Below are 111,004 nucleotides of genomic sequence, written 5' to 3'. Positions count from 1 at the left end.
CGCCGAGGATTTCTCAATCCCTGATCCTCTTTTGTTGAAAAAGAATAACGTAACAGCTATTAAGGAAGAAGGTTATCGTGTGTTGATTGAAGTCAAGGGTTACTTTGGTGACAAGCAAACCATCTCCCAAAAGTTGCTCGAATGAACATGATGTTAGTGGAGCTTCTTTTCTGGGCCATTGCCCATTATGTATGACATATGACAATTAAACTTTGAAAATAATAAATAACTAGGTGTTTTGCCCGCGATGCGGGCTTAAAATTTTTTCTAAATTTTTGAAAAGTTCTTTGAATACTATACTACTTATATTGTGTTTTACAAAAAGAATTCTTGCAATCAGTTTAGTATCATCTATGCATTGTATACTCTCGAATATATAAATATATATTTCTGAACAATTAAATATTAAAATATTTTAGTGGTATAATTTAAACTTGGGTCTCTAGTCAAAAAAAACAAAACTTGTTTCCAATTTATGTAAAGAATATTATTTTTTTGAATGAGCAAAGATTTAAGAATGGTTATTGTTTTAAGAACATTAACTTGTTATTTCTGAATAATTAAATATTAAAATATTTTAGTGGTATAATTTAAACTTGGGTCTCTAGTCAAAAAACAAAACTTGTTTCCAATTTACGTAAAGAATATTATTTTTTGTGAATTAGCAAAGATTTAATGATGGTTATTGGCAAGTAAATGTTTGAGAACTTTAATTTTTTTTTTGAGATTCTGCTGCTATAATAGTTTAAGGGTTTTTGAAATATTACTAATTAATTGTTATCGATTCGAAGATTTTTAAATTTCATCAAAATTCTTTATTTATTTATGATAATAGTTTTTCATTCTATTTTAACAAAATTTAACGTTATTAAAATATAATTTAACTTTTTTATTCATAAAATACAACTTTCAAAATATTTTGGCAATTAAAATAACGGATGTAAGATTTAAAATCCGCTATGTAATTTGTTATTTGAATATCACAACAACAAATTACATAGCGGTAGAGTTTAGGTTTTTTTAACTTTAAATTTTGAGATTATTTTTTAGTGTTTAGGGTTGGTAGAGTTTTAGCGGGATTTATGGTTAGGTTTAGGTAGGGTTTTAGGGTTAGGTTTAGACAGAGTTTAGGGTTAGCAGGGTTTAGGGTTAAAAAGGGTTTAGGGTAGGTAGGGTTTAGGGTTAGTAGGGTTTAGGGCTAGGTAGGGTTTAGGGTTGGTAGGGTTTAGGACTAATAGGTTTTAGGGTTAGCTACAGTTGAGGGTTATGTAGGGTTTAGGGTTAGTAGGGTTAAGGTTTAGTAGGGTTTAGGGTTAGTAGGGTTTAGGGCTAGAAAGGGTTTAGGGTTAGAAAGGTTTTAGGGTAAGGTAGGGTTTAGGGTTAGTAGGGTTTTGGGTTATGTAGGGTTAAGGTTAGGTAGGGTTTAGAATTAGGTAGGGTTTAGGGTTAGCATGGTTTAGGGTTAAAAAAAGTTTAGGGTTAGTAGGGTTTAGGGTTAGTAGGATTTAAGGCTAGAAAGGGTTTAGGGTTAGGTAGGGTTTAGGGTTAAGTAGGATTTAGGGTTAGAAAGGGTTTAGGGTTAGAAGGGGTTTAGGGTTAGAAAGGGGTTAGAGTTAGGTAGGGTTTAGGGTTAGGTAGGGTTTAGGGTTTGGTAGGGTTTAGGGTTTGGTAGGGTTTAGGGTTAGAAAGGGTTTAGGGTTAGCATGGTTTAGGGTTAGAAAGGGTTTAGGGTTAGTAGGGTTAATAGGATTTAAGGTTAGAAAGGGTTTAGGGTGAGGTAGGTTTTAGGGTTAGGCAAGGTTTAGGGTTAGGTCATGTTTAGGGTTAGAAGGGGTTTAAAGTTAGGTAGGGTTTAGGGTTAGAAAGGGTTTAGGGTATGTAGGGTTTAGGGTTAGGTTGGGTTTAGGGTTAGGTAGGGTTTAGAATTAGGTAGGGTTTAGGGTTCGGTAGGGTCTAGGGTTAGGTAGGGTTTAGGGTTAGGTAGGGTTTAGGGTTCGGTAGGGTTTACGGTTAGGTAGGGTTTAGGGTTAGAAAGGGTTTAGGGTTAGTAGGGTTTAAGGTTAGTAGGGTTTAGGGTTAGGTAGGGTTTAGGGTTAGAAAGGGTTTAGGTTAAGTAGGGTTTAGGTTAGGTAGGGTTAGTAGGGTTTAGGGTTATGTAGGGTTAGGGTTAGGTAGGGTTAGTAGGGTTTAGGGTTAGGTAGGGTTTAAGGTAGGTGGGGTTTAGGGTTAGTAGGGTTTTGGTAGGGTTTAGGGTAGGTGGGGTTTAGGGTTAGGGTTAGGTAGGTTTTAGGGTTAGGAAGGGTTTAGGATTAGGTGGAGTTTAGGGTTAAATAGGGTTTAGGGTTAGGTAGGGTTTACTTTTAGGGTTAGGTAGGTTTACAATTAGATAAGTTTAGGGTTTAGGTAGTATGAAGGGTTTAGGGTTAGATAGGGTTAAGGTCTAGGTTTATGTAGGGTTTAGGGTTAGGTAGGATTTAGGGTTTTAGGCAATAGAAAAGGTTTAGCGTTTGGTTTATGTTGGATTTAAGGTTTTATTTAGAATAATGCTTAGTATTATATGGTTTAGGGTTTGTTTGTTTTTTTGTTTATGCATTTAGTGTTGAGTTTTTGGGATAAAATTTATATTAATGTTATTGATTTATAGTTTTTCTTAAAATGTTAAAAAATTTAAAGTGATTTTTAAGGTTCTTAAAATATGTATTTTTTTTTTAGGTTTTTTGTGACAATAAGTTGAATATATCTTATACCACAAATCATAAATATTTTGAATCTATATATTTTGTTTTTCAAGTTATTGTTACTTTTATTTCCTTTTATACATTTCTCTTAATATTTATGTATGCATCCACAATATTTTTTTAAAAGAATTTTTCATTAACTAATGTATTTATTGTAGTTTTAAATATATTATAGTTTTGGTGCACTTGATTAAATTTTTTTGGTGTTGGTGGTATTTGAAGTGGTTGAGAACCTGAATGGATATTTACTTTCATAAAGTTTTTGGTGTATGTTTAAAAATAAAAATTTGTAAAAGCTTTTAAATTATATGAATATAATATTCAACACACTATTGTTGACTGTTTATATACTTAAAATTCTAAAGTAGGTAATTGCAAATTTGCTGAACTCATAGATTCGTTGCTACTTTATAAATTATCACAGGATGAGGTACATATGGTAAATATTGCTTTGACGATAATATCACATCCATATCGTAATGTGTGTTTTTTTGTTTTATCTACTATGTATTAAGAAATAATTAACACATTCAATAATACTACTAAAGAGTAAAAAGCTATTTCAATTGTTCATAGTATAAGCCCAAAGTTAAATTCAAGTCTAGCTAAAGAAATAAAACTCAAAGATACATGTTGGTTTGTGAGAGAGTGACTTTCCATGTGGATAGCTTAGGAGAGAGGCAAACATATTTTTATATATATAGATTCATTACTAAAATAAATCTTAAAATAATTCAATATTATATTTTTAATTATATAATTTAAAAAATAGTTGATTAATATTTAATTATATAATTTATGTTTTTAACGTTTTACTAAAATATTTTTTCATATAACAATACAATATATATATATAAATTATCTTTTTTAATTATAATTTTTAGATTTTGGATAATTCAATATTCTATTTTTAATTATATAATTAATAATTTTATTTAATTAATATTTAGTTATAAAAATGATGTTTTAAACTTTTTACTTAAAGAATTTTTCAGATAACAATACAATATATACAGAAGTTATCTTTTTTTTAAATTATATTTTCATATTTTGGATAATTCTTATTATTCTTAATATTAATCAATTATCTAATCAAAATCAATTAAATTTTGTTCTTATTTTTTAATTTATTTATACATTTTATTCATTAAGGGTTAAACTATATTAACCACTCTAACTTTCAACGTGAAAACTTCATTGCGAAAATTTACTTCTCAAATAATAGTTTAAAATTATATAATTAAAAAAATTGTTTGATTGATATTTAATTATATAATTTATGTTTTTAACGTTTTACTAAAATATTTTTTCAGATAACAATACAATATATATATATATATAAATTATCTTTTTAAATTATATTTTTAGATTTTGGATAATTCAATATTCTATTTTTAACTATAATTAATAATTTTATTTAATTAATATTTAGTTATAGAATTTATGTTTTTAACTTTTTATTTAAATATTTTTTCAGATAACAATACAATATATACAGAAGTTATCTCTTTTTAAATTATATTTTCAGATTTTGGATAATTCTTACTATTTTTAATAATAATCAATTATCTAATCAAAATCAATTAAAATTTCGTTTTTATTTTTTAATTTATTTATACATTTTATTCATTAAGGGTATAAACGATATTAACCAGTCTAACTTTCAACGTGAGAGCTTAATTGCAAAAATTTACTTCGCAAATAATAGTATAGATGTATCAAACCGCAAAATCACCAAACTGTATAATCTTACAGCTTATGCGACTCATTCCTTTAAAAATAAAATTGTAACAGCTAAAATGAACTAAACCATATACTTATTTAGAAACGCTTAAGTAGAAAATAATACTCCTTAAGTCAATATAATAATGGAAACCAAAAAGTAGAAAATAATTAAGTGGAACAAAAAAAAACTTGATGAAGGTGGAAATTAAAAAGATAAAAGGATAACAAAGGGTTGAAAAACAAAACACATTGCTCTCAACTTTTAGAGAGAGAGAGAGAGAGGACATATTCTTCATAGCAACTAGAGGAAGGATCCAAAGGGATCGCATTGATCCTAAGTCGAGTGAATTCTCCTTAATATTTTCTTAATTATTGGCAAAAAATCCCAATATTTTGCTTGGTTTTGGATCATGCTATCCCTTTCGATTCATCCTTCGGTAGCTTCATCTTCGATCAGACGGTTATAGTAGACTCTTCACTGGAGATTTTGTTTGGCTTAACAAATCTGCGACGCTTTGGTCTCAAGCCAACAACAACAATCTTGGAAACTCTCTTCTTACAAGTAAGTTTCAAAGACTCTTCTTGAGTCTTGACCAAAGCGAATCATGCCAAAAATTGAAGACCTACCTGTTTTTTTTGTCTTTACCATAGCGGAAAATCTTAATTGATTAGTTATCAAATATTACTATATATGTTGATATAGTATGAAATATAGCACTTGAAGTTACTTTTAATTGGTTTTAACTTTCTGAAAATACCTACATGGCCATTTCTGAGAACAAAATTTTCAGTTAAATATATACCATATATATATATTGGTGCGTATATATTTGTGCATCTTTCATATCAGTTATTTCCTTAAATATATGGTAACTTTATATTCATTCGAGATTACTTTCTACACATGCTTACTAGTTTGAAATCCCAAGTCCCAAAGTCTCGTTGGATCCCGTTAAATTAAATCAAGTAGGACTTGGAGTAGAGGTGTACATATGTTCACATGAAAAGGACTTGGACCATTTTAACTTTACCCAACTTAATAGAATTCCAAACTGAAAAAGAATAAAAAACTTAAACAACGAATCCAAAGGAAAAAACGAAGATAAACACTGAACCTAACTACAACGCATATAAATGTATATTAAAAACAGAAATCAGGACAAATCTTCATCGCAAAGTACAACGAGTTACAGACTAATCTTACTCAGTTAACAACAAAAAGTATATATTACATTTTACTTTATAGTTTTTCTTCAATTAAACGCAAATATATCCCAGTGTGAATAGAATGTCATTCGGAAAATTGATTTGTGGCAGGTTTAGAAATAGTTTGAAGAAAAATTTATGGTTAATTAACATCATTGTGTTTTTGTCTGAAGAAAGTCAGGACTATCTGAAAATAACAGCCACGATCATAACCTGAGGACATCATCATTAGTAAGATGGTTGACTTTCAAACATGAATACGCATATCATACACACATTATGCATATCTTTTTTATTATTTCCTTCTTACAATCATTTTTCTCCCCACTGTAATGTGTGAAAGAAGAAATGAGCAGAAAAATATCTAAAGAAATCAAATTGAACTAAGAAGAAAAGGAACAGAATCATGACATTGAATTTGATGTTGTTTACGTGCAAAAGATTTTGGTGGACCGGCAGATATGGAAGAAAGGACGATGTATTTCTTCATCTGCGAGATTTGAAATTACATTGTCTCCTTCTTTCCCTACACTTAATTTACGTATGCTTACAGTTATCTCTACGACACTCCAAATTTTATAACTTTTTGATTAATTTGTATCTTTATTTTTTTGGGTAATTTTGTAAATTCTATTGTCTCAGTGTTTGATCCTCGCGTAGTTGCTTGAGTTCAACGTTTCCTTTTAGACATTGTTTGATCCTCGTGTAGTTGCAAATTTCAGTGTCTTCATGGGTTCAGCTTTAAAAAGGCAGGTAGTGATACGCTTAGTTAGGCCACCTTTCAAGCCCATGAATGTAAACATATGTAGTAACTGTGACTAGTGACAAAGGTTCCAAAAGCATCACACGTGGTTTATGTTAATCCAGCTTGGACCAACTTGCAAATCAAACCACTAGATTCTGCCTGGTCTTCATGGTTCGACGAATCGGTGTGACGAGCCAGATTGAACCATTGGGGAGGAGATAAATCATTAATATCTTATATCTCTCATATCAATTATTCTTCTTATGAATATCTTAAATATTTATCAATTATTGTTCTTATGAACCTCCATTGGTCAAGTTTTTTTTACCAAAATTATACTCCTACCAAGATAAAGATGGCCAAAAAAAAAAGATAGCCAAAAAATGTTATCTTTTGCTTATAGGAATAAAAAAAGATACTGGCTTTGCTATAAAGTGTCCTTGAAATTAATTGCGTCTACAACACTTAAGGCTTCTTTATCGTCCATTATTAAGGCACTACAAAGCATAAGGGATATAACGATTTATACTTATTCCTAATCATTTGTTTGATAACTACTAATTCCTTCTTCTTTATTCCTTCCAAGTTCCAACTCTCATTTAACATACATATATACGTTAGAGGAAGGTTGTTTTGTATACCTGTAAACTTAATATCTAAAACGTGTACCTCAAGCAACCGCACGAGGATCAAACAATGTCAATTAGCTGAATTTGAAAATGAAGGAATTCAGGTTTTGGTAACCTTCAAAATGGGCTTTGCGTCATAGTCAGTGATTAACATCTTGGTCATGGAGAGGAGAACGCATAAAATTTGAGTTGGGAGAATAGTTGGCGCTTCCAAGTGGTTTAAGATTTGTTGGAAGTTGTGCCCTTCAGCCATTAACTCCAGCCAATAGTTAGATTTGCATGGCCCCAGTCAACTTGCTCGGGAGAACATGTGTATATTTATATAATTTCGATGAAAACTCAAATTGTTTTTTTTTTCTCTCTCTCAAATATAGTAGAATTACCAATTTTTTACTTTTGTTTTAGAATAACTGAATTTTAGATAAAAATAAAAATTTTGAATATAAAAATGTATTGAAGTTCTAGACTTTACAGTAATAGTTTTGTTCTTACTAAAGTAGACCCATAATGTCAAGAAAAGTATTTCTTGAAAGGATAATTTTTTGTAAATACATTTATTTAGTTTTTTTTTATTTATAAATCTGGCCATTCTTGTAGGATCTCATGCAAAAACAAAAATTCAGACAAGACAGACATGAGACCTCAAAGGCTCACAAGTGACAAGACCACCCACCAAATGCGTTAGTATAATGTTATGTGCGTAATTAACAAACACTAGCAAAGAAGATTCCAGCTTTTCTTCATCGATCTCTCCTTTCTTTGACTGAATTAGATTCAATCTTGTTTTCAGTGAAGGAGAGAAAAATTCGTTAAAAAAAAAGACAGATTCTATATAAATCAGAAAAGCTGGCTTTCTCAAAACTCCTTCATGTAGCTGAGGAAGGAGGAGGAGGAGAAGAAGAAAGGCAAAGGCTCTTAGCTGCAGAGACACAAGAAGAGCCCTTTGTCGTAAGGACCATGAACGCCACCGAAGCTATGAATCGCAAAGTTAATGTCAGAGGAGACGATGTTGATATCGAAATCCCTGACACTGCTCATCAAATTAGCAGCGGTTTGTAAATTCATTTTCCCCTCCTTTGTTTTGTTATTTTTATTTTATTTTTTGCAAGCATCCAATATTTTCACTTTTAATTTTTTACCACGAAAAATGTAAAATCCCAAATTCTAAAAATCTGTTTATACTGCACCTAGAAACATTTTACAACCATATGTTTGTTTGGGAAGTTTTTGCTTTGTCAAACTCTGGTTTTAGTAATCTGAGATCACATTTTTGGGGTTTAGCTTAAACCTGTTCTTGTGGAATGATACAGATTCATGGTTTCAGGTGGCGTTCGTTCTGACAACCGGTATAAACAGCGCCTATGTGTTGGGATATTCAGGAACAGTAATGGTTCCTTTAGGTTGGGTTGGTGGTGTGGTTGGTCTTCTTCTCGCTACTGCAATCTCTCTCTATGCAAATACTCTCGTAGCCAAGCTTCATGAGTTTGGTGGCAAGAGACACATTCGCTATAGAGACCTTGCTGGATTCATTTACGGTACAAAAAAAAAAACACCAAACCACCTCTATTATATTTTCTCTGTTGTCACATTCATTGAAATGTTTTAATCAGGTAGAAAGGCTCATCACCTTACATGGGGATTGCAGTATGTTAATCTTTTCATGATTAACTGTGGATTTATCATACTAGCTGGCTCTGCCCTGAAGGTAATTAAAACATCTTGATTCTTGATTATTAATTCTTGAATTTTGATTCCTTGTGAGCCAAGTTAGTTATTTTGGAGTGTGTTTTGTTTCTACAGGCTGTTTATGTGCTTTTCAGGGATGATCATACTATCAAGTTACCTCACTGTATAGCCATTGCTGGTCTAATATGTGCGGTTTTTGCCATTGGAATCCCTCATTTATCGGCTCTTGGGGTCTGGCTTGCAGTTTCAACCATCCTCAGCCTCATCTACATCGTTGTAGCAATTGTCCTATCAGTTAGAGACGGTATAGCTAATAAATGATGATCAAGACTTTAGCTATACTAATGGATCTTATAGCTACCAATAAATTTGATTCTTGGTTATTATCTATTATTGTTTGTAGGAGTGAAAGCACCTGCAAGAGATTACGAGATACAAGGATCATCATTAAGCAAACTTTTTACCATCACAGGAGCAGCAGCAAACCTGGTCTTCGCATTCAACACCGGGATGCTTCCAGAGATTCAGGCCACAGTGAGACAACCAGTTGTGAAAAACATGATGAAGGCTCTATACTTTCAGTTCACAGCTGGTGTCTTACCAATGTATGCAGTTACATTCATTGGATATTGGGCTTATGGATCCTCAACATCCACCTATCTGCTAAACAGTGTTAACGGCCCACTCTGGGTCAAAGCCCTTGCTAACATCTCAGCTATACTTCAATCTGTTATCTCTTTGCATGTAAGTTTATTGGCACCAAATGTTATACGTCTTTCAAATAACTCACCATCGAATTTATAATTTTATATTCATTGTTTGTAGATATTTGCGAGTCCAACATATGAGTACATGGACACAAGGTTTGGAATCAAAGGACATCCATTAGCTTTAAAGAACTTGGTGTTCAGGATCATGGCAAGAGGCGGGTACATCGCGGTTAGCACGCTTATCTCGGCGCTCTTGCCGTTCCTTGGGGACTTCATGAGTCTCACTGGTGCAGTGAGCACATTCCCTCTTACGTTTATTCTAGCTAACCACATGTACTACAAGGCTAAGAACAATAAGCTTAGTCCTTTGCAAAAGCTATGGCATTGGCTTAACGTTGTCTTCTTCAGTTTGATGTCTGTTGCTGCCGCCATTGCAGCTCTCAGACTAATCGCCCTTGACTCTAGAAACTTCCACGTTTTTGCAGATCTGTAATTCATTAATAGTCATTGTATGTATTCATTATTATACTTGTTAGGCAAGGTTTGTTTCCACTACCAAAGCTTTGTATTCTCTTTTTGTTTCCTCTACTTGACCACAGAGAGCCTCTTCTTTACTCAGAGTTATAGGGTCTTAACTGGAACATCAACTTAGAGCTTACTTCACTTTTTTCAACTTTATCTAGATTTTGCATGTATCGATTGCTCTTTATGACCAAGACCAGAACAGTACATGTTTACCTTTGAATGGTCTAACAACTATACCACAGAAACTCTTGAAACCATATACACATTTGAAAATGAAAAGTAGAGTCGCTGCACATCAGAAACACCATGACTCATATTCCACTATAGTCCAATGTAGAAAAAAAAGTAATGCCCAGCCCCCCACCCCCTTACAAACAAGAATCTATGTAATCTCTCAAAACCACTGACAATACAACAGTAAGAAGAAGCAAAAGAATTCATTATACACTTCATGGAAGACTAAAGATATGTACAAACCTTGCTTTGGATCATCAATCATAGCTCCCTCAGGACTTTAACAGTTGGTGGACAATCTGTTCTCTGACCAGCAAGCGAGTAATACGCCAGTATATGAGCCGGATGCTCCACCTCACTTACATCTCCCATTTCATCCGCTTCCGGGACTCTTCTTGCTTGAATCAGCTCTATGTTCCAGTTCGGTCTAGACATTACCCTCAGATCTTGCCCTGTCTCTGAAGCTCTGTACCCTTGCACCCACAGGTATCTCAGCGAAGGCAGTTCCATCACCGCTGCAGCTATCGCTCTCTCGCTGAAGCAACAACCTCTCATCTCCAGCTTCTGCAGCTTCGGACAACACCCTTCTCTCGAGAACTCCACCAGTCCTTCGTCTGTCTCACCAACGTGACCGAGAAGCATCCATCTCACGTTTGGACTGTACTGTCCTATGTAGCCTAACCCCACGTCCGTCAAGCCGCCTGGCCTGAGATAGAACGCGAACCGTCTGAGTTTCTCGCATCCCCTCAAGAGTGATCTCACTCCTTTATCCAGCGGCAAATCTGCTACTATTCTCTCTTCCTGGTCGAGCAAGACGAGGCGGAAGTCCCGGAGGTTTGTCAGATACGCGCCTATGGTTCGGAGACACTCGTTGGTTATGTCTGTGACGTACACCGCCATGTACTCTAGCTCCTTGCAGCCGTGAGCCAAAGCCGTTAATCCTCTCTGTGTGACTAAATATCCCAAGTCCTCATTCCCATCTTCATCTGCACCTCGTCTTTCGTCATCCATCTCTTCTTCATCTGCACCCCGTTCGATCCTCAGCCGCTTTAACTTCTTACAGCACTTTGCAACAACCTCTAGACCCTTGTCTCCTATTACATTCCTCGTCTGAGATACACACACACCAAAGAACTTGTCAGCCTTAACATACATATATAATAGTTCACAAAGAAGAAAAAGTTACCTCAAGAACTTCCAGATTAGGACACTTTTCGATTAGTTGACAATGATCATTAGTTTCGAGAAACGAATAGATCAGATCCAGCTTCCGGAGTTGAGCAGCGAATGGAAACAGTATCGGCATTTCGTTAGCTCCCAAGTAAGTAAGTCCCAGACGACTTAGCTTTGGAGGGAAAGCCAGTTTCTTGTACTTGTCAGGCGTTTCAGGATCCTCATCCAAGGCGCCACCACAAAACTCCTCAAGGTTAACAGCAGCTTTAAAGAACCCGAGTAGCTCCAGCATCTCAACGTCACCGATCTTGACAGAGACCAGAGAGCGGTGGCAGTTCCTAGCTATGGTTTCCAAGTCTCTGGGGCTGAGTTCCGTAAACTCAGTCATGTACAAGTTTAAAACCTCGAGAGACGTGTTGTGCAGGGCAAGCTCGTGTAGCCATTTACCATCCTTTTCAAGGAATGAACTGTCGTCCATCAACAACGTTTTGATTTTCCTGTTCAGACAAAACATACACAGAACCACCATGAACAACTAAAGATAAAAAAAAAAATTGGCATTTTCAAACTCAAAAACGGCATCGTTTCGATCTTGTGTAAGCAATCAATCTTGTTCTTATTAAAACGGCATCGTTTCAATCTTGTGTACGCTGCAAATAATAAGCAATCTTGTTCTTATTAAAACGGCATCGTTTCAATCTTGTGTACGCTGCAAATAGTAAGCAATCTTGTTCTTCTAAAACGACATCGTTTCAATCTTGTAGTACCTACCTGCAGTGTTTAACGACGGTGAAGAGCCCATCGGTAGAGAACCCCAAGCACTTATCGAGCTTCAGCACCTCGAGCTCATCCCCTCTCGCTCTTGCCAACACATCAAGATCCAAATCACTCACAATCATCCTCCTGAAATGCACCGACCTGATCCTCCGCAGCGACAGAGCGATCTCGTTCACCCAGGGGGTCACGAACCCTCCCCAATTCTCCGGGATGAGGTTGAACATCGCGGCGCGGGGCTTCCCCTTGAGCTTGAGCGACCTCAGGTTCGGGAACCTGCGGCTGAGACGATCGGGTGCCGAGGCGTAGCATAGGGCCATCGTGACGTGGTATCTCGTCTCCGAGTCTGCTCTGAGCCATGTACGGTTGACGAGGGAGGCGGATTCGCGGTCTTTGGGGTCGGTTACGTACGGCATGACTATCGAGATGACGTCATCGACGTTCCGTGGGGTTGATCTAAGCTTCTTGGTATCGGGATCCTCCATCGTCGTCCGTCAAGATTCGATTTGTTTCGTCGAGCAACGGATTGAAATCGAGAACAGTGAAAGGAGGAGGAAGAGATTCGAGTAAGCAAGGACACGCGTCGGAAGAAGAGAGTGTGAGAGGAATCGATATAAGAGAATCTCTACTCTGTTTGTTTGTTGATATTAATTTTTAAATTTTTATTTTTTTGGGATCACAGAATAATATTTGATTTTTGACCTTATATTATACAGTGAGTTACTGAAGTTAGACGACGATATTTGTATTTATATCAAGTAAAGCCAGATCTCTTTTGCTGAACGACGATGTAAACAGAATATTATTAACAAGATGTGGTTATGCAATGGATGATTACGTACGGCGTGATGATTATTTATTACCTTAATTCTGCGATTAATTTAAACCTTTTTTGGGGGTTAAGGACAACGTTTTCTGTTGTTGATAGCTAAAAGTAGGTTTCTTGTGGCCCATAATAATGTGTGGTTTAACTATATGATATCGATGAATTATTGAAACAAGAAAATATATATATTAATAATTTGTGAATCAGTGGAGGGTTGGTTAAACTCGCCTTTTCAACTTTCTAACAATTTTTACTCAAAATCCAAAAGCTTACAGCTCAGAGTCTGGTCACGGTTGGGGAATATAATATGGACTAGGTCTACTTGACCACACAGAGAGAGGGTCATAACTGGAACATCAACATAGAGCTCTTTCAACTTTTATCTTGATTTTGTGATCAATCATATATGTATTTAACCTTTGAATGGTATAGAACTATTATCACAGAAACTCTTGAAACCATATACACATTTGAAAATGAAAAAGTAGAGTCGCTGCACATCAGAAACATCACGACTCATATTCCACTATAGTCCCATGTAGAAAAAAAAGTAATGCCCAGGCCCCCTCTTACAAACAAGAATCTATGTAATCTCTCAGAACCACTGACAATACAACAGCAAGAAGAAGAAAAAGTAAAAGAATCGATTACACAGTTCATGGAAGACTAAAAAGGATATAACCAAACCTTTTATGTACAGACCTGCTTTGGATCATCAATCATAGCTCCCTCAGGACTTTAACAGTTGGTGGACAATCTGTTCTCTGACCAGCCAGCGAGTAATACGCCAGTATATGAGCAGGATGCTCCATCTCTCTCACATCTCCCAGGTTCACTTCCGGGACTCTTCTTGCTGGAATCAGCTCTATGTTCCAGTTCGGTCGAGACATTACCCTCAGATCTTGTCCCGTCACCGATTCTCTGTACCCTTGTACCCACAAGTATCTCAGCGAAGGCAGTTTCATCACCGCTGCGGCTATTGCTCTCTCGCTGAAGCAACACCCTCTCATCTCCAGCTTCTGCAGCTTCGGACAACACCCTTCTCTCGAGAACTCCACCAGTCCTTCGTCTGTCTCACCAACGTAACCGAGAAGCATCCATCTCACGTTTGGACTGTACTGTCCTATGTATCTTAACCCCACGTCTGTTAAGCCGCCTCGCCTGAGATAGAACGCGAACCGTCTGAGTTTCTCGCATCCCATCAAGAGGGATCTGACTCCGTTGTCCAGCGGCAAATCTCTTATCCTCTCTTCCTGGTCGAGCAAGACAAGGCGGAAGTCGCTGAGGTTTTTCAGATACGCGCCTATGGTTCGGAGACACTCGTTGCTTATGTCTGTGACGTACACCGCCATGTATTCTAGCTTCTGGCAGCCCTGAGCCAAAGCCGTTAATCCTCTCTGTGTGACAAAACCTCCTAAGTCCTCATTCCCTTGTTCATCTGCACCCCATATTTCGTCCATCATCCCTTCTTCATCTGCACCCCGTTCGATCCTCAGCCGCTTCAACTGCTTACAGCACTGTGCAAGAATCTCTAGACCCTTATCTCCGATCACATTCCTCGTCTGAGAGATACACACCAAGAACTTGTCACCCTTGCTTACATAGTTCATAAAGAATAAAAAAGTGAATTGGTTTTTACCTCAAGAACTTCCAGATTAGGACACTTTTGGATTAGTTCACAATGATCATCAGTCCCAAGAAACGCATAGAGCAGATCCAGCTTCCGGATTTGGGCAGCGAATGGGAATATCATTGGCATTTCGTTAGCTCCCAAGTAAGTGAGGCCCAGACGACTTAGCTTTGGAGGGAGAGTCAGTTTCGTGTACTTGTCAGGTGTTTCAGGAGTAAAGGCGCCACCACAAAACTCCTCAAGGTTAACAGCAGATTTAAAGAACCCGACTAGCTCCAGCATCTCAACGTCACCGACCTTGACAGAGACCAGAGAGCGGTGGCAGTTCGTAGCTATGGTTTCCAAGTCTCTGGGGTTGAGTTTTGTGAGCTCGGTCATGTACAAGTTTAACACCTCGAGAGACGTGTTGTGCAGAGCGAGCTCGTGTAGCCATTTGCCATCCTTTTCAAGAAATGAACTCTCTTCCATCACCAACGTTTTGATTTTCCTGTCACAAAGTGAGAAAACAACTCAAGATAAAGCTGGAATTACAACACAAAATTGCAACAAGGACATTAATGATTATGAACTCCCAGAGATGATCTTTCTGCAGATGACATATATAATAAAGGCAACACTATTTTGTAAACGAACTTGATTACAAACATGAACTCCCAGTGGAATGAATATAGTCTTTATAAACACGGCACCTAATGCAATGAACGACATTATAAACATTGAACTCCCAGAGACAATCTTAGTCAATCTTATAAAGATCAAATAACGTAACTAACCAATTGAGAAACATTTTTTTTTAAATATACAATTCTTTGTACAAGTAAAGACCTACAAAAGTAAACCTTGTTCTTATCAAAACGGCGTCGTTTACGAAGAGTATGTGATAAACCTCAAGAACCGAATCTTATGTTAGTTACCTGCAGTGTTTAACGACGGTGAAGAGCCCATCGGTGGAGAACCCCAAGCACTTATCAAGCTTCAGCACCTCGAGCTCATCCCCCCTCGCTCTCGCCAACACATCAAGATCCAAGTCGTTAACGATCATCCTCCTGAAATGCACCGACCTGATCCTCCGCAGCGACAGAGCGATCTCGTTGACCCAGGGGGTCACGAACCCTCCCCAATTCTCCGGGATGAGGTTGAACATCGCGGCGCGGGGCTTCCCCTTGAGCTTGAGCGACCTCAGGTTCGGGAACCTGCGGCTGAGACGATCGGGTGCCGAGGCGTAGCATAGGGCCATCGTGACGTGGTATCTCGTCTCCGAGTCTGCTCTGAGCCATGTACGGTTGACGAGGGAGGCGGATTCGCGGTCTTTGGGGTCGGTTACGTACGGCATGACTATCGAGATGACGTCATCGACGTTCCGTGGGGTTGATCTAAGCTTCTTGGTATCGGGATCCTCCATCGTCGTCCGTCAAGATTCGATTTGTTTCGTCGAGATTCGAGTAAGCAGCGAGAGAGAGAGAGGAGGAGGAGGAGGACACGTGTAGGAAGAAGAAAGTGGGAGAGGAATCAATATAAAGAAGAGAATCTCGTCTGTTGTTTGTTTGATAATATATATATTTTATTTTATATTGGGATTAAGTGGGGAGTGTGGAGAATATTTAATTTTTGATCTTTATATTATACAATAATGTCTGTGTGTTTCTCAAGTTAGATGACGATATTGTATTATATCAAGTAAAGCCAGATCTCTTTTCCTAAACGACGATATAAACAGAATATTAAGGTGTGTGTGAATGATCCAGTGGATGATTACGTACGGCGTGATGATTATTAATTAGCTTAATTAAAGCTTTTTGGGGTTAAGGACGACTTTTTTTTTATCGTTAATAGCTAAAAGTTGTTTCCTAGTGGCTCATAATAATGTGGTTTTAAGTATATGATATCAATGATTATTATGTGTGTATAGAGAGCTGTATGAATAAGAAAAATATTGCATGATGATGATGTAATATTTATCCATAGATGATTTCATCAAATTGATTGCCCAATAAAATTTGAATATAATTTTTGAATTTTTTTGTATATAAAGTTTCATTTAAATCAATCATAAATTTAACAAATATATTTTGTTGTAGACAGTAAAAAAAAAAAGACAATAACTAATGTGACGAACTTGAAATGTAAGCTTGATGATGAGAGCCTTCATTAAAATCTCAAATTATTTCGAAAACTTTGATTATAACAAAACTCGAATATTCTTACCGGGAATATTTTATATGTCATCTCTAAACAAAAGTCGTTTAATTATCTAAAGCGAAACATTTGGGGAGTATTAAGAAGATAGTTTCTCCAATTATATATAATCATCATTTCTTCTTCTTTGGTTCTTCGTTTGCATAGTCCTTGATTAATGCTTCCACGTCTTTCCAGAACAAACCCTCAACAAGAACTCCTTCTTTCGTGAACCTGAAAAATACACAAAAAGTAAACAGACAACATAAGCTCGAGCTTATGACGCATAGATAGTGCGTGTGCGCGTGAGGAGAAAGAGAGAGAGACCATTGGGTGACACTTTTGGTAAATTGGACTGACTTGCCAGCTGAGATTGATTTTGGATCAGCACTGTCGATGGTGAGAGTGTAGTCATCAGAGAACCTCGGCAGCTTTGAAGACACAACCAAGCCAGTGCTTGTGAATGATCCCTGCAAATTCAACCAACCCCTTTTAGCTAAACATTTGTGTAGCAAAAAACAAATGAAAGTGTGCATGCCTAATCACCCAGAGAACATTAAAACCCTTATGTGTCTTAACAATATCAGAATGAAACAAACCCACTAACCAAATTACTTCATCAAATCTTAACCAATAAGTAGAGAATGAAATGCTCTTTAAAATCTTATCCTCTCTGATACAAGCTACAAGAAAGGAGTAATCTTCTTCAAGCTGGTGAAAATGAGAAGGAAACAACCCACATTATCGAAGAACAAGACAGCACCAATCGCAAACACCAAAGAAACGAGAGCTGCTAGAGCCATATTGCCAGACTTTATCTAAGCAAAATAAAACACTGAAATTAAGCTTTCCTAAAGGCAAACTCCCAAAACCAAAGTGTCCTAAGATATGCATACACTACTACTTAACATGTCAGACACATAATTCCAATTCCTTAACAAAACAAAAGCAATGCAAGAGTTTGAGCGGGAAACTCTGTAGATTAGGCACCTAAATCATAGAACCACAAAGGTTATAGCACAGGCAAAAACAATCCAAGATTTGTTCTCAACTAAAAAAAAAAAAATCTACTCTCAAAAGCCAGAGAAACAAACCTCAAGAGGATAGGTGAACAATATCGCATTCTTCTCCTTAGTGAACAGAATCAGCTGCATCACCCCATTCAACACTACATACGTACACCATAGTCAAAGAACCACACAATCTTATCCAAAATGTTTTCTCTTCAAAATCTAATGCCTAAGCACAAAGAAGTCGAGCCACATCACATTTATCTAATCCCTAAAAACCTTAATTGCTAAGTCCGCAGAACAAAATGGTAATCAAGCAGAAGGCATTAAGCGAATCCAAAGCAACGATTTGACATTCAAAAAAGGATATAGTGCAATGCATCCAATAAGAAAGTCCCTGTTCTCGGGGAACTTTTTGTTGTAGAACTGAGCAACGAGAGCAACCGCGATGATAACCGTCCCTAAGATCAGCTTCATGTTGCTCAGCCTCACGTCCTCCTTGTATCCACGGCTCGTAACGATCTACACAAAGGACAAAAGGATGATCGTAATTCACAGATCGGAGAATATGGTGAGGATATGTGGCTTACATCGGAGACGGACTCGTCGAGCATGTGCTTGATGGAGTTGTGGTCCAATAGATTGACCTTCTTAGCATTCTTGTTCGTCGATTCTGCCTTCTTCTCTTCCATGGTGGCGGATCAGATCAGATCTCTGGGTCTCTTCGAAAATTCAAGTGCTCTCGAGAATGCAATTTCTCAAGGAAGACGATGCGAGGAGACGTTTTCAGTCAACACTAGTATATAACGACGTCGTTTCAGCGACACTTAAACTGGGCCGTGATGGGCTTCAAAGGCTATTTTGCATAATTAATTACTTTTTTATTTCAGACTTTAATTACTTAATATTGTTCTTTTTGGTAAGTCAATTAAACAATTTAAACGTTTTTGGCAACTAATCAAACCCTCTTTGTTAAAAAATCTAAAAAATCTTTTCAATCATATATATTTGACTACTTTTAAGTCTTTAAACTTAAATGTTGAAGGTTTGTTTCTTTATACAATTAGATTGGATTCCAAATATATCGAGGATTAACTTTTAATTATCTTGTAGAGAGATAAGATGTCAAAAAGAAAAGAAAAATTTTAGGAAAAGCACCAAATAAATATCATTTTTCTGGAACAACACCAAATAAATATCATACAAACCAATAATATTCTTGCAGGAAATACAATAATCAATTTGCATCTATCAGGAAATGAAGAACATTCCTGATTGCAACTAATCAAGAAATTATTGGAATCTTAATTTTAACCTATTAATTTATTTCAATCTTATTCCTAAAATCCTATCTTGATTGAGCCTCAAGAAAGCTTGGACTTGACTTTGCTAGAAGTCCCGTTTGAGAGCAACAGCTTAGCTCCCTTCACAAGCTCTTCCTTGATCATGAACAGAACCGCAGCAGCTAAAACGCTCTGAACTATCTTTGTGCTCATCCCTTTGTAGAACCCGTAAAGCCCTTCGTACCGAATCATCTTCAGAATCGCATCCAGCGTTCCTGTAATTCAACCCCATCCATAGAATTAGAAAATGAGTTTTGTGGCCTTTACTAATGATCTCATAACAACAAGAGGAAACAAAAACCTTTGTACTGATGTCTTTTGTCTCCTGTTGTGACCTGTTTGGCTTGAAGTCGCGACTTTACAACCAAGAGAGGATATGTTGTGACTGTTGCTCCGAGTTTAGCTACAGCTCCAAGAAGAAATGTCTATACAAGAAGTATAAACAGGGAGATTTGGCAATGGAAAGCAAGAAACATCTGATCAAAACAAATGAATGCAAAATGTTACCGAACCTCCCAAGCGGTCACGTTGTTGCTAGCATTCAAGGCACGTTTCTTCTTCAGCTTTGCTAACATTGTCTCGTACAACATAAATTGCATTGATGGATTACTTACCTGTAAATTTTTTTTAAAAAACATATCTAACGGTTAGAAAATGTACCAACACAAACAATGAAACAGAAGCTTCAAAAGGTTAAGTTCACATACCATGATCAATGTCGGAATTACACCTTTCCAGAAGCCAGTCACTCCAGATTCATCGTAAACGTCTCGAATCTGAAACATTGTTCAATATGTATCACAGACGTATATGAAAGGATTACAGAATATGAAAGGGCTTCAGTTTCATATTTCAATCAGGTCGAGCCAACTCTTTCTGGTTTGTAAAAATACGAAGCTGCCTCATACCGTATTAAAGGTTCCATATGGACGCGGCTCAACTGGAACCAGAGCTTCTATTTCAGAAGGAGGTGACTCAGAGACTGTCTTTTGCTCTTTTGGCATTTTTCTGTGGGTCTGCATTATATACAAGTATTCAATAAGAATCAGGGGGATTAGAAAGAGGACCAGAAAAACTCTAAACGCAAAAAGAATACTTTAAAGAATAAAACATATGTATGAAAATACAGAGAAATAGATTAAAAACCATAAGAAGAACTTTACTGTGCTGTAGATGAAGCCACTTATACCTGCATGCGTGTAACAATCACCCAAATTGGATTCGTCATCAGAACGTTAACTGCTCTGCATAGAGAAATAGCTATCGTACTTCAAATGAGACGGTAGAGTCAATATAAAAAAAAAGAGAGATTTAACATTATTGAAGTATGAATGCTTAATTATCTTTAGTAGCCAAAGTTTAGAATCAAAAAAAAAAACTACGACTATAAAAATTAAACTATCCACATAGTATCTCCAATAAACATGAAACGCTATATAAGAGCATGAGATGATAGCATCAGTAATGTGACCATGGCGAGCCTTCACTCCAGAGAGTCAATGTGAAAACTTTGAGAAAGAACTAAATCACCTAAGTGTTACTTAGCATAGAAACCAACCATTCAAAACACTTATGTATAGCTTCGCTAACTAATGACAACCCGCATTGTAACAGACCAAAATCTAATCATATACGACGAAAACTACATTAAAAAGATTGATGCTTTACCCGGCTAAAGCAGCCACAAGAAGCGAAGAGAACATCCCAACGGATCCGTCACCCAACCCTATCTTACTTTGTTGAAGAGCTGCAGCTTCAGCTTGGTTCCGAAACACTTGGTAGAAGTAGTAGTACACACCCTAGTCTCAGCCACAAAAAAAGTGAAGCAACTAACTTAGAAAACTTTCATTCATCTCTTTCAAACATCAACAAACAAAATGTAACCTGTGACGCCGCGGTTCCGGCGAGAGAGGGAGCCAATCCACCATATAAACGCTCCCATCCTTCTTGTTTCACAACCTTTCAATACAAAAAAAAAAAAATCAGAGCTAAAACTCAAAAAAAAAAAAAAAAAAAAAAAAACTCTCTCTAAAAGCAGCAGCCAAATCCTTTGATCATGAACCTGGCACATGTGTTCGATGGTTCCAAGCTTCCTCTTCTCCCTCTTGATATCACGCTCCGTCTGTTGCCGCGTATTTACCTAATTTCAACAAACACCACACCATCGAAGATTATCATCAACAAGGAGGATCACGGAGAAATTAGCCGTGAAAGCAAAAAACAGAATCGTTACAGTTTGGAGAGGATAAGTGAGGAGCTGAGCGATGATCCCGCCACCAGCTCCGGCCAATCCATTTATCAGAGCGTCCGACATCGTTTCTACGAAGACGAAGGGAGGAGGAGCAGATCCAGATTAACCTCCGATTCCAATTAAAATCGCCAACGACGGGGGAATCAAAAGGATCTCATGTAGGTTGAAAGAAACTTCCGGCGAACGGAGGATCAAAGCTTCACACGCGATCGAGTTGACGTTTGAAGAAGAGAAGAGTGTGTTTAATGTTATGTATGTATGGTAATTGACTGATCTACCCTTTTCATTTGAGTGATATTACGGAGTTGGACCTTATGGTTAGTTGGATAAGCCCATCTTTCTTGAATTGCGTGTTGGGTTTCCATATGATGTGAGAAGAGGAGAGAAAGGATAAACTTTTCTTCTGCATTTTTTTGGTGATATCATTCCCAAAAATGGTGGATTCTTTCTCCCTGTGTATAGACAACCGAATCTACATTTCAATGAATATTTGATACTATACCCCTTTTATATGAAGTTGCAAGTACTAGTTTCTTTTTTTTTTAAATATTACATTACATTTTTATCATGTTGAAAATAGAACCGCTTGACGTCATTTTTTACCAGGTGGAGAAAATACAATTTAGTACGGTGGAAATAGAATTGCCAGACGTAAATATCATAAAAATGTAGTAGAATTTTCGATTGTAACAATTGTTTGTAACAATTCTCATAATATATAAATTGGTGTTAAACCATTTCTTTTAATGAACCAATAGTGATTTCTTGGATCGTGTTCTTGTTATCTCTGTTTACAGATTTTTTATGTTCAGTTTGGCTTTCCCATATATAATGCTTTGTAGATCTAGAGATTAGTACTCTATCTTGCAACATTAAGAGTTGTTTTTTTTGAAAATGGGGATGATGATGGTGTAGAGTGCTGCTTTCATGTTCATTTCTTTTTTTATCCCACATTTTGCAACAAAATCTCTGATGAGCTAAATTCAAATTGATTCTTATAATTATATGATTATACATCTTTGCATAGGTGAGGAGAACTATTTGATTTGCCAATTTTTAAATAGCTTCTGAAGAACTTGTTTTAATCAAGTCGAAAACTTTTAGCGTTAAAAGTGTACTGTAACATTTTTATTCAGTCAAATTACAGTTACGTTATACTATTACATCATTAAGTTTTTTAGAACGAAAAAAAAAAAAAAGAGGGAAAGCAAACCGTTACGTTACTTCATCAAACTTTTGACACATACCGCATAAACTCGCCGTCGCATTCTATCCCAGCCATCGTCTCCGGCGCTATGACCACCTCCAAATCAACGCTCCCGTTCCCATCTCTCCCCGGAAACGCCGAGATCTTCCCGTCGAACTTATTCGCCCGTCCGCTTCTAACCGCCACCGGCTTCCCCCACCCGAAATCGTTCTCGTACATCGGAAACCTCGGCGAGCTCCCCATCGTCACCGAAGCTCCGTCGGCATTCCCGAGCGGAAAGCACCTCGGATTCGCCTCCCAATCCGCCACGACTTCTCGGGTCCTCTCGTCTCCGTGAGCCGCCACGCTCCGGTTGAGCTGATCGGCGGTCCACCGGATATCCCGAGACAGAACTTCTCCCGCCGTCGCGAACGTCGGAACGCTCTGGATCGCGTTTCCGAAGTACTCCGGATTCAGTTTCGGGCTTAGGCGGTGGCGGACGTTGACGGCCATGCGAAACGTCGTCGTTTTAGCGCTCGGAAGGTTCCTCGCTCGAGTGATCGCGCGCCAGAGCAAAGCGCATAGAGACTGAAACGACGAGATCACCAGCTTGCTCTCTGTTTTCGAAACGGCGTCGTTTCTGTCTAACAAACTCTCCAACATTTCCGTTAGTTTACCGTTAAGTTTATCGTTACTCTGCTTCCCCAACACCTCAACGCCGTTTCTCTCTCCGTTCACCATCGCTTTCAGCTCGAGAATCTGTTCCCTGGTGAAACTGAAAATCCGTTCCCGTAACGGCGCGTTCTCGTCGAACGTCACCTTGGGCCCACCTCGAGGCACTTTCAGCACGGCCGGTGAGATTAGCACGGACTCCCGCGTAAAATCTGGCTGACGTGTCGCATTCTCAGCTCCTCTAGACACCTCCGCGAACGTGTTAACGAAGTTCCACAACGACGTTCCGTCGACCACGGCGTGGTTAACGGAGCATCCGATGAAAACGCCGTCGTTTAGCTCCGTCACTTGAACGGCGAGGATTGGTCTGTTATGTCCCTCGTAACTCACCGCCCTGTCGTAGGAGAAAAACTCCTTCACCACGCCGGGAACATCAACTCCGGCCATAACGTCGCCGACGCGGACGTATTTCGCCTCGGCAAAGACGATGTCCGCGCCGGCGTCATTGCAGGAGAGGAAGACGTGGCCGTCTTCGGAGGTGGAGAGGCGGCCGGCGAGAGGAGGGAAGTGAGAGAGGGTTAGAGAGAGAGAGTGTTCGAGGTGAGAGAGAAGCTCGTGTGGAGTAAGGTGGGGACGAGTGAAGAGACAACCTTTCTGGATGTAGTGGCAAGAGAGCATGGGGAGATCGGAGACGGAGAGTTTGAGGTCAGCGAGCGTTGACTTTTTGTCAGGGAAGACTTTGTTTGTTGAGATTACAGTTACAGAGTTCTCGAGAGAAGGCATTTTTGTCGGCTCTTTCGTGTTCTGTCTTTAAAACTCTCAGTTGCTTGTATGGTGTGTGATGGATATGAGAGTGGTGACAGAAGAGGATGAGTGAGAAGAGGTATATATAGTTGGAGGAAGGAGAAGAGGTTCATGAATCCAATATGATGATGTGGATGATCATTAAAATAGAGCCTATCTTCAACTTGTCTCTTCTGTACTTAGGAAAAGTGTTTACTAAAAGTGTTTCCTTATTACTTAATATGTCTGAAAATTTTGATGTTTTTAATTGTTTTGTTTGTGTAAAAATGGGTGTGGAACACATGTAACAAACGAAAATGTGTGTGGTAAATATACAATGAGTATACATTCCCCTTATGTTTTGGGCTAATAGTCTTAAAACATTTAAGAAATTTACAACAAATTAATCAGATAAGATCATAGACCTTCATTCAATATTCTTCAATTTGTAATGATCACCACTGGTTTCAACCAATGATTCCAAGCCACATTTTAACGACAAGTCAGTGAGATCAGATTTATTGATATTTTCTGCATTAAATATATAATTTTCTACTTTTACATATAGTAATAAATGATTTCAATATATCATTCCTTTTTACCAACATATATTCTGAATATAAATTTTATGTAATGTTATCAATTTAAATGTATTTGATTTAAATTATATATTCATTATAAATGTTATATTGATATTTAAAACAATATAAAATTACCTTTTAAATGAAATAGATAGAAAGGATGATAAAATTATATAAAAGTCATTTGTTTGTGACAAGAAAAAAATTGTAGAAAAACAAGAGAAATATGTCTTCTTTCTACTGAACATTATATGACTTTATGAGTCATGCTTGAAAACTGCGGTTAAGACATTTACATCGAACTGGTTTAGTTAGGTTTAAAACAATATTTGAAAGAGATCTCCGTAAATTTAAATAAGTACCCGGGACTGCTAACTTTACTGGTAAATACTTCTATGATCTATCTTAGGGCACCTCCATTCATACTTCATTGTTTCTTCTAAAATGGAGTAATAGTAAATATCGAGTAAGAAATGTTCTAACCCAACTTCATATCTCACTTTATAATGAAATTTACTCCATAAATGGAGTAATCTATTTTTTTTTTGTTCATCACTCCATTATAGAGTGGAAAATAGAGTAGAATTGGAGCAATTTTACTCTATTTTCATTTTTATTCCATTTTGGAGGAAAAAATAGAGTTTTACATCGGAGATGCTCTTAAGAGTGGAGCTGTAAGGTTTGAGTGTCAACATTTACATGCAAAAGATTTAGCAATCGGTTTTTGTATTTGGTCCAGAAGAACTTATAGGTTTTGGTACGGGATTTTTTGCATTAAAAAGAAATAAATCTATATAAGCAATGTAGTGTATAGACTATGTTCAATTTGCCACAGCGAGTTGGTATTATTACTTAGGTTAATGCATTGCTTCATATATCGAAGAGAATATCTGAAGAAAGAGGTTTCAGGTTTGCATTGGTGTTCACAAAATATCGTCGAGTCAACAAGTTTCTTGCAGATTCTCGACTCTCGAGACTAGTGAATCAAACGTGGAGTGCAGCGCGCAATTTCGAAATTTTGCATGGCAAACATGCACAGTTCAGTGTGTGAGACTAATAGCAAACCAAATGTATGGTCGGATCAGTATGTTCCGGACGAGTCACTGACGATTGTTTTGTGTATTCATTGTAAAAGACAAGCAAGTTATGACACGCTCGTGGTAGAAAATAAAACTTTTATACGAAGAAAAGATATAAGCAGCTAACCACAAAATCGTGGTCAAGTGGTACGACATATTTGGAAAGCTGATAAGCATTTTGGGTTCGAAACCTACCATTTTGAAAGCCAAAAAAAAGATATAAGCAGCTATTTTACTTAAGTTTTGTCATATGCGATTCTGAAAATCCAATAAAACAACTATTTGTGTTTTGCTTATTATGCTACGGTGTGTACTTGGATGAACTTTACATAATATTTTCTAATATGTAACATTTAATTATTTACCAGTGGAGTGAAAATAATGATGAATTCTATAAACTTAAACAAGGATATGGCTTATGAACAGTAACTAAGTAATAGATTCATCAGTATTTAAAAAACTGCGGTGAAAATAAGTGATGCTTATCAGAGCAACTATACTAACGTATTTTTTTATCATTAATAACAAAAGATATCATATAGCGACATATGATGATAAGAATAGTTTTGGTTTTCTGTATTTGAGGTAAGAATAGGACAATACGACGATGGAAATTGAATAAATCTTTGACCATACGAGAGCTAAGATTCTCAAATCCAAAAGATTTTATATGTATCAAGATTAAAACTTCTTGGCCCACGTCCTTCGGATTCCAAGAGATTTGCATGGGGTATGAGAACTAAGAAGACTTGTAATGTACCTCATCCTCATGTACCGTTTGTCTTATATGAAATTATAAAGACAATTAAAGATCAATCAACTCACAAATAATAAACTAATATTGATTAGAGAAAGTGAGATAATTAGCAAGTGTGCTTAATTAAAACACGATAAATAACCCTGTTAATGGGTTGTCATTCCTAAAATCCCGATAATAGTCGGCGTCATATTAAACTGATACAGTCTAGTTCCAACTGCGTTGGCTACTGTCGCAACACTTCATATATGTCTATATTTTATTGGCTAAACTATAATAATAAATTAAAAATACTAATCGTAGCTTATGTTTGAACTAACTTTGGTATAAAGTGTCGGTTTCTACAATTATTATACGACGATTCTCGTTAACCGTCATTTTCAGTTTGTGTCGGCGTCCTGAGATTTTATTATTATTACAAACTGCCACTTGCGGTGATCCCGTGCGATGCAGGAAAAGAAAGCTTGAAACATGATGCTTCTCCTGATCGTTGGATTTGGCTTCCTTCGTTTGATCATTTTTATCGGACAGGTAGTTTCTATTACGTGAGTCCGGTTGTGTTGTGAACTTGTGACTAATTATCGCACATGCATAACACACAAGTGTTTCACTCGGAAGTCGGCACGTTCTTTGACGATCATTGACGCCCCACAGCTAATTTGACGTATCGTTCTCGATAATATTTGTTCAAGTATCTCAACTTCTTTTTCCCCTCCTGATAATTAAATATCTTCACTTTTTTAAAAACACCCTTTTTATCTTTCTTTTTGTAACTTAATATTGTTGTATATCTTTCTAACAGATCTTTTTGCATATGTAATGTGTTTAGTGGTAAACTCATTTTATGTGCAAGTGTAACCCATTTTTTTTTTGTAATATCTTAATTTTTCAAAAAAAAACTAATTAATATTCTTGTTGTGATCGAACGAATGAGAACATCACAAATACATCATCAAGATCTACATCACAAGCGTTGCAATAGTGTTACCGATCAAGACAATGAATAAATATAGTTAATGCAAAACAAACGGATACTGAACGTAGAAAGTGATATTAAACAAATATAGCAACAATCTGTAAAGTAAGTTTTAGCAAAAATAAAATAAAATAAAATAAGTATTTAAGTACTTTACGAATTAATAATTAATAATTTTAACTACTTTCTTAACATTTCGAATGATTTAGAAATATATGTTTCAAAAATTTTAACTACTCGATAAAGTTGACCTGGATATTCATAATCAACTGGGACTATATTAAATAACCATAATCAATCAGGATTATTAAAATCCCTTATCAATCAGGCTTCATATGTTACTAAGTTTTGTTTTCTCCTTCGTCCTTTGGAACACACTAAGAATTTTTTGAATTATATACGAAATTATAGATAATTTAGTTGCTGGTAAAATGAAGTGTTATTTAGTTGTACGATGATAGAAAATGGTGTATGAAATCATTTTCTTGATCTCTAGATTAAGGAGAACCTCTGAGATGTACCATGTGTATGACAGGTTGACAGTTCGAGTTTACCTTTTATTTTCTATACGTGAACTGTATTTTAGTATTGGAGTTCAATAACTAAATCAAGATGTGCTCTACGACATATATATGTGAATTCAAGTTAAATAATGGTTAATATATGATTTAATTAATTTAAAGATAACAAGTGGCAAGTTACAAAAAAGATAACAAGTGGATACATGCAAACCATTATAACATCAAATAATATAAATCCAAGTATATGAAAGTACAAATCAGGACTCATAACCATTTTACAACTTATCTAACTTTAAGTCTATGTTGATATAACACGTTCGTCTATATCAACTATTAAGTCAAGGCAATCTTGAAGTCAAGATAACTCACGAAGTTTAATATGAATATAATGGATGTCGGGATACTTTGATGAGTCGATACCTTATGGGCCAATACAAGTTATTATGATTGTGTTAGATCATAAAACAGAACCAATCAATCAACCGATCAAATCAAGCATATTACAACAGAACCAATCAACCACGATCTCTCTATCACATAATGTAGGAGTTATATAATTAGTGAGTCAATAAACTTGTAAAATATGGCTGTGGACATGTGGTGTGAGAGGATACATATAAGCAAATGGGAAAAGTTTAAAAGGCAAACCTAATACAGAATTAGTAAATTACACACTAATGCAATTTGAAGAAGGTTTTAGAAATAATCGATAGGGATTGAAATAGCTAATAAAGAAAATGGCTATCGTGTGGTTTGTGCGTAATAATAAAACAGAAAAGCACACTTGGCTATCCACCCATTTTGAAGGGCGCCGCTTTCTAACTACAATTTTATTTTATTTGTATCTGCAATTTAAATAATTTTCAAAGCTTGTTGATTTTATATACTTTTTCTTTCTTTTTTTAAGAGATAAATTATTTAAAAGTTTTCCAACTGTTGGCGCGCAAAAGTAATTGTTCTTTCCAATTAGAGAACTTCTTCTTCCTTTTATCACATCAAACCCCATTATTTGATTGTGTGATTCTCTGGCCTTTTTATTTGTAATAGTCACATCAGGCTCGTTACAAAATTTATAAGAAACTTTTTGAGAACAATGCATATGAAATGAATCTAACCATGCAAAATAAATTTAATGAAATTAAGCTATAACTAATAATCAAAACCACACTAGTGACAATAAAATGAACAAAAATGAAAAGAGTGAAAAAGGAACAACATAATAGGAATACTTGTTCCTTATTGTTCTATCCCGAATTTGATAAGAAATCGTCTTACTCCAATGATTGTTTAAATTAAAAAAGATGACAAGAAACATTGGAAAAAAAAATTTTTTTACAAAAAATATTAAATATTTTTTTTTTTAAAATAAGAGGAATTGACTGTTCCCAATCATTTTTTTAGTCACCATTTGGACTATACATATCAACCCAAAACAGATAATATATCAAAGAAAGAATATTTTTGTTTAGCTTGTATGTGTTTGTAAATATGTTTTACATAAAGATGTTATTTTTAATTTGTTTAAAGTATTTCATATAAACACATAAACAGCAAATTATGTTTTGTTCTGATGCTTTAGAAAAGACTTGTCCAACAAAAAAAAGATATCTCAAAATGAAAAGAATGGAAGAAAAAGAGACTTTCTCGATATGTCTCGTCCTCCACTACTGGCCGGTTCTGTACTGATGTACTCTTGTAATAGACCAGATTGGGTTTATTTCATGCAGAAAGCCAATACATCTTCTTTTCTGTTTATTCTGTAATTTCCTTGAAATAATAGTTTAAGATTCTTGATATAGACGAAAAACATCCAAATACATGACATGAAAAAACAAAACGTATACAAGTAGCTCAAAATGAATTGAACATCAGAATGATTGATTCAAAATATAATGTGAATTAATTGAACAAAAAAAATCGTATTTCTCAAAACCGAATTCTCAGCATCATAGATTTTTTTTTTTGTATATTATAAAAAAATATAAGTAGATATATATCAATCTATTGTACTCGGGAATTCTAATTCTAAAATTGGAAGCTCTGATAAAACCTCTCCACAAATAGTTTCGTCCACCCCTAATCAGCATCATCTATATATTCGAATTTAATATCCCTACTAAACTAGATTAGACAACCATAATGTCTTTTGTCTAGAAAATCGCATATATATGTCAAAAATATTATAATCATATACGTCTAAATTTGAGTTTAAGAAACGCATTTTAGGCAGAAAGGCATCCACGCACAATTTTATGTGGGGGATGACCTTTATGAATGGCACCATTTTGTGCGGCTTTGATCTATCTCACGCTTGAACATAAACTATTTATTCCCATATAAAACAAAACAAGAAGACATTTTACATATCATCGCATAATTTATACATTATCACAACGTAAGTCAACCCTTTGACAAGACCCCGTTGGTGCATATATACTATTTTGTAGTTATTATAATTAATTAGTATCATGTATATACTACTTAAAACGTGGGTTCATGTACCGCTAGCTAAATGCATTTATCAACATACTTTGAACCAAGGCAGTGTTCGTCATATTCGTTCTTATTCATCCTTATGCATCAACTATAGTATATAGCTTAGATTTTTAATTTATCTCTTTCTTTCATTCTCTTTTCAAATTCTACTTTTTGAGCTACGTTCATTCATCAGCATTGTTGAGAAAAGAAACATTATCTCTTCTTAAATCATTTGGAATGGGACATCTGATCCTTACATATCCTCCATGCAAAGTGATGAAAAATTTGAAAATCCCAATTTGTATGGATTGATAGCTACACATGATAATGTGTGTCTTGAAAGAAAATACGGAGCAGTTCTTCTGTACTTTGTGTTTTCACCATTTCGAGTAAACGTTTCTAGACGGTCATTCACAAAAGTAATAGAAATAAATCATTGACAAGAAAACATTTGTCTTAATAGTACTTTCATCTCTTATTGACGCTTTGAGTTCATTCGAATACATAACAAACTATAATCATCTGTGCATTTTCTTTAAAAGTTGTTGTGCCTTTAGAGTTGCACTATAAACTATGAAATATATTACGTGTTATCTACTATTCCCCTCTGCGTCTTTTTGGTTCATGGATAATCCATATTAGTAATGTACTGCTAAGAATTAACAGATATATGGTAACCCATTATGTCATGTAAATGCATCGAATCTAAACCTAAGTTGGTGACAAACACAAAGATTCCCAATCATCTAGTAACTAGCTAGCTGATAAAATTGTTTTTTCCAAATATATTGAATATCAAAAGTGTTCATGACGGCTGACATTATATGTAAATATATAATTTTTAAGTAATGGTCATATATAGTTAAATATAAGCATAAATACCACTGCTGCTGCTACTATATTCTTCAATGAAATAATATAAAACAAAACTATTTTTTCCACTATCAACTTTTTGTATTATATTCATAGACAAATTCCCAATGGCTTTTACGTCTATATACGTCTATCTATCCATTTGCTGGTCGTTTGTTTGTCTTTTGTACATGCGTGAAACTATATGGGGGATATCTGATATCTCGATAGTCTAGTTTGTAGGTTTAAATACTTATTACTAATTAAATATAGCTAAAAAATATTTTTTCTGGATCGTTAGGTTTAAAACGGGACCATGCAACTAGTAATTTGGATGGAGTTCATGTGATAATTATAACACGGGACCATTGACGTGTGGTTCATTTGTCTATACATATATATTTAAAGTAAGTACAATTTAAGAATTGTTTTGATTATAAATTTGAGTCTGATCGTGTTGAAAAATCGAACCGAGATGGATTGTTTTGGATACTCTAAACGTCAAGCCGTAAATATAGTTGTAGCTAACCATGAACGTGTTACCTTGTATCGAAAAAGAGTCCCAATAGATAAAACCATGAGAACCATGAGATTGATTACAAACTATCGTAAATAAGGTTTTATCAAAAATCTTATAAAGCAAAAAAAAAAAAAATCTTATACTATTGTAGTAGCTTAGCAGGCCAAAACTATTATATAAAAAAAATTGAATATTAATATACATTGGTTAAAATGGTGCTACCTCTATGTAAAGGTTATAGAGACCGATAGCTAAAGACTGATTGGTGGGGCAAGTCGGAAATGGAATGATAAGTTAGACTAATGTAAACAATGTATGCAAGTTGCTCACTTACATTACAAGTGCATGCATGCCTTTTAATATTGACCCATCTACACACCGGCCTACACCTATAAATTTGTAATATACGGCTGTATAAACAGCATATTTTTCTTACATATGTTGAGAGACTACATTATTTCTTTGATATATGACGAATCTAATACGGAGAATACAAATCTCCATGTATATGGCGTTTAAGCATCGCGTAAACATATGTAGTTGCCGCATATAAGTATTTCTTTATCACAAAGAGGTCAAATTCATAACTGTATGTTGTCTTAGTGTATATGATTAGTGTTTCCTTCTAAAAATTCTTGTCAACAAAACGTTTTTGTTTAGCATCTCAATCGAGTCCGATGATGAAATACTTCTCGAGTCACATGATGACAATGAGGTTATGTTATGAGAGACTTGCTAAACCATTAGTACTTACCGTATTATGTATCTTGTTTAAAAATTGACACAAACTAAAACTCTTTAAGAACTTCTTTTGTACTCATGAATATGAGTATGTTATCTCTTTCTAAATTGCAATTTGTGAAAGCTACAACGAGTGACTGAATGTCTAAACATTCAAACCAAACGCAACATTCCACGTTTTCAGCAAACCGTTTTGTGTGTTTAAAAGCTTATTACAGCATTTGAGCAGCTGGGTTTAGCTTCTCAGCTAGACTCAACTGTGTCCTTGTTATGCTTGATAGTTGGTAGGTACATCAGAAGCAACTGGTCCTATAAATCAATAATGAGACAACATCTAGATACTGTATGAAGCATGCAGAAACTGATGACGAGGACTACACATGTATGAAGTTACTTACTAATAAATTACGATACAAAATTTGGAATACTCACATCCAACTCTCTCAGCCTCAACCATACAGAGATCAACATGAAACTCTTGAAACTGTGCAGCGAGTTGTTGTTAGGAGTGAACCCAATCACTCCTTTGATACCTTAGAACACAAGTTTGCTTTGATGTCAATTAAAGCCCCTCCTCAAAGCTAAGAGAGTTTGTGAAGAACAAACTAATAAACACAACACAAGTTTCTTTTGGCAAATCCAGTCTGCCTTTTTTTTTTTCTTTTTGGCTTTTCTTATATAGAATCAAATGGAACGTAAGTTCCCAACAAAACATGAAGCGATAATGGAAGATAACATGTCTTGCTTGGATCCTATAATCTAGGAGCAGACTAGTCTATGAATTATCTAATTAAATAATTGAAATAAAAAGAGGAAATAGAGATAGGATTCTGACGATAAACTTGAGGACTTAGTTTCATTCTTGTTGACTTCCAATTCATCATCACTTTGTCTCTTATCAGTTGTCCGAGTGAAAGGTTTGAAGAGATGAAAGTTTTTATGGTACCTTCACCATTAGTAAAACCAGTGTCCACAGTAAGGTGAATTGGGTTGGTGACTTCCATGAATCAGTGCACTACCGCCATTACACCAACACCAGTAGAATACCTGCAGCTGATCAATAAAGGTTGTTCTATCAGCTATTACAAAGCGAGGACTAATTATAACCAAGATCCATTCTGATCATAGTCTTATTCGTTTGCAACCTGCGATTAAATGTTGTTTGTTAGCAAGTGGCAGGTCAAATAAATTCTAAAATTTAGTGATATGAAAGAAAGGAAGACTTGTGACCAGTCACAATGACATGCATACGAACATGGCCCATTTGAAGAGAAGCAAAACTCATAATTAAGAGTGAAATTGAGAAGAACCAGCCAACAGTGGAGGAATACGGCAAATATGAGGAACAGAGAAGGTATGACGTATATTGATTTAGATTTTAGATTTGTAATAATATGTTTCTTTTAACAGTTTTCACGTTTCTTAGATTCCTCAATTTAAAAAAAAAAACTGTTAAAGAAAATGGACAATAATAATAGAGGGATTAATAACAAAATCTACTAAAGAAAATGCCACAAAAGAGAGCTGTTCTGATTGTTGGAGACATTATTATTCAGCAGCTGGGGATAATTTGATTTGTTTTAGAAAAAGGAAGATGACAATATGGTACTGTAATCATATATATACCACGGTTGTGATTTATTACCGTGAACACTTTTAATTTGTTTTAAATTTCACGAAAGTAATAACATTATTTGCTCTTGTGAATATTAGATATTGCTGCCTAATAACAAAGCAAACCCCATTACAAAAATTGTGCATATGAAAGCCCACTAAAATTTATCCATAATGGAATGTAACGTTTTTGGAGAGATCTTGTACACGAGAATGCAAATTTATGAAGTTTTGAATTGTTTCCTTTCCTGTTTGATTATGTGTTTCAGAGTGTCCTATCAGGCATCCTTGAACATGATAAATCAGATGATTTCTTATATAGTTCTTTCGACAATAAGGAGTACAGCAAGTGATACAATATTTTGTGATATTATCTGATATTATTGCTTCTTTAGTTGCTAAAAGATGCGGATATTCTTTGCATAAAATAGCATAAGATTTTGGAACAGTTCAAGTTGGCTGCATGAGTAGAATGGTATTGCTGAGAGTGATAACAGGAGTTATCTATTGGACTTGATGAGAATGACTCCTCTTGATACCAATTATAAGGGTCATGTCTTAAGACCATATCTGATCAAAAAATATTCGATACATGTTCTTTTCTTGCAAGCATATTCACTTAACAATGTGTATGAAAAGCTCTTTATATGAGTATGATTTCTGTTGATTTTTCTGCATAATCTAAAGTCAGATTCTTCTAAAATATCCAAACCAAAACTTAACCCGACGTCTTTACTGAATTCAAATTAGGTGGCACACTTGAGTTTAGGCTGGTTGGTAGCTTATTTTTTTTCCCATATAATTTTTGACTATATTTACGTAACTGTTCTTTTTCATTTACCAAGAGATCAATGCTGATGAAAACAATGCCAAAACTTTTAGTAGCTACCTCAAGAATAGACTAATTAAAAAATTCATGAAGGAGTTAGTTAATGTCATTTCGTAAAATGATCAACACCTTACCGAAGTTTTCCATATGGGTTAAATATTTGGGAAATGACCTTATTCATACAAAATAGACATTAAACCTCTTTTTTCCATATTGGTGATATCAATCTTCGATACCTTGGATGTGTAAGTGACACGTCTCTTTATCATTTTGTTTATCCATCTCTTTGATTTGTTTTATTAACAATCATACATGACAAAGATGCTTATTTGTGTAAAGATTGTTCTTTTCTTTGAGAGATTTGTCACAATGAAATTGCAGTCAGATGCGCAAAGCATCTTATCAAGGTAAATATTGAATATTGTAAAAGCATATCACAATAAACATGTCTCTGTGGATAAGTTTCTAGAATATTTTTCATTTCATGCAAATGGTGTCTAATGTCTATCAAGATTTGTAATAATTGCTGTTTTTTTTTCTCTTTCTTACATGGTTATACATGGCTATTTAAGAGATGCAAAGAATCAAGATATATGAGCAGATTACTAAGATAATCAGTCAATTGTAGTTAACAATTGAATAATACATTTTCTCGTTAAACTTTGTAGTTTGTACTAGCTTAGTACAGTTGCTTTATGTTTAACAAGTAAAAAAAAAAAAAAAATTTCTTTGCAAATAGATAACAACAAATTTAATAGTAAACTCTTGAAATCGACGGGACCAATGTTTGGAATCAATAAAAAGAGCTATTGGTCAAAAGAAATCATTATATTCTTTGTTAAGTCCTCCCATTTTGATCTCTTCATGTTAAATCACAAAAACATAAGCAATTGAACATATAATTTCAATCTTATGGGTTAAATATTTGGGAAATGACCTTATTCATACAAAATAGACATTAAACCTATTTTTTCCATATTGGTGATATCAATCTTCGATACCATACCTTGGATGTGTAAGTGACACGTCTCTTTATCATTTTGTTTATCCATCTCTTTGATTTGTTTTATTAACAATCGTACATGACAAAGATGTTTATTTGTGTACGGATTGTTCTTTTCTTTGGGAGATTTGTCACAATGAAATTGCAGTCAGATGCGCAAAGCATCTTATCAAGGTAAATGTTGAATATTGTAAAAGCATATCACAATAAACATATCTCTGTGGATAATTTTCTAGAATATTTTTCATTTCATGCAAAGGGTGTCTAATATCTATCAAAATTTGTAATAATTGCTGTTTTTTTTTTCTCTTTCTTACATGGTTATACATGGCTATCTAAGAGATGCAAAGAATCAAGATATATGAGCAGATTACTAAGTTAATCAGTCAATTGTAGTTAACAATTGAATAATACATTTTCTCGTCAAACTTTGTAGTTTGTACTAGCTTAGTACAATTGCTTTATGTTTAACAAGTAAAATAAAAAATATATTTTTCTTTGCAAATAGATAACAACAAAGTTAATAGTAAACTCTTGAAATGGACGGGACCAATGTTTGGAATCAATTAAAAAGCTATTAGTCAAAAGAAATCATTATATTCTTTGTTAAGTCCTCCCATTTTGATCTCTTCATGTTAAATCACAATAACATAAGCAATTGAACATATAATTAATTCCAATCTTATGGGTTAAATATTTGGGAAATGAACTTATTCATACAAAATAGACATTAAACCTCTTTTTTAGTTTCTACCACATGACTTATACTTGAACATACAATCATAGCTATTTCCACATTCATATTCCTTCAGTTCGATGAGTATATCATAACACATCTTATCGGTGTGGCAAAAATCAAAAGATGTGAACTTAAACAAATTAAATTTATGGGAAGTCTTATACCTCTTTTGTTAAAAAATAATCCTAGAATACATTTCAACCAATGAAGAGTGTCCACAACCCTTTGACAACACTTTTGTCATCATAGCTTAGCCGTTACTCGTTAATTGACCACTCAATTTCTGTATTAAGAGTATCGTAATTCTCATAATGTGGATTTGCTAATAAGAAAACCATAGATCATATAAAAAAATAAATTGTATTCAAATATATGAATCATCAAATGTTCCAAAACTTTAGCAAACTTACATCTAATCACCAATTTTTATAAAACAAACAGCAGTATTAAAGAAGAATTGTCTTGTTCCCTCCTTCCTTTCATCCCAAGTTACCCCAGAACTCCCCTAAAAACGTCTTTGCCGCGTCAAGACTCGGATAATAAGTCGGCTCCATAAATATCTGACTCAGCGAGTCACTCTCCACCTGACTGCTTCCCATCATCACCGCAACTAACTGCTTATACGCGAAGAAGAAACTCTTGGCCGCACCTTCCACAGCCTGCATCCCTTGAAGCAGATGAATCTTATCGCACTCTCCCTTCTTCCTCGCGTACATCCTCATCGCCGCCTCTTGCAGCCTCGGTCCTCCCGTGGGATCAACCTCAACCTCTAGAATCTTCGGTATCTTTTGCCTTAGATCCTTCGACATCTTCGTCATCTCCACTAGCCCTCTCGACCTAAAGCAAAACGCGTCGTTTTTACCGGTCGATTTGATTTGTAACTGCTTCTTCAGTTTCAAAAAATCCTCCGGATCCATTAGGATGTGTAGATCTTCGATCTCCGTCATCAGCCTCCAGATCCTCTCCAGCAAGTAAACATCGCTCGATGCCTTACCAAATCTCTCTTCATTGATATTCTCGTCGATTCGGTTCAGGAGGTTTAGAGAAGCATAGATCCACGATTCGAGGATCTGGTGGAGGACGTAGAGCGTTTGATTCTCGTCGTTATCCACGTGATCCGCGTAAGGATTGTCCTTGAGTCTGTAAAGATCGTTAGGTTTGCAAACGGCGTCGTATCGGAGATTCGGTTTGTTGGAGACGTTCTGTTCTCCGAGTCCGAGCGTGTACTTGCACCTACGCATCTCGTTATCGATCGTGCACAAAAACTTCTTCCCTAGGGACTCCGTTTTACGCCACGTGGCGAGCTGTGGTAGCAGGCAAAGAGAGCTTCTTCCATCTGAGACCGGAGCTGATTGATCGTCTTCTTCGCAGATCGATGCGATGAGCTGGATCTGACTCGTGACGAGAGAGTCCAACCGCCGGTTCCATTCGCGGTGGTTGATGTACGGTCTCGCGTCGGAGCAAACGGATAAAACCAATCGGAAAGTGATCTCCAGAGCTTGGAGAGACGGTTTGAGGATAGGCTCGTTTGACCAGCGAGGGAAGTCACGTGATGACCAGAGGCTTCTGAGCTCGGGGAGACGGAGGTAAAGCTCGTAGGCGGAGCAAGCTGCTGGAGCGGAGCATGAGATGGGGGACGAGACGGCGACGACTTTGAAAGGCGAAGGGATAGTGACGTGGAGCTTTGAAGAAAGCTTAGGTGATTCTGATGACACCATCTTACTCTTCCAATCCGTATCAACCATTTTTTTTTATCTCTCTGTTTTTTTTTTATTTGAAACTTTTGTTTTGATAGATAAGTAGAGAAGGTATACGAGGGAAGTTTATATAGAGAGAAATGGATAGGGAAGGGGGAAAGTCAACGTAGAGACCGCGTCTCTTTTTTTTTTTTTAATTAATTGAATATTTTAATCTTTTTTAGACCAGTCGTGGGACTGTGTGTGGATTAATTTTAGGATAATCTTTTTCTTATTTTTGGGGTTTAAAGGGTGGGATATACTTTAATCTCTCCTATATTTATGATAAGATAAATTTCCGGGTTCGAGTCTTAGCCACAACGGATTTAACATCCCTTCCGTTGGAGCGCTGGACCCTTTTCGGGGGGATAGTTGAGATTGTGGCTGTCCAGATATCAGAGTTATCAAAAAAAAAAAAAAGATAACGTGCATGATAATCGTTTTTTTGCTTTTGTATTGTTTCTTGTTATAGTTTAATAAATGCCTAATTAAGAGATTCTACGTTTCATTTATATATTCTCGTAATAAATTATCTTCTAAACAAACATTTTTTTACGTTAGTATTTCTTCCGTTTAAAAGAATGATAGTATGGAATTTCTGCAGTTACCTGATTTTGAAAGTCAATAATGCGTTATGGGTTGTCAGTTATGAGCAGATCCTAGTGTTAAAGTTATATTTTTAACTGTTTCCGTATAAAACCACATTTGTAGGGTTATAATAAAGATTTTTTAATTATGAGTTATGAATCTACAACTACAATTTGAACCAATCAGGCACATGGCATGGTGTTTTGAATATTATACTATTTAACACTCTTTGTCATGTGATGACATTTAACACGTTCATTGAATCGAACATAATCGCGTGTTTTAAAAACATTAAGGAATTTTTTTTTTTTTTTTTGAAAATGGGTATACGGTTGATTTGAAACTTGAACATCAAATCAAACATGTTTCTTTAGAAAAAGTTCAAGACAATTTATTATTCTTTTTAACAAAAAGTTTAAATACTATTTATAAGTTAAAAGATCAAATTTATTAATTGTATTATATTTGTAACTTGTAAGTGAGAATTTAAAGATCGAAGTTGTTGTAAAAAAAAATATAATTAAAAGAATGTAGTCCACCAGTTTTTTTTTGTGATGATAAGCGTTTGCTTGTTTAACAAATGTATCCTATATTAATATTTTATTGTTTCATGGTTTTCCTGCTCTAATATCGGGAAATTATTTTTTTTTAAACGCAGAGAAATTTTATAATCATTAGCCTGCAATCGAGAAAACAAAATTCATATAAAAGTGATTATTTTAGTGTGGATAAGCAATTAGACGGTGCCGTGGTATGAACTAAAGATAATGAAAACAAAGAAAGGGCACATGGACAGAAGAAGTAGGAGGACTATAGATGAGAAGCTTATCCAAAATAATGCGAGGAAGGTTGGAGTTTGGTCTCAATTTGCTTTCGTGTAGTTACTACTAGGAAGCTGACGTTTCCTTTGACTATTGTTTTTCTAAGACTACTAATGTCTGATATTCTGTGGAATATGTTTAAATGCATGCATATTGTACTCTGTTGTTGGTGACAATAACCCTAGTGCTTAGTGGATGTTATTTTATCGGTAAACCAAAGAATAGTGAAATTTAGTTACGTTCCATTATTCACTTATTGTTTGATATGTCACTATGCTATCGCATTTAAAACTAAAAAACATATGAAAAGTACGTGATAAGTTTCTATATTGTTTTTTTATGTTCTATCTTTCCTTGGATGCTTCCTCTCATTCCTTTCTTAACTTTGAATTCAACTAACTTAATAAGCCATCCCTCGAGGACAAATAAAATTAATTATTGCATAGTACATATATAAGAATATTATCTCATCCACATGTTTGGTAAGTCTTTTTTTTTTTTGTCAACTGGTGTTTTATTAAAACAACGTAATATTACAAGGAAAGCCCAAAGAAAAGGCAAGAAAACTTAAACACAAAGAGGTCCAACAACAAAGCCCAACAACACGAGAACGCCAGAAGAGGGCCGAAACAGCGGGACCCAAACATAAGAGCCCAATGGAAAAAGGCCTAAAGAAGACGGTGACCCAGGCTCAACAAAGCTCCACCACGTGTTAGATGCAGAGCAAAAGGAAGACACGTGTGAAGGATCAGAGACGTCACCAACTTCACCGATAGGAAAGTTATCGCCGGAAAGTAATCCACCACCACCGGAACACACCGGAACAGGAGACCGAATTACTGAACCACCGACAACAAACGCTTAACAACTTGAGAATCAGTATTTTCCTTCACCGTTAGAGAAGAAGCTCGCCGGAAGACCACCACCGTCAAGAGACGCAACGCCCCAAAACAGAAGAGTCACCACCGTCGCGAAGATAAAACTAAACCAACGGATCCTCGCTTCAAAATAAAACGGAAATAAGCCAGCCGACATCACCGAAAGATCTGGGGTGTCGCCGGAGACGGTAGCCGACTGGTTCACCGAAGAGGCAAGTGAAACACCGGAAACAAAAGCCAGCCATGAGATGCTGAAGAAGCCACCTATGCTGGAACCATTCCCAAACGGGAATCATCTCACCGGAAAGAAGACCGGCGAGCCTACAGACTCTCATCACATGTTTGGTAAGTCTAATAGATAAAGACTCGCAACTTATTCCATTTAGATATCAATGATCTTTTCTTTTCATGTAAACCATCAATATGAAATGATTATATGGAACAAGCAAACCACGCGTCCATTCAAATCACACAATACATAAACATTTTGTATACGGTCACTGAATGTTCAATATTTTATGTACATTGTTTTTCATTTTTTGTATGTTTAACTTCACTAAAACTGTTTTAGCTTAATAATATATACGTCAAGAGTTTCGACTCCTATAATATTTCATTCACATGCAAACACTTAATGGAAAAATATTAGAAAAGAAAACTGGATTTTTTTTGTTCAAAAGAAAACTGGATTACATAACACTCACTCGTATTCTGAATAGTAATGATCTTAAACGTATATTTCAATACGAGAAATACTTGGGTTCACCCCCTAGGTGAACCTCTAGGTTCACCAACCAATATTGTTTGAGTATTTGATATTTGATATCTTTTAAAAAAGGAAATAAAATTGAATATCCAAATTAGATTATATCTTTAAAATAAAATAATAAAAATACATAAAAATAGTTACAAAAAATAAATAAATTAATATTATTAAGTCTTCAGCAAAATATTAAACCCTATACCCTAAATCCTAAACTCTATACCCTAAACGTTAAACCTTAAACTTTGGATAAACTCTAAACGTTGGAAAATCTTAAACCCTAAATCATACATTAAAAACTAAATTTTAATAAAATTAAACCCTAAATCCTAATCACTAAACCCTAAACCCTTGGGTAAACTCTGAACCCTTGGGTAAATTCTGAACCCTTGGATAAATCATAAACTCTAGGATTTAATTTTAAATATTTTTGATTTAGAGTTTATGATTTATCCAAGGGTTCAGGCTTTATCCACGGGTTTATGATTTAGTGATTAGGGTTTAGGGTTTAGGGTTTAGGGTTTAGTCTTATTAAGATTTAGTTTTGATGTATGATTTAGGGTTTAAAATTTTCCAATGGTTTACGGTTTATCCAAGATTTAAGGTTTATAATTTAGGGTTTGGAGTTTAGAATTTAGAGTATAGGATTTAGTATTTTGCTAACATTTTAACAATATTTATTTATTTATTTTTTGTAACTATATTTATGTATTTTTATTGTTTTATTTTAAAAATCTATATCATATTTGGAAATTCAATTTTATTTCCTTTTTTAAAAGATATCAAATATCAAATACTCAAACACTATTGGTTGGTGAACCTAGAGGTTCACCTTAGGGGGTGAACCCAAGAATTTCTCTTTCAATACATATTACCCTCTTCTCGAAAAAAATATTATATATTTCAAAAATATGCATCTATCAAAAACATGTTGCTTGTTAAAAATGTTTTCACGTTCACGATAAGTCTTTCCGACTCGGTTTTAAAAGAAAAACAGTGACCCATATCCTCCCTCCTATACTCCTTTAGAAAGAAGTCAAGAACACAACAAGAATGATAACTGTTTGTTAGTTTTTCATTAATTAACGTTGTATGAAAAATCACATTAGGCAGAGAGTATTATTCGTTGCATGGTTGATATATGAGATGGCTACAAGGTAAAAGTAGAAGCAAACATTTGAATTTCCACGTTGTTTTCCTTCATTATTGACTTGAAAATTTGTAGTCTTTTTTTATCCTCAACAAGAAAAAACTATATTAAATCTGATTTTATGGTATTCCATAAAAGATATATATGTGATTGAGTCTAAATCGGGGCCTGGCTTCCATCCGTTTTGGTAACCAATCAGGTGGTCTCGTACGTTAAGGAAACGACACGTGGGATTCTTCATGTGCTAATTACCAACTTGGTCCAACTCTATCGGTTTCACACGTAGTCGGAGCAAGCTACCGGTTCCAGAGCATATATCCACATGGTAAGACAGCTGGAATGCTGATTGGTTTTCAAGTCTATCTACGCCGCTGATTACTCCAATTACTACAATCATTTTTCTCTTTTTTCTTTCGCGGTGCGTCGAATTATAAACTACATCCTAATAAATGTAAATACAAACAAAGCAAATACTCCTTACTAGCGAATGAAACAATGATCAAAATGGTATAATAACCATCATATGTCTTTTTTTCTTCAAAATAATGTTGATTTTATTGGATCCCTTTTGACTAATTAGAGTTTGCAGTATATATTATAGACTTTATATTAATTTTATTGTAAGGACAAAGACAACAATGGATTTGGTTTGGTTACGTAAATTTGTTTGTGGATATTATTGTTTATGAAAATTTAAATCAAAGAATAAAGGAGTCGAAGTGAGTCAACAAAGGTTTAGCTAACAAGATAAAACAGGTTTCCTGGAAGCGAAAGCATGTCTTCGGCCGCATCCGCATTATCCGACCATTATCCATTCTTAACCATCTTTCTTTTTCTTACTTTAATTTTCTTATAGATCAAGTAATTATAAAATATTAACAATTAATTTATTTTATTTGGATACATCTGCAAAAAGAGTTATAGGCTCGTCGTCATACCCACCTCCTAACTGAGTTCTACAGTCTTAGTTTTAGCTGAGCCTCATCTAAGCATCGTCCATGTTCTAGTAGTTACAACTTAGAACATATAATCAGTTATTTCACATAAACAACTAAAACATGCAATAAAAAGTTATCAAATAATTAATAGGGCGAATTTTACAGAAAACGATATCTGAACAACCATTAATGGTACTATGGATTTTTTGTTATTATTTAACTTGGACTAGATAGCATGATATGGATAAAGTTTGGTATGGGAACACATCAGCTGCCTAATGCTTCAATGAATGCCGGAGAGGAGAAGACATATTATATTTGCATGTGGATGAGATCTAACACCAATAAATAAACATACATATTCTTTGATGAGACATTCTTAATTTCTATGTTTTATCCACTTCTTATCTTTTATTTTTTAATATAGCCACTATAGAACCACATATGAAAATCTATAATTAACAGCAAAGTAGTAATTTAGCTTATTAACTTAAAGGTGGATCATGCAGCTGTTGGACTTTTGAAAAACATATTTGTGTTAATTGCATTTACTTTCGACTAGCCAGCCCTTAACCATGTTTCATCTCTCCATCATAGTTTAAAACACTGAAAAAACCTCGTAATGACCTTATGACGATTGAGTATCCAATAATTACATAGAAAAAGTCGTAGCAATCTAAGATGTATATACGTTGTGGAACATGGAAACATAGTCTCCTTACTACTTCTAATCGGACTCTCTTTTTGACTTTTTACGTGACAAGCAAATGGATGCAACTTGGAGATATGGAATAATTCATATCCACCGAAAGCCTCATGACTCGTTTTATTCTGATTATTAAAAGTGGCGCGACATGTTCCTCTTTTAGCTCCGCAGTTCCCACGCTTATGTTTCTTCCTCTCGTGCGATATGCCTTCGGATGAGTCTTATCCATTTTCATCAACTTTTAAAAAGAACAAATTATCGACAAAATCATGTTTGTGCTTCATTAGGCATGCTTATCAGAGATATAGCCTTCCTTGGTAATTGTAAAGAATCATAATCAATATATAAAATATATAACGCACTCCTCTTATAACTAATTAGTTTAAAGCTGGAAACTCATTTAGCTTAACATAATATCAAAACTAAATTCAAACAGTGTAATCCAATCCATATTGATCTGACCCAAAATTAGCTTATCTATTTTTGTCCGAATATTCTGAAATTAACGTTCAAAAAACCATCATCTTAACTCTTAAAAGAACGTATTAGAGACATTGTTTCCCACATCAATAATCGGAAGAGATTTTAAACAAAATATAAAATAGATGAGCTAATATGGGAGACTATGTCTCTAACAATGCTTAATATTTCCGATGTACGAATCTATTTCTTCTCCAAAATGGCACACTAATAATAAAGTTAAGATACAGTAAAGACATTAGAAACAATGGATTAAAAATTGTACACCGAACATCTCAATTTCAATTCAGGTAAACTCCACTAAACCATCTTTAACCAAAATAAATCCTAAACCATATTTAAACCGATATGCAAACATTTCACATGCTCACTTCCTGGCCCAATAACGATATAAATATTTGTGCAAAGCCCATTAAGAAGACCAAAGACAAAACACAGCTTCTTGTTTCTACTGTGTTCCATTTTCAAAGCTTGATTGAAACTTCGCTTCTCTGTTTCCGCAGATGTCTGTCTTTGATGATTCGTTCGTCATAGTCGAAGATGATGCCTCTGAGTCTGTTCCCGTCTCAGCCTCCTTAGACGACTCCATCGATGACGTGTTCGCGGCGCCGTCTTCTGACTACGCCGCTTACTCTAACGGAGACGGTCCCATCTTGCCGCCGCCGTCTGAAATGGAATCTGATGAGGGAACTGCTCTCAGAGAATGGAGAAGGTATGTTCAATTCGAATCCTTGATTATGATTAGTGTCACATTGTTAGATCGGATCTGAGTTTGAATTTGACAGGATCTGTCTCTATTAAGCGTATACGAATGAGTTGGTTTAATGTCAAACCGTGTAATTAGATTCCGGTTAACAAACTATACCGGACTCAGTTACACGGTTTGACTTAAACCAACTAATAGTTTCTCTTGATCTCAAATTTGTATGCTTTTTTTTAGTTTCCACTCAAAGTTTATTGCTTTTGACTCTTTTCATGTTAAAGGTTACGTCTTGTAATACTTGCTTAAGTTGATTTGATGTCGTGTATGAAATTAATAATCAAAATATTATATGCAGACAAAATGCAAATCAACTTGAGGAGAAGGAGAAGAGAGAGAAGGAGCTGCGGAACCAAGTAATTGAAGAAGCAAACCAATTCAAAGAAGATTTTCACAAGAAGAGAGAGTTAGCTTGTGAGAACAACAAAGCAGCTAACAGAGAGAAAGAGAAGGTGTCTTTTTTTTTTTTTGATTTTCTCAATCTTGGTTGAACTATTATTGCTCACACGTTTTGTTTGTCTTTTGAAACGCTGAAGCTTTACGTGGAGACACAAGAGAAGTTCTATGCGGAAGCGAGCAAGAACTACTGGAAGGCAATAGCGGAGCTAGTTCCTAAAGAGGTTCCAGCTTTAGAGAAAAGAAGAGGGAAGAAAGAGCAGGAGGACGCTAAGAAGGCAACAGTCTCTGTGATTCAAGGTCCGAAGCCTGGGAAGCCAACTGATCTGGCGAGAATGAGACAGATATTGCTGAAGCTCAAACAGAACCCACCTGCTCATTTGAAACTCGCTCCTCAACAACCTCCAGCAGAGGCGGCTGCTCCTCCGAAGAATGTTCCTGAAACCAAACACACCGAGGCGGTTGCTGCTGCTTGAGAAAACCCCTTTGGTTTTGTTATTCATTGCTTACATTATGTGTGTGTTATATTAGCAGTTGAGAGATTCATGTGTTATTCTTAACATAATCATGCCCTATCAGGTTATATATTATGACATTTATGTTTGAATTTAGCCAGAAATTATTGAGAAGTGGTTCTAGATGTTTAGGTACTACCCTGGAAGAGAGAAAGATAGAGAGCGATGACGCACCATATGTCTTATAGCCGCCATATCAAGGGACTTCTTGGAGAGAGTTCTTTCAGATCCTGCACTATCTGGTGACAGAGACTTGGCAGATAAGTTACCATGAGGAGAACCATTTTCATCTAACTTAGGAGGAGCCAGTTTCCGCATGTTTATCACTCTCTACACCATTTTTTTCTCCCATCAACACAGGACCTGCAGACTTTGTGGCGGTGCTAGTAAGGTAGATCTAGCTGTTGAACCAGCAGGTCTAGTAGTTGAAGTAGTTGGTTTAGATGCAGTAGGTGTGTGAGCCTATATGAACTTATTGGCCTACTCATAGGCGTAGATTTTGTCTTTGCAGAATTAGTCATAGAAGGTCGAGTAGTTGAGGAGACTGTGGTTCTTGAAGTGGGTGTTGAAGGCCTTGAGGTTTTTGAGTTAGTTGTCAGTGTTGATGATCTTCCAGTAGGCGTGGCTGGTCTTGATCCAGGTCCTCCAGATGATGAAGGTCTCCGACTTGCTACAGGAGACGAAGTTGGGTGTCTAGATGTTAAATGGTTTCTTCCAGTATGCTCTATCTGTTGAAGAACTCGCCAGCTACAACACAAACAACTCATAGGTTACCATTATGGAGTAATGGTTCCAAATATAGCAAACACTCAGAGATAAATGGACCTTTATTGTAAGTAACTAGTTGCTATTTTTGGCTCTTTATCTAAAATCCATGTTGATAATTAAAAAGGAGGCAATAACATTTTTTTACCCTAGAGGTCAATGTAGCTGGGCGGCCCTTTGAATCACCAGCCTGGTTCACCTTGAGGGGTCTGAAGCCTAACTAAGCCAAAAGAGAAGTTAAGCATTGAGATACTCAATTATGACTCAACAATATAGACAATAATGATACAGCAACTAGTAACTATACTACCAAAATTTATATATCACTTAAAACCTCACATTTAAAATACTAATTACACAATCACAAAGATTACTTAATCTGCTTGCAGTTAAAATGGTTAAAGACATGACTATGAACCAAATGTAAATACACAAGAAACTGTGGTTTGCCAAGTTACCATTCATAGTCATTTTTGTCGCCTTCAGAACTGAGGAAATCATCAGGAAGGGGACCTGTCTTCCGTGAAGGAGCACCACTTGGGATGTTAAACATTGGTGAAGTTCCAGGCTTTGAACCTAAAGATTCAAACCCATCAATAAACTAATCAAAGCTTCTCTTACCCAAAAAAAAAAACAGAAGACATTCAAATTTTACCTAATGGAGTCTCACAAACTCATGAGGGTTGTTCACAAGGAAACTATCATGTTCTTCCTCACGCTGTCTCATCTCAAGAAACAAAGAAAGCTCTTCATCTTTCTCAGCCATCATAGAAGCCTAAGCTGTTGTTTGTCTCTGCCTTGCTGCTGAATCCAGCAATAGAGACGACTCTTGTGCCCTAAAACTTCGATTCATCTCTCTCTGCCTTCGTGTGACATGGACATGGATGCGAGGTTAGAGACTAGAGTTGTGATAATAGTTATCATAACCTAGTTGATCAAAAACCCCAAAAAGATCAAAGAAAAAAAACTTAATAAACACCTAATTCGCAAACAAGTATTCATATTTAGCCACAATTGATTATGGTTAGATGAGATCCTTAATATGTCATTAACTGTCTACTAGTTAGGTATATACTGACTTTTAGTAATCATTTATTAAGTGATTAGTGACAAATTGAAAACAAAACATCTTAGTAAATAATTTTATAAATATTTGGATAAAATAATACTTTTGACAAGTTGACCAATAGTGTAAGCAAAATAAAGCCCATAATATTGTTAATAAGCCACAACTGATATTCCATGGAGTATTAGGTTTGTATTTGAAATGGATTTTACACATCGGTCGACACTTCTTAACCACAGTTATATAGCTTTGGCATTGATGTTGCTACATGATAGCTTTTATTTGTCGTAAGAAAAAGATAATCAATTGTTTAGTAGTGAGCTCAACGTCGGTTCGGTCCAACATATCCAACGCAAACTCATTAAAAACCCATGAAATCTAAATATACTGGTCTCGAATGGAAGACCAAAACTCTTTAGTCTTACTAAGAATTTATGGTCTCTGCATTCAGAGCGGGTCCTAGGAAAACTAGAACCAGAAGCAAATTAAAAAATAATTGGCTGCTGTAGCGGAGATTCGATCCCGGGTTGAGCTAAGAAAGTCTAAAATTTTCGGATTTTACACACTAGATTAAAGTGGGAAAATATGGCCAAAAGTATTTTTATAGTAAAATGGTCAAAATCAATTGCTTCCTTGGCTTGGCCCAAGGGTCGGCTATGTCTGCATTGCTAATGTATCTGAATGAACAAGATGATCTGCTTGGATGTAACAATAGTAACGTCACCCATTGTTCTTATTTTAATTTGTTTCCCACTGTTTGCTTTTCAATTTCTTTGTTTTTCTATTCATGTAGATCATTATGAGAGATTAGCTTCATGCATCATACGTGTTCCTCTTTAATTTAACATGAATGTCAGAGTGTGTTAATTTGCTAAGCATATCTGCAAAGAATTCCTTAACACACGTGATATGTCAATATAAAACAATTGTTTAAATGATCAGTTTACATGTCATACCAAATTGAATCACTACTAGGTGACAACGAACTTTTACAAGTTGCAAGAATCTAACAACAAGCTTCGTTAATGTCAAAGATCATGAAAAGAAGGAGCTCAAAATATAATATAAAATATATTCAAAAAAATAAAAAAAGTAAAAAACAAAACAAACAAAATAGAATATTAAAAAGATGGCTAAAACTAAATATTTATTATTATTATTATTATTAGAGAAATTGCAGTAGAGACACATTGAAAAAGACTCGAACCATAATTAAAACAACCCAAATGATGGGTTTTCTCCCACGGATTATTCTAACGACAATCATTGCAATAAAACTAAACATAACACATCATAACTTATCATAGGCTAAACCAGACTGATTCAAAATTTTCAAACCGGCCGGTCTAACAAACGAAAGATCAATTTGATCCGGGATGATTTAATTAATTTGCCCTGGTTCCGGAACTACCACCCTCGTGTCCGTTCTTTCCACCGTGAAACGCCGATGAGAAATTGGTGTTGAGGTCAGAATACATGGAGACAACCTTAGTGATGTTTCCATTGAGTTCTTGGATCAAAGCGACGTTCTTCGACATGTTGTCAGCCATTCTTGACTGGTGATTGTCGTTGACCTGCTGGATCAATGATCTGTTTCTGTCCAAAACCGATTGCACTTGTCTGAAATTCCGATCTAGATTCTCCCACATCGCCGGATCTTCTCCTCCTCCTCCGTGCCCCGCATCTTCCGCCACGTTTCTCCGCCGCTTCGTCTCGCCGTTCCTCTTCATTTAACTTAGTTTTTATCGACCGAAGATTTTTTCTTTTATCTGTTTCGTGTTGTTTTCTTATGTTTTTTGTATTTTCGCAACTCAAGGGAAATCAGATATTTATAGTAAATATCTCTTCCGGACAAAGATGATAAATGGACACGGAGACAAGTAGTTTCGTTTAATCACCAGGCGAGTAACAAGCGCGTGTATCTCAAATACTAGTATCTGATGGAATATTGAAGAGCACACGCGTGGGGCGAATGTGAGCAGTGATTGGTTGAGCGGAATAAAGAACAGAGCTTTTTGTGCACTTTTTCCCTATATTGAGAAATATCTCAAGATATTTATTGTGAAGTGAATCTTTTACATGAATAAAGAGATCGGAGATAAAAGTATATTGTATATGAATTGCCACGGTGCAGAACCATATTCCCATAATGCATGAGCTCATTTTCCAATTTCTAAAAACTTACGTCTTATAACACTTTTTAGTTTTATTCGTTAGATATTTAGTAACACACTAAAAATATCTGACAATCAAAATTCAAGACATTACAAAAATATCAATTCAACTTGACAATTTTCTCATCAAAACTCAATTGAATCTCTAATTGTTATCTTTCTTTTGATATTGGTCAGTAACCTTATACTTGAACCTTACTAGTTACTATTAGTTGAAATCAAATCCTTTTTTTAATTTGTATTTCATTAGAAAATCTATGAAGAGCTTTTAGTAAGGAAGGTAATAAAACTATAATAAACCGTAACAGAAGAACAATTGAATTTCACTTACCTATTCAAGAACATGAATATAATAGCCACATGATTTGGTTTTAGTTTCAGTCAATAAATCAGATACATATCACTGTTTGATTCAACAATTCTACCAAAATGTAATTGGTTCTCTACCACAATCAACAAAGAGAGAACCTAATCTTATCTTGTCATATCATCTTTGAGATATTTATATAACACAAACACACTATTGTCTGATAATTACTAATAAGATAATGAAATGATTCTAAACATCATCATGCAATGACAACATACAAACAACTCGAATCTTCAAAGAGAATTAAAGTTGATGAAACAACAAAGAAGCGTTTAGGGACCTCAATTTAATTAAGATTCCTTGCGTTTTCTTCCGAGTATCGAAGCTCTCTGGAAACGAGGACCTCCCGTTCTCCATTTCTTGAAGGCTGTCATAGACAAGTGAGCTGCTTCGTACACTACACAAGAAACAAACAATGGTAATTAATTAATTTTTAAAAAAAAACAAGAGTTAAAAAGGGGCTTTAATTACAGTTAGTTTCTTCTATAGTCAAGAATGGCAAGAACTTGGAAGCTGTTAAATGAGTTGCAGTGAAAACTTTTGTCAGCCTCTCCTTGTATCTGATCTTAAACGCAGTCGATAGCAAGATTCCGAGCGTTCTATCAGTAACTCTGTTTCCAGATCAAAGAGACAAAAAATATTGTGAAAAACATGGAGATGTAGACCAGACTAGTGAGATCACAGACAAAGACTTTAAGAAAAGTTGCTTAAAATTTCATAAATCTGTTGCAATAAAACGTCAGTGAACACCTTAACCAATTAGCTATTTTCTTTCCAATGCAAAAATCTCATGTGGCAGATTGAGCTTAGGATGACCTTTTGAAACACAAAGAACTAAATGCGCCAAAACATGTGCTTATTAGAAGATCAAAGAACATAATGACACCAGGAAAGAAACAAGTGAAAGATGAATGATAATAAAAAATGGGGGAAGGAAGGACTCACAAAGGCTGTAACTTGCAACCGAACTCGTAGAAGTAAGGACATCGTGATCTAAGATCCACACACGCTGCATCAGCTTGTATTTCCAGCCTCGTCCTGCATAAACACACATAAAGCTAAGAGAGAGCTTCAAAGGGAAAAAAGAAACAAACGAATAAGAGTTCATGGAGCTGCTAGATAAGCACAAAGAAAGAAAAGAGGATCTTGAATACAGTAAGTTCACTTACTTTTGGTCGAAACAGGCAGGAAGGTTAATGGAAACAGCTTGTCTCAAATGCAACTCATGAGCAAGCCAGAAGGGTAACTCCACTTTGGCACCTTGCTCAACCTGCAGGGAAACACAAACATAAACCGTGAGAGAACTCAAAACACAAAGGCAATGAAAGTTTGCTAAAAAAGAAGACTAACAGAGTTTGTCTCGGCACTTGGGTCAATAGTCACTCCATTTGCTGGTTTATGAAACAACACAGGAGCAAACTGCAAAGTTAACCAAAAACAAACAAACAAACAAAAAGATTATTTGATTTGACAAATGAGAAGAGAAGAAGAAGAAGAAGAAGAAGAAGAAGAAGCTTAACCTCTTCCTCTGTAAGTATGTCGTCAATGTCATAGTAGTACTTGGCCATGCTCTGATCTCCACAAGCCAAGCTTCGAAATTTGATCGAGAAAAATGAATTACATGACAGAAAATCAATACCCATCAATCAGATTTCGACAATGCGTTATGCGATTGGAAAGCCCTCAATTTCAATTTAGGGTTTTGTGAAGGTTAAAAACAGACAAAGCGAATTGTTGGATACGGAGGAGAGAGACGAGAAGTTTACCGGATGCGGTGCAATTAGCGATTTGACGGGAGATTTTGAGCGGCGGAGATGGTCACGGAGGAGTCGCGACTGCCAAGGAGAGAAGAGATTTGAGCGTTGAGTGACGACAAGAGAAGAGGATATGATGGCCACGGTTTACTCTGATTAAACCAAAATCAAATTGCGAACAGAACTGTACCATCCCGGTTCAATCTTTTTTTAATTTAATCTTTCATAGGGCCTGAATCACTTGGGCATGCACCATCCATTGTCACTAGCTTAGAGGAGATAAAGTTTCAATATAAACATACTCTTCAATATGGGGAAATAACTTCCTGAAAATATCCTCACATTTTTCACTGAGTTTTGGTAGTGGGAGGCTCTGTCTTCATCAACTGTGTTTGCAAAGCTGTCTGGGGTGGTATCAATCAATTGGAGCAGTGTTGCGGGGAAGCCAATATTATCAAAATGTGGTCTCATGTATCATCAAAGGTATCATCACCATTTGGCAATGCTCTGCGTGGTCAAGCCAATGCCTCTGCTCTACTAGGTAGTCTTCGGTTTAATTGTTTCTTTGTCCAGTAGATCATAGATGTTGCTTCTTCTTCTCTTTTCCTGTAGTTGTTTAATTTAATTTTCTGCTACTCGTATTTGTGTAACTTCTGTTAAAAGCATCTGAAAATGGTATAAAATTTTAATATTTTTACCAAAAAAAAGGAACAGAAAATAAAAAAGTATGACCACACATGAATTCTTCAGAATAGACAGTTAATCAAATGCATAATCTATAGGAAATTATTTCAAGAAGTGCATGTCAAAAGATGAATATATAGATAAACACATACAAGGCTGTATAAACATATCGGATCAAACGATCTTATGTTATGAATCAAGAATTGCACTGGGATCAATTTTTTTTCAAAGTTTTTAGTTAGAATTTAAAGTTCTTTTTTTTTTCTTAAATAGATCTTTTCTTTTTACAAATTATTTGTATTACTTTTATAAAAACAAATTTTGCATAGGGCGTAATGTACGATTTAGCCGGGCTAGAGACACCAACTTTCGGTAAACTTTCACTCATTTCATCTAGCAACCACATGCGTACATAAGCTAGTACATGCTACTTTAAAAGATATGGACGATGACTTGTGTCTATATGAAATGAGAAAGAGGCTTTGAAGGAAGTGTGTATGTCTTTGGTGAATTACAATGGCTTGGCTTTGGATATATCCTTCTTCACTTCCTGTCAGTTTCGTAGGCCTAAACTCTTTACATTATATTCCTCCCTAAATCTTTTTTTTTTGTTCGGACTTTTTGTTAATGAAAACTTAGTTATTTGGTTGGTGTGACATTAATTGTTTTCAGCTTCATGCTCAAGCTGTCAAGCATAGTGTATGACTGAAACAAACAATCTATTATCTATAACATAGTTACGTGAGTTTACCATTGTTCAGTGTAACAACAATTTACTATTGTTCGGTTATTCTCATCTTCGGTGTGTGCGCTGTAGAGTGTGATACAGATTGCTACTTATGTATTCCATGTAAGAATAAGTGAATAATTACTTTAATCTAAGTTACGCATAAAATATCTTAATATGCGAAATCTCCAAATATGTTTCGCTAAACATATATATACATTCCCAGTACCATGAATTGACTAATATACACACTCACGCATAGATACGTCTAACTAGAGTTTCTATGGTTTATTTGCGTAAAACTAAATTGGCAATGTAATTTAACAAGCATATTCATATGCACCGTTTAACATAGTTTGACAAGACGACAAGACAAAAGGAAGTTTGATAAGAAAAAAGCAATCATACATTTATTTCTTCCTGTGTTTGCTTGGTAGCATTAGACGAGAAAGCATTGAAGATCTCAATCTAACACGAAATAGAATATTATTAGATGGATTCGGTTTGTTTAGTGTTTGTTTACTATTCAGTTTTATATATCAAATGCACAGTACTGTAAACAAAATATAAAATAGAACCTTGAGAGTTGAGATACGTTCGGCCAATATAAGTGGCATGTGGTCACATTGTTAAAATCGGTCGGTTCCTCCATTCCCGTTTATATTTGTGTTAACGAGTCTTGGTTCATTACATTCGGCGGGAGGGGATGGGCATGGCGTGGACTTAACTTTATTTTATCAAGGATGACTTCTAGAAAACGATAGCCATTTTGTGATCATTCTAAAGTATTCGACTCCATTTTGGCTCTATTAGTTACAAATGAAAATAAGGACAAATTATGAAACATTCACAACTATTTGAGATTTTTCTATGCTTCACGCTTTTTTTAGGTATTACCGTTATTATACGGCGGCTATAATCTGAACATTACGAACACTTCAAAACAATATTTATAAGTCATAGTCAACTTGGAAAATCACTAGTCAATTACTCAAAGACCTGGAAGTTTCTCTAGAATATCTCGGTTTCTAGTTATTTAGGATGTTTTACGTTTTCCTAACGTATGTTTTGGAAGGTTTTTGTTATCAGAAATTTCAGCAATGTTTTTTTTTTCAAAAAAATTCAGCAGACTAAGTCTTAAATCGTATTTTAATGTAAACAAAAAGGGAAACGTAAATTTATAGAAAATATGAAAAGCTGATAGTTTAGATCTACAGAATCTAAAATTATATGATAACTTTTGAATTTTATGGAAAAAAACTCTTAATATATAATTTCATAATATTGCGTATATTTTACAAAGTTTACCATATATATAGTTTCATAATTATAACACTATAATTGATATGTCAATCGTAATCAATTCATTTCATTTCACCCAGACTACCTTATAGTAGATATGGTTTATCTTAAAAAAATAACATCAAGTTTGTATAAAGAGACATACAAAGAAAAATGACAAATGAGAATCAAGTTGATTTAAATATAGAAGACATATAGAAATCAACATACTCCAATAGACTATTCACCTTTGTTAGGAATGGAAAAAATATCTATAAATTTTGATTCGGTTCCTTATCCGTTTCAATTCGAACCAAAAAAATCTAGATATCTATGACTCTATGAAACAAATCAAATACCAATATGCAATATCCGTAAGAAACAAAACAAATCACAAATACTAAGATTTTTAGTAACATATATCTGATCTGATACGTTATATTCATATATACATATATTTAAAATTATATAAGTTATATAAATTTTATATTTTATTGTATTTTTATTTACTTAATTTATTATATTAGTTATTATAATTTTAAAAAGTAAATAATTTTTTGTCATAAAATATTATTATTTTTTAATTTTATGGATCAAATCAAATATTCGATCAAAAATCTAAAATTTTCCAGATATCTGGATGGATACGAATCGATTAGATCGGATAATTGATTATTCAGATGAAACAAACCGGATCAAAAATACCTCTGAAAACTCAGATATCCGCTTTGTGTCCCCTATTTTGGGTTTTGAAAAATCATTGTTTCTTGCTTTATACTTTAAATATTCCAGTGATTAATCATTTGCAAAAAGAAAACTGATTAAACAATTGGTGTAAAAAAATCATCCCACAAATAAATAAAAAATATGACACAAAAATCTTAGGATTGATCACAATTGTCTTTACTTAGCTTCGTTGTCTTTTTTTTTTAATGGTATTATGATTCTGATATGTATGTAATATAAGTGAATTAAAGACACGTTAATAGAATAAAAAGCTCAAAAAAAATTTTGGTCAAATAAAAAAAAGCTCAAATTTAACAATGATTATTGATATATAGAAAAAAAAATGAACAAGCTAATCCAATAATTCTATATTCATTTTTGTTTGCCAGCAATTATATATTCATTATTCCAAAGTCCAACGAGAAAATCACTAATTCTATAAATGAACAACATACTAGTAGTTATCTGAGCATCATCATCCTCCTCGTCATCATCGCTTTTAAAACCCCCTCAAAAATCTCTGAACACCTTCTCTCTAAAACAATCATCACTCAAAATAAATCCTCTCTCTATCTCTGTACCTCTGTAACCTGATTCGATATGGGTTTTAGCAAAGAAGAGATCAGCAAAAGCAGAAGGTTCTGGTCTTCTCTATGGAGAGGCATCAAAACTGTATTCGTTTTGTTCACAATGTTCCTCTCTTTTCTCCTCGTCTCTGCTCCCATCTTCCTCGCCGTTGCAGACGCTCTCCTCCCTTCCGCCCTCCTCCACCGCCTCTCTGCGCCGGCGAACCTCTCTTCTCATCTCACCAACTACGATTTCCGCCACTCCCTCATCGATATTCCACTGATCTCCATCGTTAGATCCGCCGTTATACTCTGTAAGTAAAAAAAATTCAAACTTTACAAGAGCCTATGACTCTGCATCAAGAGTACTCTGTTTCTGAATTGCATACTCTGTTTCACACATTGAAAAATGCTTGCTCTGTTCCTGAACAATTGTAAAGATTCAAACTTTGCAAGAGCCCATGACTCTGCATCAAAAGTGCTCTGTTCCTGAATTTAATACTCTGTTTCACACATTGAAAATGCTTGCTCTGTTCCTGAACAATAGTAAAGATTCAAACTTTACAAGAGCCCATGACTCTCTGAATCAACAATGCTCTGTTTCTGAATTGCATACTCTGTTTCACACATTGCTATGTTCCTAACAATAGTAAAGATTCAAACTTTGCAAGAGCCCATGACTCTAAATCAAAAGTGCTCTGTTCCTGAACTGCATACTCTGTTTCACACATTAACAAAATTTTGCTTTTGTTTTGTTGACACAGGCGTTTACGGGCTTTGCGACGGACCCAAGTTATCGAGAGGTCCATATCTGATGATAACGATGATCTGCTCAGTTTCTTCTCTGATCTACGTTTCGCTAAAAGCTGCGTTCGTGTTCGGCGAGCCGGCGAACGGAGACGGCGGAGATAGTTACTTCAAAGCGGCGGAAGTTGCTCTGTTTCTCTGCTCCTCTGTTTTAGCCATCGGTCATATAGTTGTAGCGTATAGAACAAGTTGTAGAGAGAGACGAAAGCTTCTCGTCTTCAAGATCGACATAGAAGCTGTAAGTCCACTTACTCTTCTTCTTCCTTGCCATTACATAAATTTATTATTTTAATTTTATTTTATTGGTTACACTGAAAGCTAGTGTAGGGCCAATGACACCAAGTTGCATTGTTTTCAAATCTAGTATGAGTTGTTGTTTTTAGATTTTAACCTGCATAATAAAGATATGAATCCTTGTCAGACTGGGTCAGAAATAGTTTTAGCATGTGGATGACTGGATGTTATAGTCAATGTTTGATACATGTCATGACTTGAGGATCTAGGTTCTTTACAACTTGTTTGGTTGGGAGAAGATTTGAATTTTAACTTGCATTTAAATCACAAACAAAAGAAAACAAAATTGAACAAAAGAAAAAAAAAATTGAAACCGTGTACCATGCAATGTAAACCTAATTTTCTTGTAAACAAAATTGAAGTTGTATTAAGACTTTCTTGTAAAATAAAATTGAAGTTGTATTAAGACTTTCTTGTAAAATATAGGTTAGAATCTCATGTGGAAACCGTGTACCATGCAATGTAAACCTAATTTTCTTCGTCCTTTTCAAGATTTTAAATGATTTAATCCGACATAACACGTCACGCCTCACGCATGCGACATGATGTGTTCTCATAGAGACCAAATCTCAAATCTCCTTTTGCATAAAAATACTCAAAATAGAACAATTAAAATTTGATAAGGCTGATGTGTTTGATTAATCCATTTTTTCAGGTTTCAGCATGTAAAAACGTGCACCCGAGATATCAAAAGATCCTCCAACAAGAGAGACTCAAATAGCGACGTATTTCAAGAGACTCGAATACTTGTTGTAAATACATGCACCCATGACGTAACCTTGTACGAACGTGTATATAAATATAAAAGATACGTATACGACGTATGAATGGAGCTTCTTCTTCTGCCTTTGGTGTTGACCCATCAACTCCTTAGCTTTTAAGTTTCAGGTAACTTACCCAAATCTCATCCTCTTTTTAATTTATTGATTACGTAATATACGTATATTCTCTTATTTTGGATAAAAATGATTTCTGTTAGGTTTATTTGTTAGGAACTTTTAGTATTGTTAGTTGCAGAGCCCAGCTGAGAGCCATTTTGCTAATAATGTTGTCTTTTTTTTTTCTTCCTGTTAATAGAAAGATCCAAAGGGCAAAAGACAGTCTGTAAAGGCGGGAGGAACAGATAGTGGGGCGTATATCACCTAATGAGAATTATACATATTTTAATGCAAGACAACTCCGATGAATTGGCAGTTGTTAGCTTTGATATTAGATTAGTTAGTTAGATTTGTATATAATATAGTTTTGTTTGTTTTGTAATAACCTAGAGTTTTAAAAAAAAATACCTAGAGTTCATCAATGAGAAAAGAAAAGATTTTTCAAAAAAAAAAAGAAAAATCAATGAGAAAAGATGCCCAAGGCATTTAAAAAAAAATCTCTCCGTTTTGTATATATTTTATGAATTTTGTTTAGTTGTAAGTAAGCAAGCATTTTCGACCAAAAAGTAAGCATTAGAACAAATGTATTGTGAATGCCATTATGCGTCATCAACACTTCTTAGACCATCTCCAATGGCTTACTCTATTTTTTAGTCTAAAATAGAGTAACTCTATAATAGAGTTTGAGTTTGCTTCAATGGTACTCTATTTTAGAGTAGAAAATAGAGTGATGAACAAAGAAAAAACAAATTACTCTATATTTGGAGTAAACCTATTTTTCACTCTATTATAGAGTGGGAAATAAAGTACCACTGAAGCATTTTTTACTCTAAACTTTACTTTAGAGTGAAAAATAGAGTTAAAGTGAAAAATAGAGTGGGGTTGGAGATGCTCTTATATAATCCTAAAGCAACCATTTTAAGATCATATACTTATCTTGTATACCCAACATATTTGCATTATCGATATAAGATACATCAATCTATTTAATTAATAAGTGAAAGAAAGTCTTCGCGAAAACTGTTCATTGATTTCCCTGCTTCTTGTCATGTTTCTTTCTACCTTCCACCTGTTGCAAACTCTACGTTTTTTTTGTCATTGAAATCACTTCAAGTGTTTGAACTCCAACAGAAAGTTTGAAGGAAAAAAAGAAACGAAGAAAAATAACAGACAGAACTAACACCACTAGGTGCTTGAGAAACAAATACCCTACGAAGGGTAAAGAGATAAAACCATGGCTTCATACTCCATTAAAACAGGCTATGGCAGCTTCAACCTGAGTATAAAGATGGAGAGTTAACTGCCTCAGCAAAAATAGTGTCATTGAGCCAACTTGGACATCCATGAGCAATAAAAGAACTCCATCGTCCATCATTCGTAATGCTGACAGCAATCTGATCTGCTACTCTATTTGCAAAAACATTCACAACTTCCACCAAACAGCTTTGGAAACAAGATAGAGCTTGACGAGTACACTCAATTAAGTGGGACAAACCCGGGAATCTGTATGGATTGTTCAAGGCCTCCAGAGCTTGAGGTGATGAGATTTCTATGATATAAATATATGGAGGGTAGTCCCCGATTGTCAAGGTATCAAACTAATGGGCTTTTAATAAATGGGGTTTAAAGAGTGAGAGAACTTCAACCGGGACCAAAATCGTTTCTTTTTTGTGAAATCGACAAAAGAGATCGCTAGAAAGTAGGAAACAAAAGAAAACAAATCAGAGAAAAACCTTAAATGGAGACACCAACCATTGGGACCAAAGTTTTTTTTTTTCAAAATGTAGTGAAAGAAAATAGAGACACCACAAAAGAATAAGGTGAAGAGAGAGACCAATCACATAAGACAGCGCTGGGATAAGGCTTCTTAAAACATGATTAGTGGAAGTTTCTTAGGACATGTTGAAGATGGTAATTATTCATTCACATACTGTAAAGATATAATTCCAACGTGGACGTTCAACATTTTAGAAAATATTATCAATCGATATATTGTATTCGTTTAATTTGAAAATACGAATAGTGGCTCATTATTATATTGACTTTTGAAAAGTTAACAAATCCTCCTTTGTCATATTCTTCAGAAGATATGATATTTTTCTTGGTAATTAAATAATATAAAGGAGGCGAATATTTTTCTTGGCAATACGTCACGTAAAAGCAAAGAGGTTTGGTCAAAAGTAAAGAAGAGAATTTCTTTCAAAAAAAAAAAAAAAGTAAAGAAGAGAAAGAGCGAAGGTGTTGGTCTCGTTTCTTCCGGGACTAATACGGTTTAACTTTGCATGATACAAATAGTACCAAAGTTTAAAATCATCTCATAATAGCTTACATGTACACAAAACGAGATAATATGTTACTTTTGCAACACCAGCTTGTTGTAACTAAAGAAATGCAAACCAATATAACCTAGTGGTAACGGTAAGAGTTAGGTTGGGGCAAAATGTAAATCCGTCAATAATTTTAAATTTGATTTTTATTGGGAACAAAATTGAAACCATATCTTAGGGTTGTCTAGAAAATCAGGGAACCTGGTTATATACATTCTTAGGTTTTAAAATAAAAACTAATAAAATGAAATTATAATTTCAAGAAATCTACAAAAAAAAATAGACAAGGGCATAAATAAAGTGTAATAATTATGGCGTATAAACCAGTAAAATAAACGAATAGAAACGAATATAGAAAATGCAGTTGGTGAAGAGTACACGTTGTTCCACTTTTCTGGACTGAAGAAGAAAAAGAGAATATTAAAAAAGTGAATAATTGAGAGCAGACGTTATACCTTCCCCATCCACATTTCTTGCTAACGACACAACAAACAATACATCAATTCTGCCAGATAACGTTTTGAGATTTTCTCTAAAGCTAAAAGTCAATTTAAAGGTATTTCTTGTTAAGATCGAAAACTCTGTTTTGCAGTTTTTGAGTTTTTGAATCAAAGATGGGGAGGTTGTTTGTGGTTCATCTTGAAGGGAAGATCTATAGCTGCAAACACTGCAAGACTCATCTTGCTTTATATGAAGACATCATCTCCAAGGTTTTGTCTCTTTTCCGCCTCTTGCAATCTCTCTGTTTTGGCTTTTTATTATTTCTTGTTTTTATTATTATTCTGAATTTGTGGTTTATCAGTTTTTTATTGCTCTGCATGCTCCTTGATTTGTAGAGGATAATCAGTGATAGATGATTCTGTAGAAGAGATGTGGCTGTGTGTTAATTAGATTCAGTTATGTGAGAAATAGTTAATTCATCTTTAATGTTATTGCTGTTAATTTGATCATCCTATGAAGAAAATTATATATTAAGTAACTCTATGCCTTTGATTTTTTTTTTTTTAAACACAAGCCTTTGATTTTTTGGATGGCTACATTGTTGAACTTTTGGTTCTATACTTGTCATCAATTCAAATCATAGTTTTGAACATTGAGCTCCCCTTTAGCTGATCTGAGAGAAGCAATCATCTGAAAAACAGATTTGTATCTTTGATACCTTTGTGGTCTAAAGAATGAATACTTTCTGGTTCTTGAGAAGAACAAAGTATCAGTTGAAGCCACTAACTAAGCTCTCACTGATTCTTCATTTGTTGTTTTCTTTAGCTAATGTGTTTGTATGTGGGTGTGTGTTTCTTGTTCAGTCTTTTCACTGTAAGCATGGAAAAGCTTATCTTTTCAACAAAGTGTAAGTTTTCTAATTTCTAAAGTACCTAAAGATTATATCAAATGATGATAATCCAGTACTCCTAATATTGGGATGGTATTTCTGATGATGATCTGGTTTAGTTCCAATGTTACAATTGGAGAAACAGAAGACAGAATGATGATGACAGGAAAACATACAGTGGCTGACATTTTCTGTGTCTCATGTGGATCAATAGTTGGTTGGAGATATGTAAGAAAGAACATGGGACATTGCAAAAAGAAACATCCATATTTTCTTGTGTGGTTATAACTTTCTTTGGTTGTGTATGGTGTTACCAGGAGACTGCTCATGAGAAGAGCCAGAAGTACAAAGAAGGAAAGTCAGTTCTTGAAAGGTTATATTTAGAACATTTCAGGACTTCAACTTCAAGAACATGATAGTTTCTTGTTTGATAATCAAGAAAACTGTTGTGACAGATTTAAGATATCGGGTCCTGATGGAAGCAACTACTGGGTGAGTAGCCATGGAAGGCATATAGGTGGAAGTGATGCAGATGATTCTTGAAGTCCTCTCTCTATCCTTATGATTTGGCATCCATTGTAAATGTAAATTCTTCAACCTCAACTCCAACTTGCTTTTATAAGACCAACAAAAGAGCTTTATTCTATTGCGCTCAATATTATCTGAAAATCCCTCAGTAAATAAACTCTGATTCTGTGTAATGATCATGCTTCATCAAAACCTATGCTTCTTATTCGTATTGCTATAATTATAAACTATACATTTCGTATTTGTATTTTACTATAAACCACCAAGATAGAGCCAAAGGGGCTTTAGATGGATATTGTAAAATTCACATCGCCTTGGAAATAACTGAAATGCTAATACATGAATGATCTCGCAATAAAAAGCTTGAAAATTTTGTTTATGCAAGAATGAATATCTTTTCATAATTGTAAAATATTATAAAAAAGTGATAATAACCTCTTTGAAGTTTTTTCCCTTGAAAAAAACATGCTATAATATCATGGATAAATTTGTAAGAAAGATATTCCACGAAATGAGTTTCTGATTTGAAACATAACGTCAAGAAACTGTATGGAGTGTTTTCCACGACTGGAATCAAACGCGTCCAACCATTTAATCTCAAAACTGAACTAAAGAAAATGAAAAAAAAAATGATTAACGTCTAAAATAGTTTGATTGAGAGCATCTATCAACACAATAAGTAGTGTAAGAAAAGTCAGACCATCAAATCAGATAGACATAACCTTTTCAATTCCCTTCTATCAGTCAACGGCAACGCAAAGACTTGAATGTCAATAGTCGATCAAATGTCAACTTATCAAGGTTGTCCAACAGAACAACCAATGGGCCGTAAAATGTCAGATACTCAATTTTAGAGGCCCAGCGAAGGTGTAGAGATGTGTTACCTCTTCTTCCTTTTGAGAAAATATGGTTTTGGTCAACAAACCCTTTAACCAATGGTGTCTTAGTGCTTACTGACCAAACCCACAGAAGTCAATTGATCAGTCTTTCTCAGTGATGGTAGGCTTGTTTCTTCATTTTCTGCTAACTACTCCACTTTTCCTCCAAATGTAGTTAGCTCAGATAACACATTGAGATTAATCAAAGAATAAACCAAATAAATGGAGTCAGACAAATTTGACCATTTGCTCTCCTTAAAACCATCTTCTTTACACACACATCTTATTTCATATTTGAGACTTTCAAGAAATGGGGAGCTTCTTCATCTTACTTTGCTTCTTCTTATTCTTATTCTTCAACGGAGAATTCACAGCTGCAAGCAAGTTTTGGAGCAGACTAGAGATGGCTGAGATGAATGGCTACGGGGAACACAAACTCTCCTCTGTGGTCATCACCGGTTCTCTTCTTTGCAACACTCCTGTTTCAGGTATTCTCTATATATATGTCTTTGCGTCGAAGTCTTTATGTTTTTGTGTTTAACTACACATAACAATCTAACAATTGACATGATCTTATAGATGCCACTGTTGCCATCAAGTGCCACACTGGTTTCAAAAAGAGATCAAACTGGATAAAAGCTGTTACTAATGACTTTGGAGAGTTTGTCATTCATCTTCCTTCTCATCTTCACGCAATTCCTCACTTAGAAAAGGCATGTTTTGTGAAACCAATACATGTGCCTAAACACTACCATAGATGCTACAAGGCTTTGTCCAAATCCAATCTGCACAAAGGCATAAAACTTGTCTCGTCCAAAGATGGTTTCCGTGTCTACACCTCAGGAACGATCAGGTTACATGGATACAGTTCAAGATCATCCCAAGCTCGTAAAGCCGACATGTAAAACATTAGATAACTTGTGAAACAAGCATGTCTTACATTTTCATTGTCCTCACTTGTTTAGCTGGCGCTTAAGTCACAAAACTAAGTTTGAGTCTCTCTGCATTGTTAATCATATTCACACAAACATAAACATATACTCCATACTTTTTCATACGAATTAAAGAGACGTACACGACTTGCGGTTAGAACCAAGTTAGTATGTAGTTTTACTAGTCAAATCAAGGTCGACGTGATGTACACGAAGTGCGCATGATTTCGTTTACTGATGAATCTCCTGCATACAATTTCTAGAGTTAAAAAGGAAAAAAAAATCTAGAATTTATTTAAAAAAATAAGAAATAATATAAACAAAAGATTTTTTTAAAAAAACTGATTTGTTATTGTATTACAAATTACGAAAAAATTACATTTAAAAAAAGATTACATAATAAATTCAAAATGATAATTATCTGTTTTATAAATATTCACACGTAATGATTTTACTTGTATCATCTTTTAAAAATTCAAGCTTAACGGTTTTATTTGAACTATATTAAAAATTTAATGTAACCTTTTTGACAATGATCTACATAATTATTAATAAAGTGATTTTTTTGAAATTGAAAATTTCTGGTGTAGTAATATTAATGGATAAAAGATTACGGATCCTATATGAATCATGGTAGCAACACATTTGGATATATATATGTAACATAATATAATCTCATTCTTAAATTAATACAAAAACTACAAAACGATCCTGCTTCAAATCCTCCTCTTTCATAGAGACTTTCCTTCTCATCTTCAATCTCTGAACCACCAAATCAGTTCTTTGATTCTGAAGAAACACATTTTCCTGATTCACTATAAACCCTAATAATTATATTCTTAAAAACCAAAACTTATTTTTATAAGAAAAATTTGAACAAATGGGGAAGGAGAAGAAGACAGAGTCGCACTCCAATGGGAGTTACAACTACAAGATGTTCAAATGCTTCAACCGCAAGTTCAAGATCAACGAAGTCCAACCCACCAACGACGTCCGTGACGCTTTCTGCAAATTCTCCGTCAACGGCGGCGGCGGCGAAAGCGACGGAGACCGATCATCCGGCGTTATGGGGGCAGAGCAGCTCTGTTCTTTCCTCGACGACCACCAAGTCCATTCAGTAACCACCGTCGCCGAGGCTCAACGGTTAATCGACGAGGTTATAAGACGTAGACACCACGTCACGCGTTTCACGCGCCATGGACTTGACCTAGACGACTTCTTCAACTTCCTATTTTACGACGATCTCAATCCTCCCATCAAGTCTCACGTAAAATCTTTAAAACTCTAATCTTCTCTTTCAAGAATCGAAACTTTGTTATTACAATGAATGTGAAATGTTGTGTCTGAAACAGGTGCACCAAGACATGACATTGCCGTTGTCGCATTACTTTATATACACGGGACACAACTCGTATCTTACGGGGAACCAACTAAGTAGTGATTGTAGCGAAGTCCCTGTGATCAAAGCTTTGCAAAGAGGAGTTCGAGTTATTGAGCTTGATCTTTGGCCTAACTCTACTGGAACAGATATCAATGTTCTTCATGGAAGGTCAACCTTCTTTTTCTTTATTCTCTTAATACAAAACGTTTTCAGATCAAATTGGCACGACCGGATGAAACATTTGCCTTTGACCCTCATAATTTAAATATTTATTATGCATACATTGTATTGTGACAACCCGCCCCGTGGAACTACTCGCCCATGGGCCCCAGGCTCACAGCGCTGCAGCGCACCGACCCCAACCCCTCCTTTATGAGTTCTCACTAACTCCATAATTAGGTTGTTGGTGGGCCTCGAACCCAGGACCTCACCCTTTAACAGCATTCCCACAGGACAAGTTGTCACCAATTGACCTAATTATGGAGTTAGTGAGAACTCAGAATGGAGGGGTTGGGGTCGGTGCGCTGCAGCGCTGTGAAATCTGAGGTTCCCACAGGGCAGGTTGTCACATGTATGGCCTCAAATTATCAAAATTTTAAATGTTTATGGCTCCTTAAATCTCATATCCGGCTTCTTGTTTTCTTCAGAACGCTCACAACGCCTGTACCGCTGATCAAATGCTTGAAATCGATAAGAGATTACGCGTTTTCTAGCTCGCCTTATCCGGTTATCATCACTTTGGAGGATCATCTTAGAGCTGATCTTCAAGCCAAAGTGGCTGAGGTAATATAATACTATGTATTTTGTGAAACAATCAGGTTATTTTTCCAATGTTTTGTGAACTTTTTTTGTTCTTTTTTATAGATGGCTACAAAGATATTTGGACAAATGTTGTATTACCCTGAGTCAGATAGCTTAGAAGAGTTTCCTTCTCCTGCTTCACTGCTTCATCGGATAATCATTTCAACTAAACCGCCTAAAGAGTATCTTGAATCAAGGAACCCGTTAGTTAAACAGAAGGATAATAGCAATGTATCTCCATCTTCAGAGGAGGAAACACCTGAAAAAGAGGAGATTCAGACACTAGAAAGTATGTTGTCTTACGATGATTATGAAACCAAGGTAAGAAAACATTAGATTAATAATTGTCTTACATTATTTGTTGTTTTGTAATTTAGTTTTGAGTTTTGAACTAGAGTGATAGTGATCAGCAGGAGGAGGAAGAAGAAGCGAGCGAAGAACAGAAACCAGTTTACAAACGACTGATCACTATCCATGCTGGGAAACCAAAGGGGTCGGTGAAAGAAGAGATGAAAGTTGCGGTTGATAAAGTGAGACGTTTGAGTTTAAGCGAGCAAGAACTTGACAGGACATGTTCATCCAACAGTCAAGATGTTGTAAGGTTTACACAGAAGAATTTGCTTAGGATATACCCGAAAGGAACAAGAATTAACTCCTCAAACTACAAACCACTTATTGGTTGGACTCATGGAGCACAAATGATTGCATTCAATATGCAGGTAACAAACTAAAGGGCTAACTAAGGATAGCTTGGGTCTTACGCTACCTTTTTGGCTTTTGTTTAGGCCTGACCCTATATGTGTAATAATTTATTTGTGATTATAGGGATATGGGAAATCTCTGTGGTTGATGCACGGTATGTTTAGAGCCAATGGAGGCTGCGGATATGTCAAGAAACCTAACTTCTTGATGAAGAAAGGGTTTCATGAGGAAGTCTTTGACCCTAGGAAGAAACTTCCTGTGAAAGAAACGTTAAAGGCAAGTCAACAACAATTTAACAATACTATACAGGATGTGTAAAATTTTTTAAATGCCATACCATTTTGATGTTGTTTATTAATAGGTGAAAGTGTATATGGGAGATGGATGGCGTCTAGACTTCAGTCACACTCATTTCGACGCATATTCTCCTCCTGATTTCTACACTAAGGTATTAATATCAATTTAACCAAATAGGGTCTTTCTAACATTCTTTCAAAACGTTACAAGATTGTGGATTTGTGACATTTTGTAGATGTTCATAGTGGGTGTACCAGCAGATAATGCAAAGAGGAAGACAAAAATAATTGTAGACAATTGGTATCCAATTTGGGATGAAGAGTTCAGCTTCCCATTAACAGTGCCAGAGCTTGCTTTGCTTAGGATTGAAGTCAGAGAGTATGATATGTCTGAGAAGGATGATTTTGGGGGACAAACATGCTTGCCTGTTTCAGAGCTAAGACCAGGGATTAGATCTGTTCCTTTGTATGATAAGAAGGGAGAGAAAATGAAGTCAGTACGGCTTCTTATGCGTTTCATCTTTGAATGATTTGGCTTAATAGGAGTGGTAGTGTTTGAGAGAGAGTTTGGACCATTTTGAGAAAACCTTTTGAGGTATTGTATAATAGGAGTGGATCTTTGCTCTGCTATCTCCAATAGTGTTTAGATCTATCATATTAAAAAAAATATATAGAATTTATAATTTTTTCCAATATATAAAATCTAAATGTAAGATGATCCAGACAAATTTACACGGCAACTGGAACAAAAGTATGTTAAGGAAGTCCAAAAATCAGAATTTAGAAAATTACCCGAGAGCAATTCATTATTTGTACAAGGCAAAAAACCAGTTGGCTTTGGCTCATGAATCTTTAATGTTGTTGAGAGGATGGCTCTTTCGAGTCGCATCATCGTGTGATGGTGTGAATTATTATCATATATTTATTCCCAGTTATCAGTTAATGAGCACCCTATTGGGTTAAGGGTTATATGATACATCACAGGAAGACTCATGAGCATTACACCTCAAAGCCAACTGGTTACTAATACAATAATTCACTCCTCCTTATATACTACGTCAGTTTCTTTAAAGTTTCCGATGTGGGAAGCGTTATAGTTAATTAATTACAAAAGGTAAACTTTATCTTAGAAAAAGGAAATCAGTTTAATTTGGATATTAATTATTACTTTTTTTCGTTTTGGAATAGGTAACGTTTCTTCTAGTTCAAAACACACTTGATATTAATGGATGATATGGATATGGACCTCAGTGAACCAAACATGGTTTTGAAGGGACTCACTGTAAAGATTTGGAAGAGCTTCATGATAATATATCACTTTGCATCTGGATTCGGATCGTGCAATTCCAACACGAGTACAGTATTAGGAGGCGCTTCTTGTGGTAAGCGATTGAGAGTTAGAAGAGCAAAAGGGTAAGATGATCATGATCCACATGTGGAATTTTCAAAGCTGTTATTGAAGTAGTTCATAATTGAGATGTATAGAACTTTACAACAGGGTGGTGGTATTCATCATATACTGTATTTCTCTTCTCCTTTGTTAAACTATATGTTTTTTTCTCATTTTTTTGAAAGAATTCTCAAAATAAATATCCAATCCAATTTTCTATAACATTATTGTATCTCTTAACTTCAAGCAAAACAGTTCAAGGGAGAAAGCTCTGCCAAAAATACATAAAATATTCCTTTATTGGTCTAACCAACTTGGTTATCATGATTAGGATTCTAGACATTTAAATGAATCATGAACAATACACAATTACTTGGATCACGATTGATTTGAGACAGAAGCTATAAGGACATGTTTCCCTTGGCCTGATTCCACTAAACATTCGTTTGACACAGAGACGTTCGTTTCTGAACTTTTTAGGGTTCCTTCAAACATCAGGCCATAGCTATGCATTTCAATTATGCTGACTGTTGACCCCACTGATTTTCACATTTTTATTAGGGTTCTACGGTACGAGACTACGAGTATTGTGTAGTGAGACAGGGAGATAGAAATAGATAGCACTGATATTTTGGAAGTTGAAAACTGAAATAAAAGAAAGCTAAAAGTATGCAAGTCCAGAAATCAAATTTTATAAATTATACGACGTTTATATTTCAATCAATCTCAGAATTCATGTGCGATTTTTCTCTTTGGACTTTTGAGCTAATCCATTATTCGTAAGGTAAAAAAATCAGTTGGCTTTGGCTCATGAATCTTTAATGTTAGAGACGATGGCTCTTTCGAGTCGCATCACCGTGTGTTAGTGTATGTATATCATATATGTATTCCCCCAAACTGTCAGTTGAAACGTACCCTAGTGGGTCAAGGGTTATATGATAACATAGGAAAACTCAAGATTTAACCACCTCAAAGATAACTGGTTATTTTTTCAATAACTTGCTCTTTCTTATATACCACGCTAGTTACTTTAATGTCTCCGATGTGGGATTCATTCATTGTTATTTGTTACTTTTAGATTAATTAGCCCACATATTATTAAACGGTTAAATAATTAAATACAAAAGGTAACTTTTAGTTTAGAAAATAAGAAAATCAGTTTAATTTGGGGAAGTTAATTATTACTTTTTCGTTTTGGAATATGTAAGTTTCTTCTAGTTCAAAACACATCACCTCGAGCAAGTTTCAGAGAGTTAGATATACGCTATGAATCTTTCAGATGCTAATGTTGCAGCAGAGGAGGTGGTTGGTTCTTTATCGTCGGAGCTCATGCGTGATGATGATCATGAAGAAGAAACCAATCCGGAAAAAACTATTGGAAACTAAAGTACTTCAAGATTGGAGTGGAGTCAGTATATATACCCAAACGCACTATGATCACAATAACCCACCTCCAAAAGTAATTCAAGGATACAAGTTTAACATGCCAAGGAAACCAAAGTACTTCAACCATGTTAACATATTCTACCAAAAGAGTCAAACAGAAACTCTTTACAGCTTTTTCTATCATTCCTTATGATTCAAAGCCAAGATTCAACTCAGTTACCAACTATTGCATGTGGAACTGAAACTGAGAAAAAAACATATTAAATAAGTCGAACAATCAAATTTTAGAACCTTTCATGATCCATGTACACGAGACAGTCCAACTGTATTTATTCACAACTCGTAAAAGGAAAGTAAGGACAATACACAATTACTTGGATCAGGGATCGATTCGAGACAGAAGCTAAGGACATTTTTCGTTTGGCTCTGATTTGATAAAAACTTCTGTCTGAAACAGACTCGATCGTTTCTGAACTTTGTAGAGTTCCTTCGAGCATCAGGCTATAGCGATGAGATTCAATTGTGTTCATGTGACTGATTTTTCTCATTTTTATTAGGGTCTCGAAGGAAGTATGTATTGTGTATTATCACTTGGGTTATGTGGTACGAGTATTGGATAAGGTAACAAGATTATATCAAAAAACCAGTTGGCTTTGGCTTCACATGAATCTTTAATGTTGGAGACGATGGCTCTTTCGAGTCGCATCATCTTGTGATGGTGTGTATTATCATATATATATATATTCCCAGCTGTCAATTTATGAGCAAAAACCCTATTGGGTTATGGGTGTTATATGATTATAACAATAAGACTCATGTGCTTTCAACCTCAAAGCCAACTGCTTACTAATGCATTAATTTGCCCTTTCTTATATACCACAGTATTTACTTTAAAGTTTCCGATGTGGGATGCATTACTACTCAATTACTTTTTTGGACGACTTTATTTGAACATTAAATACAAAAGGCTAATGTTACTTTAGAAAAGGAAAATCAGTTTAATTTGGAACTTAATTATTACATTTTCCTTTTGTAACACACCTGATATTCTGAAATCAATTTCAGCCACAAAATTCAACAGGGAAGAAGTTTCCACTAAAGTTTCCACTAATAGATTTGTGTGGTGGAAGAAGTCTGAAAAAAATTGTGACAACCCGCCCCGTGGAACTACCCGCCCATGGGCCCCAGGCTCACAGCGCTGCAGCGCACCGACCTCAACCCCTCTATTATGAGTTCTCACTAACTCCATAATTAGGTTGTTGGTGGGCCTCGAACCCAGGACCTCACCCTTTAACAGCATTCCCACAGGACAAGCTGTCACCAATTGACCTGCAGATCAATTGGTGACAGCTTGTCCTGTGGGAATGCTGTTAAAGGGTGAGGTCCTGGGTTCGAGGCCCACCAACAACCTAATTATGGAGTTAGTGAGAACTCATAATAGAGGGGTTGGGGTCGGTGCGCTGCAGCGCTGTGAGCCTTGGGCCCATGGGCGGGTAGTCCCACGGGGCGGGTTGTCACAAAAAGTCGACTTTTTTGTGACAACCCGCCCCGTGGGACTACCCGCCCATGGGCCCAAGGCTCACAGCGCTGCAGCGCACCGACCCCAACCCCTCTATTATGAGTTCTCACTAACTCCATAATTAGGTTGTTGGTGAGCCTCGAACCCAGGACCTCACCCTTTAACAGCATTCCCACAGGACAAGCTGTGACAACCCGCCCCGTGGGACTACCCGCCCATGGGCCCCAGGCTCACAGCGCTGCAGCGCACCGACCCCAACCCCTCTATTATGAGTTCTCACTAACTCCATAATTAGGTTGTTGGTGGGCCTCGAACCCAGGACCTCACCCTACCCGCCCCGTGGAACTACCCGCCCATGGGTCCCAGGCTCACAGCGCTGCAGCGCACCGACCCCAACCCCTCTATTATGAGTTCTCACTAACTCCATAATTAGGTTGTTGGTGGGCCTCGAACCCAGGACCTCACCCTTTAACAGCATTCCCACAGGACAAGCTGTCAGACAACCCGCCCCGTGGAACTACCCGCCCATGGGCCCCAGGCTCACAGCGCTGCAGCGCACCGACCCCAACCCCTCTATTATGAGTTCTCACTAACTCCATAATTAGGTTGTTGGTGGGCCTCGAACCCAGGACCTCACCCTTTAATAGCATTCCCACAGGACAAGCTGTCACCAATTGATCTGCAGGTCAATTGGTGACAGCTTGTCCTGTGGGAATGCTGTTAAAGGGTGAGGTCCTGGGTTCGAGGCCCACCAACAACCTAATTATGGAGTTAGTGAGAACTCATAATAGAGGGGTTGGGGTCGGTGCGCTGCAGCGCTGTGAGCCTGGGGCCCATGGGCGGGTAGTTCCACGGGGCAGGTTGTCACAAAAATATTACGTGAAAGCGAAGAGGAGAAGTCATGTATGGAGAAGATGGCAGAGGTTGATAAGTTGAAGAAGAGCAAAGAGAATCGAGAGAGCTAGACACGAGGAAGATATGGCGTTATTAGAAGTGCTTGACTTGACTTTCCAGATTTGGGAAAATAAAGAGCCAAGCAAAGCCAATCAACGTATGCTACGAGCAGTTAATGAATAAGATTTGGAAGAGCTTCGTGATGATATCACTTGGAATCTGTGTTGGAGAGATGATGATAAAATATACATATTGTTATGAGATAGCAACATAATTTCACATTACAGAACCAAAAGCAGTCAATAGAAACTACCTTTATTAAACCTTCCTTGGAGTTTTATTATCCCAATCCTATGCATTATCATTCAAGTCAATATTTAGTACAAAACAAACCATCTTTGGAATTAATATATACTAGGTTAAGATCCGCTTCTTGCGCATAATGAATATTATATATAAATTTATTTTAAAGTATTATATATTTTTTGCATATTATGAAATAATAAATATATTGAATAATTAAAAATTTAGTAACTATTACGTATATAATTAAATTGGTACAAATAATTAAATATATTTTATTAATCCACACAAACACTTTTTCTATTTTATATGTTATAAAATTAAGTTTAAATGATATTAACATAGATATACAGTACATTTTTAATATTGACATCTGTTAAAAAATATTTTATACTCATATTATTTTTGATCGTTTGTATTTCTTTATAACAAAATTCTTAAACCAATAATAATAATAAAATATTTGTGGGATATTTAATAGTTTTAGTAATTTATAATTTTAACAACATTCAATGCTTAGTTTAAAATCTAAATATTAAGTTGTCAATAATTGTTCAAAATGTTTATCCAAAAATTTCAAAGCAAATTCAAAATTAAAATACTTACGTATTTTATATGGTATATAATTTATGTTTAAAATATTAATATACATATATATAATATTTATTAAATGAGACTTCTTACTTATGTAATTTCGTAATCATTTGTATCTTGTTATAGCATAAATTTTAAACCATGGATCACAAAAATTTCAATGTGAGATTTTTAACAACTTTAGTAATTTATCTACGTTTTTAAAATTCATAATATAACATATACGAAAAAAAATATTTTTTTTATATAGTTAATATGATTGTTTAATTTATTTTAAAATAAATTAAAAATGATAGAGAATAAACTGATTTTTATCAAACATTTAATATTCAAAATCATTAATTGTCATATATACTTTAGCCACATTAGGTAATTCCATGATTTTTATTTAAGGAAAACAATGAAGAATATTTATGATAATTTATGGTTAGTCTAATAAAAAGTTTATTATATATTTATATGGACCAACATATTTTACTAAAGATTCTAAGAATGATTGTGGTGATGACATGTGGGCACAAAAATATGTTGTAATGCTTTTCTTTTAATATATATGGGGATATATCACAGATTCTGAGAAAACAATATGGATTTTAGGTACTTACATATTCTCTTCAAGTGAATACCGCCAGTTTTTTGGAGAACAGTTTTGAAACACACAAGGTCGTCCACAATGGTGAATATGATCCGCAAATACTTGAATCCGTAGCCAAGTTTGACAATCGTTGCTATAAAAATAGAGATAAAAGATGAGATTAAAAAAAGTTATTGACGATGTAATGTAAGAGATCCATCAACTTACATGCCCCCCAAACCACTCCTTCTGTCTGAAGGGATCTTACAGACTCCTCTAACTTCTTTATGTCAGGCTTGTCACCCAACAGCCGTTTAAGCACTAAGCCTGACTTGCAAGCTAGTCAAGCAAATAATCCGATGACAAACCCATTTCAGATAAATGTAGATAAAGAGATACAAACCAAAACTTACACTCTTTACTCTTTGAGGATACTCTCGAAGGACCTGCTCTCTCTTCCCCAAAAAGGTCAAAATCATCCTAGATATGATTGAAGCAGTAATATATAAAGTTGTACAAAATATATTCTATGATTCATCTAGAAAGAAAAAAATAAACACTATAATATATGAGCAAAATATAATCTCTGAAAACCCTTATTTGAAAGATAAAGAAACAATTCAGAGTACCTCAGAATCAGATTCCTCTTCTTTGATTCCATTAACTTCATCTCACAATACACACACACATAACATCTTTAGCATTAATTTATATAAAAATATTTAAGCTTCCAGGAGTTTAAGAATGGATTCTCGATACTCACATATTCTGTTTAAGCTCAGAGTTTGACAGCTCTTGACATACGGATTATCAGCTATTTGCTCTTTGACAAAGGTGTTGAGCGTCACAATGCGTCGAAGATGCACAAGGTGTCCGACGGTGGTGCACTCAATCCCCAACAACTTGATTCCACAACCAACGGGGACAAACTTTGCTGTATAAACAATGAGAGACTTTCAGAATATTATAAGAAAAACCGGCCGATAATTTAGAAATATAATTAACTTACATGCTCCCCAAAACAATCCTGCCACATGAATGGATCTGACAGTTTCCTCTAGCTTCTTCATATCGGCCTCATCTTCATTCGGTTGGATAAGAACTAGAGCTGAAACTTTGACATTAAAGAAATAACTAAGGATGATCTAATGAATATTCATCTTGACATTTTAGTCTAAGAGTGTATAACACAAACTCACATTCGTACAAGTCGCTAGTCTCAACATTGACACGCCCAAAAGACATTATCTGTGTTTCGACAATGCCTTCAAAAACATCAGTTTCCTCATCAAGGGGCACTGTGCCTATGATCCGCAACAACTTGACTCCATAACCAACTGAGACAACTTTTGCTAAGGGATTACATAATCTAATTAGTATACCTTTCCGATATTTTAGAAACATAATCTAATTAGTATACCAACTCTTACATGCTCCCCAAACTAGTCCTTCCATTTGAATGGATCTTACTTGTTCCTCTAGCTTATTCATGTCGGTCTCATCATCCTCCGGCATGACAACTATTACAATCGACTCCCAAGCTGTCCAAAGAAACAAACCCATTTATGTATTGAGTATATATACACGAAGAGTGTTCAAACCGAAACTTACATATTTTCTTTGTAGTGGATGCTATTAAAGAAGCTGGTCTCTCTTCAGCCTCTTCCCCGATAAGGTCAACATCTTGATCATTATCATCATCGTCAATAACCACTACACCATCCTTACCATATGATGGAAACAATAACATATATATAAGATGTGGATCTTACTTACTTTTTTTTTTATTTGTCTATAATAATTAGAGCCCTTGTGGGCAAACAAGCATTAAAAATAGAATACCTTAGAATTACCATCAGCCTCTTCTGTGATAGAGGCTGATCCGTCAATAGTAACACCACTTCCTTCAGAAGAGATACCTCTGCGAAGAGAGACACTGAATTAGACTATATACAAGCAGCTAAAAAGTTTCAAAAATCCATGCAAAGCAAATGGAGAAACTTACGAGATACTCAAGAGAGTTTCAATGTGGTTGTACCAACGTGATGCATTCACATACTTTGAAGGTGGAGATTTTGAAAGAGCCGCATAGATAGTGATATCATCTTTTGAAGCCTTGTGACTGATTGTTATAAGGTTAGAACTAAATATATTAGAGTTGTGAAAAACATAGAGAAGCAATAGTGAAACAACTGATTACAAGAAGAGATTTTCTAACATCTTTATGGTGTTATGTCAAATACATGACAAGGAAAAAGTCTAACCTTGTGATGTAATAACGAGTGAGAAGATGCTCGTCTAGCTTCTTCAGTCCAGCATCAGAGTTGAGATTGGGGAAAGCAGCCATTGATTCTAAGGCTCTTACCTTTTTGACTGACATGAAAACGAGTGATATGAGATGGAATCAACAAAAGAAGTACTTGGATTGCTGAAAATGTTACAAGTACATATACTAAGAAAAAGGTTGTCAGTAGATTCATTCAATGTTGTTTTACAAAAAAAAAAAAAGATTCATTCAATGTTCTTACAATAATTTATATATATGAAAATGAATTCTAAACTTTTTTTTCCCTAAATTGAGATTATTACAAGCAAAAGTTTCTAAGAGACATGCAAAACTGGTCAAAAAGTTTTCACTTTCAGATTAAGACAAAGCAGATATCATTTAATAAAAGAAATAAAAATAATAACATTGAGGACGATCGAAGGAGCTCGCGGGGGTGAATGAGGAAGAACGTCGTTGCTGCTTTCTTTTTCTTCTTTTCATTTTGTGTGTTACTCTCTCTGTTTGATAAGATTAAATTGAATAGTAAAAAGTCGAATAATAGTGACTTTGTTATTAGTTCCCGAAAAATATGGGAAAATCCGCAACAAGATACTCGTTTATCTTCTTCTATATTGACTTTTTTTTTTTTTTATCAACTTCTATATTGACTTTGTTATTTAACATGTTTAACCTGTGCTTTAGTGGGCTTATGGCCGGATAGAAGCCCACCTGAGTAAAAGGACGACCACGCGCGGGATTGTTTAGGAATTTTGTTGTTTTTTAATTCTTGTTTTATTTTATTTTATTCATAAAATAAAAGGTTAATAAGTGTGTTAATTAAGTGAATTTCCAGGGATTTCTCTTGCAAATAAAAACCGCAGAAGAGTTTTTTCAACTAAATGAGTTGTAATCTATACTATTAAAATAGAAATCATGACTTAATTCATATGTGATTTTTTTTATTTGGACCACCCTTTAGAAAGTTATTAAAATTATTTTTTGTATAAATATATGAATTATTTGAATTATTCTAAAACAAACAAATCAAATAGAGCCTATATTTTTTCTTAAATTGTATATGAATAAAATCTTTTCATATATTTTATTTACAATATAAATATATACTTCATTTCATTAAAAGAAACCTTTTAAATATTTAATTAATTTTGTAATTATTTAAAATAAATGTATATTTCATTTTTCACTAAACTTTTTTAAATATTTAATTAATTTCATGTCTATTTAAAAATTAAATGTATAGTTCACTTTAACTAAAATAAACTTTTAAATGTCTGATTAATTTTAAATTATAACTAAACCCATATAAAATTTTATATTAAATTTGAAATATTAATTTAATATAATACATTTCAATTAAATTTTGATTCCTAACCAATAAAAATTTTCAATTTATAATTGTTTATCACATGATTTAAAATATGCTATCCTGAAAATTTTAAACAAAGAAATTAAATTATTTCATGTGAACTAAAAAATTGTTGTGTTTTAAAATTTATATTAACTAATTAGTAATATGGTAAATAACAATTAATCATGTAAGACGATAATTATGTGTGTAAATAGAAAAATAATAATCGGCATAAAAATAAAAATAATCATCGCACAGTTTCAAGTTTATCTAAAAACTAAATTTTGCCAACTGTTTCAAGTTTAAATTATTTTTGCCAAATAATCATCGCACTTTCTTAATTATTTGATTTTGGATACTTATCTGATACTTTTAAATTTATGTTAAAATTTAAACTAATATCTATATATCTAAATAAAAAGAACAATAACTTTTACCTTTTTGTTCGGAAGAGATGTTTATGTAAACATTATAATTAACACAATAGTAAAGAAAAGACAGAAAGAAGGAAAAAAGGCATAGCAGAGTTGTTGCACACCATGGTGACTTCAAAAGAGGAGACCACAAGCGTTGTAATAGCACAAGAAGACAGAGAAGCTGCGGAAACATTAATAAAACTAAGCCAAGATACTCGATATCAGCCAGTAGAAGAAGAAGATGCAGCTCCATCGTCGACTCTATCATTACAACAAGTAAGTAAAGCTCCTCAAAAATCGTGTTCGTGTGAAAAGTGTAAAGCTAAAGAGAAACAGCATTCGAAGAAGGATGATAAAATATCTATGGAGAGTACAAAAGGGAAGACAGAGGTAGACGATACCGACGAAACCCTAATGATTCTTCAGGAATGGAGCCACACTAATCCCGACCCGGTGAAGAAACTATTCAACGGTGCTGCTGACGTGGCGGAGCTATTCAGCGAACCGATAAAGAAGCAGCTGACGATGAGCGACGTGGAGAATGGTCAATGCAGGCTCATGTTAGGGAAGCAGCAAGTGCAGAAGAAGATGCTTCCTCTTTTAGAACATTCCGAGATTCCGCAAGGGAAGACAGAGGGGCTTGATGTTTCGGTGTACGGACCAAACGGGGAGGTTCAAACGATGAAGTTCAAGATGTGGGGCGAGGACACGCCTGTGTTGACCTCGGGGTGGAAAGACTTCGTGGACGAATATAAACTCGAGAAGCATCGTGATTTTCTCACTATTTGGATGTTTAGGCATAGAGTCACTCGTGGGATTTGCTTTGCTATTGACAGTACTAGGTTTTCTGTAACGGGGCCTCTGAGTTCGAGGATCTCGAAGTCTGTCTTTCCGAATCCAAATTAATTAGGGTTTTTAGTCGTTCGTGTTTTTTGTTTTTTTTTTGTTTTTTTTTTGTTTTTTTGTTTTGGTAATTAGAAGAGAGGATAGTACAAAAGAGATTTCAGGCTTTGATTGAGGCTGCCTTCAAGGATTATGATTACAAATTTTTGTGTTATGTTTAATTGTTGTTTTGTTTTGTTCATGAAAAATAAATTATTGTGGAAGTCTCTTTGATTCAAAATTTATTAATATATGCACCACAAAATTGGGGTTAGAGTTTAGTATAGAAGATAAATCAAAGGGTACAAAATAAATTCAAGCAGGTTGATTTTTGATAAAAATGTAACAAAAACTATTCGTTTTTCTCTTTCTCTATAGCTTTCGTATTATTACATCACTAGCTTACTGAATCAGTGTTATAGAAAATCTTGAACATAGTGCAAATAGAACTGTTTTTCTATATTGCGGTTTAATGTGATGCAAGTACAATTACAATGGTGTAAGTGACATCAAACGTAAATTTTCATAAAACATGTATAGTTATATTATATATGTATAAGAAGCCAATGTTCCGGGGTCGGGGACTCGTTACTATGGAGTCGTTTTGAAATAATTTTAATACTTTGTAATCAAATCAGCGCCAACAGATTACAAAATGGTGTTAATTATGGGGGTTCTAGATTCTATTTGATCTGGCCAAGTGGTCATGCAGAGACCATAATATGAATCACATAATATCTCAAATTCGATATGTCCCCTAATATCTTTATTATTTTTTTGGTTTACATCCAGTTAATTTTTTTTATAGATTCGTCTCTGATGTAGACCAAGACCGGATTGGATTTTCGACATAGATTTTTTTTTTTCATTCAAAAACATCGTAACGCAGTCATGTCCAATATATACACAGCTAAAAATTTAGTGGCTTCGCAATCTTGTTTAGTCCAACTGTCCAAGCAGACTTATCAACACATTTTCCACTGTGAGCTATTGCGATGATGTCCAGCATGACCTTGGTATGCCTTGCTTTTCGAACCATTCAGGCATGTGGAATCTATCGTAAAGAGCTCCTCTTACATCCTCTTCTTCTGAAAGTTGCTTAAGAAGCGGGAGAATAATGTCCAGTAGCTTCAACATGTAGTGCGTTCTCATTAGAAAATGGGATGATAAAATGTTCTCAATATTATTAGGATCTGACTTAAAAATACCTGAGTATCATGTGGCTGTTCAGCGGAAAACGGAACACATGGAATCCCGTTTAGAGGTTGTAATAAAAAACTGTAAGGATTGTTGTCTACTATAACTGTCCTACACATATTCTTTGATGTGCATAGTAGATCCTTCACGTGATCTCGATATTGCCTGTTATTTGAAAAACAAAAGCACAAAAATATATAAACTAAACTACTAAATATATTATCCAACAAATGAAGGCTATTCAGATGATCAACTTACGTGCTGACAGTACAATGTCGATACAGCCTCTCGTTCAATACATGCTTGGTATCTATTTTGTCCACAAGCGGTCTTGCATAATCTGCATATATGAGGAATATACTTGAACAAGAAACAGAGAATAGTGATACTAAGAAGAGTAGTATAACTCTAGGAACCTTCAAGACCAGCGGTAAATACAATAAGATGTGCAAATTGGCTAAGTTTCTCTAAGAAATCATGTAACCCTGGACGCTCAAACACTGTAACATAATTGATTTTAGGCTCCCCGTTGCATTCCTGTCATGCCAGAGAAGTAAGATTATTTGCACATGAAACAAATAAAAACTATTTGATATAAAAGTACTAAGAAGCATTTGTTATGTAGTGAAAACCTTTGTTGATGATATGCACTCCAGCTCAAACCACTTTAATCCAGCTTCAATAGCTTGTGTACGTAAATTATCAGGTAGACTAGACGTCTCATACGCACTAACCAATGTCTCATCCAAGTCCAAAACTACCTGTAAATCCATGTTCTTATCTCAGACTACTTAAAACACCCTCTTAATTGAGTTCCCTCATTTTTTTATATAGAAATACCATATAGCTTAAACAATTACAGAATAATAGTCTTCTTTTTTTTTTTAAACACCTTATAGAGTAATAGTCATATATATATATATTTGAGATCAGTTTGGGTTCAAATAATTTAGACTATATATTAACCATTAAAATTTTGAGGCCTAGGAAAATGTGTAATCCTTATGTGGATGGCCCTATCTTAGTCTACCATATAATATTGGCAGCACCAAGACTGACATCAGTAATGCATCAAAGCAAGAACTTAAAAACTTCTTCCCTCTCTCTGTTAAATTACTTATGAACCAACTAGATGTTATACAAGATTGATGTAGATAGAGAACATAGAATATAGTCACATGCTTGCTTATACTCATATTAGAGAATCAATATAGCCTTACAGGACATGTCAGCAAAGAAGGTCAAAACAGAGATCATACCGTGAGTCTCTGGATGCTACCGACTTCTCCTTCGCTAGAAGTTCTCCCGGAGGTGATTTGTATGGTGGTGACGGGTGGTTCCGCCGCCATCTCCGGTAACTCGATGACTGGCAGGGGCTTAAACCCATCGGAGATGGCTTTGGAAGAGAGAAAAGGGTGGTGAGCGAGGGGACGGAGGATCTTAAGAAAGAACTGGTAGAAAAAATCGAGCCAGTTGACAAAAACATTCCACAGTTGAAGCGACGACCGTGGAGAGTAAACAACATCGGCTTGGTTCAGTTCCGACATGACTTGGACCGGTTCGATCCAGGGGAGAAGGATGGAGACTAGTTACAAAGCTTTTGGTTAAACGAGGAACCTGAGGAAGAAGATGAGACAATCAAAGTTTGGGCTCTCACTTTGGGTTTTCTTTCTCTTTTTCAGCAAAAACGTCTTTGCTTTTTTATTTTTATTTTTTATTTGCTTTGATTACTGTGATTCACGCGTGATTGTTGGCGACTGACGATCACGGCGAACGTAATACGATAAAATAATTGGAAGTAATAGCCAGGCGCGAAGAAGTGAGGGTGGGAGAGATTCGAAAGAAGAGACAGATTTAAAAGAGAAGAAAGCGCTGCGCTCAATTCCCTTTGGAACTTTCCTATTGGGTCCCTCCGAGCTAAACCGGATTTATTGCAATTTGGTTTGGTTTGACTTAGAGACAGTTCGACTTGACCACCTTTGACATTTTGCAATGTACCTATTCAAATGGTATATACTAGGATAAAACAATACTAGTGATAATTGCTTTGATTATTTCTTTTTTTTTATTATTTATTTCTTATGATATGTATTAAAAGTATTTCGCATCCATACGCTACATTGGAAGTTTGATCTACAATCCGTTATTGGTATTTGGTACAGAGTGTAGACACCAGAATCAACGTATCATATTTGGTCATCATAAATGAACATTATGGTCGGTTGGTCCAAAATTTACTAGTTTTAAGTTTTGATCATTTATTTTAGAGTTTCACTGGAAAAATGATAATCAACTAAAAATACATGAAAATTTAACATAGCAGATTTCATATATTAGCCTATAAAACTTTGTAAATGATAGTCTATGTATCTTTCAACCTTTTATCGAAATCATTTCAGTTTTTATTTGTATTTAAAGGTTGTATTGAAAATGTTATACAATGTACTTTGTAATAAAATGATTTTGATACTATTAACAAAATTATCTTATTGCCAAAAAATCTTGTATTTACAATGTGAAATCAATGTAAACAGTTCTTTACACATAAACCTTACAATTACTGGATTTTAGAGACAAAAAGACACAATCAAGATTCCCGGAGGAAAAAGAAACAGAACATAAACAAAGAATCATAAAAAAACAGGCAAAAACAAGAAGCCAAACAAAAAAAAAAAACTCAAAATCAATTGTAAGAAGAAGAAGAGAGCCAAGGATGGTTAAGTGCCTCTAGAGCTGTTGGACGTCTCAATGGATTTATTTCAAGTAGACTTCTTACAAAATCTAAGAACAATTCATCTCTAACATTTAACTGATCTTCCAAGCAAGACTCTTCTGTGATTATGTATTCAATCTCATTCCTCTCCTATAACACAATAACAACAACAACAATGCATCAGATTTGAGCAACAAGTCTTACTTCCTACGGTTAAAACAAGATAACTTTACCTCGTTTAAGTGGTAGAGATCAAACTCTTTGGTGAAGTACTTATGTGTCTCTTGACCTTTCTCTAGCATCTCCGTTTCTATAGGACCTAAAACCGCAACAATCCGAGCCAATATCATTGCTACTGCTTCGTTTGGAAACAGAACCTGATGAACACATAAACATAAACTTATACAATGATAAAATCTTGTCACTAGCTTATAACATTCATAGGTAAGGTTTTAACCATAGTACCTCACCAGAGCAGAGCTCAGCTAAAATACACCCAAGAGACCACAAATCAATTTTTTCATCATATGGAAGTCCAAGAATCACTTCAGGAGCTCTATAGGAACGTGATTGTACATACAAGCACAAGTTGTCAGAGCGGAAACAACTGCTTCCAAGATCAATGATTTTTACCGCGCATTTTTTGTAACTCTTTATTAGTATATTTTCTGGTTTAAGATCACAATGTATGATTCCTAGTCCGTGAAGGAACACAAGGGCTTCCAAACATTGTCTCATTATAACCTGATGAAACAAAACATTAATACAGATCATAAATAAAAAAATGGGTTTTAAACATTAATAACGAACCTGAAGTCTGCTTAAGTTAAAGTATGGTTCTCCTCCGGATTCTTGGTTGAATTTTTGAAATTCATATAAGTTTGCACGTAGAAGTTCACACACAATGAACAGATGCTCCTGTTACATACCCTCAAGGCTTAGAGACTTCTTGAGGAAGAGAAAAAAATAATAGTTTAGTCTTTCTTGATCTCTTACTTGGTGGTAGAAGTAATCATAGAGACGCAAGATGTGATGTTCATCAGCAGGATCATGCTTATTGACATGTTTAAGGAGTTTAATCTCGTCTAAACTCTGATCAAAGAAATCTTTGTCGTTCTTGATAATCTTGAGGCAAACATCGACCCCGTTGTGTAGATCCTGCGCCTGAACCACCTTGCTAAATGCAGCTGAACCAATGTATTCTGTAATGTAGTATCTTCCTCCAATCACTGAGTTCAGCACAATTGGTAGATCCTTATTCGCTTCGAATCCCGTCCTATAAGAAAAGTTTACAACACATTATACTAGAGACAAAGACTCCCACGGCGGAAATTGAAAAGAATCTTAAATAGTATATAAGATAGATGATCAATCCATTTATCACCAATTGTTTTTACTTCTAGGAAGCTCATCTAACTTAACACATTATACACATTTCAGCTCATGCCATCTCTTCAAAGCATCATCGTACCTATTTTTCCAGTGAATGATTCTAAGATCAAATACTTCATACTCATCTTCTTCAAGGTCATGAAAAACATTAACCTCTTCATCTATTACATTCACCTCATTACCGGTCTTCGAATCATCATTCTCCTTTGCATCTTCTTCACAACTAAACCCCAACAACTCCCCATCAAAACACTCACTTTCAGGACCAATGTAATCTTTAGAGTCATCCTCAAGATTGTAGATAAGAAAAGACTTATCTAAGTAATCAAGACTTGCTTCAGTTTGCGATCCTTCTGATGATTTATCGTAGACACCAAGATTATTATTCTCGAATTGGTTATCTGTGATGAACTTATCCTGTGTAGGTGCCGGGAATATAAAGAAATCAGATTCTGTAAATGCAGGAGACATGAACTCATCATCTTCTGTCCCTTCTTTGTTCTTGGTCTGTAAGTAAAACTCACTCCACTCGTGATATGTACGAGCCGTACCAAACTGAGACATGGATTCAGATGATGATGATGAGCCATCTCCATACGGATTCACAAACCCTGCATTTATGCAAAATCATCAGATTTTGAGCTTCTATGTGTTGAATCAGATCAATAATCAAGAATCAAGAATCAAGAATCAAGAATCAAGAATCAAGAATCAAGATTTTAGCCAAATTCAATTTAATTGTTACCGGAAGTGTAAGAGTCCAAGCTGACAAACTCGTCGTCTGAAGAAGAGTCCGATCCTTTATCGCCGGAGGGATCAGGAGGAGTAGGAAGAGGACTCGCCGTGATTCTGATAGGCGGAGGAATAGGAAACAGAAACTTCTCGAAGTCAAAAGAAACGAGTTGATTTTGCTCGTTGATGTCGTCTCTCAGAGCAGACTCCGCCTCCTTTAAGCCGTTACGTCGGAGAAACCGAAGCACGGATTCAACATCCATCTCCATGAACCACCGTGAAGAGAAAGTTGTACGATCACGTGGTTGAGAATAGAGTTAACCCCATTGTTCTTGATAAGCTTTCAAGACATACTCTCTGATGATTAATGTTAATCTCTGATCTTCTTCTACTACTATTTCTTCTCTCTGGTTGGCTCTGTAGTAGGACCAAAGCTAAACAATAACGGACATGGTGCGATGTCTTTTCTTACCGGATTATTTTTTGGAGAAAAGGTTTCTTCAGGGTACGGTATTGTTTTTGTTTCAACGTCCATGTTTCCTTTTATTATACTAAAATACACGTGTACCAATCGTTATTTGTCACGTGTTAATGATATCACTGTCTTTAGACTTTATTTTATAATGTCTGAACCGACGGAGTTATAACATTTATTTTTTGTCTTGTAACGGGACAAATCGAATTTAAAAGTTTAATAAAATAATTGAGAAAAGAAGAATCTTTCAGATGATTGTTATTATTTTACTCAAAAAATCTAAGTTCCACTAAGGTTTTATTTATTAGAAATCTATCAATCATACACCATCATCACATTTCCTAATCTCATTTCTCTTAGTAGGGGTTATTGGTTCTACTATTTTAATGGATTTGAGAATTCTTCTAGGATTTAAGAAATCCGTTGATTCTTAAATCAAACATATAGATTTTGAAATCAAACATACAGAATTCAGAATCAAAATAAATGGATTTTTAAAATCAATCAAATGGATTTGCAATAAATTCAGCTTTATAATAAAACAAAGTATATAAAATGTAAAACACATTCATATATCATACGTTTATAAAATCTCTCCACATATATGTTGTTATTGTGGCTCTCACTTGATTGGCATGTTCTCACAATTCATATATCATAGTTTTGTTGGACATCAAAAGAAAACTCTTCACCACAATTTGCTTGCTCCTTTTCTGTTTCTGCAACTCTAACTGTTTGTGCATCAGTAGTTTCACCTAAACCAATAGCATTCGTACCCGTTGCTATATTCTTGTCAAATATAAGTTTGAGATCATCAAATTCTTCAAATGTTTCATCACGAAACTTTTTGAACTTTGGATGTGCCTAAAAAAATTAAAAAAAAGTTAACATAATGAAAAAAAAAATAATAATAATACAGCCTTATGTTTATTTACCTTTAGATATTCAGCCCATACTTCTTTTAAAGCTGTAAACCTTTTTGTGGTTGAATCCCATCCAAATCCAGAACTAAAACGAAGAAGTTCAGCCGCGTTTAGATATTTTCTTTTCAAGATCTTCATTCGGTTTGAGTAGTGTTGATAGGTTTTATTGCATCCATGCATTCGATTGAGAGTAGATAGAATTCTTCTCTCCACCGTAAATTTGTTGAATGTGCCATTACTGTCACGCAAACCCGAAGCAACAGCATCTAAAAGTAAATTGATCAAAGTTTTATTTTCTTCAGGACTCCATTGAATATATGAACCTTTTTCTCGTTCTTACGATGGGTCTTGTGTTTCTTGATGTGATTCTCCCATTGATGCTTCTGGTTTTAGGTTTTATGTGTATATAAAATTCTGTGTGTATAATGAAGATTATATAGAAATCATGACACATGTATTATGGAAAACGGAAATCAATATTGAAATAATAGAAAATAAAAATATCAGGAAATATAACTTTTTGTTCAAAAGAAACGACATACTCCTACCAAAAAAACGATGACATATTCTACTGAAAAATAGAAGTTGGTGTTAATAATAGAATATTGCACGATGAAAGTGCTATGGCTTTTAGGAATTTTTGTTGCATGATGAAACGTGAGATATTGGAATTTAAATGTTAGAGAAAAATTTATAAGACAAATCCATTCAAAATAACAAGCTATAACTCAATATTTGTTTCTTTGTATTTTACTCTCTAAAACACTTATAAATCTATTCAAATCCAAATTCAAATCAAATGCTTAATCAAATCCTTACAATTGAATAACACCTAATTTTGAAATCTATTTTAAAATCATAGAACCAATAACAATGAATTTGAATACATATTTTAAAATCATAGAACCAATAACACTAGATTTTGCTTGGATTTTCAAATCCATTAAAATCATAGAACCAATAACACCCCCTTAATTTAGACTTTTCAATGTCTAGTAATCTAGTATATAATTAGAATTTTATAAGTGTTACACGGAGATAAGTTCTTGTTAAGATATCGTCAATGTTGAATATGAAATCCTATGGCATAACTTTATAATAAAATGGCAAGTGGTTTCCTTGATTCAAAGTTTTGTCATATTAGTCTTGAACCCTTGGTTAGAGAACATTTTTTTTATGTGAAATCTTATTCGATGTTCTGATAACCACTAACTTTTAAAACATATTAAGAATATATATCCATGACCCTGGTAAAAAAAGTTTATAATAAATCTCTATATGGATATTTCCAACAATGCAATAATATAACTTTTTCTTTTGCTTTTTTAGTTTTGCGAAAGTTTTTCCACTCCTTTCAAGCTTATTACTAAAAGTTGAAGCTACAGAGGCACTAAGTAATAAGCTTGGGACGATGGACTGAATTTTTGTATCACAGATTCACACTTGTTACTACTCTGATTATAAACTCAACAATCACGATAAAATTTGGTTTGAAACTACATATCTTCAAACGCAAACGGTTTTTTTGGCTAAACAAGGTTTTGTATACTTGGAGTAGACCGTAATCCTTAATCAGTAGTTCTAATTGCCATTTTATTTCTCGTTTTACATTCAAAATTTATAATAATATATGTACTTTGGACACTAGCAATCACTAACAATATATAGTATTGAATGATGAAAATTAATGTTATTATGGTTCTAAGAGGCATGTTAGATCAAACCAATTTAAACCAAAGAAGTATTCGAAATGGAAGTAGTTTGCCCTCGACAAAAAGAAAAGCACAAAGAACAGCTCGTCCATCCCTAATCTACGTGTTTTCAAAATTCAACAATAGCCATCCGATTTTGGACTAATCTCTATCTTAAGTTTAATTATTACTTTACAAGTACCTGCACCAAACCGAGTAGCCACACTCATTATGGATTGTGTAAATCATAATTTATTTGCTTTAAGTCGAAGATAATTCACACATCCCCGTGTATATAGGAACATAAACATGAAGATACCAACGATAGATTTATTTTAGGTTTTGTGAAGTCCAAGTCCAAGAGTATCAGTTTCTCCATTCATCGCTAGACGCTGCTTATTTCTATTATAGCTCTGTTATTTTTGTTGACGCAGCGTCAGCATCAGCGTTTCAAAAATTATACAGGAAATAGCTACTTTTACAGTATTAGTCATTTACTTGGTGACGTTGGGTTTTGTAAACACAGCCGCTCCTCCACCTTTTTCGTCGCTGGTTTTTATGGCGTCACGAAAATCGGTCAATTTTCAGTCCAGGTGCTGTTAGCGTCTATTTTAGAATCAGTGAGATGAAGAATTTATCCATGATAAAGTGTATTTTTTTAGACGCTAAACGCTGCGGCAGCATCAACAAAAAGAACAGCCCTTATATAATTTGAAAAGGATTCAAATTATGCTCAGAAGACATACATAAATCTAGAGGCAGCTTCTGGAAAATTAAGATTTAAGAAGAGTGATAATAACAAAAGAAAGAAAGCAAGGCTCTGGTAAGACGTCCATGTGGTGGGTGGACTAATCATGGTTTTACTAGTAGCTAGCTCTATAGTAAATGATCATGATTATTAAATATTTTCCTATGATCAATATAAAAAACCCCACCAACTCCAATTATTTTGTTTTCTCAGCAAAGCCACTAGTGCAACCTATATATCAGCTTTACCACGTGATTACATTTTGAGAACTTTGTTTTGCTTTCCGCTAAAGAATTTAGAGCTTTGCTATTTGAAAAATTAATTCTCCATCGTAGATTTTCCAGCCCGGTAATGAGATTTTTCTGAAGTAATTTTTGCATAAAAATGTTCAACAAAAATCCATTAACCAAGTGTAGATGTGTATATGACCAGTAATCACTGGCTCACCCAACAATAATTGATGTTGGAAAGTATTGTGAACCTGATAAATGTTAGAAAGTATTGTGAACCTGATAATCCTCTGATCAATGCTTGCTTGCTATTGTTATTGCAAATGAGAGAGTATTAACCAAAATTTATTATTAGTTCTGAAAGTCTCTGAGATTGATATTCCGCTTGTCTAACATAATTTTTTTTATGAAGCTGTATTTTTTTAATTGTATAAAGTTGTCTTTCTCGTGTAAAACCATCGTGAATGTGATTGTTCTTATAATCTTTTCCCTTCTAACGGTCCTTCAACACTAAGATTATAAACATTAGACCACCACCAAAATGTAAGTTATCTTTAAGCCATCAGTAATTCATTTTTAAGCACCTCACTCTAACTTCTCGCGATATACATGCCATATACAAGAAAAGTGGAAGTCAACACACTTTGGGTACTAGATAACAAATCAAACACTATATATCCAAGAGCATAAATAAAACGAAAACATACACGCATGGTCATCATCACATTGGGAAACTAAATAGGAACTTTATGACAGGAAACCAAACACGCAAGTATATGGAAAGATTAAAACGAAACTCTTACACATCCAGTCAGAAAGCTTTAGATTAGGAATTGGTCCTGGATTTGGTTCGTCCATCTCTTCTCCTTGATCCTCACCAGGCTTATCTTTGGTGTTCATACCTCCTTAGCGTCCCATCTTTTGATATCCTTTAGTTCCTAATTGCTTCTTCCTAGCTCGTATTCCCTCCTCGGCTCCTCCCTTAAACAAAATATTCAAAAACATTAATCCCATTACTATAGTCTAGATTTATAACTTGACACATAAGCACTAAGCAGCCATAAAATAAGAGAAACCTTCAGCGAGATGCTGTTGAGCTTCGAAGCTTCTGCCTCCAGAGCCTCCTGGCACGACGGTTTCTCCCTTCTTGGCCCTCTTGTCTAGCTGTTTCTTCTCTTGGTGAGACGCCATAGCTCTTTACTTTCAACACAATTTTTAAAACTTAGCTTTTTTCTTTGATCACACAACAAAACAAATAAACCTAACGGTCTGATTGAATTAGCTGACGTATACATTGAAAATTCAATATGGTGATAGAGATCGATATTGTCTTCGTTACTCGAGAAGTTTACTTCAAAAGCAGCTGAGACAGAGATAAATGTTCATTCGTGGTATATACAGTTATAAGTGTATATAGAGAAAGCGAGGAACAAAAGAATATAAACCAATTGAAGTTTGCGATTGAGTTTTGAGTAAATGATAATTGCATGGTTAATATCGAGAATAATATTGGACTACTAGTCTACTACTCCTAGTGAACTACTACTGGGCCCCCGCAGTTTTGGCCATCACACTGATTTTTGTGGCATTCTTCAGAGCACCACTAGTGGAGTACTTAAGGGAGGAGTACTAAAGGGTGGACCCTACCATAAGCACCGAGATTTGCACTGTTTTGCGGATCTCACCGACACGTGGCGGTATTGATTCGTTTGTAATTTTTTCTTTCTTTTTTTAATCAGACAAAAATAAAAAAATAAGCATCCTATTTGAGGTTTATGGGTTAAAGATATTCTTATTGGTTGAAATGTGCGTGACCTATCACCAACTATCCAATCGTGAATAGCCATATTATTATAGAGAGATGTGTGTGCGTAGCATATTATTACAGAAATATCTTTCTTTTTCATTTAATTTAATTTTCATAGGTACATAAACTATATCCAAAAAATCTTAAACACTAAATTCTATGACAAAAAAAAATAGAGTTACAGAACCAATCATCCACATTATTTTCAGTGGAGTAAAACATATTAAACCCAAGCATATATACAATCAATAATACCCAAACTCCTGTATATGGATAGCTTTCTAGGCATATGCTCCAAGTCTATTTTTCGTATCCAAGTCTATTAATGAGATTCACGAATACTAAATTCCATCAAAAGTGCGGGGAACCATTAACGTATTCGTATCATAATTTAATTATTATCCATAGACTATTATTGACTTGAAAGGTTGATGATTTATAGTACTAGATTAATTAGCAACAAATTATTGTTACAAAAACCAAATAGTATTGATATATGTTTGCATATTCCGTTTATTGTAGTAATTGGCGTGAATAACTTTTCTTTTGACTACTATTTCAGTTGAAGTTAATATCACCAAAAAAATATTGCCATTTTCAAAATTCTCGGATGATCATAAATAATTTTATTTATTCCATTTCAAAGAAAAACAAATCATCCGACGCGTGAGGATATATAGCTCACCATTAAAAATGGGAACATTTGGTAGACCGTAATTAATGACTTAATATGTATTCAAAGCTTAAAGATCACACGTGATCACCTAGTCCAAACCAACTAGATATTCAAATATACAAAAACCTCGTTATGGCAAAACAATAAAGCCTCTTACCAAATTAAAATATAGCCAAAACAAATATGGTAACTTTGATACGGACGTGAATTCGAGACTTGGTCACGATTGTGTTAATTAGCATGCAGAAAAAGAAATAACCGTCCTTGACCATTGACCAACACTTGGTCCTATATAAAATAACCATACACTATTCCGCTAATTCACAAGCTCCTTTGCTCTTTCTCATACCGTAAGCAACAAGAAACACATTAATCAAAAGCTAACTCTATTTTATAACTCAATGCAACTCTCCAAGGATCAAGAGACGCCGCCGTCTCCGCCTCGCTCACCACCACCGAAGCTGAGTACGGTGGCGTGCCCCTCAAGAAAGCCAAGGGAGAGGACTTCGAGCCCTTTTTCTGAGGTGTTGAGACGCAAGCGACCACCGATGCTTAACCGAGAGTTGTTTCCTCAGGCTCCACCGTGGAGCAAAGAGCCGGTGAAGACGCCGCCGTATGAGGATGTTGAAGCTGAGAAAGATGGAGTTTACTCCGTTTACTGCAAAAGAGGAAGGCGCCGATGGATGGCGATGGAAGATAGGTACTCCGCCGTGGTTGATCACGACGGAGGAGGGCGTAGAAAGGCTTTCTTCGGCGTTTACGACGGTCACGGTGGATCCAACGCGGCGGAGTTCGCGGCCAAGAATCTCGGTAACAACATTGAGGCGGCGGTGGCGGCGGCGAGATCCGGAGAAGACGGTTACTCGATTGAGAGAGCGATAAGAGAGGCTTACCTCAAAACGGACGAGGAGTTCTTGAAAGAAGGCTCGGGAGGCGGCGCGTGTTGTGTAACCGCTCTTATATCGAACGGCGAGCTTGCGGTTTCAAACGCCGGAGATTGCAGGGCGGTGATAAGCCGCGCTGGAGTTGCGGAAGCTCTTACCACCGATCACAGTCCTAATCAAGAAAATGAACTCATAAGGATTAGAGCTTCGGTGATTATTTACTAACAAATCCGGTTTAGTTTGGTTTGATTCGGTTTAATTAAATTTTGTGTTTGTGTAGGGTGGTTATGTTGACTGTCATCACGGCGTGTGGAGAATTCAATGGACACTAGCCGTCTCACGTGCAATTGGAGACGAGTATCTCAAGAAGTGGGTAATAGCTGAACCGGAAACCAGAACATTAAAGATTAAACCGGAATTGGAGTTCTTGATCTTAGCATCTGATGGCCTTTGGGATAACGTAAGCATAACTCGAAATGTCTCAAACTTGATTCTTTTGTAGTCGTCTATGGTTTGACTGTTGAACCGTATTTTTTGTTATAGGTAACGAACCAAGAGGCGGTTGATGTGGTTCGACCGTACTGCATAGGCGTGGAGAATCCAAAAACACTTACTGCTTGCAAGAAACTAGCCGAGCTATCGTCTACGAGAGGGAGCTTGGATGATATTAGTGTCATCATAATTCAGCTAAAACAGTTTGTGGCATGATCCTAGTATTCAGCTAAACTTGATTAAAATCATTAGGTCTTGACTTATTGATTATTATGTTCGGTATTTATATGTAAATATAAGTTTCAAACACAATTTCAAACATTTATCAATATTATTATTCTTGGGGATATCAAGATCCAAGTGTCTTTAGCTTGCGATATGTCCCCTATATAAAGTGGAAAGAACATAATTTATAATGAAAAGTGCACCACCCATTTTACAAAAAAGAAGAAAGAGAGTGCAACACCTAACCATTTTGATTCTTGACAATTTGAAACGACTTTATCAATCCGCTCGGTTAATTATCATATATCTCAGTTGTGTTGGTATTCTAATTATGGTACACATTAAACGGTTGATATGATTTCTGCAACTAGTGCTATCATCGGTCAGCATAATGGTATTTGTTTAACTATATATTTATTTATTAAATAATTATATATGTAGTTTTAAGAACAACAAATTATAAAAATTGATTTTAAAGAACAGTGCATATTCTTAATGCAGAATTCTTATTATAAATAACATTTAATCATGTGTTACATTACTAAAAATATTATTAAATATATAAAAATTATTATACTGACTAAATTTATTTCCAAATAGTAAGCTAATTAGAGGGTGTTATTAATTCAATAATTTAATGTCAATAATCAATGTTTTGAAATCGATCGAATTTTAAAAATTTAAGATAGTTTAGGTTGGTGAATTTGAAATCTCTACAATATACCTTAGATTTTGAATTCATTTATTTAAAACAGATGATTTGAAACTAATATAAAATGCAAAAAAAAACTTAGAATCTTTGAAAGTTGAATAACACTAAATCTTAAACATTAGATTTAAATCATTCATTGAATAACATTATTTTTAAAATATAATTTAGAACCATCACTTGAATAACAGTAAATATTGTTTAGATATAATCTCTACTAAAATACATCATTAAATTGTTGGGAGAAGCTAATTTACATGATTTTATACAAATTGGTAAGTTTAAAATATTCTTTTGGTTGGCTCCCGAAATTGGTTGGCTCGTGTAGTCATTTAGCTATGGTGAACTCTTCGTGGACAAAGTCTCATATCGAAGCGATTTGGAGGATTCCTGAGCGGATTAGACGGGTGTACCCTCCTTGTGATACTTCAGGACTCCAGGTGATAGCAGCTCCAGTGTTATGATTTGTATCTGTATTTGTTTAACATCTTGGGGTTAATGCAGCACTTCCTCTTGAAAGATCAACAGATTCTCCAGTTTTCATATCTGTTGCTCAGTTTCGTCCTGAGAAGGTGAGTGACACTTGCATTTGTATTTGTATTTGACTTTATGAGTGTATTGATATAATGTTCAAAAAATTTATAGGCCACAATTAGACCATTTATAGGGTATTATTGATTAGACGGGCGCCTTTTTTTTTTTTTTTTTTTTTTTTGAAACACATTCTAATTAATAATAAGAGGTCTGGTTAGTTGGGAGCAATAACTACTCCATCAACCACCTGAGGTACAGATACATTCAAGGCAGCCTTGGCTAACCTATCAGCTTGTATGTTTCTCTCTCGAGCAATCCAAGCAAAAGATACAAATTCGAAAATGGTTGAGAAAGCTAATATATCAGCTACCACTCCATACAGTTCTGGACAGCAAGTCCCGGAGTTAATCGCGCTAATTAGTTGAGAAGAGTCAGATTCAAAGCATATCTTCCTGAGTTCCTCATTTGCGCCTAATTTGACCGCTTCAAGCATTGCAAGTCCTTCTGCCATTAAAGCTGATGTTACATGAGACACACCTTTACTAAAAGAGTGGGATTCCGATGGAGAGATGACAAAAAACCCGAGTCCCGCCGTTGTTCCCCCAGGAGCCCACGCTGCATCAGATCTTATTGTCACTGTAAGAGGTGGGAGCTGCACTGGATTAGACGGGCGCCTAGACTAATTTTTTTAAATGCTTAGGCCAATTTTGCAAAAACAAAATCGGTTTATAAAAATTCAATAAATCGTTTAGACTCGATTTTCCACTTAGGTGGGTGCCTAGTCGTAGATCAATTTTTAGAACACTTGCATTTATGAAAGTTACAAAAGAGTTTTCTTGCTTATTCAGTTACAGTCATGTACCAGGCTCATATGCTTCAGGGCCTTTTCACTAGCCTTAAGAAGTTAGAGAGAGACGTCCCTAGACCCAAACTCCAGTTTGTGGGAAGCTGTAGAAACGAATCAGATGAAGAGCGGCTGCAGAAGTTGAAAGACAGAGCAGATGAGCTCAAATTGGATGGGGACGTGGAGTTCTATAAAAAGGCCATGTACAGGTGTTTGCTCAAATCTCTCTATTAAGGCTTGTGTCTTGTAATACTGTTCTTATGGGCTCCTTGATGTAGGGAACTAGTGGCACTGCTATGAAATGCAGATGCTGGTATGCATGGGATGATAGATGAACACTTTGGGATTAGTGTTGTTGAGTACATGGCTGCTGGTGCTATCCCAATAGGTCAGACTTAAGACTTGTGTATTTAATTTTTTTTTTTTCAGTTATTAATGCATTTCTTATCTTGTGATGTAGCTCACAACTCAGCTGGACCGAAGATGGACATTGTATTGGAAGAAGAGGGACAAAGAACAGGGTTTCTTGCTGAGACAGTGGAGGAATACGCTGAAGCGATTGTTGAGATTGTGAAGATGAAAGAAACAGAGAGGCTTAAGATGGCTGAATCTGCTAGAAAACGAGCTACAAGGTTCTCTGAACAACGGTTTAGTGAGGACTTCAAAACTGCAATTCGACCCGTTTTCACAAATGATCTCAAATCACAGTCTTGATTACTTAAAGAACTGCTGATTACATTAACTTTTAACCTCACAAGACGAGCTAGGTTATACCATTTTTTATGCCACTGATTCTGCTAAAAGAAAATACAACTTGTTAATGTTAGAAACTGAGTTTATTCAGAAAGATTGTTATGTGCTCTAGGCTTTTGACTTAGTGATCATATTTATGGCAGTATGTTTCAACCAAGGCAAATCTCATATAAAGCTGAACTAGCCCATAAGAAAGAAAATAAATAAAATAGCTTTCATTAGAAAGCAAAAATAAAAAAAAATTACTGAATAATATATTTAATGTACATAATTTTTTTATAAATAGATAGTTTTAAAACATTTATTTAAATTATTATTATTTTAGAATTTATAGATAAATTCTAAATTCTAGACCATAAATCATAATTTTAAACTCTAAACACCACCCAAAAAAACTTTTAAATTTTTAATGGAGATTATTTTGGTTTTTTTTTCTCCTGTGAATTTATTTTTGTGATGAAAGCTTTTAAAAACTATTGTAGAGAATTTTTCTTTCAACTATATAAACTGCTTAGTTTAACTAAATTTTCTCTTCCTTTAGAAGCTTCAACCAGATGTAACCCTGTTCTAAGCTCATAAGCCCAATTTATATCACAAAAGTTTTGGCCTTTAAATGTTTGAAAAGAACACTGATGTCAAACAAAAGAAGATTTTGGCTATATTTAGTTTGATAAGGTGTTATCGCCATCACAAACCTTCGACAACGCGTTCCTCTTACAATGTTGGGTCGGCAGGTGCCGTCACCACCAAATCTATACATGTATTATATCTCAACTTGCATTGGTTAGCTAATCATTTATCTTTTTTTTTCTTTTTTTTTACAGCAAACGGCTATTTTATTATTCAAACTTGAGGTGACAGCTAATCATTTATCATGTGTGGACAATGTACAACAGATATATGTGACTTAGATACACTAAGATTTTAGAGCAGATAAAATCAATGCGCTAAAAAGACAATTCAAAGAAAAAATGTCAACAAAAGTAGGCTTATAGGAAGCCACAGCTTCGCATGATTGAATCATCAATGCCCCCATTCGATCTGATCCTATCTACGCATGAAGAATGCAATAGTTTTAGTGATACGGAGTTCGAAATTCGGAATATGCGATAAGTTTCAGATAATTATTTTGTTTTCTCAAGAAGTTACATATTTGTTATTGGTTTTTGGTACTTTGTAATGATTTACTTCTTTTCAATGTTCTCAAGTGATTGTTTGTGGTCACGCGGGTAACATGGTCTTGGTCCTTGCCTCCAGGGGCATAGAAGAAAACTTTACTCAAATGATTCGTTTCCATAAATGTATTTTATTAACTGACAAACAATTACTTGCGATGTAAGCCTATTGCATGTACTTGAGAAATACAATAAAAACGAATGTGTTAAAGTGTTCACGACACCAAAGTACGAGGTGAAGGAATAGTATCAGGCAGTGGCACTGTGCCAGCAATAGTTCTTAAGCTGCGTATAAAACATTACCTGCGAAAACGTTTTCATCTTGAAATTATGAGAGATGTTCTGATTATTTCACAAAATGCTTTATTAAAAAAAGAGTTAAATTACCCAAAATTTACTTTCAAAGATCTAAACTGAAACATAAAGAAAACAAGTCTTGGTTGTCGGTAGTAGTAATTGTTCTTTATAGAAAGGCTAAAAATGATGCAATATACGACGGAAAGCAAAAAGAAACTAACAAATTACTCGTTTTCTTAATATGATTATCATAATTACCAAGGATTTAATTATATCCTTGGGTTTATTTCTCCAGTTAATAATAAACTCAAGAATTTAAATAAAACTGAGAAAAGATAAAGCAATGTTCTTGTAGAAACAAAAATAACAACATTTTAAATGAAATAGAGGTAGTTAGTGATTGAGTCTTGTCTAAACTAAACTGTATTTTTCTATTTTAGATATATGATCTGCTAGAAATAAGTTCTCATTCATATTTGTATGCTTTTTCAATCAACTTTACTCAGAAACATTCCATGATCAGATTGATTGATAAAAATCTGCCCACAGATGACAGAACTCGAGTGTCAGTGAGTAAGAACATGCCAATGACTTGATAAACTCAAATCTGAGTGCAATCTTTTTGAAATCATTTATTTCAATGTGTGGTATGAAACTGCTGATCTGAAGTGCTACTTTTGGCCCTACATATCTTGATTTACGCAAATTTAAAGATATTGGCAAATAAATTTTTCAAAACGAGTAAGCTTTGGTGACTTATCATAACCACAGCTATTGATTAATTGAATAGGCTTCTCACTACGCATGTGAATATGTGACAAGAAGCGCCACCAAATCTAAGTTAAAGCTTGTTTTTCTGTCGATGTGCATAAAATATTTTTTTTCCAAATAATTCCAGTCTTTCTAGTTGGAAATGTATAGTTTTATACTTTTTAGTTACCGATGTTCAAAAAAAAAACTTTTTAGTTACCACCTATAACATATACGATTTGATACACTTGGTTTATGTCAGTCTGTTCTTACTTTCATTCAAACGAAGCAATGTCTTAAATCTCTACATGACCCTTTTTTTTAGAATTCGCAGCTACTTTCAAATTTAGATGGTACCACAATGATGATATTGTCACAAACTATTAGATTACATGTTATGTCTGATCATTTGTTATTTAATATAAATTGATTATTTAAAATCTTCCTATGATTTAGGAGCTTTACTTCTCAAAAATATAAAAATCTAAGAAAAGAGAGTTGTTCAAAAAAATTAGCGAGATTGCCAAATACAAGTATAACTTTGAAATTCAACCCATGTTTTAAATGAGTTTGTTTTGAATTTATATTGGTCTAACTTTTATTCTCACCTATCTTTTCAAAGAAAATATTTTCATATATTTAGCATTACTAAACCTTTTCCACTCGATCATTGACGAAGAACAAGATAGATATAGATAGATAGATATAGAATTTAGAATAACCCAGTATCCACCTACAAGTCCTTTTTTATTCTTTTTCTTAAGTTTTAAAAATATGAAAACAAAGCAATGAAACGTTGATATGTAGGAGTTATGGGAAGTTTTGAAGTTGAAGATTAGGCTTACTCTTTAAAGAAAGAGACCATTTTCTTCTGTAATCAACTTACGACACCAATAAAGTAAGAAGACTGCATATATTGACATAATTAAGTATCTTTGAATTGATTGTGCTGTTATTCGTGGACTTTCATGTATATAGGCATGCCTCTTCACATTGTCTCGTCAAAAACAATATCCCATGCAACACCATTACAAAAAATGGTGTATCTATTTCGACTTTTTAAGTTTTGCACTCAACCATAGACTAACATATATATATATATATATATGTAGTAAATTTACGATGTTGCAAAAATGAATACCGTATACATGTTGAGTGGATATGGCGAAGGAAATACTTCGAGAAAGCGGAGAAAAATGTGGATATGGAGGACAAAATATTATTATTTGTTCCTATCCAAACTCTGGTCATTTTAAATATATTAAAAATCGTAGAAAAATGATTCGAGTAGGAGTGATGTGTGTGAGACCACCGATCCCGGTGAAAACTTTTGTACACATAGAAACTAAAGATAAAAGCATCTCCCTCCAATGATTATGATTGAAGATTAATCGTTGTCAAATTCAACTTTCCGACTATTTCAAATATTCGATTTTAGTTGGTCTTTTTCCTTATGATTAAAGTGGGGAGACATACCTATTTGATTTGAACGACTAAAACTTTCAAACTGAAAATCCCTATCTTGTATTATTAGATCAAGAAAACAACTTGTACATTAATCCCACCCAAAAACTTGTAGATGTACTTTACTTGATATAAGTAAACAAAACTATTAGTCAAAAAAAAAAAGTAAACAAAACCCTTACATTCATCTCCCCATACTATTGGTCTAGTAAGTATTTCGACCACCATTCGATCAACATGTACGCAAGTAGGATCTTGAAAGAATTTTTTGGTACTCACGTTTCCTGTGATCAAATGGGTAGACGACTAGTCATATAGATCAAGGTTTTAAAAAATGAGCTTCACTACGAAATTGTGGTGGATCCGTCTTTTTTTCTTTTTGAAAACTGGCCTCATGGATCCGTCTTGACTATCGTAGATGTTTTAAAATTGCAAAAATATCCGATATTTATAAATTTCAAATCTATTATAGATTTTGAAGTATTTCAGGCAAGCAAATATTAAGAAAATACGAAAGACAAAAAGAATTATTAAAAAGAACTTCAAAAAAGAGAGATTATACTTCCTCTTATCCTCTTGTAGTTGTTAGTGATATAATTATTTTAAAATGTTAAAAAAATTTAATTATATAATTAATTTATCTGAGATAGCAAAGGGTAATAATGCTCCTAGATTTGAAGCATGTTTTAGTTATATAAAAAAGAATATTACAAATTTAGGATGGTAAAAAGAAATGATATAAACCATAGAATTCTAAAAATCACGTGTAGTTAAATTTTGGGTGAATTAGGATAAAAGTCTAGTGCATGGGGTACAATTACTCTTAAATTTTCAGCGAAATTTCAACATAAAATTGCGGCTTCTGAAAGTATATACAATTAGTAGAAAATAAAATTTTACCAAAGATAGAAAATTAAATTTTATATATTAAAAAGGAGAAACCAATAAAAGTCTAGAACGACCATCACACCAATCACCATCAACCTTAATTTCTCCTTTCATTATTTAGATCGAAACACAAACTACAAGCTCTCTCTATCCCACTCAGTTCCACACTTCCATCTTCCAAAAAACAAAACAGAACATAACCTCTTTCAGTTCTGAGCTTTAGAGTTTGCACTATTACTTACCTTTAAAAAATAAGAAAATAAAATAAACAATTCTTTATTGGTTACTCGGGGGATGGAGAACTCGTACGAGTCAGCAGCCAAGTGGTCTGATTCCAACAGTCCATATAATATGCTCTCATGTTCACTATTACAATCTGATTCTGATCTTAGCCGCTTTAATCTCGGCTTCTCTTCTTCTTCCTCCTCCGGCAACTTCCCGTCGGATGAGTTTGTCGGTGGGATAGAGAAAGGTGAGTTACTTTCAAGAAGCCACCGTCTGGCTGAGAAGAGACGCCGTGATCGGATTAATTCTCACCTCTCTGCTCTCCGGAAACTTGTCCCTAATTCCGACAAGGTATGTCTCTAGTTCACAACTTGTTCTTGTTTTATTTGACTTGACTCGTCAAGCAAGATTGAAATGTTTCGGTTTAGTTACGGCTCTACTGACAAGAACTGATAGTAGATAAGGTCTCAAACTAGCAGTAAAACTGAAACCGGCTTGTTTCGGTTCAAGAATGTTTAATCTGAGTGAACCGGTTTTGGACCTGACTTGGTTTGACACATGTGTTGTTAAATCAATGTTCTTAAAACCGGACTAATTATATATTTATAGAGTTAGACCATTTTCAACAGTGAACCGGTTATGTAGTTAGGTGGATTTTAAATATTGAATCAGATAAAAATTATTAAAATTATCAAAAATTTGTGAACAGGAAAAACTAGTTAATATTTCCAGTGTTTTAGAGTTGCATATTCATTCATATTCTAGTTATGAATCGTATATACTATAATTATTTTAAATTTTATATATTAAAAGTTAATATATCTATAAAAATGTGAATTCTAGTTGAACCATCCGGTTTAGTTTCCAATTCGGTTTAAAAAACATTGTGTTATATAGATGAGTCACAAGACAACTCCTCAATAAAGTTTTGATCAAAAGAGTCTTCATTTCATTGCTATCTCAACACTTCGGTTTAGTAATGAAATCCCCTTTGAGTAAACAGGCTTTTTTACATTGATTCTAAACAGTTAGACAAAGCAGCTCTATTAGCGACAGTGATAGAACAAGTGAAGGAGCTCAAACAAACAGCAACACAGTCTCCAACCTCCCAAGAACTTCCGACAGAAGCAGATGAAGTAACTGTTCAGCCTGAAACCATCTCCAATGACTTTGAACCAGACACCATCATCTTCAAAGCTTCTTTTTGCTGCGAAGATCAACCAGAGGCAATCTCGGAGATCATTAGGGTCCTCACAAAGTTTCAGCTCGAAACATTACAAGCTGAGATCATCTGCGTTGGAGGAAGATTGAGAATCAACTTCATTTTAAAAGACAGCAACTGCAAGGACACAACAACAAACAGTGTTTCATCCGCAAAAGCATTGAAGCAATCTCTGTGCGCTGCGTTAAACCGTATCGCATCTTCGTCTTCCTCGTCTACTTCTTCGGTTTCTAGGATTAGAAGTAAAAGACAGAGATGGTTCCTCTCTTCTCATTACTCACAATGACATTTTTCGTAATACCATCTTACTACTATACACAGATCGCATTATTTGTTCACAAGCGTTACGTGTAGGTTACATTTTCTTCCTAAACAAAACAATGTTTGTATATTCTAAGATTAAGTAACCTAAATCCGAGATATTCCATAAGATCTATACGAAGATTAGCATTTGCGAGAAGTTAAACACTATTGGTGTTACGTTTTCTAAGTGTATATAACCTAACCAAGTGTTACGTGTAGGTTACGTTTTCTTCCTAACCAAAACAAGGCATGTATATTCTAAGCGTATATAACCAAAATCTGAGGGATTCAATAAAGATCTCTACGATAATTAGCATTTGCAAGATGATAAACATTATTTTAATGAAAACATGATTAGAAAGATAAAGATTTAACGTTAATTGAGGATCCATACAATCCGACAAAAACGAAGACAAGAACACTTAGAACTGAAACAAGATCGAAACAAAAGTACTTAGCGAAATGAAATAACAGGAAAGCGAAGTCTTCAAGAGAGGAGTCACTCTCTGTCTACTTAGATCGCTGTCTCATCTTTCGTCTCTTCCTCTTCAACCTCCTCATACGCTTCTTCTTCCACTGTAAAACAAGAACAAAAAAGAACTTAGCCAAATGATACAAAAGAGAGGTAACAGATTACTAGCAAGATTTGAATGATGAGTATACCTTGGCTCTCATTGCGGAGGAACTCTTTTTCTCAAAACCTTACTCGGCTATATTCCCCGGTGACGGTAGCAAGAAGAGAGAAGGAAGCGTAACTCGGAATATATACCCCTGAAAACCCTAGGGTTGAGGCAGACATGGGCATTTATGTTAAGCCCATGTAATGTTTCTTATTGGGTTTCTGTTGTTATGTTTTTTATACTATAGTTTGGGCCTTTGCACTAACATTTTGCCAGCTCTAAAGAAATTAGCAAGAAAAGGATACCGAAGTTTTTGACATTAATTTATTATTCTATTATGAACAGTATAAATTAATATCTAAATAGTTCTACTAATTCTATAAAGGATCACTCTATTTTTATATTAATAATTAGTTGTATTAAGATAACATGCATCCAGTTATCACATCATATGAAACCTATAAAAACCGACGTAAGAGATTACAAAATATCAATATGCATATAGATTGGATAATAGTATATATTATTTCTACTCGTATGGTGGAACTTAAATTAAATAAAAAAATTCATTTATTGGTAGAAAGACGTGGTTAGTTAGTAGTTCCATGCTGGCTATAAAATAAAATGAAATTTAAAAGTCAACCATTAAGATATTCATAATTTGTACAGGGTTCGTTCCCTTTGGTCGAGCTGACTTTTTAAGGTACAAATCTCAAATAATTGAGATACCCACAACCATAAATATAAATGAGTCGATTCATGTCTCAAGTGATAACGTAGTTATCGTTGACAAAATAAAAATAATTTGTATGATTGTATATATCATTATATATGTTATGGTATCTGAGTGCCAAAGTTCGCTCTAGAATGATTAGTTACTAAATGTAAATGACTCTATTATTAGCGTGGAACCACATATAAACTGCGACATGTCAGTATGACTTGGACATGTCAGTACTACTTAACCACAATTAAACATATCCAACTAATCATAATTTAGTTAAACTATTTTTAATATTTAATGGGGCGGTTCCAATGGTGACTCTCTGCTCATGGCCATAGGTCATTGCGATTTAATATTTTTGAGAATCTTGAATAGTGAGAAATTGTTAAAACTCTATATATATTATACTAAAAACAAGACATGTGATGAATTTGGATATGATTAATATTTCAAGAAGGGATTCATTTGCTGAAATGTGTGTGATGTATCAAATATGGTTAGTTTAATGAATTCTATATCAAAATAACACGTTTGCAAGATTATACAAATGTTTTTTTACAAGACTAATTTTCTAATATTTTAATGATTCATCCAAAAAAGGCAGAAACTCTTATGACTAAGATGAAGGATACAATTATTCAAAAACAACTTACAGTATACTAAAAATTTGATGATACATTCAAATGAGATTAAAGCGGGAGAAGAAATGTTTTTGACATAATAATAGCCAATCATGCTTATTGTTCTGCCGACACATACTATTGCATCAATCGCGCTTCATGGGACCAAAGCAACAACACCAAGACTATCACGGATCCCAAATAGAACTTTAATCCTTTTTGATGCACGATTACAAAAATATGGGATCATGCAACAATTTTAACAGCGTAGTTAAGTTTGAATTTGTTTGTTCAAATGATGTTATGGGCCTGAGAATGGCTATCAATTGATCATGGACTACAAATCTATAATCGATTATTTATATTTCGATGAATAAACAAAAATGGAAGTTTTGCGTAGGAAGTAACCAAAATATAACAAAAACCACGAAGGATTTATAAAGTCAAAACTATTATACGTCAATGGAGGGAGGTTCCTCATTTATTTTCAAAAAATATAAAAGAGTGAAAATTGGAATTTATCTATGCTCTAATTTTTAGGACTAGTCACAAGATTCTCGTAGGAGTCAACGGCGCTTGACGGGACGGCGACCATTACTTTAACCGCGTCACTTCGTTCAGGAACCGGAAGCAACAAACAGTACCGGTCGCAGCAAACCGATCCCACGTGAACCGGTTTACCAAAACCGAAATCAAGCTTCTCTAAACCGAGGCGTGACCACTGCGAAATTATCAAGACTCCGACCGAGTCAGGACACTTGGCCTTGCTCACGGCTTCCACCACCGACCTGACGTAATCATCTCCGACTCTCTCCTTCGCTTGTTTCACCAGCTTCGCCGCGTGGCGTAATCCTTTCTCCGTCAAGTCTTTCACGGTGGTTTGCGCGCACCCGACGACGAAGGCGTTCCCGTAGAACCCGGCGGGTAAACTCGGTTTGACTCGGTCTCGGATGTTGACGCTGAACAAAAGCTTGACGGTTTGGCTCGATGGTAAGTTCAGTGATCTCGCCCAGCTCCGCCACACGTGCGCAGAGAGCACCTCGAACGATGTGTGTTTGGTACTGGACTCACCGAGTCGACTCGCGAGTTTCTTCAGCTCTGTAAGTCTCTGTTTCTCGAAGACGACGGAGGTCGGAACGAGTCGCTCGGCGTTGAACCGGTTGACGAACCCGCAGAGGTCGGGAACTCGGTTGAACTCAGGGTGGCTCAACGAGTCACGAACCGGAGACGGGTTAAGCAAGCGGCGATCCCAGAGGTGTCTCCGTTTCAACTCGGTCTGACTCAGCGAGTCTATCGATAACTCGGCGAACAAGGTGATAAACTCGGCGCTTCCGATGCCATCGGAGAGGCAGTGGTTAACACCGACGGCTAAAGCGGCGCCACCGTCTCTGAGCCAAGTGAGCTGGACGACGAGAGGCGGCGCACCGGCGAGGACGTCGACGACGTTGAGTGAGAGAAGCTTTCTCCAGCTAGTCACGTGCCGGGGAGCTTTGTGGAAGTCAAGGCACGTGAGGTGATCAGTTACGGCTTCGAGAAACAGAGCACCTTGGCCACGGCAGTTAACCTCGAGACTTCCGTCGTTGGGTCTCTCACGGACACGGCCGGAGAAAGGGAAGTAAGGAACAAGAGCGCGAGAGAGTGCTGATTTGAGACGACCCGAGAGAGAAACCGGGTCGGAAACGGGTGAGTAAATGAGGAGGTATTCGATTGTGAATCGGAGGAAGAGTTGAGAATCTAAGGCGGAGAGGGACAGAACACAAGAAGGTGTTTGGTCGGAAGGAGTAATAACTGTGGCTTCTTTGACATGAACCAGTGATCCCATTATACTTTCTTTCTTGCTTCTTTTTTGTTCTGAAATAAAGAAGGTGGGTCTCTGCGATGTGTATTATATATATACCGCTGCTATGTTATGTATGCGCATGTATATTCACGTAGAAGAGAGACAACTAGGGTAGTTTTGTAATTTGGCTGATCTTTTCAGACATGGTATGTCTTGTGTGTTGTATCATGCATGTGTACTCTTGTGTGTACGTGTTCCCTTAATTGTTCTGACTGGTTTCAAAATCTAGAGGCAACGCTTTTGATCCGTTGGTGTGAAAGTTTTACAAGTTATCACTGGACGTAGATTTTCAATTTAGAGCACAGTGGTGGATAATCATCCCCCATATGCTTTATACCTTTTTATTTAATATATGATATTAAATTGAGAGATAAACAACCTTTTATTGGATATAGGGAAAGATTTCAACGAATATTTGGTAATCGGGAGATATATGGTGGTATTGAAATTGATTGACGGATACTACTATTTTGAGGTTGATCAAGCATATTTAGACCGTTCATATGAAAACGTGCATCGACTATTTGAATTTGATCATCCACACGACAATCCACCGTGAAGATTTTTTTCTTTCAACCGTGTGAATCTTAAAAGTTTTAGGTTTAAAGACTAAATCCACGAAACTGGGTATTCAATTAATCTATCAGTATGACAACCAAATGGTTGAGGTGTATGGAATTCAGGACACAAGTTCCAGCTGGAGTTCTATTACCAATAGACCAAGACAACTTGACAAGTGAGAAGAGAAAATAATTAACATAACCACAAAATTTTAGAACGTATATCGTTCAGTTCTATACACGAAGTTACGAAAGCGTATAAGATGATGGTGGTACACAAAATTATCTGTTAAATAAGAGTTAAAGACGATAATGTCTAAAATGGAAGAAACTAAAACCACGGTTTGGCGAAGGTTAACTATACACGTATTTCAATAATTAAGTTAAAAATGCCATTAAGCCAAGTTTCTGTATTTTTTAAAGTGTTAGTAGCACGTAGTAGTAAATGATTTATTTTAGACCACCTCCATCGGCGCTTCTTAAATGGAGGTTCCAAACAAAAGAGAAAAAAAATAAATGAAAAAGGAAAATAAAACACAGAACCGGTGTTTAAACTGGGATTTTTAGGATTGTTAGGAACCCTAACGTGTCACATTCTTATTTGACGGCTCATTTATGTCTCTCTCTCTCCTTCGAAATCCCATTTTTTCTATTCCTCCTCCAAGCTCGATCTCTCCATCTTCTATGTCGATTCCAATAAGCTCTACTTTATTTCAACAGTGAAAGATTGGTAACTCTTCAAGCTAATAAAATATTTCATTATCCTCTCCGTCGAATCTAATGACCATGGAAGCTCTCTCAACATCATCACACCTCTCTAATTTGCCCCAGTCTTCGTGTTGGTCCTGTAATCCGTGAATCCACAATCTGAGAATCAGCAACGGATCAAGCCACGGAGGGCTTCGTATGCAAGCTCTCTTACACAACGACACGCCAAGTGAAGGTAAATCTTTTGGATTCTCATGGAAAGTTCAATTTTTTTTTTTGTTGTGGGTGGGATTATTTGTATTGGGGGTACCCTTAAAGATGCTTACTTTGTTATTGATACGAATCTTAGATTGGTGTACAGATTAATTTGAAGTAGATCATTTCCAGTGGCATATAGCTTCTTCTTATTGTTGCTGTGAAGGAAAAAGATTGAGACTTGTTCTCATAGTAGTGTAATCGATGTGCAGACATGAGGTTGTAGGCTTTACAACCAGATAAGATCGCTGTTGATGGTGGTGAGCAGAACGTCAAGGTACTTTATCTCAAATCCCTCTCACTTGCTTTAGATTCTCCAAACATTCTTGTCCTTTGGTAAATTGAAGTAGGTTCTTACTTGATGGGAACTCTTTGACATGTTCGATAATGTGAAGAACACTCTCTTTAGGATGCTTGATGGAAACTCCTCGAGGGAGATGATGTGATGAATGTGCAGATATGCTACAAGAAGAGGACTTCAATCATCAAAGTGTTTTTGACTCGCATGGTTACCACAATGGCGGATGAAAGAGACGAGTCTCAGAGCATTGAGCCCACGGGTAACAATGATCTTGTGGTAAGTAGTATGTAGAGAGAACAACAATATGATATGTAATAAGTGAAAGTAATCATTAAAACCTTATGCTAGTTGATGTATGACTTGTTTTGATCAAATGGAATCAGTTTGTTAAAAAAATTTTAAGAACCTCAAAGAGAGGTTCTCCCATTGGACCATGAAAAAATTAATAACACTAACAAGGGTTCTAAACTTCTCAAATCACAAAATCAACTATTAAATTATTCATTAGAACCCATTATGGGTTCTAACCAATGGACTTGCTCTTACAGTTTTAAAATTCGGAAGTCTCTGAATTGACGTGCTACGGTGTGAAATGAAAGACTAATGTTAACAAAATGTGCAAGTAATTCATCAACTTAATTATGTTTTTCATCGATATAAAAATTAAAACATATATCACTAGCACCATTATATTCTTCCATTCGATTTAATTAGGTCTGTATATAGAATTGGTTTTTTTGATATATTCTATCGATTGATTGATAGGGACGGTCTCGAAAAAAAACACACTTGGTGTTACCAAATGGATTGGGATGATATTGTCTGATTAAATGCATTACTATTAGTGTTAGGAGATAGACCAATCATATGTTTTTTTTTTTAATGAAATTATATTAATCAAACCGAATAATCGGCAATCAGATACGGTTACAAGCTCGTTTTGAACAAAAGCATCAAAGTCTAACTATTACAAGTCTTTGATATCGGTTACCGTTCTCAATCATATGTTATAACCATTATATTAACCATTTGGACTGAAATTTAAATCCAGATTGACCAAACAACAATATTTTAGTTTATACAAAGAATTCTCGAATTCATAACTGATGGAAGTACACACTAATTACAAATAAGCTGTCACCACTTGGCTGTATACAGAATTATTATATCATGTGTTTGAACAGTGTATTGAAATGGGTAAGCATTTCCGACGAAAAAGAACACACCATAACGGGTTGGTCTAGTAACCCCAATGATACGTGTAGGCAGCCAATCCAAATACAAGTCAGTCGACAAAGTAACCTTAAAAGCAAGAGAAATAAAGTATTATTCGGCTAAATTTGACTCCATGGGCAACATACAATTCAGAGTTGTAAGGGTTTCAAAAGGAAGAAATGTTTATAATCAACCTGTATAAAACGTTACCTTTCTTGTTATGGTTATCTGGATGTATTTAAAGGGAAATAATCGTGAGAATGTTTGAAAAAAAAAGTTTGGTTGTGGTAGCGGTTTACAGTACGATGTGCATTGTTGTTTGGGCATTGGCTGGCGCATGTGTCTGAAACAGTGAAAGATTTGGTGCCAAGATTCTTATGGAATAACTTTATTGGACAAAAAAGTACTCTTGGAACATCAAATGAAATATATACCTCCCACAATTATGCAAAATTTAAGTAGAGAGAAACATCACAGCTTATTTCCTCTTTTGCTAATTATAGTCATCTTATAAGTAAGGTTTATTATCATAACTAATATGTTAGTCAATTATAAACAGATAATTATTTTGAAATTCAAAACAAAAATAGTCTTTTTTTACAAAAATAGCCAAATATTTAATAGATTCACTATATTCGATAATAGTTGGTTTCAAATGGTGTTTTTTTTTTTTTTTGAACACTAGTTTCAAATGGTGTTTATAATATTGATTTCTGAAGTAAAACTAGTTTCCCATTTAGCTACTAGAACTACTGTGAAAAGTATCACAAAAGAGAAGGAAAAAAAAAACTCAATGCCTCTCGCTCTCTACCATGAGCCATGAGTTATAATACCGAAAGATCACTAAAGACTTTAATTTTTGAAATTGTTACCATTCGAATCAATATAAAAATATGCACTTTTAAGTGAAATCATAGGTATAAATAATTCAAAACAGCTTTTTCTTTACATTTTCCTGAATCACTGTAGTGGTCTTGTCAATTCTAGCATGGACCCATATATATTTAACGTGGTCATCCGCATAGTATATATGATCTACTTTTCTTTTAAGTCATGTTTTTCCCTCTTCTTTTCGATATAATATAAAGCTTCTTTTATTCATTGATGATAGTAGAGTGAACCCTTTTTGTGAGAACGTAGGTGCACTTCCGCCCTACAAAAATTACTTCTTGTTATTAATAAACCAAAATGTGATGAGTAGAGTTGAAAATTTAAGGATCGATAAAATCTTAGAAAGACGGAGTTTCAAATAAAAAGAAGGCAACCAGATATCGAATGGTGATGTGTGTGTATATATATAAAGGTAACAGTGTCCAAAGATTATTTGCAAATATGTCTTATCATCAAAATAAACAATTACGATGGTGGGATACATTTCACCTTCCCATTGAATAAAATATCAAAGAAGATGATTCGGTAATTCAAATAAATGGGTTTGAGTTGTTTTGATTCTGTTTATGGAAAGAAATAATGAAGATTTGGAAGATTTTGTACCAAGTAAAAAAAGGTG

At 35.0% G+C, this 111,004-nt stretch overlaps 21 protein-coding genes, 1 long non-coding RNA gene and 2 pseudogenes across 23 annotated transcripts; 10 read left to right on the top strand and 14 right to left on the bottom strand.

Annotated features, from left to right (window-relative positions):
• The first annotated feature begins 7,447 nt into the window (after window positions 1-7,447).
• Window positions 7,448-10,115, top strand: LOC106447452 (proline transporter 1). Of its 2 annotated transcripts, XM_022718403.2 has the most exons (7): window positions 7,448-7,739; window positions 7,834-8,094; window positions 8,354-8,578; window positions 8,654-8,748; window positions 8,844-9,033; window positions 9,133-9,473; window positions 9,555-10,115. In XM_022718403.2, the coding sequence occupies exons 2-7, from the start codon at window positions 8,001-8,003 to the stop codon at window positions 9,930-9,932; spliced, it is 1,323 nt and encodes a 440-aa protein (XP_022574124.1). In that variant the 5' UTR covers window positions 7,448-7,739; window positions 7,834-8,000; the 3' UTR covers window positions 9,933-10,115. The 2 variants fall into 2 exon arrangements, with proteins under 2 accessions (XP_022574124.1, XP_022574125.1); XM_022718404.2 differs by having other exon boundaries at window positions 7,644-8,094; window positions 8,368-8,578.
• A 95-nt stretch (window positions 10,116-10,210) lies between these two features.
• On the bottom strand, window positions 10,211-12,989 carry LOC106447450 (coronatine-insensitive protein 1-like). The gene is made up of 3 exons (XM_013889369.3): window positions 12,143-12,989; window positions 11,385-11,868; window positions 10,211-11,308 (listed from the first exon to the last, which is right to left on the bottom strand). Exons 1-3 carry the CDS (start codon window positions 12,628-12,630, stop codon window positions 10,460-10,462), a joined length of 1,821 nt encoding a protein of 606 aa, XP_013744823.2. The 5' UTR covers window positions 12,631-12,989; the 3' UTR covers window positions 10,211-10,459.
• Window positions 12,990-13,421: 432 nt separating this feature from the next.
• LOC106447451 (coronatine-insensitive protein 1-like) lies at window positions 13,422-16,241 on the bottom strand. Its single transcript, XM_013889370.3, has 3 exons — window positions 15,516-16,241; window positions 14,611-15,088; window positions 13,422-14,533 (listed from the first exon to the last, which is right to left on the bottom strand). The coding sequence occupies exons 1-3, from the start codon at window positions 16,001-16,003 to the stop codon at window positions 13,691-13,693; spliced, it is 1,809 nt and encodes a 602-aa protein (XP_013744824.1). The 5' UTR covers window positions 16,004-16,241; the 3' UTR covers window positions 13,422-13,690.
• Window positions 16,242-16,749: 508 nt separating this feature from the next.
• On the bottom strand, window positions 16,750-18,595 carry LOC106447449 (signal peptidase complex subunit 2-like). Its single transcript, XM_013889368.3, has 5 exons — window positions 18,377-18,595; window positions 18,157-18,308; window positions 17,871-17,952; window positions 17,104-17,246; window positions 16,750-17,010 (listed from the first exon to the last, which is right to left on the bottom strand). The coding sequence occupies exons 1-5, from the start codon at window positions 18,476-18,478 to the stop codon at window positions 16,911-16,913; spliced, it is 579 nt and encodes a 192-aa protein (XP_013744822.1). The 5' UTR covers window positions 18,479-18,595; the 3' UTR covers window positions 16,750-16,910.
• Window positions 18,596-18,929: 334 nt separating this feature from the next.
• On the bottom strand, window positions 18,930-21,621 carry LOC106353811 (peroxisomal nicotinamide adenine dinucleotide carrier). The gene is made up of 10 exons (XM_013793614.3): window positions 21,363-21,621; window positions 21,192-21,269; window positions 21,014-21,088; window positions 20,798-20,928; window positions 20,319-20,373; window positions 20,038-20,145; window positions 19,837-19,905; window positions 19,642-19,743; window positions 19,431-19,554; window positions 18,930-19,344 (listed from the first exon to the last, which is right to left on the bottom strand). The coding sequence occupies exons 1-10, from the start codon at window positions 21,441-21,443 to the stop codon at window positions 19,151-19,153; spliced, it is 1,017 nt and encodes a 338-aa protein (XP_013649068.1). The 5' UTR covers window positions 21,444-21,621; the 3' UTR covers window positions 18,930-19,150.
• An 857-nt stretch (window positions 21,622-22,478) lies between these two features.
• LOC106353810 (protein ENHANCED PSEUDOMONAS SUSCEPTIBILITY 1-like) lies at window positions 22,479-24,373 on the bottom strand. Its single transcript, XM_013793611.3, has one exon. It carries the CDS (start codon window positions 24,019-24,021, stop codon window positions 22,609-22,611), a length of 1,413 nt encoding a protein of 470 aa, XP_013649065.1. The 5' UTR covers window positions 24,022-24,373; the 3' UTR covers window positions 22,479-22,608.
• Window positions 24,374-37,055: 12,682 nt separating this feature from the next.
• Window positions 37,056-38,601, bottom strand: LOC106447446 (nematode resistance protein-like HSPRO2). The gene has a single exon (XM_013889365.3). It carries the CDS (start codon window positions 38,454-38,456, stop codon window positions 37,191-37,193), a length of 1,266 nt encoding a protein of 421 aa, XP_013744819.2. The 5' UTR covers window positions 38,457-38,601; the 3' UTR covers window positions 37,056-37,190.
• Window positions 38,602-45,198: 6,597 nt separating this feature from the next.
• On the top strand, window positions 45,199-46,534 carry LOC106447445 (clathrin light chain 2). Its single transcript, XM_013889363.3, has 3 exons — window positions 45,199-45,483; window positions 45,830-45,983; window positions 46,068-46,534. Exons 1-3 carry the CDS (start codon window positions 45,275-45,277, stop codon window positions 46,401-46,403), a joined length of 699 nt encoding a protein of 232 aa, XP_013744817.2. The 5' UTR covers window positions 45,199-45,274; the 3' UTR covers window positions 46,404-46,534.
• A 2,867-nt stretch (window positions 46,535-49,401) lies between these two features.
• LOC106450265 (protein EARLY FLOWERING 4-like) lies at window positions 49,402-50,095 on the bottom strand. The gene has a single exon (XM_013891910.3). It carries the CDS (start codon window positions 50,001-50,003, stop codon window positions 49,659-49,661), a length of 345 nt encoding a protein of 114 aa, XP_013747364.2. The 5' UTR covers window positions 50,004-50,095; the 3' UTR covers window positions 49,402-49,658.
• An 812-nt stretch (window positions 50,096-50,907) lies between these two features.
• LOC106447444 (DNA replication complex GINS protein PSF3) lies at window positions 50,908-52,728 on the bottom strand. Its single transcript, XM_013889362.3, has 7 exons — window positions 52,584-52,728; window positions 52,338-52,407; window positions 52,168-52,236; window positions 51,987-52,087; window positions 51,763-51,855; window positions 51,289-51,428; window positions 50,908-51,214 (listed from the first exon to the last, which is right to left on the bottom strand). Exons 2-7 carry the CDS (start codon window positions 52,383-52,385, stop codon window positions 51,108-51,110), a joined length of 558 nt encoding a protein of 185 aa, XP_013744816.2. The 5' UTR covers window positions 52,386-52,407; window positions 52,584-52,728; the 3' UTR covers window positions 50,908-51,107.
• A 3,639-nt stretch (window positions 52,729-56,367) lies between these two features.
• LOC106447442 lies at window positions 56,368-58,994 on the top strand. The gene is made up of 4 exons (XM_013889360.3): window positions 56,368-56,869; window positions 57,320-57,600; window positions 58,312-58,544; window positions 58,734-58,994. The coding sequence occupies exons 1-3, from the start codon at window positions 56,590-56,592 to the stop codon at window positions 58,375-58,377; spliced, it is 627 nt and encodes a 208-aa protein (XP_013744814.2). The 5' UTR covers window positions 56,368-56,589; the 3' UTR covers window positions 58,378-58,544; window positions 58,734-58,994.
• Window positions 58,995-61,252: 2,258 nt separating this feature from the next.
• Window positions 61,253-62,960, top strand: LOC106447441 (protein yippee-like). Its single transcript, XM_013889358.3, has 5 exons — window positions 61,253-61,571; window positions 62,166-62,209; window positions 62,311-62,419; window positions 62,509-62,564; window positions 62,647-62,960. The coding sequence occupies exons 1-5, from the start codon at window positions 61,476-61,478 to the stop codon at window positions 62,732-62,734; spliced, it is 393 nt and encodes a 130-aa protein (XP_013744812.1). The 5' UTR covers window positions 61,253-61,475; the 3' UTR covers window positions 62,735-62,960.
• A 221-nt stretch (window positions 62,961-63,181) lies between these two features.
• LOC106450264 lies at window positions 63,182-64,681 on the top strand. Its single transcript, XM_013891909.3, has 2 exons — window positions 63,182-64,085; window positions 64,177-64,681. The coding sequence occupies exons 1-2, from the start codon at window positions 63,908-63,910 to the stop codon at window positions 64,500-64,502; spliced, it is 504 nt and encodes a 167-aa protein (XP_013747363.2). The 5' UTR covers window positions 63,182-63,907; the 3' UTR covers window positions 64,503-64,681.
• A 475-nt stretch (window positions 64,682-65,156) lies between these two features.
• On the top strand, window positions 65,157-69,513 carry LOC106450263 (phosphoinositide phospholipase C 6-like). The gene is made up of 8 exons (XM_013891908.3): window positions 65,157-65,796; window positions 65,882-66,078; window positions 66,558-66,693; window positions 66,775-67,032; window positions 67,107-67,430; window positions 67,537-67,689; window positions 67,775-67,861; window positions 67,946-69,513. Exons 1-8 carry the CDS (start codon window positions 65,410-65,412, stop codon window positions 68,237-68,239), a joined length of 1,836 nt encoding a protein of 611 aa, XP_013747362.2. The 5' UTR covers window positions 65,157-65,409; the 3' UTR covers window positions 68,240-69,513.
• A 2,575-nt stretch (window positions 69,514-72,088) lies between these two features.
• Window positions 72,089-76,716, bottom strand: LOC106448923. The gene is made up of 14 exons (XM_048778235.1): window positions 76,634-76,716; window positions 76,375-76,512; window positions 76,212-76,290; window positions 75,981-76,092; window positions 75,800-75,910; window positions 75,569-75,721; window positions 75,379-75,477; window positions 75,133-75,303; window positions 74,999-75,033; window positions 74,783-74,849; window positions 74,598-74,708; window positions 74,401-74,523; window positions 73,212-73,249; window positions 72,089-73,117 (listed from the first exon to the last, which is right to left on the bottom strand). Coding segments are annotated over exons 1-13 (1,284 nt in total). The 3' UTR covers window positions 72,089-73,117; window positions 73,212-73,247.
• A 1,392-nt stretch (window positions 76,717-78,108) lies between these two features.
• LOC106450262 (putative B3 domain-containing protein At4g03170) lies at window positions 78,109-79,909 on the top strand. Its single transcript, XM_013891907.3, has one exon. The coding sequence runs from the start codon at window positions 78,544-78,546 to the stop codon at window positions 79,324-79,326; it is 783 nt and encodes a 260-aa protein (XP_013747361.2). The 5' UTR covers window positions 78,109-78,543; the 3' UTR covers window positions 79,327-79,909.
• A 215-nt stretch (window positions 79,910-80,124) lies between these two features.
• On the bottom strand, window positions 80,125-82,387 carry LOC106450261 (CTD small phosphatase-like protein). Its single transcript, XM_022718401.2, has 6 exons — window positions 81,759-82,387; window positions 81,132-81,260; window positions 80,916-81,036; window positions 80,758-80,839; window positions 80,511-80,664; window positions 80,125-80,430 (listed from the first exon to the last, which is right to left on the bottom strand). The coding sequence occupies exons 1-6, from the start codon at window positions 82,044-82,046 to the stop codon at window positions 80,290-80,292; spliced, it is 915 nt and encodes a 304-aa protein (XP_022574122.2). The 5' UTR covers window positions 82,047-82,387; the 3' UTR covers window positions 80,125-80,289.
• A 579-nt stretch (window positions 82,388-82,966) lies between these two features.
• On the bottom strand, window positions 82,967-85,849 carry LOC106450260 (serine/threonine-protein kinase ppk15). The gene is made up of 7 exons (XM_048778628.1): window positions 85,350-85,849; window positions 84,684-85,215; window positions 84,209-84,488; window positions 84,023-84,130; window positions 83,678-83,956; window positions 83,446-83,589; window positions 82,967-83,362 (listed from the first exon to the last, which is right to left on the bottom strand). Exons 1-7 carry the CDS (start codon window positions 85,603-85,605, stop codon window positions 83,183-83,185), a joined length of 1,779 nt encoding a protein of 592 aa, XP_048634585.1. The 5' UTR covers window positions 85,606-85,849; the 3' UTR covers window positions 82,967-83,182.
• Window positions 85,850-90,033: 4,184 nt separating this feature from the next.
• On the bottom strand, window positions 90,034-90,989 carry LOC106450259 (annotated as a pseudogene).
• Window positions 90,990-91,022: 33 nt separating this feature from the next.
• On the top strand, window positions 91,023-93,643 carry LOC106450258 (probable protein phosphatase 2C 30). The gene is made up of 3 exons (XM_048778627.1): window positions 91,023-92,980; window positions 93,051-93,230; window positions 93,314-93,643. Exons 1-3 carry the CDS (start codon window positions 92,288-92,290, stop codon window positions 93,476-93,478), a joined length of 1,038 nt encoding a protein of 345 aa, XP_048634584.1. The 5' UTR covers window positions 91,023-92,287; the 3' UTR covers window positions 93,479-93,643.
• Window positions 93,644-94,453: 810 nt separating this feature from the next.
• LOC106450256 lies at window positions 94,454-100,281 on the top strand (annotated as a pseudogene).
• Window positions 100,282-101,023: 742 nt separating this feature from the next.
• On the top strand, window positions 101,024-102,778 carry LOC106447439 (transcription factor bHLH51). The gene is made up of 2 exons (XM_013889357.3): window positions 101,024-101,477; window positions 102,155-102,778. Exons 1-2 carry the CDS (start codon window positions 101,196-101,198, stop codon window positions 102,632-102,634), a joined length of 762 nt encoding a protein of 253 aa, XP_013744811.2. The 5' UTR covers window positions 101,024-101,195; the 3' UTR covers window positions 102,635-102,778.
• Window positions 102,779-103,005: 227 nt separating this feature from the next.
• On the bottom strand, window positions 103,006-103,503 carry LOC106447440. Its single transcript, XR_001288989.3, has 2 exons — window positions 103,315-103,503; window positions 103,006-103,227 (listed from the first exon to the last, which is right to left on the bottom strand). It is a non-coding gene; the product is annotated as an uncharacterized LOC106447440 (long non-coding RNA).
• Window positions 103,504-104,948: 1,445 nt separating this feature from the next.
• Window positions 104,949-106,696, bottom strand: LOC106447438 (alcohol acyltransferase 9-like). The gene has a single exon (XM_013889356.3). It carries the CDS (start codon window positions 106,435-106,437, stop codon window positions 105,145-105,147), a length of 1,293 nt encoding a protein of 430 aa, XP_013744810.2. The 5' UTR covers window positions 106,438-106,696; the 3' UTR covers window positions 104,949-105,144.
• Between the last annotated feature and the right edge of the window lie 4,308 nt (window positions 106,697-111,004).

Source organism: Brassica napus, chromosome A4 (assembly GCF_020379485.1).
Source record: "Brassica napus cultivar Da-Ae chromosome A4, Da-Ae, whole genome shotgun sequence".
NCBI classification, from domain to species: Eukaryota; Viridiplantae; Streptophyta; class Magnoliopsida; order Brassicales; family Brassicaceae; genus Brassica; species Brassica napus.
Note: the sequence above shows the minus strand (reverse complement) of the source record. Positions and strands in the feature narration are given on the sequence as shown.

Coding starts and splice junctions, on each gene's coding strand:
- LOC106447452 (XM_022718403.2), top strand. CDS start 8,001: ATGAACGCCACCGAAGCTATGAATCGCAAAGTTAATGTCAGAGGAGAC. Junction 8,095..8,353: donor TGCTCATCAAATTAGCAGCG/GTTTGTAAATTC, acceptor GGAATGATACAG/ATTCATGGTTTCAGGTGGCG. Junction 9,034..9,132: donor TGTCCTATCAGTTAGAGACG/GTATAGCTAATA, acceptor TATTGTTTGTAG/GAGTGAAAGCACCTGCAAGA.
- LOC106447450 (XM_013889369.3), bottom strand. CDS start 12,630: ATGGAGGATCCCGATACCAAGAAGCTTAGATCAACCCCACGGAACGTC. Junction 11,869..12,142: donor ACCGTCGTTAAACACTGCAG/GTAGGTACTACA, acceptor TTGTCTGAACAG/GAAAATCAAAACGTTGTTGA. Junction 11,309..11,384: donor CTAATCTGGAAGTTCTTGAG/GTAACTTTTTCT, acceptor TGTGTATCTCAG/ACGAGGAATGTAATAGGAGA.
- LOC106447451 (XM_013889370.3), bottom strand. CDS start 16,003: ATGGAGGATCCCGATACCAAGAAGCTTAGATCAACCCCACGGAACGTC. Junction 15,089..15,515: donor ACCGTCGTTAAACACTGCAG/GTAACTAACATA, acceptor ACTTTGTGACAG/GAAAATCAAAACGTTGGTGA. Junction 14,534..14,610: donor CTAATCTGGAAGTTCTTGAG/GTAAAAACCAAT, acceptor TGTATCTCTCAG/ACGAGGAATGTGATCGGAGA.
- LOC106447449 (XM_013889368.3), bottom strand. CDS start 18,478: ATGGAAGAGAAGAAGGCAGAATCGACGAACAAGAATGCTAAGAAGGTC. Junction 18,309..18,376: donor TCGACGAGTCCGTCTCCGAT/GTAAGCCACATA, acceptor TCCTTTGTGTAG/ATCGTTACGAGCCGTGGATA. Junction 17,953..18,156: donor CTTATTGGATGCATTGCACT/ATATCCTTTTTT, acceptor ACTATGGTGTAC/GTATGTAGTGTTGAATGGGG.
- LOC106353811 (XM_013793614.3), bottom strand. CDS start 21,443: ATGTCGGACGCTCTGATAAATGGATTGGCCGGAGCTGGTGGCGGGATC. Junction 21,270..21,362: donor TCACTTATCCTCTCCAAACT/GTAACGATTCTG, acceptor TGTTGAAATTAG/GTAAATACGCGGCAACAGAC. Junction 19,906..20,037: donor CATATGGAACCTTTAATACG/GTATGAGGCAGC, acceptor ACAATGTTTCAG/ATTCGAGACGTTTACGATGA.
- LOC106353810 (XM_013793611.3), bottom strand. CDS start 24,021: ATGCCTTCTCTCGAGAACTCTGTAACTGTAATCTCAACAAACAAAGTC.
- LOC106447446 (XM_013889365.3), bottom strand. CDS start 38,456: ATGGTTGATACGGATTGGAAGAGTAAGATGGTGTCATCAGAATCACCT.
- LOC106447445 (XM_013889363.3), top strand. CDS start 45,275: ATGTCTGTCTTTGATGATTCGTTCGTCATAGTCGAAGATGATGCCTCT. Junction 45,484..45,829: donor GCTCTCAGAGAATGGAGAAG/GTATGTTCAATT, acceptor TATTATATGCAG/ACAAAATGCAAATCAACTTG. Junction 45,984..46,067: donor CTAACAGAGAGAAAGAGAAG/GTGTCTTTTTTT, acceptor GAAACGCTGAAG/CTTTACGTGGAGACACAAGA.
- LOC106450265 (XM_013891910.3), bottom strand. CDS start 50,003: ATGAAGAGGAACGGCGAGACGAAGCGGCGGAGAAACGTGGCGGAAGAT.
- LOC106447444 (XM_013889362.3), bottom strand. CDS start 52,385: ATGGCCAAGTACTACTATGACATTGACGACATACTTACAGAGGAAGAG. Junction 52,088..52,167: donor CAAGTGCCGAGACAAACTCT/GTTAGTCTTCTT, acceptor GTTTCCCTGCAG/GTTGAGCAAGGTGCCAAAGT. Junction 51,215..51,288: donor GACTATAGAAGAAACTAACT/GTAATTAAAGCC, acceptor TTTCTTGTGTAG/TGTACGAAGCAGCTCACTTG.
- LOC106447442 (XM_013889360.3), top strand. CDS start 56,590: ATGGGTTTTAGCAAAGAAGAGATCAGCAAAAGCAGAAGGTTCTGGTCT. Junction 56,870..57,319: donor TAGATCCGCCGTTATACTCT/GTAAGTAAAAAA, acceptor TTGTTGACACAG/GCGTTTACGGGCTTTGCGAC. Junction 57,601..58,311: donor TCAAGATCGACATAGAAGCT/GTAAGTCCACTT, acceptor CCATTTTTTCAG/GTTTCAGCATGTAAAAACGT.
- LOC106447441 (XM_013889358.3), top strand. CDS start 61,476: ATGGGGAGGTTGTTTGTGGTTCATCTTGAAGGGAAGATCTATAGCTGC. Junction 61,572..62,165: donor ATGAAGACATCATCTCCAAG/GTTTTGTCTCTT, acceptor TTTCTTGTTCAG/TCTTTTCACTGTAAGCATGG. Junction 62,210..62,310: donor GCTTATCTTTTCAACAAAGT/GTAAGTTTTCTA, acceptor GATCTGGTTTAG/TTCCAATGTTACAATTGGAG.
- LOC106450264 (XM_013891909.3), top strand. CDS start 63,908: ATGGGGAGCTTCTTCATCTTACTTTGCTTCTTCTTATTCTTATTCTTC. Junction 64,086..64,176: donor TTGCAACACTCCTGTTTCAG/GTATTCTCTATA, acceptor ATGATCTTATAG/ATGCCACTGTTGCCATCAAG.
- LOC106450263 (XM_013891908.3), top strand. CDS start 65,410: ATGGGGAAGGAGAAGAAGACAGAGTCGCACTCCAATGGGAGTTACAAC. Junction 66,079..66,557: donor ATCAATGTTCTTCATGGAAG/GTCAACCTTCTT, acceptor TGTTTTCTTCAG/AACGCTCACAACGCCTGTAC. Junction 67,033..67,106: donor ACGATGATTATGAAACCAAG/GTAAGAAAACAT, acceptor GTTTTGAACTAG/AGTGATAGTGATCAGCAGGA.
- LOC106448923 (XM_048778235.1), bottom strand. CDS start 76,716: ATGGCTGCTTTCCCCAATCTCAACTCTGATGCTGGACTGAAGAAGCTA. Junction 75,911..75,980: donor ATCCACTACAAAGAAAATAT/GTAAGTTTCGGT, acceptor TTCTTTGGACAG/CTTGGGAGTCGATTGTAATA. Junction 75,722..75,799: donor AGGACTAGTTTGGGGAGCAT/GTAAGAGTTGGT, acceptor GTAATCCCTTAG/CAAAAGTTGTCTCAGTTGGT.
- LOC106450262 (XM_013891907.3), top strand. CDS start 78,544: ATGGTGACTTCAAAAGAGGAGACCACAAGCGTTGTAATAGCACAAGAA.
- LOC106450261 (XM_022718401.2), bottom strand. CDS start 82,046: ATGTCGGAACTGAACCAAGCCGATGTTGTTTACTCTCCACGGTCGTCG. Junction 81,037..81,131: donor AGTGCATATCATCAACAAAG/GTTTTCACTACA, acceptor CTGGCATGACAG/GAATGCAACGGGGAGCCTAA. Junction 80,840..80,915: donor ATTTACCGCTGGTCTTGAAG/GTTCCTAGAGTT, acceptor TCATATATGCAG/ATTATGCAAGACCGCTTGTG.
- LOC106450260 (XM_048778628.1), bottom strand. CDS start 85,605: ATGGAGATGGATGTTGAATCCGTGCTTCGGTTTCTCCGACGTAACGGC. Junction 83,590..83,677: donor CTGAGCTCTGCTCTGGTGAG/GTACTATGGTTA, acceptor TGTGTTCATCAG/GTTCTGTTTCCAAACGAAGC. Junction 83,363..83,445: donor ATCTCTACCACTTAAACGAG/GTAAAGTTATCT, acceptor ATTGTGTTATAG/GAGAGGAATGAGATTGAATA.
- LOC106450258 (XM_048778627.1), top strand. CDS start 92,288: ATGCAACTCTCCAAGGATCAAGAGACGCCGCCGTCTCCGCCTCGCTCA. Junction 92,981..93,050: donor TCATAAGGATTAGAGCTTCG/GTGATTATTTAC, acceptor GTGTTTGTGTAG/GGTGGTTATGTTGACTGTCA. Junction 93,231..93,313: donor CTGATGGCCTTTGGGATAAC/GTAAGCATAACT, acceptor TTTTTGTTATAG/GTAACGAACCAAGAGGCGGT.
- LOC106447439 (XM_013889357.3), top strand. CDS start 101,196: ATGGAGAACTCGTACGAGTCAGCAGCCAAGTGGTCTGATTCCAACAGT. Junction 101,478..102,154: donor TTGTCCCTAATTCCGACAAG/GTATGTCTCTAG, acceptor GATTCTAAACAG/TTAGACAAAGCAGCTCTATT.
- LOC106447438 (XM_013889356.3), bottom strand. CDS start 106,437: ATGGGATCACTGGTTCATGTCAAAGAAGCCACAGTTATTACTCCTTCC.